This window comes from Schistocerca cancellata, chromosome 9, assembly GCF_023864275.1.
Source record: "Schistocerca cancellata isolate TAMUIC-IGC-003103 chromosome 9, iqSchCanc2.1, whole genome shotgun sequence".
Classification (NCBI taxonomy): Eukaryota; Metazoa; Arthropoda; class Insecta; order Orthoptera; family Acrididae; genus Schistocerca; species Schistocerca cancellata.
The window spans coordinates 214,035,901-214,180,079 of record NC_064634.1 but is presented as its reverse complement, the minus strand read 5'-3'; the positions used below and the strand labels follow the sequence as shown (position 1 = coordinate 214,180,079).

Sequence of the window (144,179 nt, the reverse complement as noted above, 5' to 3'; positions counted from 1 at the left end):
GTGCTTCACTAGCACTTGGATGGGTCACCGTCCGGGTCTGGCGAATGCTGCTGGCAAGCGGGTTGCATTCAGTCCTTGTGAGGGTAATTGAGTACTTGACTGAGAAGTAGCGGCCCTTGTCACGAAAACTTCGGGAGAGCGTTGTGCTGACCACGTGCCCCTCCATATACTGTGACGCCTATGGGCTGAGGATGACACGGCGGCCGGACTTTGCCATTGGGCCTTCGTAAAACTTTACAAAATAAATAGTACTATAGTTCAGCACAACGTTTATGTTTATCATTATTTTTCTTAATTCTATGCGCACATTTGCCTGTGTGTGTGTGAGAGTGAGTGTGTGAGGCGGAAGGGGTATGTACATTACAGAAGACGTGTTAGATGTTCGGGATTTTGGGTGATGGACGGTTGGGTGGGGTGGAGGTGGTGGGAGTGATGGTTCGAGATTGGAGAGAGGGAAGCGATTCTACTGCAAACAAAAAAATGGTTCAAATAGCTCTGAGCACTATGGGACTTAACTTCTAAGCTCATCAGTCCCCTAGAACTGCTTAAACCTAACTAACCTAAGGACATCACACACATCCATGCCCGAGGTAGGATTCGAATCTGCGACCGTAGCGGTCGCGCGGTTCCAGACTGTAGCGCCTGAAACCGCTCGGCCACCCCAACAGCCTACGGCAAACAACAGGGAGGAGATGGTAGTGCTGAATCACTATGTAACGTAAAGGCCGTTATAGGCAGTTGTCTTTTTCTCTGCATCTAACAGTCTTCCCACAAACACGTAACATAACTTATTTTCTGATGTTTTCTGCATGCTCATAACTGAGCCGCAAAGTGGACCCAACCTGTCGCAATATACTTCCCGTTTTGCGCCTACACTTAAGTACCGACTTGCTGTAGATGGCAAAATACAATATAATGACTTGCTTGATCCACGCTAAGTACTAGCCTAAGAAGGAATAGCTGTAATAACTAGTCTGTAAATGAAGCACATACTGACTTAATGTTGTTCAGAACAACGTTCTCAGCCATGAACAGAATCATCTGCGCTTATAACTTCCTGAACATTTGATATTCCACTAAGAAGTGTACTTAAAAAGTGTGTTCAAAAATGGCTCTGAGCACTGTGGGACTTAACAGCTGAGGTCATCAGTCGCCTAGAACTTAGAACTAATTAAACCTAACTAACCTAAGGACATCATCACAGACATCCATGCCCGAGGCAGGATTCGAACCTGCGACCGTAGCAGTCGCTCGGTTCAGGACTGACGCGCCTAGAACCGCTCGGCCACCGCGGCCGCCTAAAAAGTGTGTTGTCTGCCAGATTGGTCTGATTATTTATGAGTCGTTTCTTTTCTGCAATAGTTTTATTAAAAAGACAATTCTCATTTTTCAATTTTTAAAAATTCTAAAATACAGATAATAATAAAAACAGAAGGAAAATAATCCTAAGTATCGTGTATTCCGAATTACTGAAATCCGTAGTAGTGAGAGTTTAGTATACCGCTTCCTTCATCCAAATCAAGACTTTAGAACTCTCCACTGCGTTCTCTCACTTTGCTCTACGAGTTACCAGTGACGACACTGTCGAATGATATCACCGATATACACACGAAAATGGAACGCCTTATATCGTGACATCTGGATCGAACGCTGCCGCACTGATGTTACAGTGTTCCCTCGAATGTGGCAAATTTCGAATGCAGTTTTATCCTCATGCCAGCTTGTTTCCATTATCGAAAACGCTCATTTACGGGCGACGAATGATAGGCTTACTTGGTGGCTGTTTGGTGCGTCTGACGTAACGGAAATTTTCACTTGGATGCCGGAGACATGCATTTGCGACTTGTAACCATCTTTCGGACTTGAGAGACACGGGAGTATCGATACATAGCACTGACAGATGGCTGTATTAAGAATACTTCAGAACGAGTAATGTAGAAATGGATTCAGGGCTACACTGTGCCCAAAACTGTTGGCAGGACTCCAGCAGGAAAATATCCTATGATTGCTCAATTTCTTCTGACGAATAAACTGATGACAACAGCTGAAATCCACAATCAGGAACAGGACTTCGGAAACTGGGTTTTCATCTTGACTTGGCATACGTCGCTTACTCTTTGCATCATACCACATACACAGTACTTGGTAAGAATGGTATGATGTCAACTATGACATTGAATGACATACAATACTTGTTAAGAATGGCACTGTGGCAACTAAGATACTGAGTGGCAGACTGTATTGTTCAGCGATGAGTCACGCGTCAGTTTGAAGCGATCGGATAAACGCCAGTCTCTCTGTAGACGTTCCTGGTGACGTCTTACAGGAAGCGCCGACTCTAGGGACGCATTCCTCTCCAAACATACCTCTCCGACTCTTGGAATCATCGTGTGGGCTGAAGGACCGGAAGAAATACTTCAGCTGATCGACGAAAGACGCAAGTACAAAAACGAGAATACAACAATACATGGTGCTTAGGGATGAAGCAAACAGAAAGTTCGGGGAAGCCAAAGTGAAACGGAACTTTTATCCATTCTGGATTTGGAACACTGCGACTGTCTTGTTAAGGGTTTCAGGAATTACTGGAACCAATCGCCATTTTTTCTTCAATTTTTATTTATTGTTGACCGGTTTCGAAGAGCCTGGCGATTCATCAGATGATACAATTCAGTTTGGAGTATTGTGGAGGTCGTGCATTTTTTTATTCTTGTTACAGGCACTGATCTGTAAAACATAATTTATGCTTTCCAGTATCGTTAAATGTCAAGTGAAACAGGCACTTCATTAAATTATGTGGGATTCGCCATCGGTGGGAAAGTGCTTGTTTCAATTGACATTTAACGATGCTGGAAGGCACACATTATGTTTTCCAGAGCAGTGCCTACGACAAGAATAAAAACAATGCACGACCCCCACAATACTTCAAACTAAATTATATCATCTGATGATGTATCGCCAGGCGATTCGAAACCGGTCATGAATAAATAAAAATTGATGAAAAAACAACGATTGGTTGCAGGAATTCCTGAAACCTTCAAAGAAATGGCTTCAGGAAAAACGCGAAGAAATCGAAACCAAATGGTCTTCGGAAGGACTGAATCGACATCAAAGCAGCTTCGGTGAAATTAAAAACAAGAGTAGCTACGTAAAGAGTGCAGTGGGAATTCCACTGTCACTCGCAGAGGCGACAGTGAGAGAAGGGACGTGTGGAAGAAGAAATGTGAGTCGATATGGAAGACATCGGGGATTCAGTGTTACAGACAAAATTTAACAGAGTTATAGATGACTTGCGATCAAATAAGTAGGGATAGGTAACTACTTTTCATATTTCCAAAATCGTTGAGGAAAGTGGCAGTCAAACGACTATGGAAGTTTGTGTGTAGAATGTAGGGGAATGGAGATGTATCATCAAAGTTGCGGAAAATTTAACATCCATACGATCTTGAATATATTAAGCGCAGTTAAGTGTGAGAATTCTTACAGTGTCAGCTTAATAGCTCGTCCACGAAAGCTGCTGGCAAGAATAATACACAGAAGAGTGGAAAATTAAAGTGAGATTGTATTAGATAAGTTTGGCTTTAGGAATGGTAAAGACACAGAAGCACTTCTGGTGATTTTAATTTAAAAAATCAGGATAAGTTCATACAACGAAGAAGAAGCGTTGGACAAAGTAAAATGATGGAAGCTCTTCAAACATTTTAAAACAGTAGGAGTAAATTATAGGGAAAAACGAGTGACGCACAATATGTGCGTAACCAAGAGAGAACAATAAGAATCTAGGACCAGGGAAGACGTGCTCGGACTGAAAACTGTCTAAGAAGGGGCAGCTATCTTCCGCCCCTAATGCTCCATCTATACATCAAACAACCAATAACGGATATGAAGGTAATTATCAATGCTGGGATTGAAATTTAGCGTGAATGGAAATCAATGACAAGATCACTGCTGACACTGGTACCCTCAATGAAACTGAAGGACAACTAAAGGAAATGTTGAATGGAATAAATACTTCAATGAATACACAATGTGTATTGAGATAAACCAAGAAAGACGAAAGTAATGAGGAACTGCAGAAATGGGATTAGCGATAAACTTAACATCGAAATTGGTTGCCATGATGCACAGAGATCAAATCAAGGAGCTCATAAAGAGCAGACTAGCACAAATAGAGAAGGCATTGCTGTCCAACAGAAGTCTAGCAGTAAGAAATATAGGATTTAATTCGAAGAAGAAATTTCTCAGAATGAACATTTGGAGCACAGTATTATATGGCACTGAATCATGGACATTGGGAACACCGGAACAGAAAGAATTGAAGCTTATGAGATGTGGTTCTACAGAAGAATGTTGAAAATTAAGTGGATGATTGGGAATGTGAAGGTTCTCCGCAGAATCAGCGATGCAACAAACATATGGAATACACTGTTAAGAAGAAGTGACGTGATAGGTCATGTATTGAGATATCAGGGAATAACGTCCATGTTACTGGAGGGAGGTGTAGAGGGCAAAAGCTACATCGAAATTATTGTCGTACTTTTCAACTCATCTTTGACGCTAAATCTAAGTGGAGTAATATCCTCTATGAAGTGTACTGTGACTGGTTACACAGGTTCTATCCGGGTCCGGTACACATTTTCACTCGTCGCCGCTCTTTGCGCATAGTGTACCGATGCAACTGATAGCAGTGATACTCTCTCTTTCTTTTCTCTTTCCTCTCCACTTTCAATTTACAAATAATGGTTGTATACGTGTTTGCATAGATCTGTGAAAAGCAGCCTCAGTTTGAATTAAGCTACGTACATGGTAAGTCGTGTAATGACTGGCCTGACTAGGGAACTATGTCGGCGAGTAATAGCAATTCTCCTTTCAAATCCGGAGCTGAGAAGAGACACATCAAGCGGCTCTTGATAAAACAAGGATCTGTGAATCATCCGCCAACTAGCCAGCACTCAGCAGATGAACGACTGAGGATCCCGGAGGAACTATTGAAGATGTTGCAAGATAATATGAGGAACGTTGTGAACGTAGTTTTCGTTACTGGTTTTGTCGTGGAAAATCTATTGCTTAAACCAAATACACCGTGGCATCATGAACTATACACTTCTTACTATTTTTCAACATAGTCGTCATCAACACTGTTGTAGCGTGCAATCAGTTTGAAGAAAGCACTCCAGTAAAACACAACGCCCTCACACCGCCTGCACCACGTCAGCATTGATTTGCAACTGAAGTCTGCAGAGTGCGGCTTTCAATTCAGGTAAGAGGTAAGTTTGGGACTGTGAGCTACGTGATCCAGACCCTTACATCCGAAGCGAATAGTACGAAGTGTACACTTCATAATGACATGGTGTATTTTTTAGCAGGAAGTTTCCTGAAGAAAAACAATGACCTAACCTCCTTTCAGAAGGTCCACATATCACTGAAACTTCAGACAGTCCTTGATCATCTCCCGTGATCCTTGTAAAGGCGAAGGATGGCAGATGGCGTTTCTGCTTTGGCTGCGATAACTAAACAATCGTCATCATCATCATCATCATCATCATATAAGACTGATTATACCTTTCAGCGTTCAGTCTGGAGCATAGCCCCCCTTATACAGTTCCTCCATGATCCCCTATTCAGTGTTAACATTGGTGCCTCTTCTGATGTTATACATATTACTTCAAAATCATTCTTAACCGAATCCAGGTACCTTCTCCTCGGTCTGCCCCGACTCCTCCTACCCTCTACTGCTGAATCCATGAGTCTCTTGGGTAACCTTGCTTCTCCCATGCGTGTAACATGACCCCACCATCTAAGCCTGTTCACCCTCACTGCTACATCTATAGAGTTCATTCCCAGTTTTTCTTTGATTTCCTCATTGTGGACACCCTCCTGCCATTGTTCCCATCTACTAGTACCTGCAATCATCCTAGCTACTTTCATATCCGTAACCTCAACCTTGTTGATAAGGTAACCTGAATCCACCCAGCTTTCGCTCCCATACAACAAAGTTGGTCGAAAGATTGAATGGTGCACAGATAACTCTGTCTTGGTACTGACTTCCTTCTTGCAGAAGAGAGTAGATCGTAGCTGAGCGCTCACTGCATTAGCTTTGCTACACCTCGCTTCCAGTTCTTTCACTATGTTGCCATCCTGTGAGAATATGCATCCTAAGTACTTGAAACCGTCCACCTGTTCTAACTTTGTTCCTCCTACTTGGCACTCAATCCGTTTATATTTCTTTCCCACTGACATTACTTTCGTTTTAGAGATGCTAATCTTCATACCATAGTCCTTACATTTCTGATCTAGCTCTGAAATATTACTTTGCAAACTTTCAATCGAATCTGCCATCACAACTAAGTCATCCGCATATGCAAGACTGCTTATTTTGTGTTCACTTATCTTAATCTCACCCAGCCAGTCTATTGTTTTCAACATATGATCCATAAATAATATGAACAACAATGGAGACAGGTTGCAGCCTTGTCTTGCCCCTGAAACTACTCTGAACCATGAACTCAATTTACCGTCAACTCTAACTGCTGCCCGACTAACCATGTAAAGACCTATAATTGAATGCAAAAGTTTGCCTCCTATTCCATAATCTTGTAGAACAGACAATAACGTCCTCCTAGGAACCCGGTCATATGCCTTTTCTAGATCTATAAAGCATAGATACAATTCCCTGTTCCACGCATAACACTTCTCCATTATTTGCCGTAAGCTAAAGGTCTGGTCCTGACAACCTCTAAGAGGCCTAAACCGACACTGATTTTCATCCAATTGGTCCTCAACTAATACTCGCACTTTCCTTTCAACAATACCTGAGAAGATTTATCCACAACGCTGATTAAAGAGATACCTCTGTAGTTGTTACAATCATTTCTGTTTCCATGTTTAAAGATTGGTGTGATTACTGCTTTTGTCCAGTCTGATGGAACCTGTCCCGACTCCCAGGCCATTTCAATTATCCTGTGTAGCCATTTAAGACCTGACATTCCACTGTATTTAATGAGTTCCGACTTAATTTCATCCACCCCAGCCGCTTTATTGCACTGCAATCTATTGACCATTTTTTCCACTTCCTCAAATGTGATCCTATTTCCATCATAATTCCTATCCCATTCTACCTCGAAATCTGAAACATTACTGATCCCATTTTCACCTACATTGAGCAAATCTTCAAAATATTCCCTCCATCTGCCCAATGCATCCACAGGATTCACCAGCAGTTTTCCTGACCTGTCGAAAATACTTGTCATTTCCTTCTTACCTCCCTTTCGAAGACTGCTAATTACACTCCAGAATGGTTTTCCAGCAGCTTGACCCATAGTCTCCAACCTGTTTCCAAATTCTTCCCACGATTTCTTCTTCGATGCTGCAATTATCTGTTTGGCTTTGTTTCTTTCTTCAACATAACTTTCTCTGTCTACCTGGGTTCTGGTATGTAGCCATTTTTGATACGCCTTCTTTTTCCTTTTACAGGCTGCCTTGACTGTATCATTCCACCAAGCTGTTTGCTTCATCCTACTTTTACACACTACTGTTCCAAGACATTCTTTAGCCACTTCTAGTACTGTGTCCTTGTACCTTGTCCATTCCTTTTCCAATGACTGTAATTGACTACATTCAACTAACTGGTACCTTTCTGAGATCGCTGTTATGTACTTGTGCCTGATTTCCTTATCCTGAAGTTCCTCCACTCTTATCCTCCTACATATGGACCTGACCTCCTGCACTTTCGGCCTCACAATCCCAATTTCACTGCAGATTAAATAATGATCAGTGTCATCAAAGAACCCCCTGAATACACGTGTGTCCCTCACAGCCTTCCTGAATTCCTGATCTGTTATTATATAGTCAATGACAGATCTGGTTCCCCTGCCTTCCCAACTATACCGGTGAATGTTCTTATGTTTAAAAAAGGAGTTTGTGATTACTAAGCCCATACTGTTTCCCGTTCCTGTTAGCCTCCATATCCTCTCCAAATTTACTCTTAACCTTTTCATACCCTTCCGTTCGATTTCCAATCCTGGCGTTAAAATCACCCATGAGCAGAACGCTATCCTTGTCCTTTACTCTAACAACTACATCACTGAGTGCCTCATAAAAACTATCCATCCTATTTTGATCTGTCCCTTCACAATGTGACTATACTGTCACAATCCTAATTTTCTTGCTAGACACTGTCAAATCTATCCACATCAGTTGTTCGTTTACATACCTTATTGCAACTACGCTAAGTTCCATTTCTTTCCTGATGTAAAGCCCTACACCCCATTGTGCTATTCCTGCTTTGACACCTGACAGGTAGACCTTGTATTCTCCCACTTCCTCTTCTTTCTCACCCCTTACCCGAATGTCACTAACAGCTAAAACGTCCAGCCCCATCTTACTTGCAGCCTCTGCCAGCTCTACCTTCTTCCCAGTGTAGCCCCCATTGATATTAGTAGAACCCCATCTCATTACCATTTGTTTGCCAAGTCGTATCTTAGGAGTCCCTGGTTTGTCAGTTAGAGGTGGGACTCCGTCACCTCCAAAGGTCCGAGGCATTTTGCTCTGATTGTTGCCAGCATCATATTTAAAGTACCAGGGAAGCAGGTTGCTAGCCTTACTTGCCCCGAGTCCCATTGGGTTTTACCCCTAACGGCTGAGGGACTAACCGGTGGAATTGGTAGTCTTTGTCGTATGAGCACAAAGGTGACCACGACTCAGAATATGTCCGAGATGCCCAGCCTTATTCCAAAGTAACTGGTATCCCGACTGTCGGGACCACTTACTTGGCCACTCATACGTTGCCCGTGGTTCATGAACTAGGACATGACTACAGGAACCCACACCATGAACCACTAAACAATATCGCGAAGAAATATCTCTGTCCACTGCCAAACACTGCAGACCGAGAAATCTTTTGACGACATCTATGCGTTCAAAGTTAGCCATTTGGCCTGTGCAATGGTCCAGCCACCTCCAATCTGCCTCGACACCTTAAATGGAGGCCGTACCTTTGCTATCTGAATGACACTATAGCGTTTTTTGAAGTCATATGAAGATAATTTATGCTCACTGCCAATCGTGTAGAAGTGTGTTCAGACTGCAGATTTCCACCTACATGGGAATCAATGCCTATCCGTCTCCCAGGAAGTAAAAATCTCGGGGCACTTAGAGAATGGCGATGTATTCTGTTTTGATCCACAAGAAACGAAAGCAGTTACAGACTTTCCGACACCTCGGCACATTCATGATGTGGAAAGCTTTTCTTGGCATGTGTGCGATTAGTAAAGGATTTCTGTACTAAGATCAGTCCTTGAAAGAACTCCTCCGAGATGCTACCATTTCTTTGTCCTTAAAGAGGTGCAAACATTTTCTTCACACGTAAGATTGTAGGGCGAGAAAGCAGAGCCAGAAATTCACAGCGATGGTATCAGCATCGGGTGAGGGTCAGTTCCAGTACCAAATTCCGGAATATGCTGAAATGGTGATAACTAATGTTTACAGGTTATTCTCCAAGTCCTAGAAGTACTACCATCTTTGCGTTTGTATGGGTTACTGGCATTCCATTTGCCGTTGTTACTGATCACCATTCTGAAGGCCAGCTGACTACACAGAAGGATCTGTCAAGTCTACTGGTGAGACGGGCACTGAGCCATCCGAAGTACGGCGTCACAATGGTTTACAAAACCTGACGCAAGCACAATACCGCCGGCTGCCTTCCAAGGGGCTCTAGGAGGAACTCAGCAGGTTGGACAAAATCTCAATCATCGCTGCATTAAATAACATTACTGCTGAAAAGAGGGAGGATACACTGTTGCTGCAAACCTTATAAATTTTGTATATGGGAAACCGACCAAAGGAGAACCAGAATTGTTAAGCGGAATATTGTATAAGGGGAACTATGATCCTGTGAGGCGCAAAAGACTGCTCGTCATCCCAGCTCATCTGTGGCCAACGATCCTGAAGTATTTTCGTGATACTCCAACAACTGGTCACCTAGGATTCATGTAGACTAAGGTATCAGCGACCAGATCTAAGATTTCATGTGAGACATTGTAAGGAATTTCAGTAGTGGAAGCACGTGTTACACTAACCCTTAGGTACATGGTACGAGTCCCTTTACCGGCAGCGGTAGTCCACCGAAATAGAATCGATCTTTCCTTTTGCAGGTTCCCGAAGCCGACTAATATGTGCACTGACTACTTAAATCTTTATGCTGTCACAAAATTCGTGCCGACTGCCGAAGCACCGTAAATTTTAAATTTCTTGTAGAATACGTCATTATGACGCGTGGGGCACCCTGTGTGATGCTCTTTGATCATGGAAAAGTTTTCCAGTCGAAAGATGATTTAACGTTACGACGTGACTCAGATGATGTCAATCGTGTACATTCCACAGTCGAATAGCCTCACAGAACGCTTTAATAAGACATTGTCGGATGTGTTATCTACGTACACTGAGGTGACAAAAGTCATCCGATCGTGAGGGCCTTCCTTTTGCCCAGCATAGTGTAGCAAATCGTCGTCGCATGGGCTCAATAAGTCGTTCGAAGTCCCTTGCAGAAATATTGATCAATGCTGCCTCTATAGCTGTCCATAACTGGATAGATGTAGCCGATGTATGATTTCGTGTACGAGCTGACCTCTCGATTACGTCACATAAATCACATGAAAATCACGTCTGACGATCTGGTTGGCCAAATCAGTCGCTCGAATTTCCAGAATGTTCTGCAAACCAAGCACGAACAATTGTGGCCCAGTGACTTGACATAGTTATTTGGGAACATAAAGTCCATGAATGGTTCCAAATGATCTCCAGGTAGCAGAACATAACCGTTTCCAGTAAATGATCGGTTCAGTTAGATCAGAGTCCATTCTATGTAGACACAGCCCACACCGTTATGGAGCCGCCGCCTTTGGTCCTTCATGGGGTCTTCGCCACAGTCGAACTCTACCATCAAATCTTACAAACTGAAATCGGGACTCCCAGGATAGACGCTGCAGGCGATGTCGTACTGTCAGCAAAGGCACTGGCGTCGAACGCCTGCTTCCATAGCCCGTTGACGCCAAATTTCGCCGCATTGTCCTGACGGATAACTTCGTTCTGATATTATTTCACGCAGCCGTGCTTGCCTGTTAGTCTTGGCAACTCTAGGCGAACACCGCTGCTCTATGTCGTTAAGAGACGGCCATCAGCTACTGCGTTGTCAGTGGTGAGAGGTAATGCCTGAATTCTGCACTCCTCGGCCAATTCGTGACACCGTGGATCTCGGAATGTTAATTTCCCTAACGATTTCCGAAGTGGAATGTCTCATGCGTTTAGCCCCAACAACGATTTCGCGTTCAGAGTCTGTTATTGCCATCGTGCGGCCATCATGACGTAGGAAAACTTTTCCCACGAAACACCTGAAGCTTCACATTGCCGTTTCCATTCCACTTTTGAATAGCCGAAACGACAACAGACACACCGTTCCCATCTCTGTTGATCGATACTTAAGACGACTACGCGAAACGCCTCGCCAACTGGAATGGCAGAAGGAGCAAGGTAAACTAGCTTCTACACGAATCCTGGACCACAAGGAGAAAGACCTACAGTACTAGGGCGTCAGACACAGTGAGTTACAGCCCGGGAGGCTGGATTTCTTCGCCTGTGAGAGAAGAAGAGCCATCGGAGACTTTACTAAAGCACTACCTTGGGCGTTATCGTATCCTTTTTCGTATCAGCAATGAAACGCCTTCTAAATCCGCAGGGCAGCACAAGTGATTAGGATTGTGCAAAGGGACAAATAAGGTGGCGTTCAATTTCACTTCAAAATAGTAATTTATTGTAATTTAATCACACATTTAAACCAAAACGGTACATAGCCGAACCTTTACAACTACGACTTTCAAAATCCAATTCCTTCACGGCTGAAGGCCTCCAATAAGAAATCTTAAAAATCAACAAGATAAATTTCAAGTGACTGAAGACACGCAGTTAAAATTGCAAATAAAATCATTAATATATATATATATATATATATATATATATATATATATATATATATATATATATATATATATATATCACAGCTAGGCTGAAAGCCTCAAGGCAAAAGTGGATAGAACAAACACATACAAGATGCTGAAGGCCCACAATTGTTTTTCCAAAACTTCAAAAAAGTACCTTAACCTTTAGGTTTCAAGTGGCCGAAAGCACACTAAATTAAAAATCAACGCAACGACAATAACTAAATTTAAGAGTAAGGGTTTAAGCGGCTGAAGGCCAACAATGGATTTTCCAGAAATTCAAAATATCTTAAAACTATAAGTTTTAAGTAGCTGACAGCGCACTAACGAAAAGATAGCACAACAACAGTAACTTGCGAGAATTCGAACTTACTTAAACGGGCTGAAGGCCCTTGATTTACATAATAGACAATAAAAAAAGTTCTCTTTCAAAGTTCACCTAGATGAGACAGGTTGTGGGCCCAACTACACTTGATCCGTCGGTAATCCAACCAAGAGACGCTCACGGGCCGACCGACAAAACGACTTACTAGCCACCAGTCAGTTCATGAACTCAAGGACAAAACTGTTACGGACGTGATTATCCACAATGAAATGTGTATGAAGCTGTCAAAGCTACACACAGTGTTGTACCGTGACAACAGTTAACCGGAACACCAACGGCCACAGGGCAGAAAATTCCGCTGGTACACTTGAATGTGAAATAAGGTAATATAGTCAACTCCACCAAAAAAGAACACTGCCTGAATTTACGTCAGTGGCCAGGGAAGATAACCAGAACACTAACGGCTACAAGGCAGAAAATTCCACTGATCTACCTGAATTCTAATGAACCAATATAGTTGATTCCAACGCATGGCAGCTCGATTTCACCACTGCCACCACTCGGTGTTGCTCACAGGAAAGGCTCCACAACAGCGAACCACCGAAACGAACGACACAGCGTGCACGGACGTGGCTTGGGTACTTAAGAGGCCACTCAACTTTGACGTCCTGAGTCGGTGAGCCACGAAGCTCGTAGCGATCGGACAGCTCCACACACGCTCCGACCCTGCGCGAGAACCGACAGCAGACCCAGACGACCGGGCCGCACGGAGATATCCTCACTGTTTCGCACCAGCCGACGGACTCCCGCACACCTCTAGCCGGAAACTATATGCACAAGACCAAAGATGGTAGACGGTGCCAATATCGATACACATTGCTGCTACCATACGTAGAAGGAGGAAGAACCATGGCATCACCGCAACAACAGCGGGAACCAAACGCAGATAGACAGCCAAGTTCAAGGAAATGCATAGTTCGGAGTGAGCACGGCTCCAGCGTCATACTGTGAATAGTCGGTTGTGGCTGGAGCGTACCCCTAGGACGGACAGGAAGAAACTCTCGTCACCCAATGGAGAGACGAACTATCTCAAAGGATAACGTAATTTAATTTAAAACAAATTCATAAAAAAACAGTGACAAATGAACGAGGGATTATAACCTTGGTACAAGTGGGTTGGGAGGATGAAACACAGTTACGTTTATTATTCACAGACGCGGCCACTGACTGCAGAAGTTGATCATTAGATGTAGACAGTATACGTATAGGCAGTTGCGAATACCATACGATTGCCACAATGCACATTGAAGGCAACAATCTTTATGCTCGACTCCAAGGTCGCGTATTCGACTGCTGTAGAGAGTGCATGAAATTCATATCTGAGAAACACTCACACGTGCGACGATAGCCCATCTTACCAAAAGACGTGGAGTATGAATGAAAAAGTAGCTAGCTGCAGCAATGGCTGGAGAACACGATTTCCGCTGTCCCTTCGTAATTAGTGCATAAATACAGGCATCGTTTCAGTGGCAGGAAGGCTCATCTCATCAGTTCCCTTTCCTGTCCTAATCAGAAATTTTAACTCTCCGAAAACCTAAATGTGAAATCATTAATCTGCAAAGGCCTATTGCAAAGTCTTTGCTCTACAAAACGGTAAAGCGAAGTGTTTACTCTTCAAATCCTGAAGTAAAATCATTACACTATGAAGACCTACAGTGGAGTTTTATCGTTCTTAGTGCTTTGGAGCTTCGCCGTTTATCGTCAGGGCAGGAGCTCGCTGTCCAGTTTCGGCAAACATTCCGAGTGCTGGCCGGTAACTCTCATGTGAAGATGTTCAACAATATCCCACTTTCGTAACGTCTCCATGGTACAATGCAGAAAAGACCCTGTCGGATGCTGTCTGCGTGGACACAGCGAAGAAGCTCGGGCTGTCCCGAAAATGACCCAATGACAAATTAGAAGGCTGTATTCATCGTAACAGAAATCCACACGCCCCGAGGGAAGTCACATCTCTCTGGAGATCTCTTGGTAGCTAAAAGGCTTCTTTTGACAGAACAACTCAAGTCCCGTAACTTTCCAGGAGAGACAGCTGGGCAACGAGATTGTATGTGGCTACTGCAGTCCTACCCATGTCTAGAGCTCAAAACCGTTTTATGGCGCCAAATTCCTCTTGAAGCCGCTGTTAAAAAATGTTCAAATGTGTGTGAAATATTAAGGGACTTACCTGCTAAGGTCATCAGTCCCTAAGCTTACACACTACTTAACCTAAATTATCCTAAGGACAAACACACACACCCATTCCCGAGGGAGGACTCGAACCTCAGCCGGGACCAGCCGCACAGTCCATGACTGCAGTGCCTTAGACCACTCTGCTAATCCCGCGTGGCAAGGCACTGTTACCTCGCGGATCGAACTTATAAGCTTTCATATCTTTGAAACCTCCACTAGCTACATAGGAAAAGCAGAAGAAACAAACAGTGAACCGAAAACGGCAAATAGCTTATCGTACTTTAAAAAATGGCCACGTTCGAGTATGAAGTCGAGGATTAGCATGCCCTCTCCAAGAAGACAAATATGCAGAGATATCGTCCACATCATCCGTCCCCATTACTGTCTCGAGGTTCAGTTCGAAGATGGGAGGTTCAAGGAAACTGAAGCACTCAAAGATCACGCAGCTTCTATGTGAGGGGCTACGTTCGATGCTCGTATTAGTTTAATGCAGTCACCTATTGCGCGTGTACCGTAGTCAATAGCTGCGGTGCCTAATACGTATGGTTTGTGGACGATTCTTAGATTATTATATCTTGTAAAAATACCAGCATCACGAATATCCGATATTTCTCTAAGTAGCTGCACTCTCTTCCCTGAAATTCACTTCTGTACTGGCTGTACCTTCATATCAATAATATTTTGCTTTCAGTTCTATATGTAGGGCTCCATTGACGATCCTGCCTTCGGCAAAGGATTTGGTTGTGGTTTCGACGTGTGAGATTACTGCTTCAACAAACTTAGTTCTTATAGGCACAGAGCTTACAAGCATTAGCCTGTTTGTGCTTCATTTCGTAGTGTCACAAAATAATTTCGAGGAAGAACAAATACTGTGTTCTGACAACCATCGGAGCCCTGACGGATGTGTGTGCCAGAATATACCAAGTAACGAAGCGTTTACTAGGCGAAGAGTAAGTTTTCCGAGGCCCATTTGAGACGCGAAATTTTAATATTACAGTGGTGTTTCTCGTCTTCAGAGTTTCCAATTTTTTGATTGGTGCACCAAAAGACATTTTTGAAGTGAAACGAATTTACTCTAGTGATAGTTTGTTAATTTAGTGTCATTGCAAAGTCATGCCATAACTGTCATCCCTCATTTCTTCGTCGACTAAACTCTTCCCTTTGCGGGTGGCGACATAGATAATTGTCCGCGGATTAAAATATTTTGTTACTGAATGTGTATATTTGCAGACAGAAAACTTTAATGCATATATTAAATGGCTAACACTAATAAAACTTGGTACCTACTGCACAGACGTTCAATAAGTTGTACATAAGAAAGGTGTAAAATCAGCTGAAGGGATTCATGAAATGTCATGGTCATAATCATATCTCCACTGAATTCCGTCTACAAATTCCGTCGACGTAACAAATAAAAGCTCGGAAAGAACTGTAGCCTCAAGAAATCCGGTTTATACGATGCGTAACAAATACTCTCCTCATAAATAACCCATAATTTCATTATCAGAATCTCTGACCTCGTAGCTGTTTTAAAAGCAACGAAACGACACGACACGACATCGCAAAACAGCATTAACAGGAAGAGCAAAGGTCAGAGGAAGCCAACACTAGCGACCTCCATTATATTTGCTTTGTGAACGGAGATGATTCGTCTAACTAAACAATAGCAGCCTCTGTCAGCACCTGACCTTGCCCGAGGCGACGACGATTCCATCAGTTAGCGACTGGCGTCTGACCTCGAGCAATTATTGCAGCCAAAAGCCAACGCAAAGGAAAATCAGAGAGCTCACGTTGTTTTGCCCGATGGAATATGGAACCAGTTATTGTAAACGGTGCAATTTGGAGATTTGATATGATCTGCAGATATTATCGGCATAATAGGCAGCCACTGAATAATTTATATCCATTCATAACTGTTTCCTTTCTTCTCACCCATATTAATTCTTAACCTAGATTGTCGCTGCTATGACATCCTTCCTGAGTCACCACGCTATATATTCTCTAGTAAGTTTTACATACACAACATTTGCAAACTTAGTTGGCGTAAGGGTACAATGGTTTGGATACTGGACAAGTAATCCTGTGAATCGGGATTCAAATCGTCTCCAGTGTATCTCATTTAATTGTTTGGTGATTTCTTTCAGTCACTTCAGGTGAATGCAAAGATAATGGGTGCTACACTTGTCGCAATAACGACGTTTGGTGTTCTGCGATAGGGAACTATGACGATGTAGACAGCATTTTGTATTCTATTCCTTTTTGTGGACTATTACTGCAACGAGAAGTACCACGAATTTTTTGTTATACTTAGTATAGTATTACAACTCGATATTATTGCAACTGAAGGATCGTGACCAACCACTTCTGATCACACTCGAAGGGCTCGTAGAATACACGAGACATATTCAGCCGCTTTGAGAACGATAGGTGAAATAACACGATATGGCCTGTGTGGTCACTGTATCTGGTTGACCTGTGTGGCTGAGACCCCTGGTCCTTATGTATCTGGTTCACAATGAATATGAACATATTCTCACTTACAATATAATAAATTCTCTTCGAGAAGTCTACGTCCACGGATCAGCAGGGATTGAGAAAGCATCGCTCCTGCCAAACTCAGCTTGCCCTTTTCTCACATTATACACTGCGAGCTATGGATAAAGGGCAACAGGTATAGTTCATATTTCAAGATTTCCGGAACGCGTTTGACGCGGTGCGTCATTGCAGGCTGTTAAAAACGCTACGAGCGTATTGAATAATTTCACAGATATGTGAATGGCTCAAAGACTTCTTAAGTTGGAGAACCCAGTATGTTGTCGTCGACGGTGAGGGCGGACAGTTTGGGCAGAATCTGCTGTTGTTTGCTGATGATGCTGTGGTGTACGGTGAGTTGTCGAACTTCAGTGACTGTAGGACGACACAAGATCACTTAGACAATACTTGTAGTTGGTGTGATGAGTAACAGCTGCCTCTTGTAATAGATCTTTTAAGGGAAAAGAGAAAGTCTGTAGGTAATAAATATGCCGATTAGCAACTAAGAACATATATTTGATAGGTGTAAGTTATAACAACTCAAATAATTTTTATTTCTAAAACAAAAGACAAAAACTTTCAGTTAATTCTCTTCTGTTCAGTATGTTAGAGCTTTGAGGGGAACGTTGCACAGTTATTTAGTTGATAAAGTAATTAATCGAAAGTGTAGGTGTTTTATTTAAAATGACAGTATACCGCAGGTTATTGCTTTTGTCATAGACAACTTGTATTTGTGCAGTAATATTTCGCAGCAATCAGCACGAAGATAACTAACGAAGGATAATGGCCGTTAACCAACATTTTATTAGCGGTCTCGTATTATGAGTCCTTTCAGATCAGCAACCTGTAGCTTTTAAATATCGAAGTCTGATGTTTCCTTGTCTGGCGGCCATAAGTTACAAAATTAGATTTTTGTTATTTTAATTACGAGAGTCACTACTCCTTCGAGGCTTTGCAAAAATCAGGGAAAAGAATGTCACCATAAAATTGAACCAAAGTTACATTAACATTAAAACTGAAATTCTGTTTGAAATACACCAACTAAAACTTGTAATACTTAAAACTGAAAGTATATTTGAGAGACGGCAACTCAAACTTGTAATACGAATATTAATCCCATTTCACGAATAAACCAACCTTTACTGTAGATGTAGAAAAACGTAAGTTAAAGTGGATGAGTAGGAAAACCAAACCCGTAAAGACCGTATACAGCATTAATAACATCCTGATTTACACAGTCACTTCGTTTAAATATCTGAGGGTAGGAATGCAAAGCGATATGACATGGAACGAGTATGTGAGGATGGTGATAGGAAAGGCGAATAGTTGACTTCGGATTATTTGGAGAATTCTAGCCAAGTATGATAATTCTAATGAGGAGGTACTGAATGGAATTGGAGAGAAGATGAATTTGTGGCACAACTTGACTCTAAGAAGGGATCGGTTTGCAGGACATGTTCTCAGCCGTCAATGGATCACCTCTTTAGTATTAGAGAGCAGCGTGGAGGGTAAAAGTCGTAGAGGAAGGCCAAGAGATGAATACACTGAGCAGATTCAGAAAGATGTAGGTTGCAGTAGGTACTTGGAGATAAGAAGCTTGCGCAGGATAGATTAGAATGGAGGGCTGCATCAGACCAGTCTCTGGACTGATAAGAGCCACAACATCGTTCATCTGTAAGGGAACTCAAATAGGAATCACTTAATGGAAAGCGATGTTCTTTTCTAGGAACACTACAGAGAAAACTTAGAGAATGGTCTTTTGAAGCTAGCAGCATAAGGATTCTGATGCCTCCAACATACATTGCGCGTAAGGACGACGAAGATAAGACACAAGAAATTTGCGCTCATACAGAAGCATACAGACGGTTGTTTTCTCTTCGTTTTTTTTTTTTTTTTTGAGTGGAACAGAAAAGGAAAGGATTAGTAGTGATACGGGTACCTTGGGCCAGGCACCGTAAGGTGTGTTGCAGAGTATTGATGTAGATGTGGATTTAGGGTAGAATACAAACAATATTCCCAATTTACTCATTTCGAAAAGAAGTTGTTATTCTTCTTCATTTGTGGTGTTCCATGGAGGACCTTAGCTCTGACTTTAAACAGTGTCCGAAACATATTCATATTCTAGATTGCAGGAAAAATGTATTAACAGCATGTTTTGAGTACTACTTATACTCAAATTCACCTTCAAACCGCTATACCTATAATCCATTGACATGTCTGTGCTTCTTTGTGTCATTGCAAAGGAAAGTGCTGCCACATGTCAGCGGTGCTGTTTCAAAATGTAACTGGTGTAAAAATTTGGCAGTCTGATCCGTAGACAGTTAAATAGCTATCTAAAAAAAGTTTGTTTAAGCTGACCGTCATTGAATTAGTACACAGAATAAATTTGCTACACTAATATCACGTACGATGGTCCCACTGTAAAGAAGTATATGTTGCACCTGAAGAAATCGGTGAAAGTTGTCACACTGTTATCCGATACCAAAGTACGAAATACCTGTAAACTTTTCTAGTGCCTATGCGCAAAACATAGAAACTGTTATTACACTTCTATGGAATTTATTATTATATCTTGTTGTGACATTATATGCCATTTTGTATGAAAAAGTATCTTACGGTAAAGTTTTGCTGATTCTCTTCCATTTACGGCAGCACAATTAACCAAAGTGTATAACATTGTCACATCTAATGAAACGTGTCAAAATACTGGTTAGCAACGAGGACTCGAGGTTAACGACAAAATTGTATTAAGCGCCGTCGTAAAGAAATATGGAAAGCATGGAAACCTTCCATGGGCGGACGGAGTCGTGAACACCGAATATGTTCAGAATTCCTTTGTAATCTGTCGTTTCTCGATATCACTGCCGCTTACTGAAACTAGCTATATCGAATTTGTTCTAAGAAGCAAGTTAACAGTGGCACAACATGTCACTGTACAAACAACATATTGGGTAAAACAGGTCTGACCTTTTTGTGCTGATACTAGAGGACGAATAATGATATCCTGCAACTCTCCAACATTTCTTCCTGCGTAGGTTTTAACAGTGTCCTAGAAGTTGTACTAAAAACACTATACTCTAAAGGAATTTCGATGCCATCCGTAGTTGATGGCGTCAGAAGTGGTATACTGTGTAGCTTCAGTGAATGTCAACAGAGCTTTTTTTTCTGTTGCATAGAATCAAAGGCGGCTGGATATTTCCCAAGCCTACAATCAACAGTGGTTGTATGGTGGCAGTGTCGAAGAAGATTTCCATCGCTAAAATGCACATTCTGTGTGTGACGTACCATGGGCACTGGCTGTGTGATGAAGCACTGACACATCGCTTTCTTCACAGAAGCCTTCCCCTTCCGTCATTACATGTGGGCGACCACTGTGTAACTGAAATAATTATGAGTCATGAACTTGCCTCAATTAATGACACTGCGTCTAAAACCTCCTACACACATGTACAATGACGCACCGAATGATCACATTTATCATATGATGGTTAAGCCACACAGAAAACAAGCCACTAGATTCGGGTATAGTGATTCCACGTAACACTATTGTGATATCTGCCAAATGATCACACAAAATTTTCGGAATTAGTTGAAGCACAGAAAGGTACCTTAGCAACTATTTGTGGTAAACACCAAAGTGTCACTTGCTGTAGGGAAGGATGTTGCGATATCATTCGAAACTACCACATTAAACAAATCGGAACGATTGTGACCACTATGCCATACCTATAAGAGTCTGAGGCGTTTTGGGTTTACCTTGCTCACCTATCTTGACCTGGTGGATCCGTAGCTGTGGACATTTCTTTTCTAAAACGGAAACATAACCGACTTACAGGAAGTCAGACTCTGGTTTATAATTGATGTAGTCGATTTCTAGACTTACAGTTTAGCACTCAGATGTATATGCACTTATGAGAATATATGAGAGAACAAGCTGCATTTCACTATTACGAAAGTAAATTGTAGAAATATAAACTGATAAAATATTTACTAATGTTTTGGTACCTTACACACTGCTAATACCGACGTATGCATAAACTCAAAGCTACAAAAAAACCAAATTCAGATAGTGATTACTAAAAACTATTACCATATGCCCTAGCACTACTCCGACACTACATAGCAAACATCACAGTATCAGTCACAAAAAGCAAAGCAAAGAGGAAAATCTGGGAATCTCATAAAGGTACTTTATTATCCGTACACTTGTTCGTAACTCCACCAGTAATGTACATCGGATTTTGGTAACAAAGCTCCGTTGATCTACAAGTATTATTCCTCTGAACGACGTAATTCACGGAAGATATGCAGCCATCTCACTGTGCAATATACCATTAGAATTGCAATCGAAATTTTTAAAAAATAATAAAAAATCTATATAGGGAGTCCAATCCGGAAAATAGCAAATATCCAGTCACCCAGTCCTGGCGTTAATACTTTAAGCAATATGGCAAGAACTGGACATAGTTCTTCACAAAATATTTCGGTTACGAGTTATTTCCCATCAATTCCCAGAAACGTTTTGATATCGAATATTTTACGGGCAACAGTTAGCAGTTAATAAAATCTCTATATGGGTATCCTGGTGTATCAGATTGTGTGTTGCATTAAGAAATTACGCATTTTGCGGTACGGCCCATATGAGTAGGCACTGCGTAAAACAGAAACTGATGAAACTACTAACTGCACTACATTCAATCTGTCCTCCGCGTTATAAAATAGCCCAGATCCATCGAAAAACAAATTAAGAACTAAGGCAGGTAACAAACCACGTGTCAGATCGGCCCAAATTCGCTCGGAAGTAGCTTAACACTTGTACCGTGACTGTTCATGTAACACATACCACGTGCACATACCACGTGCACATACCACTTGTAAATATCGCAGTGCCCGCCTACAGATTAACGTTGCTTAACATCTTGCACCAACGTAATAGCATGCATCCAGCCTAAAGCTCCGTACACTAAGATAGGAGTCCACTTTCTGCCCTGGATGAGTGGACGAAGCTATGCCGAAAGCTACTAACATAGGGCAGATGGCGGTCATCTAGCCCCATGGTCATACTACACCACGTACACGCTTGTCCCTTCATTCGACCAACCTTTACCCATCGATTCGATGCTGTTTTCAATGTCAGTGCAATATGCACATAGCGAATTATCACAGTTTGTTAACCGATTTCTCGATTGAATTTACCCTATTCGACCCATTCCATAGCGCTTTAGCGCCTTTTGACGAGGCACACTCGTTTCCGAAACGATTGACGTTTCCTAACTGATTTAGCTCGGACACGCTCCGCTTGGTTTCGATTAGTCTCTTTACAGTCTTGGTTGCATACTATCGGCCCAATGTCGTATACATATCTCCGTGTTTTGATTTATTTGTTATGTGTTGTAAATTTCAAAATAGTTAACTTATTATACACTTCTGTTTATTCTTATAAAACCACAAAAAATGTTTTTGTGACTTGTGTTGCCATAATCTGCTCACCTCCACAAACCATATCTTTGAAGGAATATTGTGAACAAAGTGCCCACGATATGCGTTAGGACGGAGTCCTCGTTTGTCATATACGGCGTAAAGTCCCCGGAAACGATCAAACATTTTTTCTAACTTCCACTATGTTTGTCAAATATTGGAGCGCGTACGGTGTTGTTTGACGTGTTTGTCAAGCACAGATGGTGTATGACGTGTTTGCGTGAAATTTTGATTGACAAAAAGATTGACAAGACTTTGTTTGTATCAATGTTTCGCCACATACCCTTAGGGAAAAGGTGTTTTATTGCAGTTTATTTCACTGTATCGTGAGTGTCCACAATCATGAATTCTACTATCATGTATAAAAACAAAATAACGTTGAAAATTACTGAAATGAGGAGGTATCACGTCTTTCGCAGCCATACTTACGTGTGAACAGGTTATGAACAAAATCAATATTTTACGCGTACAGTAGATTACAAGCAGAATAGAATGAAATAAAAGAAATCGAAGCTCTCCATTCTTCCACGTGAGCCATGTGTTCCCATGTTATGGTATTTTAATGAATTTTAATTACAGGGCCAAGTAGACGAGAACAAATTTTCGCTATTTGTGTCTTGTTTTTCAGTGTGAGGGCGAAGGAACGCAGAACAAATTATTAAACGTTTCACTGTCTATCCGCAAAAAGTTACGTAAGTAAGTGTAACACTTCCATTAACTGGCTTTCAGTTGTACATTGTACATTTTAATCCTTTCCTTGGACCAGCGTCTCGTTTTCTTATTCTTTATACACAATGCCAGAGACAATGTTAGAAATGATATATCTATATTTATAGCCATTCTCACTATTGCCGCCGGCCGCGGTGGTCTAGCGGTTCTAGGCGCTCAGTCTGGAACCCCGGGACTGCTACGGTCGCAGGTTCGAATCCTGCCTCGGGCATGGATGTGTGTGATGTCCTTAGGTTAGTTAGGTTTAAGTAGTTCTAAGTTCTAGGGGACTGATGACCACAGATGTTAAGTCCCATAGTGCTCAGAGCCATTTGAACCATTTGAAGCACTATTGCCAAAATACAGCATACATGATAAGCGTCTGCATGAAAACTAACGTTAAACTGACAAGCTTTCTTTGTACGTGTATGGTCGTGTTTGATACAGTCGTGGCTACATCGAGCAATCTTGACAGACACGTTTCCTTTTTTAGGAGGGTCTTAACAAGTGTTGAAAAGTTTGATTTCGCATTCGTAGAAAGCTTTTGTAATCAGCAGTTACTGAGAATAATATTTCCTTTTGCAGATTATAAAGTGTAAATCTATCATTTTAAGCCATTCCCTTAACCAGAGTTGTTGTTTCTTCTTCTTCTTCTTGAAACACAATGCCAGGACTGCCTTATCTGCATGTATTTGTGGCCATTCTCACTACTTTCTAAATACACACGAACGCGACCAGCGTCTGCTTCAGATTGAGGTTAAAATGAGATACATTGTTTGATCGTGTACGGGTTGGCCTGGAAAAACCGTGACTAGATAAGAGCGACTTTGTGAAACATATTTGATCGTTTACTAGGGCCTTAAAATTTTTTTAACTTGTGCTGTGCTTGAGATCGACTCGAACTGTTCGAGCAGCTAATGTCACAGCTCGAGAAATACGGAGTCAGTGAAGTAAAATGGAAAGAAACACAGTGACAGCATTCGCTCAAGACATACAGCGCCAACTAACGGCCTTATAGCGTGGGGTGGTATTGGATACAACCATAAGTCACAGTTGGTGCGTGTCCAGGGCAGTGAGACCAGCGTCACCTACGTGAATGACATCCTGCGACCTGTAGCCGTACCCTTTTTGTACAATGCCCCAGGCCCCAGATGCCATTGTTCAGCAAGCCAATGCACGACCACATGTTGCTGCAAGAACATGTTCTTTCTTGGTGTCACAGCATGTTAACCTTTAGCTCTGGCCCGCCGTATCACCAAACTTGTCGTTGGTCGAGAATGTGTGGGATATGGTGAAACCATGGGTGCAGTGCTGTGAGCCAACGCCAGCCGCCACTGATGAAGTTTGGAGCCAGTTAAATGCAGCATGATGGCTACACCACAGGACGCTATTCGCACCTTATACGCGTCGATTATATCAAGCATGGAACCATTTATAAGGGACCATTGCGGACCCTGTGCTCACCAAGCAACAGGACACATGCTGAACCAAGGTGACTGAAATGCTCATCGTTTCTGCAGAACATACCAATCTACATGTCCGGTGAACATGACCGTCCTTTCTCTAGTCGTTCAAGGCATTCTGCTTTTTTTTCTGAATAAGAGTGTATTATTAACTTGATTTCAACTACACTCCTGGAAATGGAAAAAAGAACACATTGACACCGGTGTGTCAGACCCACCATACTTGCTCCGGACACTGCGAGAGGGCCGTACAAGCAATGATCACACGCACGGCACAGCGGACACACCAGGAACCGCGGTGTTGGCCGTCGAATGGCGCTAGCTGCGCAGCATTTGTGCACCGCCGCCGTCAGTGTCAGCCAGTTTGCCGTGGCATACGGAGCTCCATCGCAGTCTTTAACACTGGTAGCATGCCGCGACAGCGTGGACGTGAACCGTATGTGCAGTTGACGGCCTTTGAGCGAGGGCGTATAGTGGGCATGCGGGAGGCCGGGTGGACGTACCGCCGAATTGCTCAACACGTGGGGCGTGAGGTCTCCACAGTACATCGATGTTGTCGCCAGTGGTCGGCGGAAGGTGCACGTGCCCGTCGACCTGGGACCGGACCGCAGCGACGCACGGATGCACGCCAAGACCGTAGGATCCTACGCAGTGCCGTAGGGGACCGCACCGCCACTTCCCAGCAAATTAGAGACACTGTTGCTCCTGGGGTATCGGCGAGGACCATTCGCAACCGTCTCCATGAAGCTGGGCTACGGTCCCGCACACCGTTAGGCCGTCTTCCGCTCATGCCGCAACATCGTGCAGCCCGCCTCCAGTGGTGTCGCGACAGGCGTGAATGGAGGGACGAATGGAGACGTGTCGTCTTCAGCGATGAGAGTCGCTTCTGCCTTGGTGCCAATGATGGTCGTATGCGTGTTTGGCGCCGTGCAGGTGAGCGCCACAATCAGGACTGCATACGACCGAGGCACACAGGGCCAACACCCGGCATCATGGTGTGGGGAGCGATCTCCTACACTGGCCGTACACCACTGGTGATCGTCGAGGGGACACTGAATAGTGCACGGTACATCCAAACCGTCATCGAACCCATCGTTCTACCATTCCTAGACCGGCAAGGGAACTTGCTGTTCCAATAGGACAATGCACGTCCGCATGTATCCCGTGCCACCCAACGTGCTCTAGAAGGTGTAAGTCAACTACCCTGGCCAGCAAGATCTCCGGATCTGTCCCCCATTGAGCATGTTTGGGACTGGATGAAGCGTCGTCTCACGCGGTCTGCACGTCCAGCACGAACGCTGGTCCAACTGAGGCGCCAGGTGGAAATGGCATGGCAAGCCGTTCCACAGGACTACATCCAGCATCTCTACGATCGTCTCCATGGGAGAATAGCAGCCTGCATTGCTGCGAAAGGTGGATATACACTGTACTAGTGCCGACATTGTGCATGCTCTGTTGCCTGTGTCTATGTGCCTGTGGTTCTGTCAGTGTGATCATGTGATGTATCTGACCCCAGGAATGTGTCAATAAAGTTTCCCCTTCCTGGGACAATGAATTCACGGTGTTCTTATTTCAATTTCCAGAAGTGTATCTGCACTGCGTTTTATATTTAATATATTTATAGTAAATCGGTGGACACAAAAATTGTCTTACATGGTTAATAGTTAATATTCTGTGTTTTTCCTCTTGCGTCCACCGCGTTTTTGGGCGCTAACGGTTTTCCTGTGAAGGCTGCGTACGTCTCTTTCTGGTAGCCAATGGCGCAGTGTTGTCCTGATTCGCGTTGTATGAGGTCACGGCAGCCACACACACATACGCGGCAACTGATATTCTGTTGCCACGCGGATGAAGCCTTCACGTCCATTTCCTCTGACAGGTACATACGTACTCATGCCAAACGAGTCAAATGGCAAGCCTTTGTGCTTCGCCGCATAGAAATAAGCGGGATATTTTCTGCCTCTTTTGTGGGCTCCTGTCGCGAACCTTCAGTCACGGTCGACATGAACAGTGTCATCAACACCATCGTTCTTGGAAGCGAACCAGTACTCGGGAATTCACTGCAGAAAATGCCAGAGACACACAGCATCGTTACTGGCCCTCCACTGGTTTGCTTCAGTGCAGTCAGAATGAACAATTTATGTTGAGAGAGAGCCCACGTAGCTGTTTAGCAATTTGCTGTGCTCGGATTGGAAATAGTGTAGTAGAGGGATACTAGCTGTCACCAATTTACAAGCATAACGGACGTAGAAGAAAAGTTGAAAATTCAGGGTGAAAGAATATAAATCATTTGCTGATACCATTGCTATTCTGAATGACTGTGATGAATAAATGCAAGGAAGAGTAAAATGAGCAAACAAATTGTTTTGAGACATAAGTGAAGCCCCCTCTCGCCCGTACTTTCATGGTGGCTCTCATAAGAAGTTCTGCAATCACCTCTGGTGAATAGCCTTTCTATTATTAATTTACGTTTTTTTCTTTATTTTTTTTTTAGTCATTTATCTTCTGACTGGTTTGATTTGGCCCGCTACGAACTCCTCTCCTGTGCCACACTTATCATCTCGAGTAGCACTTGCAAATTACGTGCTCAGTTGTTTGCTGGATGTATTACAGGCTCTGTCTTCCTCTGCAGCTTTTATCCTCTACCGCCCGTCTAGTAACTGGGAAGTTATTCCGTGATGTATTAACGGATGACCTAACAACCTGTTCTTTTCATACGTCCATTTCATCTCTGATCCTACGCGGAAGCTTCACATTCCTTAACTTATCAGTCCACATAATTTTCAACATTCTTCTGAAGAACCACATCTCAAATGCTTAGAGTCCCTTCTGTTCCAGTTTTCCCACAGTCCGGGTTTCACTTCCATAGAATTCTGTGCTCCAGAAGAACATCCTCAGAAATTTCTCCCTAGAATTAATATCTATAATAGATACGGCAAACTTCTCTTGGCCAGAAACGTCTTTTTTGACAGTGCTAGTCTGCTTCTCATGTCCTCCTTCCTCCGTCCGTCATGGATTATTTCGCTGACCAGGTAGCAGAATCACTTAACTTACTCTACTTTGTGATCACTAATTATGATCTCAAGTTTCTCGCTATCTTCATTTCTGCTTCTTCTCATTGGCTTTCGCCTTTCTTCGATTTACTCTCAGTCCATACCCTATACTTATTAGAATGTCCATTCCATTCAACAGATTCCGTAAACATGAGGATAGCAATGTCATCATCAACGAATCTTCACATTGATATTCATACACCTTGAGTTTTAGTCCCATTGCTAAACCTTTCATTTATTTCAGTCACTCATTCTTCGACGCATAGAACAGCAGGAACGAAAGACTAAATCCTTTTATTACAATCTTTTTAATCCGAGTGCTTCGTTTTCGATAAATTTAGACAACATACACTATGGACAACAGAGACCTGATGCTATATTTTACAAGGAACAGCCAAGATCGAGCACTCTTATTGTTCCCTTTTGGTTCTTGTACGTATTGTGTATTTCCTGTCTTTTCCGACAGTTTACCTCCCAGCTATCACTGTCGAACACTTTTACTAGGTCGGCCAATCCCATGGATGTGTCTTGATTTTTCTTCAGTCTTGCTTCCATTATCATCTGTAATGCTACAACTGTCTCTTTAATGCCTCGATGTCGTCGAAAACCAAAAGGATCAGTATCTGACACATCCCCAATTTTGATTTCCATTCTTTTGTGTATTGTTCTTGTTAGCAATTTGAATGCATCAGCTGTGAAGTAGATTGTGCTATAATTCTCGCACTTGCCGGGTCTTGCAATCTTGGGAATTGTGTTGATGATGTTGGTCCCGGTAGTCTGAAGATATATCGCGAGACTTATACATTCTACACCCAAAGGTGTGTAATCATTTGCCGGCCGAAGTGGCCGCACGGTTCTGGCGCTGCAGTCTGGAACCGCGAGACCGCTACGGTCGCAGGTTCGAATCTGGCCTCGGGCATGGATGTGTGTGATGTCCTTAGGTTAGTTAGGTTTAACTAGTTCTAGCTTCTAGGGGACTAATGACCTCAGCAGTTGAGTCCCATAGTGCTCAGAGCCATTTTTGAGTAATCATTTAATTGCCACTTCTCCCCCACTCCCCAATCATTTTAGAAATTTCGATGGAATGTTATCTGTCCCTTCCTCCTTATCTGATTTTAATATTACAATCGGGATGGGGGCCCATACGTCTGGTTTCGACCACCCATTAATGTGCTCCCATGTGGAATATAGCACACCGAAGCAATTCAAGGCAGCGGGTTAGGGCGAACGGAAATAGGTAGCATGGTGAACACTAGGAAAAATATGTGTCACAGTCTGGACGGATGGTAGGGCTGTTGGCGGATTTGTACTGCTAACAGCGAGAGTCCAGCAGAATACAAGGATGGTTGCTGGGAACTGACGGTGTCGCCTGCGCCGTACACAACGCTCTCGATCCTGCAACATGCAAAGGCCACCGTCAGAGTGCTCAATAGATATTTATGTACTGCTATACAAGCCCAACCTGTAGTTTAACGTCTTTACCAAAAATTTCGAAAATTTACGGACCATTCTTATACGATACTCTAATAAAAGTTCGGAGAGGCGTACTGTACATAAATTTCTAATATATACGATAATCTAGACTACTATGTGAAGACAAGCCTTAGTTTAACATTGTTAGCAAGTATCTCGAAATTATCCTTACCGACTTGCTTGAAATTTTTACACTATGCTTTTATAAACGTACCGACCAACATACACTACAATTGTTTACGTATATACTGTTTATATATGGTTAAATTCGGTTACATTATGGTCTTATGAATATTCTGATCGACATAGGCTACACATGTTTAGAAGTACATACAGTTTACATTCATACATACAATGTATAAATGGGAAAGATTGTTAACAGAAATCTGGAAAGGTTCTTGACGAAATAACTTAAAATTTTTATACGATAATAAACATACTTACAGCCATATGCTGCTTTTTAATGTTTATAGCAAAATTCTCCAGAAGTTAGACCTATGTAACTCAAATTTTCACACGATACTTTAATAAACGTTCAGATAGTATATCTATATTTCGTATCACAGGTTCCATAGTATTAAACTAATCATAAGCCGATAAACCAAAGATACAACACTTCTCTTTTCCCTAAAAATTAATGGCACGAAGGAAACAAAACAGTACATTATTGTTTATACAAATACTATTTAAAATTATATATAAGAAGAAAGACTGTGTATGCAACTAACAGTTTCTCTTAAGGTTTAAACGCCCTGGTATTTAAGTTAAAACTGGCTGCGAGAAACAAAATGAAACCACAGAATTTAACAGCGCAACATTTTCTTTCTCACAGGCGGTTTTAACAATAGATCTGTACATAGTTATTTTAAAAAAATATATAGCACCTTCTTTATAAATTAAGTTTGTTTTTATATGTTAAAATATATAGCCGTTGCTGTCTGAATGTTAATTAGAGTAACATGTAAAAGTCTTAAATCAATTGGTAAAAAACCTTAGGAGATTTTTGGTAGAAACCTTTCCCCCTTTAAATATTACATACATATTTAGGTAGCACACACATTTAAGAAAGTATATCCCCTATGTCCATCCAAACGTATATTAAAGTGTAGTGTAAGAATTTGGAGTATGTCAGCCAATAACTTGCTAAAAATGTTGCCCCTTTTCTCATTATGTCTATAACTCTGTTGCACATATATTTAAAAATGGATTCAACTATCGAGTAAAATTTTAGGTACATAGGTCTAGTACTTTTTGATTTTTTTGCTAACAACATTTCCCCTTAACACACTATACGTACATTCATATACATCACGTATATTAAAGAAATACGTACCTTATGTCCATCCTAACGTATGTTTACATGTAAACATTTGAATTAAATAGGCCACGACTTCTCCAAGAATTTTGCGGAAAACATTTCCCTTTCATATAGTATACATATATTTATGTACCACGTATATTTCAAACATGTGTATCGTACGTCTATCCGAACACTTATTAGGGTATCATGTAAGATTTGAAGTGTACCTGTCAAGAAATGTTTGAGATTTTTGGTAACAATGTTAAACAACGACTTAATGCTGTATGGTGGTGTAGGTATAGGTCTTTATATACCAAATATATATTTAAAAAGGGACTAGTCTACGTCGGTCCTACTCTTTATTGCATTCTTACGCAAAAATTCGATGTATATCAATCAGGAAGCTATCGAGATTTTTCCTAACAACGTTTCTCCTTTATGTAGTATTTATTTATGTACCTTACATATTGCAACTTTCCATCTCTACCGATTCACAGATTAAAACCATGGGAAATATTGTCGTTCAAGCTACTATTTCCACACATCCAGGAGCTGGAGAGGTCTCTCCTGTACCCCGTATATCAAAGATCCCAAACCGTTTACCCGTCCTTTTTAAGTGACTCCATTTCCGAATAAGGTATCGTTTGCTATATGAGTAAACGAGGCTCAAGGTCAGAAGAGAAGGGAGAGGAGATGGACAGAGATGGTGACGTGAGAAAATGGACAGAGCGAGAGGGAAGGGGATACAATGAACGGAGGGAGGGGAAGAATGAAACAGACCGACAGATGGCTGACACAGTGATGGTCCAGGAGGTGATCGGGAGAGACTGCGGGTAGCGAGGAGAAGCAAGAGATTTATAAAGAGAGAGGGGAGGAAGGGGGGATGGACAAACAGACGGGAGGAAAACGTGGACAATGAAAGGGGAAAGAATGAGATTGGGACTTATATACTATTTCCGTATATATTTATCAATTGCGAAACGTTGCTGGGTTCGCTAGTTTGAGTACAAAATCAGCAAATCAGTACAAATTATCGTACGGGATTCGTTTCTAATTCTTACATTTTCAGCTCACTTGCGTATTGTTGTATGTCTGTAGCACGGGAAAACTGAAATATGAGGACTAAGGGGCAGACAAAGGCAAGGGCTCCTGAGACATTTGACAGAAAATAGCAAATAATGGACGAAGCAAGGAGGACTTAAAGAACGGGTTAGCACAGAAAAATATACTGCTTTCGGCCAAAAGATATATGTTGTGTCAAACAACCGCTTATTGTGAGGAAGAAGGTTCTGAGGTAGCACAGCACTGTATTGAACAGAATCATGAACTGTGCGGAAAATCGAAGAAGAAGAGAATCAAAGCGTTAGAGGTGTGATTCTATACAAGCATGTTAAAAATTGTGTGGACTAATAAAATAAGAATTGAGGAGGTTGTCGGTAAAATCTAGGAGGAGAGCGTTATGTCGAAATCACTGAATAGAAGAAGCGACAGGACTATCTAAGCATTTGAGATATGATTCTATTCCAAGCATGTTGAAAATTATGTGAAATGATAAGAGATGAGGAGGATCTCCGTAGAATACGCGAGGATAGTGATCATGAGCAAAACGCTGACAAGAAGATGGGGCTGGACGATAGGACATGAGTTAAGACGTTAAGGAGTAACTTCCACGGCAGTTGAGTGAGCTATAGTCATTAAAACGGTGTTGGACGACAGAAATCGGAATTCATCCAACATATGAGTGACAACACTGGGTGTAAGTGCTACTCTGCCAAGAAAACATCACCAGCTCGACCTCATACTTTATGGAGAAAAAAGATATCAGCCCCTGCAATCGATCCAGCGAGAAAATTTGGGCCATAATACTGACAGTACATTGTTAAGAAATCCTGCATGCACAGCTTTTAAACATTCGTGCACATCAGTTCTTTCACTCCCTCCGCCACATCGCGTCCAACTTTTTCTATCTCATCGAAAGTATACGGACACCCCCCAAAAAATATACTCTTTATGGGGCGCTCCGCGGAACTCACGGACTTCGAACGGGGTCAGGTGTTTGGATGTCACTTGTGTCATACGTCTGCACGTGAGATTTCCACACGCCTAAACGTCGCTAGGTAGACAATTTCCGATGTGATAGTGAAGTGGAAACGTGAAGGGACACGTACAGCACAAAAGCGTAGAGGCCCACCCCGTCTGCTGACTGACAGAGACCGCAGACGGTTGAAGAGAGTCGTAATGTGTAATAGGTACACATCTATCCAGACCATCACAGAGAAAATCCACACTGCAGTACAATGACTGTTAGGCGGCAGATGAGAAAACTAGGATTTCATGGTCGAGCGGCTGCTCATAAGCCACAAATCACGCTGGTAAATGCCAAACGACGCCTCGCTTGGTGTAAGGAGGATAAACATTGGACGATTGAACAGTGATGATGATGATGTTCGGTTTGTGGGGCGCTCAACTGCGTGGTTATCAGCGCCCGTACAATTATCCAATCTTTGCTCAGTCCAATTTCGCCACTTTCCTAGATGATGATGAAATGATGAGGACAACACAAACACCCAGTCATCTCGAGGCAGGTGAAAATCCCTGACCCCGCCGGGAATCGAACCCGGGACCCCGTGCTCGGGAAGCGAGAACGCTACCGCGAGACCACGAGCGGCGGACGATTGAACAGTGGGAGAACGTTGTGTGGAGTGACGAATCACGGTAAACAAAGTGACGACCCAAGGGCAGGGTGTGGGTATGGTGAACGCCCGGTGAACGTCATCTGCCAGTGTGTGTAGTGCCAACAAAAAAAATTCGGAGGCGGTGGTGTTATGGTGTGGTCGTATTTTTCATGGAGGGTGCTTGCACCCCTTGTTATGGTGCTATCTCAGCACAAGTCAACATTGATGTTTTAAGCTTCTTCTTGCTTGCCACTGTTGAAGAGCAAATCGCGAATGGCGATTGGTTCATTCAACACGACAGAGCACCTGTTCATAATGAACGTCCTTTGACGGAGTGGTTACACGGCAATAAAATCCCTGTAGTGGACTGGCCTGCACAGGGTCCTGGCGTGAACCCTATAGAGCAACTTTGGCGTGTTTTGGAACGCCGACTTCGTGTCAGGCCTCACCTCACCTCAGAGCAGCATTCCGTGAAGGAAGGGCTGCCATTCCCCAAGAAACCTTCCTGCACCTGATTGAACGTATGCCTGGAAGCTGCCATCAAGGCTAAGGGTGGGCTAAGATCATATTGTATTCCAACATTACCGATGGAGGGCGCCACGAACTTGCAATTTTCATTCAGATGTCCGGATACTTTTAATCATATAGTGTATGTCTGAGCGCCAAGTACCGGACAGCGGAGTGACAACCTGAGCCCTCCTATTCGTGGGATGTTGAAGGCGTGGAAAGAGGTGGGGAGAGGTGGGCACTTCTACCCAAAGTGTTTTGATCTCTTGTTAGAAAACAGTCTTGTTATTCCGCGTGAAAAATAGCAAGTAATTTGAGTGTTCAACATGTCAACCTCATTATACGTTCAACATTATTTTAGTAATGTTGTCGTATTGATATTCTGCAACTATATTTACGTTTGAAAATCAAAATTAATAAATGTGGTTCACCAAGGAATAGTTATGAAACGAAGTCAATTTTTTTTTCGATTTACGACTTAATCTTGCCAATAACACTGAAGAATGACGCATCTCCTGCTAATCACCTTAATAGTTCCAGTTTTATAATGCACAGAAAATAACACTCAAAAGCAATGTTAATAATTAAACAACGTTACGCTGCTTCTTTAAAGACGCGCTAATGGATTTCATTTATACAGATTGCAGCTTTGAATTGCAACATAAAACTGGCAGAGAGTTCCGTGGCACTAGCTACAGGCTGCACAATGAGATAATAAGCCAATCATGCTACCATTGTCAAAACAGTATTTCACGGAGTTACTGCTCTGCTGTGCTGCAGTTCACCCGCAAATATTTTGCATATGTGCTTTTTCTTCCTGAAAAGTTGATGTTTCCTTGATAAATGAAGAGAAATTCGGGGCGTATCGAACCAGTCAGAAATATGGACAGAAAAATCAGTGTTTCTTTCGGTTTTTGTATCAAGCAAAAAGAGAAAACAAAGGAAGGTTTAGTCTTTAACGCAACATGGAATATGTCATCATTAGAGACTGATCATAAGGTCAGACTATAGTAGGACGGGTCCCGGGTTCGATTCCCGGCGGGGTCAGGGATTTTCACCTGCCTCGAGATGACTGGGTGTTTGTGTTGTCCTCATCATTTCATCATCATCCAGGAAAGTGGCGAAATTGGACTGAGCAAAGATTGGATAATTGTACGGGCGCTGATAACCACGCAGTTGAGCGCCCCACAAACCAACCATCATCATCATCATCATCATCATAGTAGGACGGGGTAGGGTATGGGTTTGTGGTTTTCACAAGAGGACCACCTGGGTTTCACCTTAAGCTGTCTAGAGAAATCACTGAGTGGCTACTGTTTATTATGTTAGTGCCTGATACCAGCGACGACCACACATCTTGTAACAATAATGTTGCGTATGGGCATAGATGCACACAGAATATTTCAGTGGATAATTCGTATTCTACTACGTTCTGACGTAGCCTTAGGTGAAGAGGAATTCGCTAGTTATCAGAAAGTACTGAGAAGTAGTAAGAAGATGACCCATGGAAATCTTATATGCGAATGTTTAACTGAAATAAACTTTATTGACAATACAGTTGCTGGCCAGATACTTCATTGCTGGTCCATACGAAACGATCCCGTGTTCTTACCACTGCCATTCCTCTCTCTGCTGCTTAACGGTTATACTGTACTCACCCAATTTTATTTATATTATCAATGGTTTGTACCTAAAACATGTTATATTGTACTATACCTAAGCATTACACTTAAATGAAAGCTACGATTTTATGTAGCTAACCAAATCAAGTGGTTAACAGAAACAGACATCAGTAAAACTCAACGCAAATACCATTAGAACGACATAACATTGGTAGTCGATATTCATCTTCAGTCTGCATATCAGTTTATATCATAAGAGGGAACGAACTAGTGCCTAAAGCATCCGTTGCGTCAAGATGTGTATATCGCTCAGAATTGTACTATAGACATTTATGGTTGATCTATAAAAAAAGGTCGAAGTTCTGTGAAATCAGGCTTACATTTCTGTGGTAAACTAGCACAAAGTCATGGCAATCTTGAACTAAACCTACTTGACTAATGAGTGGTATACACGTTGAGAATAAATGATATAACCATTCGTTTAACTTCACTGTCTTCTGTGATAATAATTATTTTCGGCAGTTTCACAATTTTTAAGTGCCACACATAAGGTAACCACTTGTCACCTATGTTTTTAATACGGGGTGAGGCAAATAAAAGTTACCTGGGCGACTGGATACAACTGGACTTGAATGCATGCATGTATCGGAGGAAGAAAAGACCTACTTTGACTTCCAACAGGATGGAGAAAGTGTCCATATAGCCAGCAGAATATTAGAGCACATTTACTCAACCTTCAAGCTTGACAGAGTTCTTTGGATAGGTCAGCTTGATCACGGCCCTAGCTGGCCACCCAGTCACCTGATCTGTCAGTGTGCGATTACATAGTGTAGGGAGCACTCACGTCTAAGGTATATCGCAATAACCATCATACTCTCCAAGAACTGCAGCAGAGCATTTTGGATGTGTTTACAGCAATTCCAGCTCTCTAGCTTCGATCCACCTTCAGTAACTTGCTGGCCAGGGCCCAAAGGTCCCAAGATGTGGATGGTGCTTACTTTCAACATCTGCTATAGTCAGAATAGTACTGTATTTCCTTTGCTCTTCTGTGTTTGATTCTACCATGGAGCTCTGTCTCCGGGCCGCTTTTATTCGTCCCATACTATACAACCCCTCCGTCTTCCCCAGTGCTAGTACGGAACAGAAAATATAGTCGTTGGTATGATGAGGAGCTGACTAAACGCTTTTGTGACTCATTGTGTAGATGCAGAATCTGCCGGGCTAGGACAGACGAGGTTTCAATATCTTTAGGGAGCTTCCAAACAGGAGATTAACATCTTCATCGACAAGAAGGAAGTCTATATTTTTTGCATGGGGTATAGCTGGTCGCCCTCAGGGTGGTTTACAAGGCCACTTGCCAGTCTTGGCGGGGGCTGGGAATGATCAGTTTAGTATTTGAAGATCGCTATATCCTATCTCAATTCACAAATGTATTAAGAAGGAAACACGACGTTCGTAGCTGTGTGCAGGTGCAATAGACGTGGCTGGCCGGGGCAGACGCATTATCGACAGTTCAAGTTGCAAGGGAACAAATATATTCAGGTGAGGCGACTGTGATATTAGGCACGTAGGCTGCCGTGCGCTATAACTCAACAATACAAGAATAAGTAAAAAGAAACAGCAAAATAATGATTAGACTTTCTGTACAACGTGTAGAGCGCAAGAGGATCAAGTCTAGCGACTGAGTAAAAGTGTAATAAATGACATCATGGCGTAATCAAGATGGTAATATGAATCTGTCATTCGCACAGCATATCGCGTCCGCTGAGGGTACCATGAAAAATATGTTAGAACAGGCGCAATATATATATATAGGTACAACTGCAATCACATTGTGGCCCTAGATAATGTGATTCTTTAGACAACTCCGTTCCGTAATGGAATGTATCAGTCACGACAAAGCGCTGCATCCAGATATACACTCCTGGAAATTGAAATAAGAACACCGTGAATTCATTGTACCAGGAAGGGGAAACTTTATTGACACATTCCTGGGGTCAGATACATCACATGATCACACTGACAGAACCACAGGCACATAGACACAGGCAACAGAGCATGCACAATGTCGGTACTAGTACAGTGTATATCCACCTTTCGCAGCAATGCAGGCTGCTATTCTCCCATGGAGACATCGTAGAATGCTGGATGTAGTCCTGTGGAACGGCTTGCCATGCCATTTCCACCTGGCGCTTCAGTTGGACCAGCGTTCGTGCTGGACGTGCCGACCGCGTGAGACGACGCTTCATCCAGTCCCAAACATGCTCAATGGGGGACAGATCCGGAGATCTTGCTGGCCAGGGTAGTTGACTTACACCTTCTAGAGCACGTTGGGTGGCACGGGATACATGCGGACGTGCATTGTCCTGTTGGAACAGCAAGTTCCCTTGCCGGTCTAGGAATGGTAGAACGATGGGTTCGATGACGGTTTGGATGTACCGTGCACTATTCAGTGTCCCCTCGACGATCACCAGTGGTGTACGGCCAGTGTAGGAGATCGCTCCCCACACCATGATGCCGGGTGTTGGCCCTGTGTGCCTCAGTCGTATGCAGTCCTGATTGTGGCGCTCACCTGCACGGCGCCAAACACGCATACGACCATCATTGGCACCAAGGCAGAAGCGACTCTCATCGCTGAAGACGACACGTCTCCATTCGTCCCTCCATTCACGCCTGTCGCGACACCACTGGAGGCGGGCTGCACGATGTTGGGGCGTGAGCGGTCTTGGCGTGCATCCGTGCGTCGCTGCGGTCCGGTCCCAGGTCGACGGGCACGTGCACCTTCCGCCGACCACTGGCGACAACATCGATGTACTGTGGAGACCTCACGCCCCACGTGTTGAGCAATTCGGCGGTACGTCCACCCGGCCTCCCGCATGCCCACTATACGCCCTCGCTCAAAGTCCGTCAACTGCACATACGGTTCACGTCCACGCTGTCGCGGCATGCTACCAGTGTTAAAGACTGCGATGGAGCTCCGTATGCCATGGCAAACTGGCTGACACTGACGGCGGCGGTGCACAAATGCTGCGCAGCTAGCGCCATTCGACGGCCAACACCACGGTTCCTGGTGTGTCCGCTGTGCCGTGCGTGTGATCATTGCTTGTAGAGCCCTCTCGCAGTGTCCGGAGCAAGTATGGTGGGTCTGACACACCGGTGTCAATGTGTTCTTTTTTCCATTTCCAGGAGTGTATATTGTCCGTTACCTGCACCAGTCGTTTAAGAATGTCTCAAAATGATCCTTATTGTCCATAATATATTAACAGTGAAGTGATTCAATATTCTCTGTCATTGTGAAACAGACTCTAAGCAATATTCACTGTAAATTCGAAACAGAATACCTTTCTCTATGATATAATCTGCATTAAATTTGGAGCTATGTAACGCCAGGATCTATGAACACATTTCTCTAGACAGTGCGATGCGCTTTCGTGGTGATTGTTCCCTTACATTTTAGGTTTAACAGCTGGTGAGATGTACATGCATCAACTTAAATGTAGCAGATTACATTATTTGGAAAAGACTTTCCTGTCACCTTATGGCACGTATGCATAAGGGTATATGAAAGAAAGAAAGAAGAGAGTTGAAGGGGTTCAAATGGCTCTGAGCACTATGGGACTCAACTGCTGTGGTCATAAGTCCCCTAGAACTTAGAACTACTTAAACCTAACTAACCTAAGGACAGCACACAACACCCAGCCATCACGAGGCAGAGAAAATCCCTGACCCCGCCGGGAATCGAACCCGGGAACCCGGGCGTGGGAAGCGAGAACGCTACCGCACGACCACGAGATGCGGGCAGTTGAAGGGGAGTGAACAATAGCTGGGTAGTGTGTGTTGTGTGTGTGTGTGTGTGTGTGTGTGTGTGTGTGTGTGTGTGTGTGTGTGTCTGTTTGTGACTGGGTAAGACTGTAGAGGGTTGGGAGGGGGGAGGGGGGACGGGAGGGGGGGGGAGCGAAAGAGAGTGTGTGTGTGTGTGTGTGTGTGTGTGTGTGTATGCATGTATGTATGTATGTGTGTGTGTGTGTGTGTGTGTGTGTGTGTGTCTGTCTGTCTGTTTGTGACTGGGTAAGACTGTAGAGGGTTGGGAGGGGGGACGGGAGGGGAGGAGCGAAAGTTTGAAGGAAGCACGTGAGTTATGAATTGATTTTGAACAATACAGTTTTTTGTATAGTATTCGCAAGAAATTCATGTCTGTAAAACTGTTAAGAGTTTCAAAATTAGATGGCTGTAATTCCAAGAATTATACCACGTACTTCTGTTATTAATACTTCTACTATTGATCACTATGTGTTAACTTTACTGAATGCATAGATTTCACGAACACACGCAAGTAGTTCTACTGACAAGTGCACTAACAAATGAGAGATAACATGCAGATCATTAACTCTCTTTTGGAATGTTTTTTCATTCTTGTAAATTAGATGTACTCCCAAACAGTGAGAAAAATTGAGAAGCCAGAGGGTGCTTGAATTAATTTCTTACTATTTACGAGAGTAAATGGATAACCGATATTCTTGTCACTATTGACTTTTTCCTGTCCTCAGGACAGTGCTTTGAACAAAATTGGTGTAGTTTATTTTATGTATCTGATGACATCAGAAACTGAGGTCTATACCGTAACAGAAGTGATCAGAGAAAATTTTTGTTACATCAAACACAATTAATTGGCTTGTGTTATTGATTTACTGTGTAATTACATGATACCCAGTAGATCAGCAGAGTAAATGAAAAATTTCTATCAGCCTAGGACGGCTGTAAGGCGGTAAGGTTTTCTGAATCTCTGCTAAATCCTCCTGTTTAGAACATTTTGTTTTTATTACGTTCGTGCATCTCTGGAGACAAGTCAAGAAGAAACGCCTATGAGTGTGCAACCAAAATGACTTGCCTACTTTCCGGCTGCCTATAGCCCAGGCGCAATATGCTTGAGTATTGCCAAGTAAGATCGTCCTGGGCACAGCATTGTATTCAATAACTTTCCTCCTAAATCTTGTGACAGTAGGAGACAACGTGACATTGATACAGAGAAAGTTAAGGTAAACTTAGCTGGGCCTGTTGGCAGCAACAGATATAAAGACAGACAGTGCGTAAACCTCGAAACAAACTAACTAATTTCTTCTTTCTCTGGTGCAAACCGAGGCTGAAAGTGTTTATAAGCCAAACTGCTGCTACCTTTGGCCTTTTTGTCATGGTTTGCTTTGACCCAGACGTAAAATATAAAAATAATCAAGTGCAAACATGTACCTCTTTTCCATTAAATATATTAAAGTGAATCATGTAAGCGTGATCTTCTTTCGATTGATCTCTACACGGAAATTACTCGTAACTCACAATTTTATGTGATGGGGTGCAGTTCGTCTTTCTTGGAGACCTTCGTGACTCGCGATAACAATGTAAATTGTAGTTCTGTGTCACGTTGTGTTCACACTCACTTGACTGAGTGAGTGTTCGACATTAACTTGAAGATATTTTACACACACATATAAAACATATCAACACAGCTATTACATTACGAAGTACTGCGGGTAAATTATTATAACACTGAAGTCATAATATCTATGCAAATCAGTGTGTGAAGAAGAATCTAGATTACTCACAACACAAGATCGTATCGATCATCCGCTTGGGTCAGAAGCTCTTGTTGAAGCTTTTCGTGTATTTGAATTGAATGGCAAATACTACCATGAAGCAACAAAAATGGGACGAGGTGAGAACATGCTGTAGAAACAAGGACTGCAAATATATTTCAGCATAAACACCACAGTGCAGAAAAATTTAAATACAAAAAACACTTCCAAAGCTAGAATCTAACATGTAATCAGTAATTCAAGCCATTCTGTCTACATACACCAACCATGCACAAATTTTAAAAGCAGTAATCTGAAACCTTAGAGTCTTACATTTTGACAGTAATTCTCAAGATCATGTCATACAAGAAAATCACCAGCCAAACAACGCCTAGACTGATCTAAAATCCTCAGAGGAGTCAATGTTCTTACAAGAGAGGAAAACTACCACATACATAAGCGGTGGTACAAGGAAAGAAAGTCTTGAATGAAGGTATAACACTGTGCGAGGAAACTGAAGTTAGCGCCTCAGTGAACAGAAACAACAGCAGAAACGTGAACATATCTCTCTCAATGAGTATGGAGACGTAAGGGTTTCTTCAGATTTCTTTTGTGAAAAATGCGTGTGAAGGAAAAAAAAGGTGAAAGTGAAATATAGTGTACGTGTGGAAAACAATGTACACAATAGCTACAGAAAGATGCATGCACCAGAGTTGCACAACAGAAGAGTAAATGTAGGTTCAGAGACATACATAATCACCAACCACGAAAAAGTATTTAAAAAACAAGCAGATAGCATCACGACAACATTGCAGATTGTCAAAACGATAAAAAAAGGACACAAGAAAGCCGAGCTGCAAAAGTCTGTTTTCATTAGCAGTGTCATTTTCAGGTGACCTAAAACAAACAAAACCAGCTGCTCTTGTTATACTTTTTAGGCAAAAACAGCTGTATCCAAGACAAATCTAAACAATTTGCTACAACGTCAAAAGCCATAGAAAAGCGTCACGGAGATCCTGAAGAAGCTGAATATGCGGGCTTTGGAGCACGGGTGCAAAATATCTCGGAAAACCTACTTACAACATTTCAAGAAATGGCTTTAACTAATGTAACTAATGACCCCAGGACTTTACGACAACGCTTTTCGTGAAACTTCCTGGCAGATTAAAACTGTGTGCCAGACCGAGACTCGTATTCGGGACCTTCGCCTTTCGCGGGCAAGTGCTCTACCAACTGAGCTACCCAAGCACGATACACGCCCAGTCCTCACAGCTTCAATTCCGCCAGTACCTCGTCTCCTACTTTCCAAACTTTACAGATGCTCCGTGTCAGCGCCGTAGGGATTGCGAAAGCATGATTAGACTAATAACAGTACGTTTGGAGAGACGCCTAAACAATTATCTTCTCGTACTCCGTGAGTGAATGGAACAGGAGGAAGCCCTAAAAACTGGTGCTATGTGTTTCACCCTGGCATACAAAGTATCAATGTAACAGAAGGTAAATTAATTGCAAAGTTGCGAAAAATGAGTTTTGATGCGGAAATAAAGCATTTTCGCACCTATATCCGCAAAAATATTTTGTTTAATCTGTATGAGAAGTATGTGTAGAATGTTTGACTACATCTTTTTTGTCAAACAATGGAAGTATTGTTAACTAAAGTAATTGAATCCGTTTCGTGGAGGAAATAAATCGAGTCTCTTTCACGAAACTTATATGTCACATTCAGTGCACTTTAATCTGTTTCGTATTAGATTCTACTCGTAGAGAAGGCCGTTGTACATTTGCGCACGGGGCACGTTTACGCAGAGCAGTTCTCGAGAGTCATTATTGCTAGAGCGTTACCGACAGTGGAAGATTACTACTGCCATCTAGTGGAGTCTTTCCTAAACTTCACGGAACCAACTGAGAGAATTTCCTAGCTCGAAGAATATATTCGTGTTTTTGGGCAAGGTTAGTAAATTTTGTTAATCACATCTCGATATAATTGAGAATTGATAAATATGTGTTAGTTTACAGGAGATAATTCTACTTTAAAAGACAAATTTGTATAATTTGAGAGCCTAAAAGTTACTACTGTAGTTTTTTGAAACTAATCCGCCATGGCGATGGGGCACGTTGACGCAGCTCTGCAGGAGCATGTGTATGCACCATTTTGATTTGCCATCTTAGCTGATACTCCAGTCAAGGGAACTTAAAGAAAACAGCAGTTAGAAACACAACGAAAAGATAAGAAGGCATATGAGAATAGAAGGCTGTCTTCAGCCTTCCTCCTCAGGTCCAAGTGATTTCCGCTTCCTTTATGTCATCTATCATCTTAAATCTCTTCCTTCCTCTCAATCTCCTCTCACAAACTAGTGCTTCCAAAGCGTCTGTTACCAGTCACACCTATGTCAACAAATGTACCATCCAGTTTTTCTTCCTCTCTCTTAAAACTAGTAGTAGTTTGTTGAAGAGGTTAAAAGCTGCCTTTGTATTTACTACTTGAAATGATGCAACCAATCACAAGGAAATCAATAATTGGGTTCAGTGCTTCAAATATGAAAGTCTGTGCCACAGGAAACATTACTTTTTGTGTGCATAAACTGTAGCTCAGACAGTGATGATGAACAGGGCTTTGTTTAATATTCAAACTTCAGCGTAGGCCGTATTATCCAAACAGATGAAAATCTGCCAAAAGTTTGTTTACTACCAGTAAAACTTTGGTATTTTTCCTCGTTGATTGCTTCAGAAAGCCAGTAATTTTGTTTACTTGCAATAAAATATATTTTGAAAATTTTACTAATGTGTTTTGTTTACTTATTATATTCTTCTATGATATGCGAAAACATGGCGCCATAGGTGCATAAACATGCCCGGGTCACATTTACGGACTCGTCATGATCCTATATAAAGTTATTTTGCACTCTTATATGTAATTTTGAATTGTAACTATGTATAAAAGTTATACTTTAATAACCATACTATAAGATTAAACATATTTAACCATGATCAATCTAACCAAAAAAATTTCAAAAATCCTGTAGTAAATCGGCCAAAATGTGTCCCGATCTGCGCTATACATTTAACAAATCATGACTGGGGCTGAAAACGTTATGTTGATTTTCTTATCGGACCTGCAGCTTGATCATGCAGTCATCTATACACAATGTTCCCTAGGTCAACCTGACAGCCATGCGAGAACAGTCTTATATCGTCGCTTCCAGTGATATTAGCCTACAAATTCTCACGTGAAGATGGCGGCCAGGTGGACCTCGCGAATATTTTGTCTGCACGGTCCGGCTGCAGACCCGAGGAGAAAATGATCAGTTTCTACGTATGAAAAGTCTGCAAAGTCGAAACATTACGTTCTTCTAATGGAATTAAAGGCGTTCAAATACCAACGATCAATTCCGAAATGTATTTGCATCGAAGGCGTCAGTGGTGGAAAGTTTTATGTGGGGTTATTTATCTTCGAGTTAAATATCATGAGAAGAACATTTCCTGAAACAATAACGTCTTGTAAAGTCGTAATATTATATACACCCAATGAACACATTCGAGAATAAATCAGCTAACATATACAGAGTTATACGCTAAGTACAATAAAGGGAAATTGTTTTCTGTTATGAGCACATTTCCATATGATTACAGAGGGAGTGAGTAAGTCTGTATGTGGTAACTTGAATAAAATTTACCTAGACACAGAGCAGTGTTACATTTTCACCCACCTTTCGTGCAGTATAATGTTACTATGTCTGCGAAGGACATATTTAAATGGACAGTGAAATAACACTCACTTTGCAATGAGATCATCAATTTGTTAATCCATCGAATTACCGCTCACCTAATTCTAAATGATTTTAAGAAATAACCAAAGAATAAGAGATACATTTTTAAGTGTGCTTGTAACGCCATTTTCGTAATGAATTTTTGGGAAAGCAAAATATCTGTGTGCGAGTCCAAATCACGCTCATACTCTTAATCTACCAGGAACATTCGTGATATCATTCACATCAATAAATGATCCACTCATGATGCAACTCCTAGAAGCGTCAACAGTATTGATTTTAGGTACATTATAACAACTTTTATGTTATTTGTAAAGTTCTGCATATCATCACATTCAGTATAAAAGTGTTACTATTTTGAAAGATATTGTACACCAGCGTTAGTTATCTGTAGGAATCCCATTAACAGGTATTCGCAATCTGTTTCCGCCCACCCCGTGTTTTTTTTATGAACAGGAGGCACTTTTGAATAGCCAATGTTTGTTATATACTGCTGAGCAGTAATGTACGGCATGAATCAGGGTAACATCAGGAGAAAAGTAGTTTAAGGTAAATAAAAAATAAGGAGAAAGTAATACAAGGGGAAAAGTAATATAAGGAAAAAAGTATGGTTGGTAGACGCCTATGGAAGTACAGCTGAGGTTTTTGTGAAGTCAGAACATCAGGCATCCTTAGTGAGAGAAGGGGACACTTGTAATTGTTTTCTCTATTGGGAAAAGCCACTAAAAATCCATAGATACGATGGGTAATAGATTTACGTCTGGCATTCTCAGAGATAGAAATTTGTTGTAACATAGAGGTGAGACACATCAGGTAAGTTTGTTTGTGTTTGTGTCATGCCAGCAGGTAAGCGAAAACGGATAAAAGGGAAAAAGGTCTGCGTATTTCCAGTCAAACTAATCAATGTTTCATCCTAAGATACTCTTCACATCAAGTTCTGCCTAGAATACATCTCTCTTCTGGTATATATTGTACCATTTAGCCTCAATTCTATAATTTGGACGGCGTATTTAGTTCTCATCTGATAATAGCAGTATCCAAAAAGACGTAACTGTAATTGAACTAAAAATTCTGTCTACACGAAGGTATGAGTAAGTTATCGAAATAAGATCGCAAAATCATATCTGAAATTTATTCGAATGACTGAAAAAAAATTCGTATATCTTAACTGAGGGTGCAATAAAAAATTTAGTTGTTATACACCTTTATAAATGAACTGTAATCAACAGTAAACGGGCAGATTGGTTAGCAACAATATTATGAATATATTTCAGCGTGTTTATCCCAATCAGCTTAAGTTTACATAAGTATTTGTAATATAGCTGGAAGTAAATGGCATCAAGGAGACGTTGTCTATTAGGAGACGGTGATCTCAGATATAACGAATGGCGCTATACTGTATTTTCAATACGACTGATAACTGAAAGTTTAAAACGGGGACGTTGTTGCGGAGAGTTCCGCTTGTGGAGTGGAGTAGCTGGAGGAGGAACATGGGAACGATAATCATAATGCATTTTAAAACATTGTATGTAAATAATGTCTCTCTGCTCTCTAACACAGGCAAATTGTTTGCTGAAAAACTCTACGTGGGTTGAAATAGCCACAATAGTATTTAGGAGAGCGTTTCGCTCTGCTCCTGCACATTGTTTATGTATTTAAAAAAGAAAATAACAGAATGTAAATTGCTTGTGACAAAAGTGGCAGAATGTAGACAACTACTTTCATCGACAAGAACAGGTCAAGCAACAACCGAGCACTAACGATTAAGTCCCAGTTATTTATGGTCATCAAGTATAGTTTCTATGGCCATTCCAAAACAGTATACAAAATTACATTTACCCTAACTTTCACTATGACTTCATTAAACCAGACCACCTTTGTCTAGGGGTAGCGTCTTCCATTAGTGTAAATAACACGTCATAGGTCCTGGGTCCGACCCACACGCCTGTTTAAAATTTCTATAAAATTCATCTGCAATGGCGGCCGAAGATTCCCGGTTTGCAGTACCTTTGTTCTGTCAAATAAATTATCAAATAAGGTGCTAGACAGAGGTACACGACAATGTCTTGTCCTTTGGGTGAGAAACTGCCCCTAAAAGGCGAGAGAACCAGCAATGGTCAACTACATGAAGATGCAGAAGGCAACAAAAACCAATATATGTAGCCATTAATTGAGTAAGTGCCATAATGATCTCTCCAAAGGCAAATGATCCCATATTAGTCGCTTACTCGTATCTTCCGGTTGGGACTGCCAAGGGGAAGTTAAACAAGAGATAAAAACTGAATAAACAATGAAAGGGTGGTGTGGAATGTGAGAAGTCTGAATCCGCTTGGAAAGCTGCAATATCAATCTATATGTACTGGGCGTCAATGGTGTCACATGCATGTAGGGAAAAATCAGAAACAGCAGAAAATTGAATAACTGGAGCAGCACTCGCTATGAATAGGAAGGTAGGGCAGAGAGTGAGTTACTGTAAATAGTTCAGTGATAGGGTTGTTCTCACCAGAATGGATAGCGAATCAACATCAACAGCAATAGTTGAGGTACACATGCTGACATCACAAGCAGATGATAATGAGAAAATATATGAAGACACTAACGGGTAATTCGATACGTATTGGCAGACAATAATCGAATGAACGTGGAGGATAAGAACACGATGGTAGGGGAAGAAACAGAAATCGGAGTAACTGGGTTATATACGCTTGGCAGTCGGAATGAGAGAGGAGAAGATACACGTAAGCTATTAGTAGAGTATACGCTGTTCAGTAGTCTCAAGAGAACGAAGCATTTTTGTTTATTTTATTTTATTTATTTATTTCTTGTGGGAGTCCACAGCCTCAACATAATTTCTTTTGAGAATGATAGTATGGTCCACGTAGAGTGTATTCTTTTTATTAACTATGCGATTGTCCCCTTTGAACCTTTGGACATTTTCAAGATGTTCTCGTGTCCACATATACCAGTTACATATTTATCATAGGGTAAAATGAAGGTGGAAGCTTAAGGTACTTGCTTAAAAGCGATCGAAGGTTGGAATTGGCCAATCGCATATATATTAAAAGAAGGCAGCTAGCCTGGGCCATGTTTTAATTGACAAAGTATGAAGTATACTTGGAGAAGCTTTGGAATACGGGATTCCCAGGTCGATTACGTCATGGTCAAGCAGAGAAATCAGATGTTATGTAAACTGTAAGGCTTAATAAGGAGCAGACAAAGATACGCATCAGAATGTACCAATGAAGAAGGGTAGACGAAAGAATCAGTGTAGGAGGAAGTGGGATACTAAAATACAGAGTAATGATAATATATCTTTGAAGTTGGCTCACATGGCTCTGAGAACTATGCGACTTAACTTCTGAGGTCATCAGTCGCCTAGAACTTAGAACTAATTAAACCTAACCAACCTAAGGACATCACACACAACCATGCCCGAGGCAGGATTCGAACCCGCGATATCTTTGAATTTCTCTGAGGCTGCTGGCGCTGTGATAATATCACAGTACGCAGTTCAGCTGAAGAGTTAATAACACAAATACGACAAACATAGCCCCATGGACAATGGCTGCGAAGAAACGTTGCTTAATAGAAGAAATTAAGTAATTAACGAAACAAGGAAATTCGAAAATATTGATGGAAAGACAGGAAAGCAGCAATACTTAGGAATGAAAGAAGTACGAGGTGCTGGGAGGATAAAGCGAATTGGCTGCAGAAAAAATGTGAAGAAATTCAAAAAGGAATGGTCGTGGCAATGATACATCCATCAAATAGAAAATACGAAATGGACGTCGCTGAAATCGATAACAAGGTCTTCAGCAGTAAGAATGCAATGTGAATTCCACTTTGAGGATACACAGTACGTATAAATGGTGGGAATATCGATTTTTTTTGTGACTTTATTAATTTCTAAAGTCTTTCCTGATTACATTGATATATACATTATAGGGTTTCAAGCGAAGACTGACATATAAAGGTACATTCATCTATGCCGCCACGCCCGCTTTATTTCTGTTATGGAAACCGGTATTATTTCGAAAACAACTGTGAATTTTCTGTTTCCAGCGATAAGATATATGATACATTTTATGTGTTGGTAACAGTGCAGGTTTCTAGTGTCTGTAAAAGACTATCTTTGCTGGTATTTAGTTTGGTTTCGCTGAAGCAGTTTGTTCACGTGCTACTGAATGTTTGTTGCCCAAGTGTTGAATATCTTTATGAAAGGTTCAAATAGCTCTGAGCACAATGGGACTTAACTTCTGAGGTCATCAGCCCCCTAGAACATAGAACTACTTCAACCTAACTAACCTAAGGACATCATACACATCCATGCCCGAGGCAGGATTCGAACCTGTGACCGTTGCGGTCGCGCGGTTCCAGCATGTAGCGCCTAGAACCGCTCGGCTTATCTTTATGAAAGTACATATCCTTTAGTGTGCAATAAATACGAACTATGCCACGCATCAAGAAGTTCAATGAAAGGTAATTCCGTGCTAACCAGCTCATAAACAAAGCAAGCCACACAAACCAATGTATCAGTTCTTCGGGGAAGAAACTCCCACATGGAACTCTTCTTGGTGATTAAAATTTTTGTGTTAACAATGACACTGTTTGTAGTAGATTTGTTGCTGTTGATGTGAGCATCTTATCATTTTTAGTGAAGGAGGTGGCGAAATGTAATCAATGTGATGGTGTAGGCTGTCTGAAAATAACTGAATAACAAAGTAGCAGGAACGAAAAAATGGTTGGTTCAAATGGCTCTGAGCACTATGCGATTTAACTTCTGAGGTCATAAGTCGCCTAGAACTTAGAACTAATTAAACCTAACTAACCTAAGGACATCACACACATCGAACCTGCGACCGTAGTGGTCGCTCGGCTCCAGACTGTAGCGCCTAGAACCGCACGGCCAACTCCGGCCGGCTAGCAGGAACGGTTTAGCGTTATCATTAGTTGCTCTGTGTAGATCTTGTACTAAATCTACCCCGAAAATGACTTCGAAAATTGCGCATAATTCATATGATGTGAATTTTAAGTTAATGTATGCCATGCTTGCAATAGGAAAAGGAAAAAAAGGTTCCTCAAACTTTTGTGGTTTGATGGACCTTCCTTCTCTTCCCAGTAGGTTCAGCACGTACATAAAAATATTTTAGGCCCCTTGAAGTTTGTGTCTGAGGCATCTATGAAACGTGTAATAGAAGAAACTGTAAATACTAGTGGAAAGCAAAAGATAGTGGTCACATATACCATCATAAGCATTCTCTTCGTGAGCCAGTTATGAATGAAATAAAATCAATTTTTAGGGACCTGAGTGACCCTCTTTTGCTTAGTAAATGTCTTCGTGGTGGACACTCAGAATACAAATGAATGTTTCAACCAATGCATATGGGAAAGATTACCCAAGAATATTTTTGTAGGGCTAAATTCATTAAAAGTTGGTGTACTAGATGCAGTTATATACTTCAGTGGTGGAGTGGTAGGAAGGTTGGAAGTCCTGAGAAATTTAGGAGTAAAATGTGGCTCTAATATGAAGATCAATTGCTTGCGTGTGGCAGACAATGGGTGCGTGAAGCTGAAAAATTCGCTCTTCAAGTTACCAAAGGAGAAAGAAGTGCTAAAAGGAATGCCAAGGGGAAGCCCGAAGATGAAGACACGCTGCAGGATGAAGACTATGCGACAGGAATGTTCTGAGGCACAGTTTAATTGGACTCGTATCTTAATTCAGAATTTCCCACAAGTTGTATTTTTCAGAATTCAGGTACAAATATTTCCTAAAGTTTATAAGTATTGCTGTAATTTTTTTCTGTAACTTGAAATAGTTCATAAGGATGTAGTAGACCTAAGCTTTATTGCAGCATCAACTAACTTATAGGAGAAATAACATTTTTATTAGGAAGAAAATTATAAAAATTAAAATGTAAGATGTGATATATTTTTTCCTTGTAATATACAAATAGGTGGAATAAAATAGGTCTAGTACCCCAGTCATCATGTCATGCATATCTGGTAAAAACTTGGTCTCCTTCAAATGTGTAACATTGGGTTAAATGGTACCTCAATTTGAGGAAGTATTTTGGAAAAATAATTGAACCAATTTCTTTGGAATTTTTTAATAACCGCAGACTGGTTCAAAAATATTGATAATACTTCTAATTTGTTTATAAAGTGTGCTGCATTACCTGATATCATCAACAAATGTGTAAAACATATACATTATAAACAGTGCCTAAAAGAAATAGGTGTTGATATTTACATAATATTGAGCCAGAAAAGTACCCTGCATCCTTAAACACAGATGAGAGAGCAGACAGATGGAAAGAGTACATGGAAGGCTTCTGGGAGAGGGAGGAATTGTCTGATGACTTGATTAAAGAACAAAAGAGTGTGGAGGGGACTGTGATCCAGTATTACAGTTTGAATTTAGTAAAGCTTTGAAGACTTGCAATAAAAGAAGGCTGAAGCGATAATATAAAACTTTCTTTCGTAATTTATTAAATCATTAAAGATGTGGTAACCAAGCAACTGCAGATATTGGTGAAAAGAATTTATAATTGTGGAGACATACCTTCTGACTTTCGGGTAACTGTCACCCGAATAATAACGATGATAGCAACATCAGATAACTTCAAGAACTATACTATCAATTAACAGCTTATGCGTCCTAGTTGCAGACAAAAATGCTATACAGAAAAATGAAAGAGAAAATTGACGAAATGGTAGGTGGCTTTAGGAAAGGTAAAGGCACGATAACAAAAGCAACACTGAAGAAAAATCAAGATACCTTCCTAGGATGTGTCGACGAGGAAAAAACTTTTGAGAGAATAAAACTGTAAAAGATGTCCAAAATTCTGAGACGAGTAGGAGTAAGCTATAGTAAACGTTAATATACAATGTATACAAGAACCGAGACGGCAGAAAAAGACTGTGAGACCATGAAATAAGTGCTCAGTTTGAAAAAAAGATGTAAGAGAGATGTAGTCTTTCGCCTTATTGTTCAGTCTATACATCGTAGTAAAAGAACCATTAAAGAGAGGGATTAAAACTCAGAGTAAGAGAATGTCGATAACATTCGATGTTGACATTGCTATCTCCAGTGAAACCAGGAAGGGTTTAGGACGTTCTTAATGAAATCAGCAGTCTACTAAGCACAGAATATGGAATGGGAGTAAATCGAAGAAACATGACAGCAATGAGGAGTTAGATAACAGAGAGAAACGATTCTGCTATCTTGGAAGCTAATCACGAATGACGGTGAAGCGAGGGGGAAAGCAAAGACACAGGCAAAGAGGACACTCCTCACCAAAATAAAAGGTACCATTATGGAACGTAGCCCTTAATTTGAGGAAGAAATTTCTGAGATCGTACGTTTACAGCACACAATTGTATGGCAGTGAATCGTTGACTGTGTGGGAACTGGAAAGGAAGAGAACCGAAGCCTCTGTTATGTGGAACGATTATGACAATTAGGTGGACTTATACAGTAGGGAATTACAAGGTTCACTACAGATCCGGTGGAGAGAGGTACGTATGCATATTACAAACTAGAAAAGACACAGGATGATAGGATATGTGTTAATGGGTCAAGCAATAATTTCCATGGCATTTCATGTTTCTGTAGAGTGTAAAAACTGTTCTAGTAGACAGAGATTGGAATACACCCTAGAAATACTTGAGGACGTAGAGTGGAAGAGCTGCTCAGGTATGAAAAGAGACTGGGACAAGAAAGGAACTCGTGGTGGACGGCATCAAAGAGCTAGAAGGCATATGATTCTAATAAAGTGCATATTAATTTAGAGGTACTCTTTTTCTGAAAGTCTCTGTTTTCATGTTGACTTATTACGCACGACAAGCAGAGAATACGAGGTCAGAAATATGGTAACATAGTGTGATTGTTTGCTGTACTTAGCCGTACAACGTAAATGTCACGACATAACTTTAAACAGATACTATACTTACACCACGTCAGATCATTGTCTTGATATGTGTATTCGTAACTGTCAAGCGACACCATTATGTTCGTCTAGCATAGCAACTTTTGAAAATAATAGCATCTGAAATTCAGTTTTAGTATTAACTATGTCGTTCGTATTCTGTCCTGAGTCTGTTCCACAGATTTAGTGTGACACTACAATACAGAAATTTATCATTTTTTCACTTCGTGGTGTAAAATACTCTTTGTCAGCTTACATTCGTGTTCAGTAAAACATTCAATATTTTGCCCAAATGAACGCTACCATTGCTGTATCTTATGTTAGTTCCCTCGCATATTTTCCAGTTTTCTCTCGTTAAATTTTTATCTCAATTCCTACGTTCCTTTGTAATTTACGAAATTTTCCCAGTTACAATATTCTCATCTCCTTATTGTCCGTAGTAGAGTGCATGCTTATACAATATTATTTCACGTCTGAAAGAAAAGTAACATCTAAGTTCATCTTGCGTTGATAAAAATTTTGTTGCTTGGCATTAAGTTCCGGTTAAATTTGAAGGCCTCGTAGTATCGCACGTAGAACCAATAATTACTTTTAGATCAAGCTCCAGATACATTCCCCATCTGTACAATATGCTACCAGTTACGTGCTTCTACAGTCATTCGTCGCAATAGCGGCCGTATTGTATTTTCATCTAGTTTCGGTATAATGTAATGATGAGGATTATGTATGAAAAAATAAATTATAATAAACGATCTCGTGTAAGAACTCTGGAAAGGAAAAGATGTTTGCCTTGTTGAACAGCATTTATTTCTGAGAATGAAACTCAATTTTGGCACAGTTTGACGAATGATTATAATGGCAAGTCATGTCCAACAATAGTTTACTTTACATACATGTGTGTATAAAATGAAATGCACACTACAACAATAATGAGTACAAAAACACACAGAGACTATGTGCAATGCAAGAAACTTAAGAAAGTCTTAACATCTAAGACTAAGTGTCAAGATTCTCGCCTGTATTCTTTGTCATAACAGTTTAGTAGCAATATCATCACTTCTTACATTTTTTCTTACATTCTATAAGAACCTTAAATAATGCTACAAACGAATGGAGGCCAGGTGCATAAACTGAAGAGGACGCAGTGGAGTGGAATAACTTAAAGCGGTCTTCTCAGTGCTCCGCCAAGTGAACATAGTTGCTCAGATGCACTGATTCGTCTTTTACCACTTGTCACACGCGCACGCCCCTGTTACTCGTGCTGCGGGAATTGTCCGTATAAACGGGGTGTCACCTCGTACGCCGGATAGTCACTACTGGCGGAACCTGCTGGGTGTCGGGTAGTTGTCAGGTTCCTCTGGAAGGGCGCCATCAGCCAGATTCTGTTGGAATTTTGGGTTTCTCGCTTCCTCCTCCTGAAACAAGACAGTAGTGATTATTTTTCAGACACGAAGTGGAACTTAAAATTTACTCGCCTTACATACGTGAGACAAGTTAGCAGCGTGTGATTATCACAGATAGACAACGATTTCTCTTCTCCTGATATACTTCCAAGATTACGCACCACAGTTTTACTTGGGAGACTAAGCAAAATGAAGCAAATCGTCATGTGGTCAAGCAAAGCCTTGCGTTTCCAGACGAAACTATGCCGAATTTTGCTGGGCTCACTGGAACTCACGCCTTTTTATTAGTGTTTCTATTACAACAAACTAACAAATTATATCTTATAATTAACCATTGTGGAGTGAATTGTCCACCCAAAACATTTTCCCAGGATCACTAATTCATGGAGAATGCAGGGATGCAGCTTTGTGGAATTTGGGAAGTGAGAGTGACTTACTGAGAGACAGATGAGCTAAACTGGGCCGTTAGTAATGGCTAGATGGCATATTGGGTAACATAACGGTCGAAAATCGTGAAGTTCTGGATTATAAAGGGACTCTGGACACGGCACTAAACAGTACGCGTTTCCTGTCACTCTCGTCTCCATTAAATGCGGAGACCAAGACTGTACATAATTATGTTAAGGATGTGATGTAGCGACAATTAATCACTCTTTGGAGGTAGTGTTTTCCACCTGTGTATGGTATCCTGAGGTGTTACCCGATGGTTTTATTCCTATGCTACGCGTGCGCCAAATGGCGTGTTGTTGTGGGAATACATGTAGAGTCGCTAAAGCATAGGCAAAATTACGGATTTTGTTTTTGTCCGTTTCAGAGCATCGGTTGTAATAAAACTTGATACAGCACTTTTCGACAATACTTCCTAAATTTAATAGCTGCTGCGATATATGCATTTACTTATAATTTGCCAATACCAGTCTGGCATAAGAAATAGCTTACACACCATAGACAAAATCTGTCTAAACATCTTGCTGTCAAATAGTGAAAATTGTTTTTACTAACAAAAGTAAGCCATATGTCTATGGTAATATTCTGATATATTAGTTATTCATTTCAAGTTATAGGTTAATAATATACAGTTATAACGCTATCAGATTGTGTGACTGTGAGTGAAGAGTTAACCAGTATAAAACTTTAGTACGTCAGACTTTAAAAGGTATAATTATTGAAAGACGGCTTTCTGTGGGCTTCTCAAAAAAAGGTTCAAATGGCTCTGAGCACTATGGGACTTAACATCTGTGGTCATCAATCCCCTAGAACTTAGAACTACTTAAACCTAACTAACCTAAGGACATCACACACATCCATGCCCGAGGCAGGATTCGGACCTGTGACCGTAGCGGTCACGCGGTTCCTGACTGAAGCGCCTAGAACCGCAAGGCCACACCGGCCGGCTGTGGGCTTCTAATTTGGCAAAATTAGTAACAGTACAAGGGGAGCAACAACGTTCAATGGCCACGGTTTGCCTCAGCCAATAAATAAATAAAGCGCTGGCCCACGTTCTAGAGAAGACAAACTGACTACGTAGATTAATGAGCGGCGAGTCAGAATACTCTTCCCATAGAAGAGGGTCGTGTCTCCATCTGCTCTGAAAATTTTGATAAATCTTTTAATCGTGTATTTTGGTGTCGAGCAGTGTGACAGACGACATAGTAATGCGATAATGATTCTATGATTTTCATGATTTCTAGTATTTTTGTAAGCTAAACTGAAACTTACGTTTCTTGGTACAAATGGTATCATCATTTTACGTATTACATTGCCGTTGCTTTGAGACACCGGCTAGAACTGTGTAACCTTCGGCAACTAAATTTGATCTTTGACTACTGTGTGAACGTCTGGTAAGTTCATTTCCATTGAGGTTTCTAATCGAAATGTCGGTAGTTCGATATGGATGCTGACAGTGAGAGTATGTAGTTTTAGTGAACTAAATAGTTTAATTACAGAATGTTGTATAGCCACCCTCGGCTGCACAAAATTGTTGTCAATTTGACCATGGTTTCGACAGCTCTAAGGCGGCCTTCATCAGAATAAAAATTACATAGGATTACATGTAATCACACCTATAATTTTATGCAGCAGAGGTAAGAGTACATTCAGTAGTTAAGTGAACGCACGGTTGCTGGACTTCAGCCAATAACTATGTATAAAATTTCAAGAACTAAATAGTGTAACATGCTGACAATCTTGAATATTTTTATCAGAACCGTGCCCTCGAAAAAGGACATGATGTCACTATTTGTAGGTTTTGCGTCCAGTAGAGTTATTTGTCGAGGATGTTACCTCATTTTGTTAGTGAAACTTACAATGGAAGAAACAAACACATGTTTAACAGAGAACCAGTACATTCGAAATTTTACAACCTAATGTGCAAACGTACTTTTAAGAAACTATGAGACATCGATACCTGCTGTCTGCGGCATCAGATAAAGCAACTTAGAAAGTCTTGTGTTGGTTTTCCTTTCCCAAACGATTCCTTCTGTTCTGTTTCAGGTGCTAAATAATTACCAGAAATGACTACGCTTTAATAGAGCTTAGTGCGTGTCGGGGTATGCAGAAACGAAAGCGCCCTTTGCCTCCAAAGAAATTTCAGAGGACATTTTCAAAGGCAGACATGAGAAGAAAGATGGTCAAGGAATAGAATGATAAGCACCTAGCCACTGGAAGTGTAAACATACAGTGAGGGTGTGGCAGACAAAGCATCGGATGAAATGGTAGAGGAGAGAAGCCTTTCAAACAAGCCCACTGATCTCACTTCACCGAGCATCAGTAGACTTGAACATACGCTGACCAGCAGTTCACAAAGTGCTGTGTAAACGACTTCGCTTGCACGCTTACGAAGTTCAAATAGCGTAACGACTGAAGCAAATGTATTTGCAGCTTCTCCACGAGTTTGCTGTTGATATGTTGGACCGGACTGAGTAAAACCTCAAATATCAACGAAATGTCGTTTCCGTGGATGAAGAAACCTTCCGCGTATGTGGGAAGGCCAGTCACACTAATTTTGCATACGTGGTTCGGTAAACTGACACAGTTTTTGGGATCATGCCAGAGTCAGCAAAAAGGTGAATGTATAGTGTGCACTGCTGAAAAGCAGTATATTTGGATCGCTTTTCTTCTTCGAATAAATAGTAACAGGAACCGTTTAACTGAATAGGTTGAGCAATGTGCTGTCCTTGAGCTTCATCCCCTTAAGCGAAATGCGAACGAGCAGGATAGTGCATCACTGAACTGTGGTTTCCAATGTTTCCACTGTGATTTTGTGGACTGAACGATTCCTCAGCGCTGGAATGGATGCCATATACGAAACAAAAGGCCACCGCGACCTGCAGAGGTATCCCCTCTCGATTTCTTCCAGTTGTGTTACGTGAAAAACATTGTGGATGCGTCATCTGTACGTCACCATAGTGACTGCACGGAAGAATTGGGAATGCACCAGGCTCCATCATCCCAAACATGCTTCTGCACTTGTTAGTTGAGATATACTCAGAAGCATCATGCCATTCCCGACATGCACTTCTCATTCTTTAATAAAAGTTTTCTATTAGATTTAGATTAGAAAGAGTAACTTTTTAATTCGAGTTACGAGTTTGGTAACAGTGACTGTACGTATCAAGCTAACTCTGTATTCTTCTCTATATTCCAAGTCAGTTTCTGTGCATGTGATTTTCGCCTGTGTCAGCAATCTTTGAAAGTCAGCAGTCACACCGAGCAGTGGATGCGAGCTAAGACGTCCCAATGCGTTATTCTGTAGACATCAGGAGTGAATTGAGAATTGCCAGCAGGTGGTAGATTGCATCGATGCAGCTTGACACGGCAATACGTGGTCAGCTAGTGTTATTGTAGATCAGACGTTGGTCTGGCGACACAGGACAGAGCACTAAAAGCGATGACCCACGGAGACTCATTCCAGTAGATAAGTAGCCATTTTTATAGCTAGGCTCTTCCGTCAAAGTACGTTCTCCAAGGGCAGTGTACTTTACTTGGTGAATTCTCAGAATGCAAGTGAACAGATTACTATGTGACTGCCGGTCCTGAAAGCAGATTAACAATTCAGATTTCACCGCTAGGTGAAAGTGTCGCAACAAACATGCGCCAAGACCAGATGGAACAGCAGATATTTTCTCCTTCCACAAGCAAAAAAGAAACGTGTTGGATGTTAGCAAAAAAATTACAGTGAGAAGTCAAGAAGAGTTTCCTGAAATTTTGCTTGAAGAAGGACCATGGATTCCAGAATAAACAAATGTGATGTTGCAGTCTCAAAAGTGCATGGGAAAAACCAGCCGACTGCAGAATAAGAATGTTACGCTATTGGCTAGAGCTGGACAAAATTTTTCTCACTGGGAGTGATTTATTATATGCGAATTCAGTGAGGAGCAGACATGGAAGACACTGCTAGTAGACACCCATTTGCTTTCATAATTTCTGACTTGTCGTTTCGTGGCAGCAGAAAGGCGAAGAGCACAGATGCTCTACAGTTGTCGGCAGATGATACTTGTACGTAAATTTCTCTGTCCTTTTGAGGCACCTGAATGAGCACACGAGTTGTGTTGTTGTGATGGCATCCATTGGCACCATCCACAGTCTACTCGTTAGTCAACACCAGTTATATATGGTGGCATCAGCTGGTTAGAATAAAAAAATTAGCGGTTTTCCAATTCTTCAATAACTTCATTAGCACAATCGCTGTTGTCTACCTACAGCTATTTGTGCTAAATTAATATTGCTGTCGATCCCATTTCCAGAAATAACATCATTGAACATGTTAGTGTTTATTTTAACTTACTGGCATGTCTCAGTTAGATGTTCTTTGTCACACCATCAGCTAATATCTTTGGACGATCCGCATCGTTAGCTGGTGGTCAGCGTTTCTGACTGCCAGGCAGCGGGCTCAGGTTCGGTTCCCGGCCGGGTCGGGGATTGTCTCTGGTTACGGAATGAGTGTAGTGTTTTCCTCCTCACCATTTCATTGACTCGGAAGTCGCCCGATTCTGCCGTCAACTGGAAAGTCATGCAGTTAGACAACCGCACTTCCCGAGGTGGAGGAGTCCAGACCATCAACGCCACACGATCATTTTCATTTTTGTGCAGTGTCTTTCGTTAACCTGTGTGCACTCAAAACTTTCTTCATAATAAAATTGGGTACTCCTAGGCCAAATAACTGATTTTAGACTTAGTGAATTCTATTCATGCAGTCGGCCAATATTAACATATAGATATTTCAATATCCGAGACTCAGTAATAGGACAATACATTTAATTAATAGTGTTCATTAAAATCCATTTGTAGAGTATCTAAGTGCTTCGGGGAGGAATACGCCTCTCAGCAGCGCAATTTACACAGTTCATTATGCCACTCCAGAGGGAAGCGTCAGGTCGATTAGACGTTACAGTCTAGATATTTTATGGGTTACGAAAGGAGTCCATTTATAAATGTAATCACATGTTGTAGAATACTTTCTGAGTAACTTTGCATGACGCCACAATTATCTATATCTCACAGTTTTCTTAACTGCTTTTGGAAATCAGGAAAGTCTCATGTGTAAAAAATGGTTCAAATGGCTCTGAGCACTATGGGACTTAACTTCTGTGGTCATCAGTCCCCTAGAACTTAGAACTACTTAAACCTAACTAACCTAAAGACATCACACACATGCATACCCGAGGCAGGATTCGAACCTGCGACCGTAGCAGTCCCGCGGTTCCGGACTGTGCGCCTAGAACCACTAGACCACCGCGGCCGGCGTCTCATGTGTACTGTTCGTTAACTTTATCAGGCGGTAGATCTGGGTTGGTTATTCTACATCTACATGGATACTCTGCAAATCACATTTAAGTGCCTGGCAGACGGTTCATCGAACCACTGTTGAGGTAAGTGAACAGTGGACAACAAATAAACTGGACAACCGCGAGGGTGTAGCGTGGTGCAGCTGATGTACGCACCTGCTGTTGCTTGATGCCTGCATATATGAGGTCCAGCGACTTCTGGATCTCCTCGGGCACGGGCGGCGGCGTGGGGATGTGCGAGCCCTCTGCGCGGAAGCCCTGCTCGTCGGCCGTGTACGTGATGGTGATGAGCGAGCCGTCGGGCGCCGTGTACGAGTAGGAGCCGTGCTGCACCAGCGCCTCCGTGTCCTTGTCGCCCACGTTCTTCAGGAAGCCCGTCTCCTCCGCCACGATGTTGTTGCCCGTCTCGTAGCTGAAAACATCGAGTTTCAGAGGTCAATACACTGGTTCTATTAATTTTGCCATCACCTGTTCACCTCTACTCTAAGACAGGAAAACTTAACATCTATATCTACAATGTTATGTGTCCGACAGTATCCCGTTTCGTTTTGTTGAATATTGCTCTGCTTACACTTGTTTTCACTACGCAGTGTCGATACGTCCATTCTGCAATTACTGAGTTACACGCATTCGGTTTGTTCACCATTATTTCAAGAAGTAAGCTGTACAGAAACTACAAATGTTTGCAGCATCTAAACCATTTTATGTTGTTATAATGTCTGCGATTTCAACATATTCCAAAACTTCTATAACGTAAACATTTATTTTAAATTACCTGAAAAGGACCTTGTCCCTTTTTGTTTTCTGAACTGGAAGAAAAGTGTTCTCTTAATGATATTATATGTACACCATCTAACTTCATCAGAATATTTCCATAATGATATTTCCACACTGCAGCAGAGTGCTCACCGATATGAAACTTCCTGCAAATTAAAGCACACAGCTTTAATCTGCCAGAAGGTTACTCATATCAAAATGTTATAAAATAAATTTGGTGTTTTGCTTTATGGGGCGAACACGAGTAAATGTCTCCCAGGAGTGCTAGATCTGCAAGGTCTCCAGGAGCGCTTCTGTGAAGTTTGGAAGGTAGGAGTTGAGGTACTGGTGGAATTAAAACTGTCAAGAGGGCTCGTCACTCGTGCTTTGGTAGCTCAGACGGATGAGCAATTGCCCGCAAAAGGCAAAGGTCCCGATTTCTAGTCTGTCCTGCGGTTCGCAGGAGAGCTTCTGTAAAGTTTGGAAGGTAGGAGACGAGATACTGGCAGAAGTAAAGCTGTGAGACCGGGCGTGAGTCATGCTTCGGTCGCTCAGATGGTAGAGCACTTGCCCGCGAAAGGCAAAGGTCCCGAGTTCGAGTCTCGGTCGGGCACACAGTTTTAATCTGCCAGGAAGTTTCATATCAGCGCACACTCCGCTGCAGAGTGAAAATCTCATTCAGGTATTTTTTTCTTTGCACTAAATTTTGCAAACTATTATTGTGGGTCTGAGTTGCAAAAAACGTCAAAAACAGTTGCAGACCTTAATACGTCGAGATTTTCCTTTTTGTGTTTAACGCTTCTCGTCGTTATGTATCATGCAATAGAAGGTGCACTGTCTCTTCTACAATAAGAAGGCACATCTGCAACTGAAGGTTCTATCAGAAAGAATTAAGATCTTGGTTGTGTTTTTTGTTATTTAACTCGTGTTAAGGACCCCTTTATGTGTTCCTTTACGTTATAAGATTTATTTACTACACCATATCTCATTGGTAGTATTCAGGTCCCATTGTTGTACATTCATAGATGAAATTTTATACAAAATGGGAATATTTTCAGGACAGAATTATAGGCGCCTATTTCATCGATGGAAATCTTAATGATAGGAAGAACACCACCTTCCTGCAAGAAACATTAGGTCTGTTATTGGAAGAAATACCTTTAGGAACACGGAACAGAATGTGATATCAACACGATGAGTGTCTGGCACGTTTTTCGCTGATGGTTAGAAATGAGTTGCAGAGACAATTCCCAAATCGTAGAATTGGACGCGGAGGAGATGTGTGGTGGCCGGCTCGTTCGCCTGACTTGACGCCTCTGGAGTTTTTCTTGTGGGGATTCGTAAAAGACATTGTTTATAAAGACATCCCAACTACACTTGAAGATATGAGAGCGAGAATTGTCTGAGCATGTGCTTCGAGACGTGCTAGTGTCATAAGGGATACCACTCTATCCATGATAAGGAGATTGCAGCACTGCATTGATACCAATAGTCATCACTTTGGACATGTTCTGTAAATGGACGATCATGCCACCTTTTTGACCTTCGTTGACCTTCAAAGACAATACAGTTGCATATCATTGTATTCGTCTCGACAGCCGCTATCAGAAAATAAGTACCAAACTATAGCATCCCATTTAAGAAATTGAAGTTGACCTTCATATCTCTGAAGCGACGCCACCTTGTAACAAAGAACCAACGTCGTATGATGGCCCCCGTTGTCCCATGCAATTTTTGTCCCACAAACTTTACAGCTCCTATCCTACTTTAGGAGCTATTATTGATGGGAATAGTTAGTGACTCTCCCTGTATATCAAGCTCATGATGACGTTCATCATTCTGTTTATGATTATAGTTATTGTGATATTTACGTAAAAGTAGAGTAATGCGCAAAATTCGGAAAAGTGTGCAATGAAAAATAGAGGACGCTACGATGTTGCGGTTGGTTCATGTGATGTTGTTGCGTATTAAATTAGCTAACATATTGAATTTTCCTATAGACTTGAGTAAAGGTAGCTATCTGTTACCAGTCTCGAGGAAACTGATCTCATATAGCACACTCATTCGCGTTCGAGCCGCGCCAGTGATAAAGCCACAGTGAAATATCCACAACACTCCTCACATTTCATAAACAGATTCGATATCGAAATCAGATTTTGAGAATGGTAGCACACAAAGAAGAGAGTATTTTACCATATCGTTATTACGTACCGTGACATTCCAATAACTACAGTCATTTTCGGTGAATGAATGCAATTATTAAGGGCCGTCGATAGCTGGTGAAACGAGATATGCTATGGCTTTTGTAACAACACATGTCAAGACATTACACCTTTTTCTTTTTTTTTTGTTCCGAGGATGTGCTTTTTCATAAGTTACTGACATTACTTTTCCTAAGTTCCTCACTTAAATAACGACTGTTTCAGAATTCTCTCACAATTGTGTCTGCACAGCATGTAGTGAGGTGAGACAGTGTAAACTCCGCTGAGTTTTGGATAAAGAATCAAATTTTGACGCATCTACCAGAGAAATGTGTAGGTTCCCCTCAAAATTTGCCACTCATGGCGCTTGTCTGGAAGTGACAAATGGTTAAGAAGCCATGCGAAAACAAATCGCGGCTTTTTAGGTGGATTTCTTTTTAGACACTAACGAAAGCAGAGGTGACACTAGATCTTTTTGAATGGTCACCATGAAATAGTGCGCGTGGAGAAGCCCCATTTAATATTTGCAGAAAAATGGGAGTGTAAGCTTCGTTTAGAACGGCGCTTCCCCTCCAGCGCTCGGCATTTTCCCTACAGCGCTCATAGCCATCCCCCAACACCGCCACTCTCCCCTCGCTTCCCCAGCAGACTGCGCATCTGCGCATCTGCGCATCTCGTGGCCACGGCCTTTTGCGCGACTATGTATTTTGTGATGCTTACACCGTGACGAAACCTGTTCCTGAGCGCCTGCCAGCTCTTCAGCAAGTCCAGCGCTCCAGTTGCCACAGAGCGCGATTGTTATTCGCCGGAGCGCGGCCGAGACCTTTGGCGAGGCGCGGCCGCGACATTCGCCTTGCAGGCGAGAAAACCGGGGCCGCAATTGTCTTGACGCGCCGGCCGCCGCAGAAACTGGTTCAGCTTTCACCTCTGTCTTCGCACTGTGACGCCGGTTCGATTCCCGCAGCCGCATCTACGCGCTTTCCCCATCGCCGCCCGCGCGGTGGCATTTAGGCCTCGCACCATTTCCCTGTTACGACCCACGCCTCCGACTGTTCGGGTCAACCGCTGCTCGTCCCTGTGTGACGCAACTCTCCAGTGGAGAGTGAAACCCAGGCTGTCTGTAGCCGTCGTGCGGCCGCCGGCTGCGCGAGGCTGCGGAGTTGCGCAACAACTGGTGCCGCATCTCCCGCCTCCTTCTCTCTCTCTCTCTCTCTCTCTGTCTCTCTCTCTCTCCCTCTTTCTCTTTCTCTATCTCTCCATCCATCCCTCTCGCACACTCACTCTCTCTGGGACGAGTCGAAGAGTCCGATTTACGACGGTGCTCCCGTAAAGGTCACGCCGGCACGACTCGCACGCCGTAGCCTCTTGCGTCACCCTGCGACCAAACGCCGTTATCTCGCTAGGAGCACGCCAGGGTTGCGAAGAAGCCGCGACCTTTCGCGCATGAATAGTTCAAGCGATTTAGTGTGCTTGTACTTCGCTCATCACAATAACAACTACTCTTCGCTGATCAAAATAGCAACTCCCTGCTGGAGAAATTACGGCATTTGATCAAAAGGCTGTTAGTTCGCATCTGTGGAATACCACAGTGCGTTTCAGCTGCTGAAATATAAGTGATTGTGAAGATCCTGGCCTGATTAACCGGTGCCAGAAATTTCACCCAGGAATGTTCCTAGTGAGAACAAAGCAAGGAAGGTTCAATATGGTTCAAATGGCTCTGAGCACTATGGGACTTCAACTTCTGAGGTCATCAGTCCCCTAGGATTTAGAACTACTTAAACCTAACCAAGGACAGCACACACATCCATGCCTGAGGCAGGATTCGAACCTGCCACCGACGCGGTCGCGTGGTTCCAGACTGTAGCGCCTAGAACCGCTTGGCCACACCGGCCGGCAGCAAGGAAGGAATACAAAAACTATTTGTTAGTAAAATCTTTTAGTGGTCAGGATCGCATGTAAGTAACATTAAGTGATAACTAGTATGAGCCGATTACACAGCTAGATTCAGATCTGTTATATGAAACATGTTTAGTGTCTTCTTGAAAAAAGCAGTCTGCTTACGACTCTGAAAGTGCTACACACTACTAGACCCACTTTCGTTGTGCATAGCCTGGTTTCGTTGACAAGTTACTGTGTAACGATACTGCAAGCAAAATTTCGGTATCAGTATTGTTAGATGTGTCTTGTATACGTAATATCTTATCTCAGTGATGTACGCCATTGTTTTATTGAGACCCGATTCTTTCATGTGCGTCAACCCTAATGTAGACTTTGGGATTTAGGCTCACTTCGCATGCAGACACTACACATTTTTATAACAGATAAAAGATGGCTTTATAATAAAATGGAAGTTGTCATCACTTAATGTTATTTACTTGCGATCTTGACTGTTAAAAGATTTTAATAATTTTTTAACTTTATGCAAAAGTCTTAAATCGCATGACTCAAGATCAAGAACCAAGAGTAAATCCTAGTTTACTCAGCTTCTTAACTTCCGAAGTTGCCTATCCGTCCAAATTTTGTTACAAATGCCCCTTCAGTTCTTTGCATCATTAACATCTTGCATGAATTGCATCCATCTTCTACGTGGTCTTCCACAATTTTTCCTTCAACTGATGGCCGCTTATAGGTTCCTTTCCGCCACCGGCTATTGCCAATTCGGTGTTCGTGCTCATACCAAGCTAATATTTTGCTATGGTATCGAGAATAGTGTCTGTTTCTCCTGTAATTTGAGCTATTCATTCATTTCCGATGTGTTGCAGGCCGAAGATGCGATAACTGATTCACCAAAATCCATCTCACGGGACATCAGTTCATTGTTTTTCATCTATTACCAATTATTCCCTGTTTTTGTGTTTATTATGAGACCCCAGTCTGAGTATTCATCGTGCCGTTCCCTGAACATATAACTGGAGTCGTCTTTGTTCTCGGCTATTGGGAACGGAACATTAGTACAGAGTAAAGCGTACTGTATTCTTTGTCCTACGTTTCCTTATTCTGTTATTTTAGAACGAGAATTTTATGTGTGAGGGTGCAGATAAGGCAGTATTTCTACAGAAGTAGCAGCCACAAGTATGATAGTACTTTTTTAATCGAGGGCATATGTCAAGTGATCTTGATCTCTGTTGGTATAATGAATGAATAACGCCGCCTGGATCACTGCTCTTTATGTTTATTAAAATAACCAGTTATTCAATCTGCCGAAGTGTGAATATTCTGTATGAGACAGTTGGACAAGAACTTGTAACGTACATAAGCAAGGCGATGCCTCGATAGGTGTCACACATCAATTGGTGACCATTCCTATTGAATGGAAAGATCAGAGCCGTTTTCCAATCTGTTGATAGTTCTTTGGTCCACATTACTTGCATCGGCCGCTGTAGTCCTTCTGCAAGCTACTCTCCTCTTGCCTGCATCATCTGGGCTTGTATTCTTTATTCACCCGGGCTCTTATGATTCTTAATCCATTTTATTAGTGTTTTGATCTTACCCAATTTAGATGGGGGTGTAATCTTGGTCAGGTGTGCTGAGATAATGGAAGTCGATGCATACATTAGGTTCATCACAGCTGAGAAATTGGTCGAAGTAATTCTTCCCTGTTTCGGCGATTTCACTATCATTAGCTGGATTTCATCAGCCGAGTCTTCGACAAACTTCCGTCTGGCCTAGTACCCATTGATAAAATACTTCACCTGTCTGAACTCTTCCCTCACCTTATTTCCTCTAAGAGATGTTTCCGCGTCAACGATGATGTCCTTGACTTACTTTTTCTTTGCTCTTCGAGGAAAGTTGCTTGGATAGCTCTTAGAAATTCCTAAAATTGTGATTTACTCGGCAACAGCTCTGTCTCTCTCTCAGTCACTTGCTCTTGGCTCCCTGACTCCGTTCCAAACTACCAGTGCCTTGCTTCGCAGACCACATCTGCTTGCCAGCTGGGCCTCCTTTGAGCGTTTCCTTTGCAGTGTCCGGCACTGAGCTCCATAAGTCCCTCCAGCGCCGTCCAGTTTACTGAATGCTTCGAGTCGGCCGTTAAAATTTTTGTGCTGCATCACTTAAAATCCCTCATCGGTGTCAATACTTTTACTTACTTAATATTAAGATTTACAGGAAATTCCCTTTTCCATTGCATTGTTTATTTATCTGTTAAGTTCAGCAAGCTAAATGATTTCAATCAGAATACCCAATTGTAAGTTAGAGCCTTGCTCTTAATCTATTAACAGTGACGTTTTTATAAGAGAACCTCGAGCTCATATTGGAGGCGGACGGAGGAATACATCTGTCGCATCCTGTTTTCCTGTTTTGCCTTTAAGCAGTTTACGAGTACCGCGAAAAACCTAAGGCTGGATACTGTTCCAACCACTGCGCGAATTTGCTCAGACTGCATTTTTATGGTCAGCCACCAAAAAGCCAGGCAGCTTCTAGATCCGTCTTCTCTGCTTCTGAGTTTCCTATATTCTAAAGACCGGCTGTATTACCTCATAAAAACTGCAATGTTCTAACTGACCTTACTAAAATCGTTCAATACGATAATGTCAAAAGTCTATAGCTAAGGAGTTATTATTTATTGCAGAATTTTAAATTTTTTGTGGATTCGGTACCAAACAACCAAAGGCTGAGTATGATTAAAGTTTATAGCACACGCTGGGCGCCTACGGTCATGTGATCTGTCTGCAACCCTTTTCACACACGCCCATTACAATTTCTAACACTCAACAAATACACTTAACACAAAATCCCCCAAACCACTGTAGCATGAAGGAATATATGTGATCCGCAGTAATGATGACATAGTGCATAACTCCCACACTTTCTTTCATTATTACCACAAGTACAGTGGAAGCCCAGGTGAATGTCCAGCACGGCAGGATGTTTCAACGACCTTCGTTCGTGGCGCGGTGCACGTTTCGAGCAGCTTTTCACCCGAATGTCGGTGCATCAGGACACGAAAATCGAGTTAGCGGAACAAGAAATGTGATTCATCCAACTTGGCGACGTGTTCCAATTGATCCACCGCCCAATCTCGACTGTCATAGGGCGACTGTATTCGGTCGCAGGTTCGAATCCTGCCTCGGGCATGAGTGTGTGTGATGTCCTTAGGTTAGTTAGGTTTAAGTAGTTCTAAGTTCTAGGGGACTTATGACCTAAGATGTTGAGTCCCATAGTCCTCAGAGCCATTTGAACCGTTTGACAGTATTCGTAGCTGACGATGTAGTTTGGTCAGCTGCTGCGGAGACCTATGTTCATCAACGTACGCCGAGTAGTGTGATCCGAAACACTTGTCCCTTCATCAGCACTGTATTCTTTCGTCAGATCCGTCAAAGGTCGCTGCAACTGCGCGTCAGAGAACTATACAGCATCACACGTTGAGTGACGAAGCGTTGACGTCCTACAGCTTGTCGCCTGCTGGTGCTTTCACTGTCCTTCAACCACTTTCCATAGATACTCTCGACAGTGGCACGCCAAATGTCGACAAGTTCCACGTTTTCTGATATGCTCTGTACCAAGTGTCGGCCCATGACAATCTGTCCTTTGTCAGGGTCGCTTATATCGGTGGATTTTCCCATGCTTACCGCGTCAGAACAGGGTAACGCTGCGACATGGCACTTAGTTTCGAGTTAGGCAGTGGCCAAATTATTTAGGCATGGAAATGAAGTACACATTGCCTTAAAAACTATCGAAAGATTGTCTAGCCTACTTTAGATGACGATAAATGGCTGTTGTGTGAAATGGAAATGCAAGCTTCTTCGGCAAATTATACTGATTAGTTCTTCTGAGAACATCATCCAAGCATTTCCTTACAATTCGAATCGACTGAATTCCAGAAAACAATGCAGCAGAACCGCTCCTAATACGAGGGGAAGTCAAAAAATAAAGGGACTTTTGAGAAAAAGACTGTTAATATTCTTGACAGAAAACTTAAACGTATATTATTTTTATCCGTAGCCTCCCTCCACTTGAACGCACCTTGTCGAACTTTTCACGGGCTTCTTGAAACCGTCGAAGGAAAAAAAATTGGTAGCAACTGTAACCAATTTTTTACCTCATCAGTAACTGGAAATCGCTTGGAGTAAGGTATGGATTAGATAGTGGGTATTCCAGCAATTCCAATCTCAACTCCTTTATTGTTTCGGCCGTCCGCTTGGCAGAATGTGGCCGAGCGTTACTTTGCTGCAGGATGACGACACCTTTCCATAGTTTTCTGCGACGTTTGGATCTGATTGCAGGTTTCAGTTAAGTTCGCAATGTGTCACAATTGTTAGCACTGTTCACTTGGGATGAAATATATGGCTTCCACACCTTCCATGTCCCACAATAGTGTTAGCATAATCTTACTAGCTAATGCCTGATGTTTAAGTCTCTTAACTTTGATGAACGGCTGCTTCCAAACCATGCTCTCAGCCTTACTTTTCGCTTCGTGATGATGCAGTCACGTTTCGTCTACAGTAAGGATTTGCTGTAAAACTCCATCTCCTTCGCCATGATGTCCATTCTTTGAGTCTTATGCTGCGCAGACAATTCTTTCGGTACCTAACTTCCAAACATTTTTGAAAAATTTAGCCTGCCCCAACTAGAATAATCTCCCCTCCAACAGGCCAACGGTACCGACCGGCCGCCGCGTCATCCTCACTGGATGCGGATATGGAGGAGCATGTTGTCAGCACACCTCCGATCATATGTCAGTTTACGTGACCGGATCCGCTACTTCTCAGTCAAGCAGCTCCTCAGTTTGCCTAACAACGGCTGAGTGCACCCCGCTTGCCAACAGCGCTCAGCAGACCGGATAGTCGCTCGTGCTAGTTCTAGCCTAGCTCGACAGTGTTCCGGTGATCTGACGGGAACCGGTGTTACCACTGCGGCGAGGCCGTTGGCATTATATATTTACTACCTGAATGAAATTACGTCAATCAACTATAACAGCTTAATACGTGAATAATACCTGTCGGTTATAACTGAAGCCCAACCACTCACGGAGATCCAGTGCGGGCTGTAACTACCATAGCGCAGCGATACTTGGTATATATATATATACAGGAAAACAGTTTGTTTGAATTGTATCCACGATGGTGGAGGCTAATATTAAAATCGACACTGTACTTCTCTCACTCGTTTTACCTTTTCTGCCCACGCCCCGTTCCTAACCCATTACATATGGAAGCATTTCTATACGTCTTTCTTGCATTCACAGCGCCAGATTTACACTTCGAGGTGAAAATTTGAACTAGTTACTTTCTCGTGTAAATCGATTCCACATCAACACATCACAGTATCTACTAAGTTCCGCTGCCATACGATTAGACGACACTGGACTTCGGCGATTAGCTACCCAGTTAGCCATGGACTGTCAAAATGTGAAATTTTTCACCACGTAATGCTCAGCACCACATCTGAACCGCAGCCGCCCCCCTGAAGTAGAAAACTTCACCATATTTATGATTCCTTTGTGACCTCCCGAAGGATAATGACAGCTTTCATCGCAGTTGGGATCATTCTCTATTATGGTGCAACGCCACTTGACTCTTCCTTTGAATGTGCTTACAACGCGGAATGAATAATGAGGAAAGTGTTTCTGTCGGCATTGTGTTGCTTCACAGCAGCGGGTTGTCACCCGTTTTTCGACCGCAGACCGCAGCCCTCGTGACCCACGACGGACGCTGCTCGCCACGTGGCGGGCAGCCTTCAAGCGGAGCCGCCCCTCCCAGATCTGTTACAGCAGGTGGCGCACTTTCTCCAGCGTCTCAGGTTTGGGAGCGGCCGGACACATGGACAGACAAAGACAGAGTTGGTCTATTGTCTCGCCGGTACAGGGCGCCCTCCTGCAGAACTGAGAGCCGGAAGCACGTCCTCAATCGCACGGGTGGCGCAACGGACCAGCTCAAGAGTGTCTCCCTGCACGTTAGTCACTAGTTTCTATTCCAATACTCGGCTCGTCAAGATTGGCCGAGCGGTTCTAGGCGCTTCAGTCTGGAACTGCGCCGCTGCTACGGTCACAGGTTCGAATCCTGCCTCGGGCATGGATGTGTGTGATGTCCTTAGATTAGTTAGATTTAAGTTGTTCTTCTCCCCAATTCAATTCAATACCTCCTCATTAGTTACGTGATCTACCCATCTAATCTTCAGCATTCTTCTGTAGCACCACATTTCTTTTTTTTTTCCTTTACTGCTTGTTCAATACTCAATATACAGGTTGAATAACATCGGGGAGAGGCTACAGCCCTGTCTGGTTTCTGTACAAATCGTAAATAGCCTTTCCCTCCATGTATTTTACCCCTGCCACCCTTAAAACAGGTTGTATTCCACTGATCCCGCAGAATGATTTTATTCAGGACTTCGTTGGAGATAGAACACAACACTTACTTCTTAACTATACAGAGTCAACAGACTCATTATCATTATGGTATGGGGTCCCAGACCTTATGCATATACTCATACTACGACTTTAAAAATTAGTACATATATATGACAACCAGAGCGCAGGACAGTGTCACCTCCTGCAGGTCTTTCAGAGGGCACTTCTCCACGATGTATCTTATAGTCTTTTCCTGTGTACCACAGTAACAAGCAGTACTTTCAGATTAATCCCACTTCCTCTGCATGTGACTACATGTCCCTAGTATCAATAGGATGCGGTTGATAGTCGACCATTCGTGATGGGTATGATGAAACCCTGCAGCTTTTGTCCTTAGGTGTGTGTGCTGTGAATGGATGGTCATTTCACTTCTCGGAGACATAGAAAATGTAACCTGTTAAGCGGCCAAAAATGGCTGACTTCACTTCACGTATATAGCTGGGGAATTCTGGAAAGCATTGCTTAGAAATTTCTAATGTGACTCTGTCATCTTAAGAATTTACACATCGAGAAATCATCTGAGGTGCAGGAGTATAGAACAGGCAACCACAGAGTGGGAGTAGATCTTATGTATGTGTGCTGTTTTCCCACCAAGGAGCTTAACATTAAGCAGCTAATTACACAAGTGAAACTGCAGAAGTGAGTAGCGCACCCGAATTGGATCCGAAGCTATTTCCGGTTGTTCTGGGAACTAGATTTACTCTTGATATAAGCTTGTTTGACAGGTTCCCGTAGCGTCAATTAAATGGCAGTGTCCGATCGAAGATGACATACAGATAGTTGGGGAAAAACACTGCCTCACGAAAGAAGCGAAGCAACCAAAGACATGGCCGGATGTCAATGTAACTGTAAACAAGTACTTACAATCGGCAGTTATCTAAATGGTTAGAGTAATGATTTTGCGTGACAAGCAGAACGGCCACCAGAGTGCATTACGGTCCTTCGTGTTTGGTGTTATTACTAGTCCTGGAACATTATGTAAGGGAGGTGAGATGGTCATGGAGATTCCACTCACAGATAAGACAGTTTTATGAGTAACTGACAGAGATTAAAAGGTGTCTTACTGTGGGTCTCCGTTTGACCAGGTATCTAACCGTGCAGCATTCAGGTTTTGGGGCGTTCGTATGGTACAGTGGCTCGATTTTGGACTGCATGGGAACTTAAAGGCAGGCATACTCGTTGTCACTTTTCTGGTCGATCAAGTTTGACCACAACAAGGGTGAATCACCTTATTGTGCGCCAAGAACACCTTATCCCATTCACATTTGCATTTGGCATCCGAGAGCAGCTATGTTCATCCAGCAACATTCTATATTATCCTACCGTTTCACAGGATTGGTCGAAGACTACCGGCTGCCGTATAATGGGATTACAATTCTATGCGTAGGTAGTCTTCACAATGCAAACGGCTGCGTTCGGTCTGGTGCCGTGACTGGGAAACATTGGACCGTTGCATTGTGTTCAGCGCTCTACTCCAGACGACCATCGTCACTTACGTGATACCGATCTATGGGGAGGTGCTGTTCTCCCAAACTTCTGGAGAGGTAAGCGGTGCAGCACAGTTACACCTGGGGTAATGGCATGGGAACCATGGTGTGGTTGAGGGTATATATGTACGTCACCGCATCCAGCGTCTTCGTGTACCACCTCTCATGCTTTTCAACAGGACAATGGTTTTCCACACATGAAACATGTCTATATTAACTGTCGACGTGGTTTTTTGTTACGCCTGCGGCCCATAATATCAGTCGGCGACAGCACATGTGTGGAAGCAGCTCAACGTCCACCCCGAAACAGTGCCAGTATCCAGCATATCAACCACCAATTCCAACAGTTTAGGGCCAACTTGTCTCTGTAGACGATACAACGGCTTTGTTACCCTTCCTAATCAAACCAGTGCATGCATCCTGGCCAGGGAGGAACTTCGTATGGATAAGCGGGCCAACACTGCTAAGTCCTTGTCTCGACTTTGTGGTGTCTGAAATGACACCACAAATCCTCTCAAACCGTGAAGTTTCATTACGGTTCCTTCTTCCCTCACGGGAACTTCGTTGTCACGCTGTATAGTTATGAGAACCTACGCGCCTATCAAGTAACACATGTAAATTACACTCCTTGACCTCTATTTTACTTCGTCTGTGGAAACTACCATCGGGCGTTCCTCGGGTTACGATGTAATATCTGCTAACTTTTAGAAACAGATGCTGCTACACAGCAACAAATGCAAGGGTGTGGAACACAGCTGTAAGTAGTTCTTTCAGGATCAATCAGAGATAGTATGCATCGTTACACTTGACGAATCAACAAAGGTAAAGCTTACTTCGGGAGTACTCCGAAGGTAGTGTTAGTGTGGATATAGTTGAAGACCTCGTGAATTTGTTCGCGAACGATGCTGTCGTCTGCAGGAAGGGTACAGAGGCAGAAGACTTATGCAAATTGCTGGTTAAACTCCAGGCATTATGTTATTATTTAATGCCGAAGGACATTTACGACTGTATTTTGGAGTAGTTGCTCTAAAAAGCAAATTTTTGTTGTATAGAATATTCTAGAACTTAAATCAGAAAGCATTCTTATAAAACGGTTCGCTGTTTTGGAGAGAGGAAAAGGGAAAGACAACTGTTGCATGCAATGACTAAGACGGTCTTTTGCTACCAGTAGAGACAATGTTTAGGCAGATACTCAAAGTCGACTCTAGTGTGCGAAGGTGAAGTACAATTAGAAAAGAGAGAATCATTGAAGAATAGATTTCTACTGGTACAGGAACCAGAGCAGTGCTACCTGTATATAAAAAGAATGCTGCATGGACTTAAATCCTCTGTAATGTTTACACTTTCGTTGTGGCTAGTCTCTCGACGCAAATTACGAAGTAATTTCACAGAGTTTCGCTTATTCCTTGTGTAGCACAACAGAATCCAAGATACCCTGAAGCAGGTAATATACACTCCTGGAAATGGAAAAAAGAACACATTGACACCGGTGTGTCAGACCCACCATACTTGCTCCGGACACTGCGAGAGGTCTGTACAAGCAATGATCACACGCACGGCACAGCGGACACACCAGGAACCGCGGTGTTGGCCGTCGAATGGCGCTAGCTGCGCAGCATTTGTGCACCGCCGCCGTCAGTGTCAGCCAGTTTGCCGTGGCATACGGAGCTCCATTGCAGTCTTTAACACTGGTAGCATGCCGCGACAGCGTGGACGTGAACCGTATGTGCAGTTGACGGACTTTGAGCGAGGGCGTATAGTGGGCATGCGGGAGGCCGGGTGGACGTACCGCCGAATTGCTCAACACGTGGGGCGTGAGGTCTCCACAGTACATCGATGTTGTCGCCAGTGGTCGGCGGAAGGTGCACGTGCTCGTCGACCTGGGACCGGACCGCAGCGACGCACGGATGCACGCCAAGACCGTAGGATCCTACGCAGTGCCGTAGGGGACCGCACCGCCACTTCCCAGCAAATTAGGGACACTGTTGCTCCTGGGGTATCGGCGAGGACCATTCGCAACCGTCTCCATGAAGCTGGGATACGGTCCCGCACACCGTTAGGCCGTCTTCCGCTCACGCCCCAACATCGTGCAGCCCGCCTCCAGTGGTGTCGCGACAGTCGTGAATGGAGGGACGAATGGAGACGTGTCGTCTTCAGCGATGAGAGTCGCTTCTGCCTTGGTGCCAATGATGGTCGTATGCGTGTTTGGCGCCGTGCAGGTGAGCGCCACAATCAGGACTGCATACGACCGAGGCACACAGGGCCAACACCCGGCATCATGGTGTGGAGAGCGATCTCCTACACTGGCCGTACACCACTGGTGATCGTCGAGGGGACACTGAATAGTGCACGGTACATCCAAACCGTCATCGAACCCATCGTTCTACCATTCCTAGACCGGCAAGGGAACTTGCTGTTCCAACAGGACAATGCACGTCCGCATGTATCCCGTGCCACCCAACGTGCTCTAGAAGGTGTAAGTCAACTACCCTGGCCAGCAAGATCTCCGGATCTGTCCCCCATTGAGCATGTTTGGGACTGGATGAAGCGTCGTCTCACGCGGTCTGCACGTCCAGCACGAACGCTGGTCCAACTGAGGCGCCAGGTGGAAATTGCATGGCAAGCCGTTCCACAGGACTACATCCAGCATCTCTACGATCGTCTCCATGGGAGAATAGCAGCCTGCATTGCTGCGAAAGGAGGATATACACTGTACTAGTGCCGACATTGTGCATGCTCTGTTGCCTGTGTCTATGTGCCTGTGGTTCTGTCAGTGTGATCATGTGATGTATCTGACCCCAGGAATGTGTCAATAAAGTTTCTCCCTCCTGGGACAATGAATTCACGGTGTTCTTATTTCAATTTCCAGGAGTGTACATCGGAGGCCAACAAGAAGTCATCCAAGACAAACTACCCCACAATAGGGCCTGTATCTGGCATTTATTTGTGGCGAAAGCCAAAACATACGTGCAAAAACAGTGATCTCTAGAGCTTATATTTCGCGAAATGATTCTAATTTACCAATAAACTTTGTATTTAGCAGTTGATATGCGAGTCAAACGCCCATTACGTGCTCATAGCTCATTTCCATGAACCGACACATGGTCGGACAAGGGAACTGGAGACTGGTTAATCACAGGTTCGACAGAATATGTCTCACTTCAGCGACTGACGAGTGACTGTTCTTCCATTGCCGTTAACAGATGCATACGTTAACTTTATCTCTAGAAGTTAAATCTACTTACAGACCACTAGAGTAGATAGAAATGCAGCGCCGTTGATTATAAAATAAATAAATAAAAATACCTCTGCCTAAACTCCTTGCAACATCTGCTTCTGAGGACAAACCATTATATCTTGTTACATGACTGTCAAATACCACTATGCAGTACTGTTTCGTGGTTATTTTATACAGTGTACTGGACAAGTGGACATGATAGGAACACTTTGCGACAGGAAGATGCACTCCCACTGTGGTCTCGCGTCCAGTTTGTCGGCAGGAGACAGTCGGCAGGAGACAGTCGGCAGGAGACGGTCAGCGAGTCTCGTAGAAGGGGCGGAATCGCTAGGGAATGAGGCAGCTCTCGTAGAAGTTGGTCTCTGGCCTGCTCCGTGCTTTTGTTGGCAGAGTCGGCGTCTCACTTGTTCATAGCAGAGAACCATCACAGACGCCCCACAGATAATACAGCACGATGTTTATGCCTTTTCTGTATGTACATCAAACGACGGCATGTCATGGTGCCAACTGACCAGTGTGGAAAAGTCAGTTGCTATTGCTCCAAAATTTTTGTGTGCCCGCTTGAATGAATTGACCCTACACAAATATAGGACTCGCTGCTCCAGATGAGTACCAATCTCATTTTTCTTAATCTGCATTTTCTACACAAAGACTGGGAAATTTCTGCTGCGTTACCATGATTTCGCAAAATAAGCGATATTTTCGTTCATCAGATTGGCAACAATATTAGGTCATCCACTCTATTGAGAGTTATTTTTGGAACGTGTGCAGTTGACGGTTGGAACTAAGATTCCGGATGATTCGTCCCCCGACCACCATCTGCTGTTGACCAGCACATGGTAGCTGATTTTTAGGGAAATATTCATGTCGGAACTGCAGTAGCACGATTTATATTCTAAGCAGTTCTTTACTTTCTTCCTTTGCCAAGCAAATTATGTTGTTTAATAGGCTACAGTATGTGTTTGCGTAAATTTGCGATTTCATTTAAGCTTTTAGAGAATTATACTCTGAGTAAATGTTATGTCAATTATTTCAATCATTAAGAGGAAATAAATATGTTACTCTACGTCCTCACTTAGATTTCAAGATTACCTTACAGCCTCATAACTTTTCCATGTTTAGGTGACCCGCAAATAATAAATGTAGCACACTGTATTCCTCAACTCTTAATTTCACGGTTATAGTGTTCTCGTTGTGCACAGGGCTGATGCAGTACTCGACAGATTCAGGAGCTTCATAGCCTCAGCATGATTCAATGAGCGTAATCATTCGTTACATTCCGTGGGAAGGTTATGTAATAACGTAGTGGAATTATATATTTCAGTCTGAGATTCGAGAAAATCCTTTTCCGTATTCTTAAGTGACCATGTAACGAAAATTTTTATTCAGTAGCGGAATATTCGCGGAACCACAGATACGCTCCCCATAGATTCTAACATGGGTACCTGCCTTTTGTAGGTAGTATGCCGACGAGAGAGCATCGAAGCAAACGTAATGACCAAGTTCCAAATTCTTGGTATTAGTTCGTCGACATATCTTTCAAATTCTGAAATGTATGACAGGAAACTCGCGGCAAGATTTTAGTCTAGTTGTGAAGCCTGTTGTTAGTAGCTGGTACGCTAGTTCAGGTATAAGTGAGCCAAGAGGGAATAATAAGAGTGGACGACCAAGAACGAAGCGCTCCGGTTAACAATGGTGTAAGACAGGGGTTTAGTCTTTCCCCCCTACTGTTCATTCTGTACATCGAAGAAGCAATGATAGAATTAAAAGTAAGGTTCAGGAGTGAAGGGATATCAATGATAGCATTCGCTGATGACATTGCTATCTTGAGGGAAAGTGAAGACGAATTATATGATTTGCTGAATAGAATGAACAATCTAATGATTGCTGAATATGGATTTAGAGTACGTCGAAGAAAGATGAAAGTAATGAGAAGTAGCAGAAATGAAAACAGTGAGAGACTTAACATCAGGACTGATGGTGACAAAGTTGATCAAGTTCAAGAATTCTGTTACCTAGGCAGCAAAATAACCAACGACGGGCGGAGTAAGGAGGACATCAAATGCAGACTACCACTGGCAAAAAGGGCATTCCTGGTAAGAGAAGTCTACTAGTATCAATGATAGGTCTTAATCTGAGGAAAAAACTTTCTGGGAATGTACGTGTGGAGCACAGCATTGTATGGTAGTCAGTCATAGACTGTGGGGAAACCGAAACAGAAGCGACCAGAAGCATTTGAGACTTGGCGCTGTAGACGAATGTTGAAAATTAGGTGGACTGATAAGGTAAGGAATGAGGAAGTTCTGTGCATAATCTGGGAGGAAAGGAATAAGTGGAAAACACTAACAAGGAGAAGGGATATGATGATAGGGCATCTGTTAAAACATCAGGGAGTTACTTCCACGGTACTGGACTGAGCTGTAGAGGGCAAAAACTGTAGAGGAAGGCAGAGCATTGGAATACACCCAGCAAATAAATGAGGACGTAGGTAGCAAGTACTACTCTGAGGTGAAGAGGTCGGCACAGAATAGAAATTCATGACTGGCCGCTTCAGACCAGTCAGAAGACTGATGATCCCCCAAGCAAAAGCTTGTAAGAATTTCGGATGGTCTCCGTCTAACGTAATATCACTGAAACCCTTTCGATAGTTACGAAAGGAAGAAGGTAGATTTTAGCAACAACTTAAACAAAGAGATCCCTGCAAGCGTTTCATTGCAAATTATATTTACTTAACTTGAAGGGCCGAAAGAGAACCCTTTACTTTGGACAGTCTTCCTGTTATTCACATATAATACAGTGGATACGTGTTCGGAAGGTGTAGGGAGGGATGGGGACCTACCTGGTCTTGTAACTGCCGTCGGCACTCTGCTCCTTGTCGAAGCGCACGATGGGGATGGGCGTGGTGTAGCGCTCATCTCTCGGGCGCGGGTCCGGCTGTGGCTGCCCGATGGCTCGGGGAGACGGCTGCGGCGCCGAGAAGGGTTGCGGCTGCGCCCCGTCATCCTCAGGGTACTGCGGCAGCGGCTGCGGCTGACCCCTCAGCGGACCGCGCTGAGCCACGGCGCAGGACGCTACAATCGCCAGAACCACCTGCCAAACAGTAGAGCTCCTGTCAACATCCCTCCTGTGGTTGCTTTTACATAACAACTGCCGAAAAACCATTCCCCTCAATCCACCTGGAAAGAATTTATTATAGGAGCCCTCAGTTGTTAGATTACCCACGAGTTTAAATTCTTTACAGTGGGCAACACCTTTGACCCACACTGACAAATATTCCGATTCATTTATTTTACGATGATTTCTGGTCCTGATAACCAAAGGCATCGACGACAAGTAATACCCCTATCTCTATTGTACACCTCTGTGATCTGAAATTTCCGATAAGCTATGACGTTATGGCTGTTAAAATTTTCTAGGCCTGCAACTTTATCGATTTTCGGTCCACGTACTAGTGCAGTAGTGACCCAGCCATTACCGTGCTGCCTGTTGATAAAGTGTAAAGTTCAAAACTCCACCATAGAAAACTGATGGACCATGACCTAATTGGGAGTATATATGAAAGTTTATTTTGCAGAAACTGCTTAAGAGCTACAAGATGAGGAGTAAACATTGGAGGAGGAGTAACTTTATGCGAAGAATTGCAGCTCTGAAAATAATGAAAACTTTCCTTCATCGGACAACATACATTTATCACTGGGAGAGCTCTGTTTGGATACAGTAATGACAGGTATAAATGTGCAGACACCATCACGCTGAAGGATTGTTAGGGTCTCTTGATAAAGGTAAACTTCCGCCGTTGTGAGATATCTACTGAGCGCTGATAATCTCCGTTGCGCTCCACACTTCTGCTGATTTTCACAACTCTAAGGGGAAACTGTGCCCATGATTGAATGTTATGTGTAATGAGGTAGAGTCCCTTCGCTCAAGTCTTAGTGAGTGCATCTTGCAGTTATTTTCCCGTAAACCTTGTCCCACAATTTTGGACCTCAGGGGCACATTTACATCCGCCAGCGTCCTTCCCAACCACGCCACCTGCCAGAAGTTATTGTCTCACCAGATGAGAAAGCGTTGACATACTTGTTCAGTGTAAGAATAATATAATCGCGACTCCTCAGAAAATAGCTCCACTCGAAATCCCCGCCTCAGCCACTGCCACAGCCGTATAAAAATATTAACACCTTAATTATCTGATCAAAAGTATCCGGACACCTGTTAGTTGACTTTAATATTAGGTGTGTCTAACCCTCGCCTTTATGAAGGCTGGGGAGACTTTCAGTGAGGTGTCAGTGTCCATGAAGGATTGGCAGCCCATTCTTAATCATGACCTAACACCAGAGAAGGCACACTTGACGCTGGAGTCTGGAGCGAAGCCGGCACTCTAACGTATCCCAAAGGCGTTCCATTACTTTCAATTCGTACTCAGGACAGGCTAACCCATTTCAAGAATGTTATTTTTTCACAGGCCGTTACCCCAAGGATGATTAATTAAGAGAGGATGCACTGTCATGCCTAAATAAACAATCATTGTCTCCGAACTGGTTCTGTCCTGTACGCATAACATAGTGCTATAGAATGAATTTACATATTTCTGCACTAAAGCGTTTTGTTAAGCACTCTAAGGGCGCGACTTGTTTAAACACAAAAATACTTCCGCCGTACTTCACATTTGACTCTAGGCGTGATGGCAGTTACGTTCTTCAGCCCTCGGCCAAACCCAAATCGGATTGCCATAGGCTGTAGTGTGATTAACCACTCCATATCACTCGTGTCCAGCCATGTCACTAGCGTCGCTTTTTAAACCATCTTAAGCGTCTGTGAGACCTTAACTTTTCCCGGCGAATTGAATGTTTAAATAACTTACGGGTTTGCTGCCACGTGACGTCGTCGACCACCGCCGGTATTTCTACAGGAGCACACCCTACTATTCTCAAACCTTGAGAATGGCACTGTGTGCTCCTGTTGAAATATCGCTGGTTGTCGACGTCACCCGGCACCAAACTCGTAAGTTATTTGAACATCTTAAGCGTCGCTTAGCATTGGGTCCACAAGAGAACTGCTCGACGACCACTGTAACCCATTCTTTTCAGATGACTACGCAGTGTCATTATGTTGGCTGGACTGCTGGTATCACTTTGGAATGATCCCTTCCGCTGATTTCATGCAATTTTTTCACAACCATTCTCATCAATACTCGACAGATATTGTCTGTCAGTACATGAGGTCTGCCTAGTGTGTGGTTTTCCCTTCGCCTTTTCACTTCATAATTATATCACCAAAATTCTCTTTTGGTAGGTTTAGCAAGGTTGAAATGTCTCTGATGGATCTGTTACTGACTTGCCATGCAGTGACTACGTTTGAGATCTTTGAGCTTTCCTGACCGACCCGTTCTGCTATTACTGCTCTCTACTCACAACACAGTACTCAAAATCTACTTTTATATTGGCGGCTCCATCTTTGAAGATATCTACTGGTCAGTTTGGCATTACATACTTTTGATTAGATCATGTATGTATCGATTTCCCACGCTGAGTGACCATCATCTAGCGTACCATTATTTCGCAAAGCCACTAATTTTGTCAATTAGTACATAAATGTATAATCTGAGCTTGTACCAAAATAATACTTGATTCCAAACTCAGCTCACTACATGTGCTTCAACGTATGTGTAGTATACCTATCAGTCACGTATGTAGTTGACTTACCTGTGTGGGTGAAATAAGGAAGTGAAAATATACTGCAATCGTCCAGAAATAGGCTTACTGTGCAAAACATTTATCAGCCCAGGAACATATCACTTCAACACCTCATAAAGGCAGCGCTAACCATGATACTGGCCTGAATGTGACTAGGAGAAGTGTCCATAAGTCTCTATAGGTATGTCACATCCGGATGAAGCTGTTCTTTGCAAACCGAATCTCGTAGAGCTATCAAAGTTCAGGAAGCTGAGTGATGCGTTTCAGCCAATGACCCAAAGAGGCGCAGAAAATTTTTGTGAGATTAACTCGAGTGGTTTAGAGGGCAAGTTCGACGTGAGGCAGGCTACTTGAACGTTTCTCAAACTAGGAATGTATGCGTGTAGCCCAGTGAACACGACTGTCGTCATCTTGGAAGTGTCCTCAGGACACTCCTCGTGGAGATACAGTTGAAACGAGAATATTTAGTCACGGAAACGACGACATAAAAATCCCAGTTCAGATTTAAGGTAACTTGGACGATCAGGCCCAAGTCACATTAGGGAATGAAGATCTAACTTCAATTGATAACATTAAATGTATTCGCAACTTTGAATATGGACCATCGTCATCTGTAGAATGGAATGACGACAATGAAAACGGTCACGTTACTATTTGGCAATCCAGGCATGATTCACGGCCAGTTCCAGACACAGAGTTGACGGAAGTCAGGCTCTGGCCGTCAGTTGTCTGGCCGTGAGTTGTGCCTTGGTAACCAAATGGTAAGGCGATCGCTCGCAGTAAGCGGAAACGAGTCCTGGCACGGCACAAATTGTCTTTGTCGTCTTTATATTATAATACAGCTGACGGTTGTCCATATTCGCAACTACGAGCATATTTCATATCTTTCATAGCGGCTATAATCTCCGCAATGCCTATCCCTCTAGACGTGCATGCACGTCCAACGGAGCACTGATCGTAATTCGGAATTAAACAGGCATTGCAATATTGTATGTATCCACCGACACCAGGCAAACGATTTTCAAGAGAAATGTCTCACTCCTACGGGAGTATGCATAATAGATGCACGAGTACAAGTTACAGACACATGGTTGGCGACATATGGAGGGTTGGGTATGGCCGTGCATCGTGGTACAGATAGCCAATCGGTAAGGCTACCATTCGCGATAAGCGGGATGTACGGGTTCGAATCCTAATCCGGCACAAATTTTCCCTGTCGTCATTCCATTCTGCAGCAGATGGTGGTCCATACGCTCAACGTATTTTATGACGATTGTAGTCGCCGCAGTGCCTCATCCTCTGGACATGGATGCGTGTCCAAAGGAACTTTGCGTCGTAAAGCAGAATATCACATGCACTGCAATATCGTCTCACATGATAAACTGTGGCCTCAATGACATGACTCTCTCCACAAGCTGTGGGATAAGTGATTCACTGTGCTTTCGGTGTACTCAACAGCTTTCATTATTTGTTAGCAGTCTAAATCTCACCCGTCCGACCACACTACACGCCTCCGGTCCGCTATAGTCTAGTTTCTACGAGTTTTGTCCCATTAAAGTGTGGGATTATTTGCTGCTGTCGGTAATGGCCATTTTCGATGTGCCCAGCTTCTTTTTAATACAGTACCCCGCAAAGTACGCTCGGGGACTTACTGAGATAGACCTGCATTCATTGGCACCAGTTAACCCCACTGGATCTGAAAGCAACTGTCATTGATGAGTTCTGCATCTTGTTCAGTCATTGTTGGTTAGCATCTATTTACGACCACTGTTCTTATTCCGTCTTACATGGCCCCGAGCTGTGCACCCTTCCTTGCACACTTGTTGGACCACCCACATCAATAAACCAACAAACAGGGCAACTTCTTTCACATTGCGGTAATGGGTACTTCGTGAACGCTTTCTGCTATTCTGTAACGTTGTCCCATGACTCGATCCGCTGCTTTTTCACACACACGCACACACACACACACACACACACACACATAAATACGCTCGATCAGACACTCACCTGACATGAGCGGTTGTGGATCAATTCTACATCACGGCACAAACGTCTGTGACTATTATTTTGTCCTGTGAGATTACTTGCCCATCGAAGATATTCCAATTCTCTTGACTCCCTAACTCTTTGGACCATTCAGCTGCAGTAGATGGTTACAAGCGCTTCAGCTGTTCAGCGTGAAATGAAAAGTGAAACACCTGCAGCCGTCCCTTTTGGGTTTAATTTAGTTACACTACCACTTCCATTTTCCAGTACACCATCTTCAGGCCCAATGATCAACGAAAATTCGGCAGAAGACACTCTCGTGTGAAGTCATAAGAGGAGCCAATGTTAAGTAACTGGCGTCTGTAGATCTATGGTTAGCACGACACTATTCCTTCGTTCGTCAATTTAATATTGGTTCCTGCTGTAATTGCAAGCGAGGCTGAATTCCTCCCAATTTACGTTACTCAGGGGGGACGAAACTGTATAATGGAACAGCGAAACTGGGCAAATGCAAAGATACCACTGCAGGTATTTTAATTTTCATTTCATTCAGGTGAATTGTTGCTGGCAATAGCTGCTTGAGATGGGCAAAGAGGTCTACATCTATAGCGATAGTTGATGAATTTCTTTTGTTTAGTGTGCAAAGGTTCTCGAGATCTGGAGACCCTGTCCAATGTTAGGAGCTGTTCCGGCAATTCACCTTTCCCATTAGCGAGGCCTGATAGCTGATCTGCATAATTGATCATTCCAAAACTAAGCTGATGATCTAGACCTGTTCTCATACACATTCTTCTCGCTTTTTATTAAGACAACAATATAAATATTTTGGAATTTTGTGGTAAGGTGTTACAGGACCAAACTGCAGAGGTCATCGGTCCCTAATCCTACACACTACTTATTTTAACTTAAACAGACTTACGCTATGGCAACACACACACACACCTATGCCCGAGGGAGGACTCGAAACTCCGAAAGGGGGGGGGGGGGCGCACGGACCGCGACAAGGCCCCCCTTAGACCGCTCGGCCACCCGACGCGGCTTCTTGAACTGTTATGCATTGTAAGTGGTGTCATATCAGAACACTTGTACCAGGCAGCCATACTCCCCGAATGGTGACTTCCGGCCGTGATATGCCACACGAACGCAGGTTGTGATGTAGGTTGGCTGAGTTACTATTGATACAGCTTTTTCAACTTGGCATCAACTTCAACTAGTCTCAGTCATGTTACATTTTATTTAGTATAAACGGTCCAATCACATTAATCTAATGGCTGTGTTCGTTGATGACGAGCAATTGCTACTCAACGACGGCAGTAATGGGGCGGGGAGTAGAGAAAGTGGGTCGTAATGTGGAAAAGAATCGATTTATCTGACGTCCGAAAGGGTATGATCACTGGCTTTTGGGCCACGGGTGGAAGAATGTCCAAAACGGCTAAATTTTTAAAGTGTTCGTGAGCTGCCATCGTTAAAGTATATCATGCGTGGCAAAACTGCTCTGTCCAAAACAGTCGCGGAGGCTACTGCTGTGCACAACCAACCATAGATGACATGGATGTACGACGGCTGCGTAGATGTGTACGAGCGAATAGACGTACAACTGTTGAGGAACTGACTATCCAAATGAACCAAGGGGGTACCAACAGCGTCTCCTCAACGATCGTTCAGCGGACTTTGCAGCGTGTGGGACTCCGCAGCAAGTACCTGGTTCATGCACCCATGATGGCTGCTGTTCATCGGCCACGAAGACAGGAATTTGCTTGCCATTACCCCAACTGAACGTCCACTTAGTGGCGAAGAGGGCCTTTACGTATGTTACGTTATTATGCCGCAACAGACAGAATGTCTTTGGCATGTACGGCGCTGCAACAGTCGTCTGAAGGGGTCTGACCGAAGGAGGAAGCGTTATGGTCTGGAGGTTGTTTTCTTGGCATTCCCTAGGTGATTTCGTCGATGAAGACAGTGCAACATGTTGCACAGCTCGCAGAGTACTTGCGCGTGTGAGCCTCAGTGTGCTCAAGGATCAGTTTAATGTATTGCCCTGCCCACCGAACCAAATTATTCAAATGGCTCTGAGCACTATGGAACTCAACTTCTGAGGTCATCAGTCCCCTAGAACTTAGAACTACTTAAACCTAACTAACCTAAGGACATCACACTCATCCATGCCCGAGGCAGGATTCGAACCTGCGACCGTAACGGTCGCGCGGTTCGAGACTGAAGCACCTAGGACCGCTCGGCCACACCAGCCGGCCCCACCGAACCCACCAGATCTAAGCCCAATCGAGAATCTGTGGGACCACTTCGATTCCATGGATCCCCAGTTGTGAGACTTAGTGCAGCTGACCACGGCACTGGAGTCGGCATGACTCGACGTCCCTGTGTGTACCATCCAGAACCTCAGTGACTCACTTCCGGCACGTCGGTGTTGCGAAAGGTGGTTATTCAGGCTTTTGGCAGGTTGTCACATTCATGTGACTGGACCGTGTATTTCTGTATCTGCTGCCTTTACTCATAAGGTTTTCTTATGTCGCTGTTAGGAGTATGAATTTCATTGTATCGCTGAGGGCAGATATAGAGAAAAGGAAAAACTGACAATTCTGGACTTGATCCAGGAGTACATGAGGCCAGGAAGCGCTGGTGCATAGTCTTCAGTGTGTCGCGGATTTCTGATCTGAGTTCACTAGAACATTTTGCAGGAACATTTCAGCACATTTTGGAGGATCTCCTCTATAAATAACAAAAATGTCGTGTGACTAGGGCCTCCCGTCAGGTAGACCGTTTGCCGGGTCCAAGTCTTTCGATTTGACGCCACTTCGGCGACTTGCGCGTCGATAATATGATGATGATTAGGAGAACAAAACACCCAGTCCCTGAGCGGAGAAAATCTCGGACCCAGCAGGTTATCGAACCCGGGCCCTTAGGATTGACATTCTGTTGCACTGACCACTCAGCTACCGTGGGCAGACATCTCCTCTATTACTGAAGTATGTAATCTCAGATGTGCTTCTACTAAAGTAAGGAAGTGAGCTATATCTCTGCAGTGGTCCCACTCCATAGGGATCGAGACGAAACAACTGACCCATATTGTGCTACGCTTGACCCCACGTTGCTTTGCGTGGCTTTACTGTTAAGGCAACATTTCTCACACCAACAGGCGGTCAAATATTTGCTTTTTCTTGCGAAATCCTTTTCCCTCTTCTCTCTTCCATTTTATTTCACCAATAGGACTCGGTGATAATTCATCGTTTGGATATAATATCGTATTCTAAAAAACTAGCACTAAAAATTCTTAGAACGACATATTACGGTTCTGAATGATGGAAAAATGCTCTTTCTACATCTCTGCTACGTGTCAACCTTATTCCTTTCACAGCCGTAAGGATTGTGTCTAGATTATGGGTTAACAGAATTTACATTTACATGATATCAGAGAAAGTAGGCTTTCTCAGTGATGTTGATAGAGGAATCCTCCTCAGGTTATCAGGCTAATCGTGGTGTCGTGTTGTCACAACATTTCGACCTGAAGATGACGAATAGAAAACTCGTCGAAATGTTGAGACAAAACTGACGCCATATTCAGCTGACAAACCGAGTCATTTCGCCAGTTTACACGTTATGTTGAGAAACGCCTTTCCAAAATAGCTCAGGAGTAAGTTTAGGTGTGTTTCAGAATGGTAGCCCAACAGTTTTTCTTCGAGTTCAACTTCATGCCAAAGAAGCTTTGTATTTATGTTCTTCGGCTTATTTCGCTTCATTTCATCTACCATGTGATTCACTAATTCACTGATTCGTTTCTTCTGACGTGTATTTCACTCAGTTGTAACCTTCATAGCCGTTGCGAAAAACATCAATAAGATAGTCGTTCGTATTTATCAATGTTGAGGCTTAGTACCACCACTTGATTACGTACGATGATATAAAATACACCCTTCCTTATTCGTAAATACATAACATTTCAGAGAAACATATAAGAAATTTATAGCTATATTTTTATCATTAACCTTGGGTTTCTTTCTTCCTGCTGTCATGTAATTATCAACTTTCGTTTGTATGAAGACATACTGTCCATGATATGTAGTGCATAGTAGTGAAGTATTTTAAATATTAAATTAACGAGGGTATCTTAGTGGCTTCATGCACGTCATGGAATATGTATATATATATATATATATATATATATATATATATATATATATATATATAAGACAACGCCTAAAATCTGCACCCAGGTGGTCCATATCCCAAGTGAACGAGTATTAATCTAGCAAGTAGTTTCAACTTGTACCAATTCACTTCCCTGTGTAGCTATGAGTGATGCATGCTACAGTTGACACAGAATTTATTAGAAGTGAAGTTACATCATTAACGGTCCGAACATTTCATATCCAATGTGGAGACTGCAGAATGGCGACTGGCGTCAATCTCACAACGGAGGCAACGAAAGAGACCCGAAATCACAGAGAGACGCGATTAGAAGCTGCATCAAACGCCTGAAGTCGGTCCCATAAACGAGTTGTGCTTAGTTTCCCAGCCTTCGTATCTGTACTTCTGACAAACTTCCGCGGAATATCAGGGACTTCTATACTTGCGTTATTGACGGAGAATCATGAGGCAATCACGCCTACCAGTAGTTTCCTCTTCATAACAGTACTGGTGAAAGTTAGATGTAATTATAATCTGAAATACACACACACATAAACAGATTTACTCCTCCGTTAGAGAGTGTGGTAAGACATTAATAGAGAGTACCTACTCAGGATTAGTAACGACTCGCATGAGCTGCCCAGTTCATTGACCAGGAGCCGGTTCGCAAAGCGAAGGAGCAACCAACGACTTTCTCCTACAGATTCCCTGATGCTTCTCGAACCGTAAACAAGTCTTATATGCGGGGAGACTCCTTTCGGGTTCTCGTATTAGCGCCTACGTGCGTTCCACTTTTGACGGAGAGCGACGGCGTGTTTATGTCTATCAGCCTGGTCAATGGAAAGTAGTTAACTGACAACTTACACTTTTCAGACCGTTACCGCAATTATTTTTTAGACAGTTGCTGCAGTTGTACATGACTCTCAAATTAAAGTAAGTAGAACAGTGGAAGCGAAAAATGTCACTTTTTTCAGTACGCTAATGTTATATGCAGTTCTAAATAGGACTGAAATCGAATGCCATTCAGTTATACATTCAGGAACGTAAATATTGATTTAAGAAGTACAAGAGATTAAATGAATCTTTCTGGAGAATAAAAACTGCGTACGGAACTGCGACTTGAACTCAGGACCTTACCTTTCGCTGGCAGTGCTGTTACCGACTGAGCTATCCAGCCAATATTCAGACCCGGATTTACAGCCTCATTTTTGTCAGCATTGATTTCCTAGTATCCACAAAAAAGTTGCTAAGAGCATAATTCACCAAAAGGAGGATTTAGGTTCGAGTCCGAATGCTTCTAATAATAATAAAACAACTCTAATTTGACTCTAATTGAACTGCATGCTGAGAGGAGATTAACCTTCGAAATGGTAAACCTTTTTTGGTCACTCCTCTTGTTATTGACACGTTTAAGTAAAAAATAGCCACATTTGAACTTTTCATAAAACCTCCTGTAATAACTGGTAAACCTTTTTTGGTCACTCCTCTTGTTATTGACACGTTTAAGTAAATATTAGCCACATTTGAACTTTTCATAAAACCTCCTGTAATAACTGTGAATCTATGATTTCCTCGTGTAAAAATGAACAAATATTCCTCCGGAATAATCTTGTATGTTAGGGATTAATAATGATGTCTGGCACTTCCTTTTCCTCTTATTTCACCGATAAAAATGCTCACATACAAAGTGTATGAGCATTAAGCCACTGTGAGGCTCTATTGCTGGATATAAAATTAAAAGTAAAAAACTTCAGAAAGGCAAGATCGTTATAGTAGAGCATTTGTTTCAATTACCGGCTTTTTCAAATTATATTTTCATCTTCGGGTCTGCAATGAATCTAGACCATGTAAGCATTATACTGTGTCATATAGTAAAAAAAAAATATTACAAGAACATTCTGTACTAAAGAGATATTGGCTGTTTGAAGTTTTTACTTCTAATTTTATATTAAACTAGATCGCCTCCGTGGTGCAAGCATGTCAAACATTATGGGATATTTTTAATAGGTGTCGTTGGATGGTTTCTTGGCACTCTAACGACCACTGTACTTTTTTATTTTTCCCATAGGCATTGTAACGTTCCTAACTTCAATACAAGGTGCGAAGGATCTTTCAGTTATCAGCGTCTTCATTTCTTCATATCGTAAATTTCTACGTAATCATTAGAAAGAGGCTGTATCTGTCGGGTACAATCCGTGCTTTCGTGTACACGAAGTCTAGGCTAAGATAGTGCTCCTGTCTTAACCATGCATCGAAGTCTCCTGAGAAATCGGTTCACAGGCGGTTATTCCTGTGATGAATGAAAGTAAAGTTGGCCTATGTTGGTGACGTATAGAATGACTAAAAGATAATCCTGTACTAGCCTTCTCTTTCTCGGTATCTTGACAGAAAAATGCACAGTTTTCACTTGACTAAATACAACTTGCTATTCTTTTTCTTGCGAAATATGATCTGCCTGTGCGTCTCATGCTATTTTGATTAAATAATTTGTGACTGAATGTTTAACTTCTCTTTGACAGCACCGTACTCAGTTTCTTGGGGAGGGGCAAACATGAGGCCACGATCGAAGAACTACAATCTCTCCCACCATGCTCGTTACAGCTTGCAATTTCAATGTGCAAACTTCGTGAGAATGAGGAATTCTACAGGCCATGACAAAAAATGATGAAAAGAAGGAAACTGGTTTTTTAATCAGAGGGATATCCACTGCCCTCTAGAAAGTTCTTTGACTTTGTTGAGTATACGGCATGATTAGAAAAGTGAATTAGAGTATCATATTGAGAAACAGTACGTAGCATTGTTTGTATCCATTGTACAGTAAATGTGTATGTATATATGAAAGATTCTTATATTTGATAAATAAGGAGACTGGAACTCGAATATTATATCTTCTTTTGCCCAGGTATTACAAGGGAAGATGTTACACCTCGAGTAACAGTTGAGGCAACCAAATTATGAAATTTTGGGAAGAACGACAGCAGTAAAGCCGATAAATTGCAAGAGGAGACAAAGACTGACATACAGAGGGTGAAAAGTATTGAAATATATGAAAAAAATATAAATTACGTACAAAAAACAGCGTTCACTCACTTTTTCAACATGTAAACGTCATTAAATATCTTAGGATTTAGGTTATGACATGTACGATATGCCTGCCATCATTGGCGATGATGTAGCGCAGACGAATAGCGAAATTCTGCATGACGTTCTGAAGTGTTGGAACATCGATGCAGTCGATGACCTCCTGAATAGCTTTTTTCAGTTTAGCAACGACTGTTGGATTATTGCTGTGCACCTTGTCTTTAATAAAGCCCCACAGAAAGGGGTAGCATGTGTTCAAACCCGGGGAACATGCCAGTTAATCGAGGCAGATGCCAGTGGCCTCTGGGAACAAAAGGGTGGGGTCGAGCTCCATGCTGCATGAAGCACATCTTGTCGAAATCAGGGCCATTTTGGATAATTGGGATGATAACATCTTCCACAACTTTCACGTGCGATTCTGCAGTCACCGTGCCACCATGGAATTTCGCACCGATTATTCCGTGACTGGACACTGCACACGACACAGTCACCTGTTGAGGGAGAAGAAACTTCTCGATTGCGAAATGATGATTCTCAGTCCCGTAAAGCAGCCAATTTTGCTTATTGACGAGGCCATCCAAAAGAAAGGGGGCTTCGTCTCCAGGGCGCGTGCGCATGCGCATACTAATTTCCACCGTGCCCCGCGGCCAACCGCGCATTTTGAACGTTCTAAGGCAAACCGTTGAGAAGTTATGACGACTTTATTTGTTTTAGTCCAATAATTGTCACCCTGTATAGCATGAATTACCCAACGCGGGAGGACCGCAAAATACAGGAAGATACATGAGTCGTGCATCGGAAAAAATGGTGAAGTGCAGCAGACCGGTGAAATGACATTGTGAACGTGAGTTTTCAGAATGAAATACAAAACCCAAGTAATAATCATAAATCATCCAACAGATCATCGTATAGAAGGCAACAGGAGCAAATATTCGGAAATAAAGATGTCACTTGGACTTTTCAGATAATCTAATGGATGAATCTGATAGAAAATAGGAATGGCTGTTGCCAGGGAGAGGTGTAGCTCTTGTTGCTTCCATATCACTGGAAACTGGAAAGTCATTTGTTAAAATTATGCTGCGGGCAACATGGTCACCTTGTTACCATTTTTCTCCACTCTGCTGTGTTTACTGTTTTATAATTTTCCATCGATTTCGAAGCCAATACGGTTTCATCTTTCCGCAATTCGATACGCTCGTCGATGTGATGCACCACTGTAGGTTTATCTGGTTACTCTACTACATCACCCTATGTGTTAAGACTGGTTAACATTACACCGGAATACATTTACCGGAGATGTGGTGGTACTTGATGTTGATCACAGTGTTAAGATGACAGAAGAGCCGTAGTTGCTTCGAAATTGATAGCAAACAAGTAATAAAAATGAATAGGTAAATGGAGAAAATATAATAAGAGTATAGCCTTAGTTCACCACAAGAGTTTCATTCAATTCTCCGGAATGAGATCAAAAACGTAAATAACTGAAAGACAAATCGTCCAGCTTTTCAGTCCGAAAGAGTTCATGAGAAAAAATTTCATAGCGATGTAGGCCTCTCTGGGTGATTCGTAACTGATGAAATGATGGTTGACAGGGAGCTTTTCAGAACGGAATCGATAAGCTAAGTAAACTGGAAAAGAAATCCAGCTTCTTAACATTTACATTGACACGGGAGACTGGTTGGTTTAAGGGATGGGACCAAACAGTGGGGTCATCGGATCCGTCGGATTACGGGAAGGGAGGGAAGGACGTCGGTGATGCCCTTTCTAAGGAAGTATCCCTGCATTTGCCTGTAGCGAGTTAGGGAATTCATGGGAAACCTAAATCAGGATGACCACACGCGGGTTTCAACCGCCGTCCTGCCGAATGCTAGTCTACTGTGCTAATCATTGGCCTACCTCGCTGGTTGGTGACACAGGAGAAAGTGTTGTAGAAACGGAGGAGTGACTGGAAATTTAGAGGATCGTGACTGAGTGTAACTGAGAACTTGTGCCACACCTGTTGGTGTTCGAAGAGGGATGTGAAATCCATGTAACGGAAATGTAAATAGCCCAGTTTCAACCCTCCTGATGGAAATGGGATAAAAATTGGGTAGTTGAAGTGGGAATTTGGAGGTTTGTCGATGGTTATGATGAGAAATTGGTGCATTGGCTGTAGGTCTTCGAAGAGGAATCGAAAACATAATTAACAGAAAAGAAAATTGTCTGATTTCCCAACACAAATATGTACATGGGAGAAGAAAGCGGGGAAATGGGAGCTCGACAGAGAATTTAGAGAGAGAATGGAGATTGATGGTAACGGAATACTGCTGTAGGCTTTTCATCAACGAAAATGACTGTAAGTAGTCAGTTTCCCAAAGTTTTTGGGAGGATATTTTCGGAAACGAAGGATAGATTGGGAATTTGGAGAAAAGTAGGTGTTTGGGTGTGACGAGTAATTCGTGCAATAGCTGTTGGTACTTGAAGATGTACTGTAAAGTTAAATAATTGAAACTTAAATTGTAGAGTTTTCGAAACTTCGCAGTGGGATTAGAAGCAAATATTGGGGATGTCAAGGATGGACAGTCGATTTGGAGAGAGGTTAATGAGAGGATTTGATGGGGAAATGTTAGGGCGTAGAGGTGGTCGCGCTTACCAAGATCCTCATGTTGATACGGCTGCCGTGTGGGTGCGACTGGGGCGAGCAAGGCAGAGTGTCGTGCCGGGCACTACAGCTGCGCCTGGCGCACGCTGCTATTTATACGGCGCCGCGGCGCAGCGCGTCCGCCGGCCTGACCCTGTTATGGCGCCCCTCTCTCCGGCCTTTCTCCTTCTCTCTCCCGCCCATCTCGCACCCGGCTATCGCCATCTCGTTTTCCGCGGCTGTTAGCTGCACTGCCAGTGCTCGTCACCACGAGGCTGTGGCAAATCCATTCCGTCACTCATTCATCCCGTACCACTTTACGAACGTTACCCATTGTTGCTCGAGTCGCAGCAGGTTTCCTGTGCAGGTTAACTCAGAGCACGCTAAGTTACGCATCCGTCATGGTCGTCATCTACTGTGTCCGGCATATTTTACGGCAGTAGCAGCTTTGTGGAAACACCTCAAGGGCGTCAGGCAAAGTGCGCTGTTTAGTGTTCGGCGGCGAGGACTGATTATGCGGAAAGCGAAAGATATTTGCTGTTGTGACCTCTTCCGTATAGTTAAACGTATTGCGAAATGTACTCATGTGTACAGTATAAGTATACATTAGTAACGACTGACGTAATGGCAAGGTCAACAATTTTTACCGGACAGGGCATTTATTCCCTTGTCTGGATCTAGTTTTCAGTCTTGACAGTGAAGTAAGATCACCTACATGCAGTCGTTGTCTCTATAGCCGTGACAGTGTGTGTGGATTTGCAAAAGAGCGAAAACATTTTTTTCTTATTCTTCTTCTTTCATTTCAAGGACTTGGTAATGACCCGTACCAAAACCAAAGAAATTTAACAAACGTCTCTTCATTGATCATCCATTATCTCGCTTTCCACTTTGGTTGAAATGTCATATGAGCCATGACACGTGGTCAGGTGGCGACCTTTTGATGTGATCGTATTATTATTCTTCTTCAGTGTTCTGTTCGGTCATTGTAGCCTTTACGTCCAGTTATTGCGTTATATGTTATTTTGTTATATGTTATATGTTATTGTGTTATATGTTCTCTTTCAAATTCTGAAGGTGGCAGTGTTGAAGTACAGGAAGTGAAAAGCAATTTACAATTTGTACAGAAACCAGATGGAAGTTATAAGAGTCGAGGGACATGAAAGGGAAGCAGTGGTTGGGAAAGGAGTGAGACAGGGTTGTTGCCTCTCCCCAATGTTATTCAATCTCTATATTGAGCAAGCAGTAAAGGAAACAGAAGAAATATTCGGAGTAGGTATTAAAATCCATGGAGAAGAAATAAAAACTTTGAGGTTCGCCGATGACATTGTAATTCTGTCAGAGACAGCAAAGGGCCTGGAAGAGTAGTTGAACTGAATGGACAGCATCTTGAAAGGAGGATATAAGATGAACATCAACAAAAGCGAAACGAGGATAATGGAATGTAGTCGAATTAAGTCGGCTGATGCAGAGGGAACTAGATTAGGAAATGAGGCAGTTAAAGTAGTAAACGAGTTTTGCTATTTGGGGAGCAAAATAACTGATGATGGTCAAAGTAGAGAAGATATAAAATGTAGACTGGCAATGGCAAGGAAAGCGTTTCTGAAGAAGAGATATTTGTTAACATCGAGTATAGTGCCAGGAAGTCGTTTCTGAAAGTATTTGTATGGAGTGTAGCTATGTATGGAAGTGAAACATGGACGACAAATAGTTTGGACAAGAAGAGAATAGAAGCTTTCGAACTGTGGTGCTACAGACGAATGCCGGTTAGGTGGGTAGATCAGGTAACTAATGAGGAGGTATTGAATAGAATTGGGGAGAAGAGGAGTTTGTGGCACAACTTGACTAGAAGAAGGGATCGGTTGGTAGGACATGTTCTGAGGCATCAAGGGTTCACCACTTTAGTGTTGGAGGGCAACGTGGACTAAGCAGATTCAGAAGGATGTAGGTTGCAGTAGGTACTGGGAGATGAAGAAGCTTGCATAGGACAAAGTATCACGCAGAGCTGCATCAAACCAGTCTCAGGACTGAAGACCACAACAACAACAACATGTTCACTCAGCACAGTGTCTCTTAGCGTTAGTCTATGAAGTGACCTCAGAAACCTCGGCTGTTTTAATTCATCGTTCATCTCCTCTTCATAGTATGCAGTTTTCACTATCATACATAAGGGCAGGCTTTCTTTTATTTCTTTACTCATAGGTATTCCAAGATACTTCCTTATACATTTGGTTCAAATGGCTCTGAGAACTATGGGACTTAACAGCTGTGGTCATCAGTCCCCTAAAACTTAGAACTACTTAAACCTAACTAACCTAAGGACATCACACACATCCATGCCCGAGGCAGGATTCGAACCTGCGACCGTAGCAGTCGCGCGGTTCCGGACTTAGCGCCTGAACCGCTAGACCACCGCGGCCGGCCCTTATACATTTACAGCATTACATTTCTGTATACTTTTTTCCACACCTCAGTTAGTTCTGTATGTCGATATCTCTGTCCAGAGGTAATTAAACGAGTTTACCAGCAACATCGTTTTTCTTAGTTTTTTCACTTCTTACGTGTTTCCCTTCCACTGCCATTACTTTTCTTTTATTTACAGATACAGCGTTAATCAATTTATACTCATTACTTGTGAAGCACATTCACTGTCTGCTAGGAGAACTTGGTCGTCTACAAATAAAATGATGTTAATAAATTAATTTCATTCCAGATCCATATTCAAAGTGTTTTTAAAATTGCATTCTTCTATAACTTTGTTTATATGCAGATATAAGTGAAGAAGTTTTTGTATGTGATACCTTAACATGTACATATGTGAGTGTGTCGATTTTTTCTCTGTTTCTAACAGTCTACGTCACGTAATTTACTACCCGATATTTTGTGCAAGGTTGTAACTCCATCAATAATAGCTCTACACCTCTCAATATAGAGAAATCGTTTTATCTCTGCACGTCCACCGTCCACACTTTAACAGCAGACCTGCTGCCCATCCGAAAATAAGCATGAATGGCTTGCTCTTGCCTGTTGGACTTGGAGGTACTTACAGACCTATAAGCGTATGACCTGCAACAGCTGTAAACGTAAACACTGATATAATGGTGTTCAGAACATCATCTTCAATCACCAATGGAAATATCGGCGGTTATTCTCAATACAACCTACAGTATGTAGGATTGATAAGACTTCTCACTCTTGGTCTATCCCAGGTTTACAGTCAAGTTAGCAAGTTTCATAAACGCCGCTTAATCCCTAATTTCAATTTAATATCTCTTACCATCCAGTGATATCTCAGTTACTGCTTTGGGTATCTTAAGAAAACCAAATCTTACCATCAACCGCACAACATGCCAAACAGTTGGCTCCTAGCGAGGTGACGCACTTAGTAAGGCACTGAAATTAGAGAGGAGTTGGATTTAAATCCAGCCCCCATTTCTCAGCAATGCAGCCACACGGATTTAGATGTTCCGTGGTCTCCCCTCTATCCCTTAAGGCCGATTTCGTTTCTGCTCCAAGTTCATCCTAGCTTTTCCTCTGTATCCTGATATCTGGTCTTTGATTGGAAGTTAAACCCTAAACGTCATTTCTTTTCTCTTTTTCGAAATTGTACGTCCACGTTCTGGTGATAGAAATTACAACACTACAGATCGGGCACTGCAGGATCTCTGGCAGAACCATATATAGAATTACGTAGTGTTGAAATCGATTTTTTTGTTTGTGATCCATTTTTGTTGGAAGACACCTCCCAGGTTCAGCTGTATTTACTGATAATTTATGTTTGGTATCTTCGATTCAGCTTTAGTCTATGGTCTGTCACATTAGAGTGTGAAGACTGAGGTACATAACTCGGAAATCGTTAACGTAACGTGATCATAATTAAAGATGAGTGAAATTCTGAAACCGGTATTGTTAGTCGGCATTAAAGGTCACTGTTGCTGTAACTCAACCCTTACGTGGAGCTTGTAGGGTGGTCGTCTAGACGATGTGTGGCTGCGGAATTAAAAGGAGCGAGGCACTCAAATTTTCATCTCCGAATATGTGTCCACAGTCACGAGTGAGCATAGAGGTAGGTGAAGATATAATGAATAGTCTCTCACACGAACAACTCTCAGCGTGCTGTGATTCATCTAACAGTTTGTCAACATTGTACAATTCACGGCAACAGAATAACTCTATACAGCCATCAAAGAATCAAAATATTACTGAGCTCCAGAGGTCCGAGACAATACATTGTATTTGTTAGCGAGTGAACAGTACATGATATGTTTCCATTAACATTTCCAGTGCAGAGTTGGGGAACAGTCGCCCCATTTGTGTAGACGGGACCTGTAAACCATCTGAAAGTATCGTTGATGCTACAAATGCGTCAGTCCGTCGTTAAGGTGTGCGTGGATTCGAAACCGATTTCATTATCTACAAGTTTGTTAGCTACTCTAAATAACTGAACGGTTATGATCCATTTATTATAAAAAAGTATCTGCTCTCGATCAAGGTATATTTCATACCACATCTCTCGTACTTGTAGAAATAGAGTGGTGTAGTGATATCGTGTTTGACGGCCGGAGTAGCCGAGCGGTTCTAGGCGCTACAGTCTGGAACCGCGCGACCGCTACGGTCGCAGGTTCGAATCCTGGCTCGGGCATGGATGTGTGTGATGTCCTTAGGTTAGTTAGTTTTATGTAGTTCTAAGTTCTAGAGGACTGATAACCTCAGAAGTTAAGTCCCATAGTGCTCAGAACCATTTGAACCATTTTTGATATCGTGTTTAAGAAATTGGAATCTCATCTCACAGTATCCTAACTTTTTCTCTTGTTTGCCAGAATCACTGGCAACTCGTCAGAATGTTCATCGAATATAGAGACGCATGCTTTCCGTGCATTTTCTATTAGTTTCCTAAGTCAGGTGGCACCAACATACCCTTACTTCCACTACGTATGTTATGCCACATTATTAGTTTGTTTGGTATTTAGTTTAAATTCTCTGTGTAGATAATGATAATGATAATTGCACCTACAGATGCATTTTCTTAAGTGAAATGAGCAGCCTACATTGACTGGTTAGTAACTGAAAGTACACAAAACAAGGAATCTTTCGAAACAGTCTCAGTATATTAAAAACAATATGCTCGAATTTGATCTGTTGAATTCTTAATTTTTTATGCGTATTTCTTACAGTACGACAGAGAGCTATCGAGAAAAATGAAAATACCTCTGAAAATAGCGTCATAGTATTAAGAACTGTTCTAAGTGTTTGTGTTTGTACTGCTTGTTCCTTGTTGCTTTTCTGATCCTTGAAACTTCAGGTCAGCCTTACGTAATTCGTAAATATAGGTGACTGTCTTGTTTAAATCGCCCAACGGTTTTCTAATCCAATACATTATGACTGGTATCTTAAGGCACTCGATATCCGAAATGTTGATGGTATAATAATTTTTTGGGCTTCTATGCGAAAGTGTGTACTTGCATGATAGCCTAATACATGAACGACGCCAGTAGTTGGATATTTCTACGACTAGTGAAACATTTCAGCCATTGACTGTAGGTCATTTCAGGACCTGAAAGTCTATGGAAAACTGATTATGCTCAGGACTCTTTAGAGCTCAACTGTCAGGTAGACATAGAAGATTAGATGCCGGGGATAGGAAATACGATGATTGGCAATGTATAGTCTCACGGCGATATGAAGTAACAAACTTTTGCATTTGCTTAAACTGGTCAGTAGTTGATTAGTAGTTAATTGATTGTATAACCGCCAAGCATCCAAACAGATGATCGCAAACGCCATTTTTTTTATAAGTATGAGAAAAAGGATTTATATGGACACACAGACACACACACACACACACACACACACACACACACACACACACAAACACACACAAACTTAGATCAACAAACAAACAATGAAACAGAAACCGGGTAAGTTGGCAGCACGTATGAAAACAAATGATATTCTGAAACGAAACTTTCTGGCAGATTAAAAGTGTGTGCTGGACCGAGACTCGAACTCGGGATCTTTGCCTTTGCGGGCAAGTGCTCTGCCACTTGAGCTACCCAAATACGACTCACGCCCCGTCCTCACAGCTTTACTTCTGCCAGTACCTTGTTTCCTACCTTCCAAACTTCTGGACATAGAACCTGATAGTTAAACTGCTATTTTACGAAGACACGGTGACTACACGAAAAAATTGAGGCTTTCAACCGGTTTTCCACTTAGAGGAAAGTTACCTGGTTTTCACATGGTGGATCTGATGCTGATCTGTCAGTGCCTTTCCGTTTTATTATGGATAACGACCAAGATCCGTTTTAAGTCTCTAACCACTACGTGATAAGGATAAAGAACTTACGAACTTCGAACATGCTGGAGTAGCGTAGTTCTACTGAAGGAAAAAAATGATCTAATATTCCAGACACCCACTCCAAGTGCCTTGTTAAAAAGGCGAAACACGTCCTGGTGCATAAATGAAATAAAACATTAATCTGCAAAATTTACTTGCCAAAAGTCGTTTTTCTTGGAAACCTATGGAAAATGTTCAAATGACTCTGAGCACTATGGGACTGAACTTCATAGGTCATCAGTCCCCTAGAACTTAGAACTACTTTAACCTAACTAACCTAAGGACATCACACACACCCTTTCCCGAGGCAGGATTCGAACCTGCAAACGTAGCGGTAGCGCGGTTCCAGACTGTAGCGCCTAGAACCGCTCGGCCACCTCGGCCGACTATACACAAATTCTGCGAAAGTGGCCACTTTTTCTTCAGCTTCTAGCCGTGCCAAGTGGTTAAACAGCTACGAGTTTTTGGATCCGTGCTCCTCGGCCATTAAGCACTTGACAATAGCCAAGGAGCACTCGTCCGATAGCTCGTGGATACTTTACCACCTGGTAGTCTGGAAGTTCAGAGAAAATCTTATTACCATGATTACTTTCTAGTCCCAGTCTCAAGGTTCGCCACAAATAACGTCAAAATTGTTCCGTTATATCAGTTGCAGGTGGTATTACATCTCCATGAATGCGGGAAGTGTTAATTACATGAGGAAAGGTCGGTTTAATGTCCCTGGCGATAGTGGTTATTAGCAGCGAGCTGAGGACTGTAAGGCAGCAAACGGGCCCGTTGGGACTGCAGACTGGTGGTCTGGAACAGGCCAGGCCGGTGAAGAAGCGGCAGGGATTTGCGGTCTGGAGAAAGGTCAAGCTGGCGAGGGGGCCCGCCGGCGGGCGGTTAGTGGGTGGGTGGGCGGCTCCGCGAGGAATGCCGTCCTTGCGGGGCGGTCGCTGGTCGCGTGAGCACACCAGCATCCGCCACACCACAGCCTGCTACCCACCAGCCTGTACCCTGTGTAGCATCACTTGAATACAGAATGAGTCGAAAAGGACTTTACAATTTCGGAATGATACTGAACTTTATTGAGGTAACTTACCCAATCGGTAGATGTAGCAAACAACCTGAAGTTACACGTACAGGTGTCAAGCGTCACTTTGGTTCTATTTGACTGCCATTTATGATCTGTCACATAGGTAATCAATTTCTTCCCACACTTGTTTTTCACGTCGACTACATTGTTTGAAGTGGAGGAACATACACACGCTCTTTAATGAAACCCCAGAGAAAGAAATCCAGTGGTGTCTAGTCTGGGGAGCGAGATAGCCATGCGTTTGAACCTTCACGGCCATTCCACCGACATGGGAAGCGATTATCGAGGAAGGCTGGAATGGCTCAAATGATTCAAATGGCTCTGAGCACTACGGGACTTAACATCTGAGGTCATCAGTCCCCTAGACTTAGAACTACTTAAACCTAACTAACCTAAGGACATCACACACATCCATGCCTGAGGCAGGATTCGAACCTGCGACCGTATCGGTCGCGCGGTTCCAGACTGAAGCGCCTAGAACCGCTCGGCCAGCATGGCCGGCAGGAAGGCTGCAACTTCTGTGTACCAAGAGTAAATTCTAGGCCAACTTGGAGATTCCGCAGCGCATTCGGAGTGAAATTTACGCAGGACAGGTGTTGCAAATTTCGTTTTATGAAACCAAAACACAGAGCGAGCAGACTCCGCACCAGTGAAAGTTGCCAGTGTAACTGTGCACTGTGCTGGCGCTTCCAGTGGCGGAATTGGGTACTGATTCCATACGTGAATCAAATTTGCTGCCAAATGTTGCATGTACCGATTCTGTAAGTTATCTCAATCAATTTCCACATCGTTGCAAAGTCCTTTTTGACTCACCGTGAATTAAATCTGGGATCTGTTTATAAAGGCAGAAATCGACAATTTCCAGTGGCTCCGTGATCATGAAGTACACGCACGTAAGGAATTTTGCTGTCGTGGAAACAAAATAACCCATGACGGACGAAGCAAGGAGGACGTAAAAAGCTAACTAGCAAAGGCAAATAGGGCAGTCCCGGCTAAGAGAAGTTTACTATTTTCTAACATGGGCCTTAATTTTAAGACGAAATTTCTCAGAACGATCATTCGGAGCACAGTGTTGTATAGTCATGGGCACTGGAAAAATATGAATTTAAGATAACAGAAGCATTTTAATTGTGATGGTACAGAAAAGAGTTATAAAACTAAGCCTTCTGATAACCTAAGGAATGAGGAGGTCATCCGTTGACTAGGCGAAGCAAGGAACAGATGGAAAACACTGACAAGAAAAACTGACAAGATGATAGGATATGTAATACGAAATGAGAAGATAGCTCCATGGTGCCTGTGCAGTGTAAATTCTGTAGAATGCATACAACAAATAAATCAGGATGTATGGTGCAAGTATTACAATGAGATGAAGAGCTTGGCACAGAAAAGAAAGTCGTGACCGGGTGCGTCAAACTTGTCAGAATAATGCTGACTAAAAGCCTGAAAATTACAGCATCGCTATTCGCCCTCTTATTTGTCAGTATCGAGCCCAAAAAACAGAATATTCGCATGTGTTCGACTCATTTGGAACTGTACGGGTACGAGATTGATTAGAGTACATACAATCACATTGCTATGTTTTACGATATTTTAATGTAATAAAACATGGAGTTCAAGCCTATTCAACTGAACTTTGTTACTATTATTTATTCAAAGGTTCTAATAACATGTGTTTTATAACATTTATTTACAGACTAGCCGTTGCCCCAGCTGTGCTTGCATAACAGTACTTTTATTATGACGAGAGGTTGTGAGAAGGCACTTTATTGGAAATGAGATAATGTCAGCTGCCCTCACGGATCTGTATTTTTGGGTGAGAAACCCTTATTAAGAAATACTTTAGCTGGTCGATGAGAGAATGAAGTACAAAAAAGTTTAGGGAAAGTCAGAAATACAGAATACAAGTCGCTGAGTAATGAAATAAACAGGAGCTGCAGGGAAGCTAAGCCGAAAAGGCTGCATGAAAAACGTGAAGAAATCGAAAAAGATTTGATTGTCAGAATCACTGACTCAGCGTAATGGAAAGTCAAAATAACATTCGGCGAAACTAAAAGCAAACGTGATAACATTAAGAAAGCAACGAGAATTCCACTGGTAAACACAGAGGAGAGAACAGATAGGTGGAAAGAGAGCACTGAAGGCCCTTTCGATGGCGAAGATATGTGTGATGTGATAGAAGAAGAAACAGGAGTCGATTTAGAAGATACATGGGATCCAGTATTAGAATCAGAAGAGAGCTCTGGAGGTCTTAAGATGAAATAAGGCAGAAAGAATAGATAACATTCCATCAGAACTTCTACAATCATTGGGAGAAGTGGTAACAAAGCGACTATTCCCGTTGGTGTGTCGAGTTAAAGAGTCAGGCGACATACCATCTGACTTCCGGAAAATATCGTCCACATATATCAGAAAACTGCAAGAGCTGACAAGAGCGAGAATCACTGCACAATCAGCTTAACAGCTCATGCATCCATGTTGCGGACAAGAATAATATACAGAAGAATGGAAGGGAAAACAGGATGTATTACTCGACGATCAGTTTTGCTTTAGGAAAAGTAAAGGCAACGGACAGGAAATTCTGACGTTGCAGTTGCTAAAGAAAGCAAGACTGAAGAAAAATCAAGGCACGTTAATAGGATTTGTCCACTTTGAAAAAGTGTTAGACAGTGTAAGATCGTGCAAGATGTTCGAAATTTTGAGAAAAATTGGGGTAAGCTGTAAGGAGAGACGGATAATATAAACTACGTTCAAGAGCCAAGAGAGAAGACTACCAAGAACGAAGTGCTCGGAATAAAAATGGTCTGACGCAAGGATGTAGTTCTTCTATCCTACTGTTCAATTTGTGTATCGAAGAAACAATGATGGAAATTAAATAATGGTTCAGAAGTGGAAAAAAAAGAAGAGAGAGACGTGATGTGTGTCCGCACGCTGCCCCTTCCAGTCTCTGCCGAGCACTGCGAACAGAGGGGCAAGGATAGAAGCTCACATCCATGCATCGTGCTACTGAAATAGCTGTGCACTACATAACATGTACATTATGTAATATATTTAATAATTTTAACATCTACACTGATGTAAAAATAGATATTCCATCTCCTTTTCCACCCTAAACCTTTTTTCCCCATAAAGTAGCATGTGTTCTGCCTCATGGTTCCAACTACCTCCGCACCAAATTCCATCGACTTCGGTTCAGCTATTTAGTTGTCAAAACAGAACAAAAAAATGGTTCAAATGGCTCTGAGCACTATGGGACTTAACCTCTGAGGTCATCAGTCCCCTAGAACTTAGAACTACTTAAACCTAACTAACCTAAGGACAACACACACATCCATGTCTGAGGCAGGATTCGAACATGCGAACGTAGCGGTCGCGCTGTTCCAGACTGTAGCGCCTAGAACCGCTCGGCCACTCCAGCTGGCGAAAACAGAACAGACAGATTTACTTTCGCATTTACTAACTGAGCCGTGCATGACTCGTGTTCATCCTCTTTATTGTTTGTCATCTTCTATTGCGGTACTGTCGCCTCATTTGCTTGTTCCATTTACAGGCGTCACTAACTTCCTGCCTTACTTGTCCGTGAGCGGCAGCAGCAGCGCTTATCGACAAGTGCACTGTTGTACCATCTCTGGAGCGACTGATAGTACTTCCAGGTCGTCGTGTGCCTGGCAGTCGAGTTGGAGACGCACCAGCAGTGCAGTCGGGACACAGCAGCAGTGAAGTCGGGGATGGAGCGCCGGTGGGCGCCGACAGCCAGCGCTCCCCGCCGCTGGCGACGCACATGAACCGTCTGATGGAGGGAGATTGAAACGGGACGACCGTTGGTTGGTCATTCGGTTGGTCGTCACATCGGCCGACGTATGTTTGGTCGTTTCACCGTTTCCGGATCTGGGCAGTCGGTCGTTAGGCATGAAGGAGCAAGGGAGTCTAAATCGCGCAGTGTCTGGCCGGGGCTGCTGGCGGTGTGCACGCACGGTTAGAGTGTGAGTTGCTGCTTGCGAGTGCTACGTAGTTCGTCGCCCACCGACCTTGGACATGAAAGTCGAATCCTCACTGAACCTACAATCGAGCCTCAGCTGTATACATTTCTTCGTTTGATCCCAGTTGTAGCTTTTGGGACATTCGCCAACAGCGTGTGTGTATTCAAGGCGGTAAGTTTCCAGTCGCCTTCTTGTGGAGTTGAACTTAATTTATTCCCTGTTATTGAAGTTGACCAGCGGTATCTTCTGCCTTGTGGCCGTTGAGTTTCCGGTTACCTGGCCTGGTCGTTGACCTAATTTTTGGGAGTATATTTTCCTCGTCGTGCTGTTGCTGTCCAGTGCGGCGTGTAGTTCGACAACAGAGGTGTTGTTGGTCGTTGTGGGCGCCAATGTTCTGTCTGTCGGTTGGGTTGCCTTCAGAGTAAGAAGTCGTTGGACAGGCTGCCTGTCTCACCTAACTGCGCGTTAGTGTTACAATCCCAGGCCGACCGTTGGAAACTTCTGAGCACTGTTTCTTGTGTGTTACATAGTAATTTCCCTGCTTGGGTTTTAGTTATATGGTTGATGTATAGCCTTCAGCCGAGTATCAATAACTCGTAAATTAATGTACTTGTCTTGCCCTTAAGGCATGAGATTGTTATACTTTTATATGCGGCCTTCAGACGAATTTTGCATGAAATCTTTTAAGATAAGGCTATCTGCCTTTTGATTGAAACTCTTCTTATCGCTTAATATCCCGCCTCCAGTCAAGTTTCATTAAAATTAAATTTCTAAGGCCTTCATCCTGTTTAGATTGAAGATTTAGAAAATATTTTTGGGTGAAACCTCCAGAAGAACCTTGTATTTTAATTTTTTGCTTAGGCCTTGTGTATTGGATTTTGAGTGTGGCCTTCAGCCGATCTAAAGTAAATGAGAGGAGGTCGAATAATGTTTTGAGTGTTTTGCATCCCTGTTGTAATATAGTGTGTTCATAAATAAAGTTTATATGTTGAATGCTACTGATAGCAACTAATTTTCGCCCCTTTTCACAACCTAATCCGTTCTGTCCTAGTCCAAGCGTTTCAGTAAAGTAAGCATAGGAATGTGGATTAAACACGCTGAAGATAGGCATTGCATTCCTTACGTTGAATCGTATTACGTAGCATATATCAATAATAAAAGCATTTTCCATATATATGAGTCATTTGAAAGTTAAAGAGTAAATAGCTCCTTCAATGACAAAATATTTTCTACTAATTCGCAGATTCATTCAAATGAATCAATCTCTTGTATTAAACATTTTCTACATAGCCTTTGTTTTTCCTGGCCGTTGAAAATACTCCCACACCAAATTTCGTAGAAATCGGTTGTCGTGAAAACGTAACAGACAGTCTTACTTTCGCATTTGTAATACACACAGAACTTTAAATTACGATATCTTTGTTTTTCTCACCAAACTGCTTATTCATTGGTCCCGACTGTTTGGGTGTCTGAATCTCGATTTCTGAGTCGGCGGGCGCTACGGTGTACTGGATGAATATAAAACCAGACACCGTAAAGTAAATGAAATACTTGGGTCTCGTGAAAGTAATAGTATGTCCTCCGGAGAAAGTATTATGTATTTGTGACAGATGAGGTGAGACCCATGTGCTATTAGAAAGCCTACAGATGGGTTCTTTCCGAATACCAGATGCCAGTGGGATAATTTTAAATCAAGCACAGGGCTTGTGCACTATCTGCATGACGTGCTGCATCCATGATTTACGTATATATAAACCAACCCATATGAGATTGTGAACGAAATTCTCATATCAGAAAGTGTAAACGATGGATGTAGTCTTTAGTCCCTCCCGTTCACATTAACGAAGAAGCAATAATGGAGATAAAAAAGATAGGTTTCAAACACGTGATAAAAATTCGCGGGAAGGATGTCAGTGATACGATTTGCTGATGATATAGTTATCCTCACTGAAAGTAAGAATCACCGGAACTGTGAAGTGGAATGAGCAGGCTAACGAGCACGTACCTTGCATTTACAGGAAAGCGAATAATGATGAAAGAAATGAGGGAGAGCGGTAATGAGATCAGTGACAAAGTCATCAAGACTGAGCAGTTGCCGAATACTGCGGCGGCCCTCGTGTTTTTGTGCAATGATTAGGTTTAACTGAGAGAAATGCGCTGAAGCCCCTTAATAATGTGGCTACGGTGAACAGTTCACGATAAGGGCACAACAGAAAAATCCCAGATGAGAGATCGTTACTGTAAAATGCCAAATATGCAGCAACCAGACCCAGAAAATATTAGATACAGGCTCCCAGGTAGATGCCATTTTCCTTGACTTCCGGCAGGCGTTCGATACAGCTCCGCACTGTCGCCTGATAAACAAAGTAAGAGCCTACGGAATGGTGCAGGGAGTGGCAACTGACCTTTAACATAGACAAATGTAATGTATTGCGAATACACAGAAAGAAGGATCCTTTACTGTATGATTATATGATAGCGGAATAAACACTGGTAGCAGTTACTTCTGTAAAATATCTGGGAGTATGCATGCGGAACGATTTGAAGCAGAATTGTCATATAAAATTAACTGTTGGTAAGGCGGGTGCCAGGTAGAGATTCATTGGGTGAGTCCTTAGAAAACGTATTCCATCAACAAAGGAGGTGGCTTACAAAACACTCGTTCGACCTATACTTGAATATTGCTCATCAGTGTGGGATCCGTACCAGGGCGGGTTGATGGAGGAGATAAAGAAGATCCAAAGAAGAGCGGCGCGTTTCGTCACAGGGTTATTTCGTAAGCGTGATAGCGTTACGGAGATGTGGTAGACTCTGCAAGAGAGGCGCTCTGCATCGCGGTGTAGCTTGCTGTCCAGGTTTCTAGAGGGTGCGTTTCTAGATGAGGTATCGAATACATTGCTTCCCCCTACTTATACATCCCGAGGAGATCACGAATGTAAAATTAGAGAGATTCGAGCGCTCACGGAGGCTTTCCAGCAGCCGTTCTTCCCGCGAACCATACGCGACTGGAACAGGGAAGGGAGGTAATGACAGTGGCACGTAAAGTGCCCTCCGTCACACACAGTTGGGTGGCTTGCGGAGTATAAATGGAGATGTAGATGTAGAACCAGTCACAAGATCATGTTATAGTTGTTCACTTTTGCAATTCGATTTCAACTCATTAACAGCCATCATCAGTGCTTTCAACCAATATGTGCCCTGAGTGGTAACATTGTCTTAAGCAGGTTTCAATTCTGCTTTGGTAATTTTATGGTTTACGGTCGCTGTACAACTTGGGAATCACATGGAGCCCACCATTCATAAGTTCCGTACTGTATCAACGAAATAGGCATACTGTCAATGACTTTTTTTTTGAGTCATCGGTCTTCTGGCTGGTTTGATGCGGCCCTCCACGAATTCCCCTCCTGCGCCAACCTCTTCATCGTAGAGTAGCACCTGCAACCTACGTCCTCAACTGTTTGCAGCATGAATTCCTATCTCTGTTTTCCTCTACAGTTTTTGCTCTCTACAGCTCCCTCTAGTACCATGGAAGTCATTCCTTGATGTCTTAACAGTCTCCCATCATCCTGTCCCATCTCCTTTTCAGCATTTTCCACGTATTCCTTTCCTTTCCGATTCTGCACAGAAACTCCTCCTTCCTTACTTTACCAGTCCATCTACCTTTCAACATTCGTCTGTAGCACCACATCTCAGATGCTTCTATTCTCTTCTGTTCCGGTTTTTCCACAGTCCATGTTCTACTACCATACAATGCTGTGCTCAGATCCTAGGTTCTCAGAAATTTCTTCCTCAAATTAAGGCCTATGTTTGATACTAGTAAGACTTCTCTTGGCCAGGAATGCTCTTTTCGCCTGTGCTAGTTTCCTTTTGATGTCCTCTTGCTCCGCCCGTCGTGCGTCATTTCCTGCCTAGCTAGGAGAATTCCTTAACTTCCTCTGCTTCGTGGCCATCAATCCTGATGTTAAGTCTCTCACTGTTGTCATTTCTGTTACTTCTCATTACTTCCATCTTTCTACGATTTTATCTGAATCCATATTCTTTACACATTAGATTGTTCAATCTGTTCAGCAGATTATGTAATTCTTCTTCACTTTCCCTCAGGAAAGCAATTTTATCAGCGAATCGTATCATGATATACTTTCATCTCCAATTTTAATCCCACTCCTGAACTTTTCTTTTATTTCCATTACTGATTTTTCGATATGCAGATTGAACATCAGGGGTGAAAACTACAATCCTGCCTTTACACCCTTTTATTCTGAGTATTTCCTTCTCGCTCGTCCACTCTTATTATTCCCTCTTCGCCCTTGTACATATCGCATATTATCCGTCTGTGCATATAATTTCCCCTATTTTTATTATAATTTCGATCATTTTGCGGCATTTTACACTGTCTAACGTTTTTTGTGGGTCGACATATCCTATGAATGTGTCTTGATTTTTCTTTAGTCTTGCTTCCATTATCAACCGCAACGTCGGAACTACTTCTGTAGTTCCTTTACGTTTCCGAAAGCCAAACTGATCGTCATCAAGCACATTGCCGAGCATACGATAATTATGTTCTGCGGCTCTGGCCGTGACGTAATTCCAAGGAGTAGTCCGGTTAAGTTTGAAGAATAACTATTTATACGTATTACAAGCGCCAGTAATTAAATAAGAAATAAAACCCACTGCACTGTAATTAGGTACAAATAAATCGTCACACTATGATGCAGACCCCCTTATCAGATAATTTCAGAACGAAAATATAGCCTTCTTTATCAGAACAGTGTATTTTGATTGGGCCTCGTATTACCTAGCTATAGTTTATAAAAATTCATTCAGTGTCCATGCACAAATCATGTTGTCTGCTGTAAATACCAGAATTTCGTCTTACTGACTGAAATTTACAATGTTTTAGTGAACTGTCCTTTTGTCACGGCATCAGCAACTGTAGAAACGGTGCTGCTCTATTGTCTCCTCGCTCCAACGCTCATTCATCCTCCGTCCAGATAGATACTCAGGCCCAAGGAGTTTTGATGCTGCTTTGTGGCTCGTAAAGTAATCGAGAAACAATTTTTATAAAGAATCAAATGATTTTCCATCGCCTGCTTCCTTATCCTGCCTCTCAGGAGACATTTTTAATACAACAGCGTTAGTTTTGACTTATTACTTTAGAAAAATGCAAATGCACGGTGATTGTATTCGGACCGTTACATGTGAAAGATATGTGATACTTTGGAACAAAATAATGAGACACGGATGAAGTAAGGAGGAAATAAGAAGCAAACAGGGACGGGCGAAAGATGTTCATACTTCAACATATCGAATTTCTACCAACTAAAATCGAGTTATTTCATCGGTTAACCAATCGACATGTCAGTTACTCTAATTTATCGCTGAATATCGAAAGCGCAATTTTTATTGTCTGTCTTTTCTTGATTCATAGGCACTATAGTTCCCATCAGCAGATTTTTTACCCATTCCAAATGCTACCAATCCTTGCAAACCGATAGCAAATGTCTTATAACGGACTTACTTTAGATTAATATTCAGTACTAAAAATGAGCACATGATTTGAAAGTGAATCTATCTGTACTGTATATTCATTGTTACTTCCTTATTTGACTTCTACCACTGCAAGTGATAGGTACGAGGAGCAAAATGCACGCATTTGGTGGCACCATTGTAAGAAATGCTGGAACGTACTACCCCCTGCCACCAACTATGAGACAGAATGTGCGCTTCTCTTGTTTCCTGGTTATCTAGATAAAGAAAAGGTAAAAGTAACGTACACTCGGAACAAAACTCACACATATTACTGCACTGGTATTCAATTAAGAACGGACTCTGCTGTCTGAAATGTTTAGTCGTCATCCCACATCTGTTTTGTTAGGAATTTCTCAAACATACTTAATATACCAAGCCTCTTCTCTTTCGTCCGAAAGAGTGGCTTCCTTAGTAGACTTATTTGTGTCAGATAGCAGAAGCAGACCGACAGGGGAAATATATTAAACATAGAATTGTGTTAATATCTATCGGTGATGATTATTGGCTTCATTAAGTAGTTTATTTTTAAATAAGTGACTTCATATTCCACTACAAATCTTTAATTAGGTAATCGTCGATGTAATAAAACATCTGTCCATTTTTAAATGTTTGGTTATCATTTCTGTGCCTTAGATATCTTTCTTTAAATTCTTCTAATTATTAAAAATGTCGGCCGATATTTCTCGATTACACCAAATTGCAATATAAGTATCGATACTGTACTGTATAGCACTCCGTCTTCAGGCCGTAAGTGGCCTATCGGGACCATCCGACCGCCGTGTCATCCTCAGTTTAGGATGTGGATAGGAGGGGCGTGTGGTCAGCACACCGCTCTCCTGGTCGTTATGATGATTTTCTTTGACCCAAGCCGCTACCATTCGGTCGAGTAGGTCCTCACTTGGTATCCCGAGGTCGGGTGCACCCCGAAAAATGGCAACAGCGGCCCGGATGGTCACCCATCCAAGTGCCGGCCACTCCCGACAGCGCTTAACATCGGTGATTTCACGGGAACCGGTGTATCCACTGCGGCAAGGCCGTTGCCGGCGATACTGTACATATCGATATTTATAGAAATTTGCCCACCCCTAGAATCAAACATAATTCATAATTTGAGGAAGAAATTTCATAGAAAGTACATTTGTGGCACACCATTGTATTTAAGTGACACACACACCGGAAAAGAAATGACTGATATGATATGATTTATGGTGATTTAGAATGATGTTAGATTTTGGTATACTAATAATGTAAGAAAAGAGCTGCACCGCGTAGTCGGCGAGTGGAGGAACACGAAGGCAACGATGGTAAAATCCAAATGTTATTTTATTTCAGCAACCAATTTCACCGCTACATTACTCCATCTTCAGCGTTACTGACCGAGGTGTAGGAAGAATCTTACCTCTCGTCCAGTCAAAATGGGTCATTGACTGTTGTCTGTACGTGTTTGACACATCGATTTCTTCGATCATCACTTCACTGTTCCAGAGGTGGGATTCTTCCTACACTTAGGTCAGTAAGCCTGAAGACGGCGAAATACGGCACTGAAACTGGTTGCTAAAATAAAATAACAACTGGATCTTAGGCAGTTGAACGTACTTTGATACGACTTGTTATATTGCATAGCCGAGATCCGGCAACCAGCTGTATGAAGACGGACGTACATATCAAGATGTCTTGTCTAAATCATTTTTTCAGGGCATTGGTGTCTACTAGACACTAAGTAATGAGCTGCAGTTTGGCTTCTGAATGACGTAGCTTGGTTTTTTATAGTCGGCAGAATGAGAGCGTGCGGACCGTCTAATAGATATCCTGAGCAGAAGGACGTTACGTGCTATGGAGGAGAGGGACGGCTCGATGCAACGACACAGATGAAAAATGACGATCCAGTAAACCAAAAAATAAGAAATTAGTGATAAGTAGAAGAAAGGATAACAGCGAGAAACCTAACATCGGAACTGGGGATCACGAAGTAGACCATGTTAAGGAATTCTGCTACCCAGATAGCAAAATAACACGTGAGTGACGGAACAAGAAGGATATAAAGAGCGACTAGCACTGGCAAAAGCGAGCGTTCCTGGCCGAGAGGTTATGCTAGTATAAAACATAGGCTTTATCACGAGAAAGGAATTTATAATGATGTACGTTTGCAGCTCAGGACCGTATGGTAGTGATATACGGACCTTGCGAAAACCAAAACAGAAGGGAATCGAAGCATTTGAGATGTGGCGCTACAGACGAAAGTTGGAAATTAGGAAATTAGGTGGACTGATAAGATAAGGAATGAGGAGGCTCTCCACGGAATCGGCGAGGAATGGAGTACGTAGAAAATACTGAAGAAAAGAAGAAGAGAAATGACGACACGACATTGGTTAAGAACTCAGGGTGTAGCTCCCATGGTACTAGAGGGAGCTGTAAAGGATAAAAACTGTAGAAGAAGACAGAGAGTGGAATACATACAGCAAATAATTCACGAACTAGGTTGCAATTGCTCCTCTGAGAGGAAAATGTGTCACACGAAAGGAATTAGTGGTGGGGCGCGTCAAATCAGTCAGAAGACTGACTGACTCGAAAAAAAAAAAAAAAAAAAAAAAAACAAGTTCTCTTCCATTAATAATGTGGGTGCACTCCACGACTGTGATATGACTTTCAGATGATAGAGCACAACAATTAGTCGTCCTTTCCATCCAGGTTTAATAGGCAAATGTAGATTTCGGCTCGTGGCTCGCCATTATCTATGCACTATTTTAAAGTATCAACGCATGCCCTAGTACGCCAGCCCCTGTAGTTCGTGCTTCTGACACAGTTCATTCAAGACACTAGATCTGAACGAACTGTTGCAAAATCCCTAACAACAGGGGAACTATGTACTATCACATGCCTTAATAATATGAAATAGTGCATTGATAATGGCAAGGCACCTGCCGAAATCTAGATTTGTCTAATAAAACCTGAAAAGAAAAGACCACTGATTGCTGTGCTATATAATTTGAAATACAGAGGATATTTTTTGTATGTGAAATTTTAGTTGGTAGTTTTAGTGGATGAATCAGTATTAGCTGTAGCTAATTATTAAGTGGAACAAGCTCAAAGAAAGTGTTGGGCGGAACGGTCGTCCGACGGCAGGTAATGAAGTCAGAGGTGTACATTACATATTTTACAAAATAGTGGTGAAACTGCATGTGTCCTTTACACAATTTGTTGCAAAATGTAATGTAAAAACGAGTCATTACTTAGTGAGGTTGTGGAATATCACTCGAGATAAATGAATGTAAAGTAAGAGTGTAAACATCGAAATTCTGGCCTCTGCTCACCCTTTTAAAGTGCTCGGAAGCATCACTTATGCGTTAAGTCTCTCATAACAACGATTTGTTGGCAGTTACTGGTAACAAAATCGCATGGAAATATGGGCCAACCATTCAACATCTGCAGAACACCTCCGATAAGAAAACCACTAACAGAATTAGGCCCAAGTGAATAAAAGTTGCTATTGAAGAAAATGCAGACTTCAATAATGCAGCTAAAACTATGTCACATATGCTACATGGGCCTCGTTTTAAAGAGGGAGGATGAGATGTAGTGATGTCTACTGCTTCGACAGTCGAGATGGAAGGACATCGAGAACTGATTATGTGCAATCAGCCTACGGTTTTCTGCTTTACGCACAGTGGACTTTACGTGGTCTTACCTGAGCAGACAGTAGGGTGCATTGTTTTGAAGAGGAATATATCGCTGAAGCACTACAGGTCAATGTTCAGGTAACTTAAGGGAATGCAACCGTGTTACGTCGTCGACAACAGCCGATATTTCGACAGCATCACACCCTGCCATCGTCAGGGGATAACTGCAGCAAGTAAGCGCTGTGCAAGGGAATTTGGAACCTTGAGTCCCAGAGAAACTCAGATCTGATTGAAGCTCAGTTTTAAAAGATTAATCGGCCATGCACCAGACACATACGTACCTAGTGGAATAGCTAATGATAGGAGGGACGCTACACGGTATACAGTAACTGTAAAGAAACATGTACAGATGTAGAGATAACTGCGTTATAGCTATAAAAGCGTAGGCCTGTATTTGGAGATTTGGTGAATAACACATTTTTCACACAGAAAACGACTACCATATCGAATCACCTCTCTCTCTTTCTTTTTTTTTCTCTCTCTTTCTATCTCCCTCTCTCTCTCTCTCTCTCTCTCTCTCTCTGTGTGTGTGTGTCTCTCTCTCTAAAAAGAATTTAAAAAAAGTCCAAATAACGTCATGTAAAAAGAGCATAAGTCTCCAGACACTCGTGAATGATACAAGAACTGGTAATGAGGGTTGTAAAGCAGAAGCAGAAATGTAGAAAGGCATTTTCGAATGTGGCGTTGTGAGGGAAAATTCAAAACTGTTAGCTCAAGTTAATCTTCGCACAGCTACAAAGATAAGAGATATAGTATCAAAGAAGGTAAAATTGTTAAATCTGAACAAAACTCTGGGTATGACGGAGTCCCAATCAGATTCTGTACAGAATTTCAGGGTTAAGTTTTACAAATAATGTACCGCCGATAACTCGATCAAAAAACTACGCTCGATAGTTGGAAACGGTACCGGTGACGCCCATGTACAAAAAGGACAGCAAATTTGATAAAACTACTATCCAGCATACTTAACACATATCTGTTGCCGGCCGGAGTGGCCGTGCGGTTCTAGGCGCTACAGTCTGGAGCCGAGCGACCGCTACGGTCGCAGGTTAGAATCCTGCCTCGGGCATGGATGTGTGTGATGTCCTTAGGTTAGTTAGGTTTAATTAGTTCTGAGTTCTAGGCGACTGATGACCTCAGAAGTTAAGTCGCATAGTGCTCAGAGCCATTTGAATATATCTGTTGTGGAATCTTGGAATATATTCCGAACTCAGACGTAATTATGTACCTTAACAGAATGATTTGGTCCATACTAACCGGAATGGATTCCGAAAACATTGATCACGCGAAACACTGCTCGCGCTTTTCTCACATAACATCCAGAAAGCTATGAATCAACGCCGTCTGCTATAAACTGCATTACTTGTTTTCCCAAAAGCATTAACTTATCATTGAAATCATTGAAAGCACAATCATATGAGGTAACAAGGGAAATCTACAACTGAGCTGAGGCACTTGGTTGAGAGGACACAATATTTTAATTCGCAAGGACAGTCATCGATAGATGTAGAAGTAACCTCAGATGGGCTCCAACGAAGTGTATTGGGAACCTTGCTGTTCATGTTCTGTATTAAAGACATCGAAGACCAATTAAAAGCAAAATCACACTTTCCGCAGGTTATGCGGTTATCAATACCGTACTGCCACAAAAGGTGCATAAACATTCAGTCGAATCTTGATGCGATTTCAAACGTGCAATGACTGGCAACTTGCTTTGAATTTTCAGAAATGTTACACAGTGCACTTCGCAAAACGAAAAACAACTTGGCGTCGCTTCTTTACAATAAGAGTGAGTCATAACCAGGATTTACCAACTCACACAGATATCTGGGTGTCAAATTTGTAAGGATACAATGGTATGATCTTTTACGCTCTGTCGTAGGTAAAGGAAGAGAAAATCTAAGTCTTGCGTGTAGTCTACTAGAAAAATGAAATCTGCTACAAACGAGATTGCGTTCTAAAAATAAGGAAAGCCTCGTGTGTACCATCCTAGAATATTGCTCAAGTTTGTGGCACCCACACCAGATACAGGAGTATTAAATGTACACAAAGAAGATCAGTATGATTGGTGACAAGTCTAACTCATAAGAGAGCGCCACATGTATGACGCTTGAAGAAAGGCGTAAACTATCCCTGAAACATAATCCTATTGTTGCACAAACTAGCATTAAATGGGGAATCTAGTAACACACTACAAACCCTTACGTGTCTTACAGTAGGGATCTCAAAGATTAATCACGTTTCTGACAGAGACGTTTAAGCAGTCATTCTTCCCATTCTCCGCACTTCACGTTGCTTTTTGTAGAATACTGAGTTGAATGTGTATATATGCTGCAACTCGTCAGTAACCTTCTTTAGTTTCTCAAAACCGAAAATTAATTAAGGTTCCGAATTACAACATAGTTTCCTAATTTTCCTTGTCTTTCAGCAAGCAGTGTATGAGGACATGGGACATTTATAATTACGAATGTCAGGCACAAGTGCACACAGCACAAAATTCTAAAGATAACGACGCCAAAAACATTGTGCCTAGACGTAGAATCATGGTGCTTAGAATGCAGCGATCTTACGTGCGCCATGACCCTCAGGTGGCATCTGTAATTCCTAGTACAGCTATGCATACATAAAAGTGTAGGCTATACGTGGTAAGCAGGTGGTAACGTTCAGGATCCAGATGAGTGTGGTATCACGTATGGTAATTTAGCATTAATTGGCCTGGTGTGTCAGATGAAATTAAAAGATTAGTTACAACTTATGAGAAAATTGTATTGTCAAATGCTGTTATCAAAATCTGGGACATGCAATTAAGACAGTGAAGTATACCTAAGAGATCTACTGCTCAGTTTACTCGAGATGGCGCTGGTAATCATTTATTCCGAACAAAGGTATCTGATGAAAAAAGGTATCTGATGTTGCAGATAGACTTGATGAAGAGAGGTGCAGTTAGCAAATTTGTCTGGAAGCAGATACTCATGGGCCCTAGCATGAAAAACGTATTTCCGAAATTTTCTAGGTGTAGTTTCTATTTTGGCAGTTTCTTACATTCACTCAAAGTCATTGCTTTTACTGTACACAATCCGTCTCTGTACGTCAAGAACCGAAATATATTTGAATCGGTGGATTATGTCTTTATTGTTCAGCACTCTTAAGAAAAACGTAGTCTGAATATGTAGCTGCCAATTTGTGGAAAAGGTTCTCAAAGTAATTAGCTTGTCTTTCAATAGCATCTTTAACGTCTCTACATTGCTCAAAGTAGGTATCAACTGTCTATCGCCAACATCAGATACCTCTGTTCACAAAAAACGATTAGCAGGACAGTCTCAAGTAAACTGTGCAGCATATTTCGTAAGTATACTCCACTGTCTGAACTAAATGTCCCAGATTTTGATAACAACACGTGACAATATAATTTTCTTACAAGTTTTAGCTAGCCTTTTCATTTCATCTGACACACCTGGCCATTTAGATGCAGCACTAACAAACGTGAGACCCCACTCACCTGGATCCTGAACGTTACATCATGTACGTTGTATCATGTATAACAAACAATTTTATGAAACACGTAAATGGAGATGGATCCAGACGCATTTCACATAGTATGGCAGAGGGCATGTAACTGTTCTCGCTTCCCACGCCCGGGTTCCCGGGTTCGATTCCCGGCGGGGTCAGGGATTTTCTCTGCCTCGTGATGGCTGGGTGTTGTGTGCTGTCCTTAGGTTCGTTAGGTTTAAGTAGTTCTAAGTTCTAGGGGACTTATGACCACAGCAGTTGAGTCCCATAGTGCTCAGAGCCATTTTTTGCATGTAACTGTAATTAGTAATGTCTGACTGCTTTTAATACTTGCTACGGCCCCCTGAGTTGAGCCAAATGACGATAAGCGGAGGACAGTAACCTTCATTGACCGAAATGGTGTTGACGAATCGGGGGTTCTTGAGAAGGGGACTGGTGAGCGCCGTCTGTCAACCGTAAATAATGATCTGCGTATCCTTCAGTGGCCATCTAGCGACACAGCTGTGAAACTTGGTGTGTCGCGGAGACCAAGTGTCTTGGCTTGAGCTCCCGGATAGCGAGAATGGTTGATACCTCTGTAGGGGACGTGCTGGGTGCCACTGAGATGGATGGCTAATGAGACGTCACTGTCATTAGCGGATAACCTCAGGGGAATCTGCTTCCCCTCCCGGTTGCATAAGGCTTACTCAGGCAAGCGGGGCTCTGTCTGTGTAAGGCCTTAGATGACTACGTCATGCTCATATTTGCACGGAAAGCGAAACAGAAGATAGCTTTGGACAGTTGCTAATAACAGAAGTGGTACACGCCACACAGGAACGACAGTTATGTATGAAAGGTAAGTGATTTTTGCTCTTCCCCTACATAAGAAGCACGAGCTGAAAAATCCATGGCATAGGGAAAAGTGACCTTCGTAACATTTCTGAAACTTCACTTACGTGTGTACGAATGTTAACAATTTCTTACAGTATTGATTCTTATAAGTGCAGAATTAAAATATGGTTATGCGTCAGATCTGCACAGGTTCATCTGAATTTTTTTGGACAACATGGTTGTGGAGAGAAGCAGCAATTAGTATGATTAATCAATAATTCAAGAACAGTCTTAATCGCATTTATTATTCGTATAATACCGCCAACCGGTTTTCAGCCCGACGTAGGGGTCATCTTCTAGTTTCCTGCCGTTATGTAGGCAAGAGGGACACCACGACCAGTCGACGAATGGTGTAAACGCCCAGAAGATGACCCCTACGCCGGGTTGAAACCGGTTGGCGGTATTATAACAATAATAAATGCGATTAAGACTGTTCTTGAATTATTGATTCATCTGAAGTGCCACTACATAATAGTAATGTCTGTCTACATAATGATTTGTTGTTGACAACACCTAATTGTTTCCACAAATGCTTCTTGGGGCATATGGTTGAAGTAATTCGTCAAGTACTAGCTATGTGCATCGTTCTTTTATGTGTTTATTGTTTACCTGTGTAAACAAGCTGAAGAAAAATCTCTCTCTTTTAAGACATCAAAGTACCGTAATTTCTTACATTCCCTCCGTCTTTCTTCCTTCCTTTCTTTCTTCTTTTAGAGCTACTAAAGCTATGCATAGAATAATGAGATTCGTCAGAACATTACGAAAATAGTATTTCACTGTGTGATGGAGCGGATAGTGTGATGGAGTTCCCATGTAACCTCAAACAAGAAAGTTAAAAAGAAAACAGTGGAAATGAACTGAGTGTGTATAGAGGCGAATGGAGATAACGTGATCCATAGCAAAATATTCGAGAAAAAAGTGCCACAGTGGTACAGGCATGTACAAACAATACCAAACTCCAGGTGGCCATGGAAGGTTTTACACTGGGGGCCACCGGGAAGAAGAACGAGAGGAAGGTTAGCTCTAAGACGACAAAAATATGTACTTGAAGCAATGGAAAACATAATTCTAGGACCCAGTGAACGGAATGAAAGATTCCTATGCAAGTCGAAAACGGCTAGATCCCATGAAGAAACGGAGAAGAAGAAAAGAAAAGACTGATTATACTACTGGTCTGTGAGACAATTTGAGTGTCGATAGCAAATATAAACTAAAGCCGAAAATCACGCCAATAATTTTTCTAACGTAGCTTCATGAAGGTAACTTAAGATACGTCAAGAGCAGCTCACTTAAGAGAACGAACGCGTTAGTCGCACACCAGAGACAGTAGGAGAAAGCAAACTCTTATGTGATGGAGACCCCGACAAATCCAATGAATCAGAAAAATGTGAACTTCCAAGCACTGTGCAAGCTACTAGGCATTCCTTAGTTATATTCCATGTACACTGGAAACATTTGTTATTCACTGTCAAACTGAGAGTCTGCAAAAGAAGAAAAATTAAACGGATAGCGAGTACTGTAAATTGAAGTCTGGTAACAAAGTATTTCATTTTAAATTAGTTCTGCTTATCCACCACCATCTCTGTGTACACAGTGGAGCATTCGAAATTTTAACCTCCGTTGTGGAATAACGGGCCAGGTTTTTACTCTTATAAAAGAAAGCCAGCTCCCCACCCACCATGAACCATGGACTTTGCCGTTGGTGGGGAGGGTTGCGTGCCTCAGCGATACAGATAGCCGTACCGTACGGGAAACCACAACGGAGGGGTAACTGTTGAGAGACCAGACAGAAGTGTGGTTCCTGAAGAGGGGCAGCAGCCTTTTCAGTAGTTGCAGGGGCAACAGTCTGGATGATTGACTGATCTGGCCTTGTAACACTAACCAAAACGGCCTCGCTGTGCTGGTACTGCGAACGGCTGAAAGCAAGGGGAAACTACAGCCGTAATTTTTCCCGAGGGCATGCAGCTTTACTGTATGGTTAAATGATGATGGCGTCCTCTTGGGTAAAATATTCTGGAGGGGACTACTCAGGAGTATGTCGTTATCAGGAGAAAGAAAACTGGCGTTTTACGGATGGGAGCGTGGAATGTCAGATCCCTTAATCGGGCAGGATACGTTAGAAAATTTAAAAAGGGAAATGGATAGATATAGTGGGAATTAGTGAAATTCGGTGGTGGGAAGAACAAGACTTCTGATCAGGTGAATCACGGGTTATAAATACAAAATCAAATAGGGGTAATGCAAGAGTAGGTTTAATAACGAATAAAAAATAGAAACGCGGGTAAGCTACTGCGAACAGCACAGTAAATGCAATGTTGTAGGCAAGATAGAGACGAAGCCCACGCCTACCTACGTAGTACAAGTTTATATGCCAACCAGCTCCACAGATGACGAAGAGATAGATGTAATGTATGATGAGATGAAAGAAATTATTCAGCTAGTGAAGGGAACGAAAAATTTAATAGTAATGGCAGACTGGAATACGATAGTAGGAAAACGAAGAGAAGTAAAAGTTGTAGGTGAATATGGATTGGGGGTAAGGAATAAAAGAGGAAGCCGCCTGATATAATTTTGCACAGAGCATAAATTAATCATAGCTAACACTTGGTTTAAAAATCATGAAATTAGATTGTAGTACTAGAAGAGGCTTGGAGACACGGGAAGGTTTCAGTTAGTTCATATCATTGTAAGGCAGAGATTAAGTAACGAGGATTTAAATTGTAAGACATTTGTAGGGGTAGATGTGCACTCTGACCACCGTCTATTTGCTATGAACTCTAGATTAAAACTGAAAAAAACTGCAAAAATGAGTGAATGTAAAAAGATGGGACCTGGATAAACTGAAGGAACTAGAGGTAATAGAGAGTTTCAGAGGGAGCATTAGGGAACGATTGACAAGAAACTGGGAAAGAAATTCAGTAGAAGAAAAATGGGTAGCTTTGAGAGATGAAATCGTGAAGGCAGCAGAGGATCTAGTAGGTACAAAGACGAGGGCTCATGGAATAACTTCGGCAAAATAAGAGATATTGAATTTAATTAATGAAAGGAGAGAATATAAAAATACAGTAAATGAATCAGGCAAAAAGGAATACAAACGTCTCAAAAATGAGAGCGATAAAAAAAGCTAAATGGTTAAGCAGGGATGGCTGTAGGACAAATGTAGGGATGTAGAGCAACATATCTCTAGATAGATAATGCCTACAGGAAAATTAAAGAGACCTTCGAGAAAAAAAGAACCACTTATATGAAAATTAAGAGCTCAGATGGAAACCCAGTTCTAAGCAAAGAAGGGAAAGCGGAAAAGTGGAAGGAGTATACCAAGGGTCTACACAAGGGCCATTTTCTTGAGGGCAATATTATGGAAATGGAGGAGGATGTAGATGAAGATGAAATGGGAGATATGATACTGAGTGAAGAGTTTGACAGAGCACTGAAAGACCTAAGTGGAAACAAGGCCCTGGGAGTGGAATATATTCCATTAGAACTTCTGACAGCCCAGGGAGAGCCAACCTTGTAAAAACTTTACCATCTGGTGAGCAAGGTGAATGAGACAGGCGGAATACAGTGAAACTTCAAGAAGAATACAATAATTTCAATCCCAAAGAACGCAGGGGTTGACTGGTGTGAAAATTACCGAACTATCAGTTTAACAAGTAACGCCTGCAAAATACTAAGACGAGTTCTTTACAGACGAATGGAGAAACTGGTAGAAGCCGACCTCTAGGAAGATCAGTTTGGATTCCGTAAAAATGTTGGCACACGTGAGGCAATACTGACCCTACAACTTATCTTTGAGGATAGATTAAGGAAAGGCAAACCTACGTTTCTAGCATTTGCAGACTAAGAGAAAGCTTTTGATAATGTTGACTTGAATACCATTTTTCAAATTCTGAAGGTTACAGGAGTCAAATACAGGGAGCGAAAATCTTTTCACAAATTGTACAAACACCAGATAGCAGTTGTGAGAGAAGCGAGTGAGACAGGGTTGTAGCAGTAAAGGAAACAAAAGAAAAATTTGGAGTAGGAATTTAAATCCATGGAGAAGAATTAAAAACTTTCAGATTCGTCGATGACACTGTAGTTCTGCCTGAGACAGCAAAGGCCTGGAAGAACAGTGGAACGGAGCGGACGGTGTCTTGAATCGTGGATATAGATGAACATCAACAAAAGCAAAACGAGGATAACGGAATGTTGTCGAATTAAATCAGGTGATGCTGAAGCAATTGTATTAGGAAATGAGACAATTGAAGTAGTAGATGAATTTAACTATTTGGAGAGCAAAATAACTGATGATGGTCGAAGTAGAGAGGATATAAAATGTAGACTGGCAATGGCAAGGAAAGCATTTCTGACGAATAGAAATTTGATAACATCGAGGATAGATGTAAAAGTCAGGAAGTTTTTTCTAAAAGTATTTGTATGGAAGTGAAATATGTACGATAAAAAGTTTAGACAAGAATAGAATAGAAGCCTTCGAAATTGGTGCTACAGAAAAATGCAGCGCGCAGTGCAGCCCGGAAGGTAAACATTGTAGAGGGAGGCCAAGAGATGAATACACTAAGCAAATTCAGAAGAATGAAGGTTGCAGTAGTTACTTGGGGATGAAGAGTCTTGCACAGGATAGAGTTGCATGGAGAGCTGCATCCAATCAGTCTCTGGATGAAGACCACAACAACAAGAAAAGAAAACTGTGGGTGACGCGACTACGTTCTGTTGTTTGATGAGATGTCAAGAACTCCAGACAGGAAATTTAATGTAAAAGCATTGGTCTTTTTACGCTTCCATTCGATGAAGGTGTTGCCACACATTCTTGTGTTTTTATTTTGGCTCTCATCAGTTTGAAATGGAAGCCGGTAGTGATGTATTACCTCGCTGGTTTGCTGCATGTTGCGTAACTGGAAAGATTTTGTATGACATTATTTTTCAGATCATCAAATGCAATGAAGATGCACTACTATGCGTAAGATATGTGACATTAGATGTGGGTACTGCGAATTTACGTATGAGGAAATCGTTTACAATTACACCTGGGCAAATTTCTCCCATAGTTAACTATATTTAAAAATGAAGAAGAAAAAATATCATTATAGGTATGCCACAACCGTTTAAGTGTATTTAGCATTTTTACAGTACAACACTGTTACATACATTTCTGAGGGTATAAGGAAAAAGTACAAATGCCATCCTCAGCTGTAGAATGTAGTCTTATTATGAATAATATTATTTTTATTAGAATTATGTTTTGAATCTTGGTTCCGTACTAAAAAGCAGTAAATTTCAACCAAGTAAATTTAAGAAACAAGTAGTTTCTGGTACCAGTAATTTTAAAACGTTGATATCAACGTCTCTGTCGCATATTGGTTCATGAAAGTTCATTAACGATACCAGTCGTAAGTTTTATAAATCAGCTTGTGACCAAGTCATTTATATCTATACTTTAATTCACTATGAAGTTTCAGACAGTCTCATTTTGCGCTGGTTATTTTCCTAGTCATGAAAGAAGGTGTGGTCTGAAGTTCACGTCCTCTGAAGCTGACAGGAATACGTAATAGCCGTTTGGTTTGTGCAAATAGGTGAAAGATGTTTTTCATAATTCATTCGAGAAATACAGCCATTGCTCCAAGCACATTCCGTCCAGAAAAATGTACAGGCAAGTTTTCACTTTTGCTGAATGAAATTACAGTGATCGAAATAGAAAAATGTGGTTACTAAAGACCAGTTCCAACTAGAGAGAACTTGATTGCATGAACGTTTTGCACAATTGTAACTAAAATGTTTTGTCAACTGTTGAATTGATGAAAGATTAGACAGAAAATTTGTTGTCTTCAGTGAATAGAGACATCAGTCTTTTGTGGCACTTCATCCATGACATGTCAGAATTTAATCTAATCTGTTGACACAAAGTCTTCCGAGTATAGTAGCAAGCCACAATGAAAAAAAAAATACTGTTACTGGAGGAACCAACTTCTCGGCCACGGTTACAGTGGTCTTCTACTGGGTCTACTGCTGTCTTAGCTATGCAGAGTCCGTTATATTTTGCCATAACTCACTGAGAGTTACATTGCTTCACAGTTATCAAAAATCATTGTCGTAATTGGTCTCTTCAGGCGGAAAGAATTGGAAGTTCTATAGTTTGTTTAGTGTTTAATAACATTTAAAAAGTAGGTACTATTACGTTCATTGTGACTGGGTATGTGTGGGTAGAAGATCTGGTTAACCATACACATCATTGACTATTTTAATTAGGGATTTAATAACCTCACTGTTGAGTGCTCTAAATTTACGCGTGCGCACGCACACACACACACACACACACACACACACACACACACACACACACACGGCAGTTTGTGTGTGGAGGGGGTGAGGGGGAGGCTTGGGAGGTGGGAAGTTGGGGTTCGTACATTACAATCTTTAAGTATATTTGAAAAGATTTGCAGGAGGGGACTTCCTAGATTTATGCCATAGGGGTGAGAACTAAACAGTCCCCTAAATGGGTCAGGTGTACACCAAACAACATATGCTGCTCCTCATGTAGTTGATAGTGTGCAGGGTGCACAAAACACTCACTTCCAGACGTAGCCAAAAACTTTAGACGAAACCTAAGTTCGCTCATACATACCACAATCACACTGTCATCATCGGAGAAGCCTTTAATAAATACAACAACCATTTGCGAACGCTTACGATTTTGAAAGTGCTGGGCGTGACAAGACGTCCAGCGAAATATTATCAAATGCATTCCATGAAAGTTTCTAGGAAACGACAAATTTTTGACGGGGTTGAGACATCCTCCTAGGAAGGACGCAGCATGTTTTCATGGATGGAGGGTCATCAACAGATGTGTATTATTCAGGGAAGTTTTTTTGCTGTTGATATAGTTCAGTCATTACTTTGCAGACAATATTAATAGCATAAACATTTAAGGACTTCTTTCCACGTCTGTTCAGACTATATAACGACCACATGGCCTCAGTAGTACGTAAAGCAGGTGGCAGACTTCGTCTCATTGGTAGAACACTAAGGAAAGGCAATCAGTCTGCCCATTTCTTATGCGACGCATCCCAGAATATTGTCCAAGAATGTGCAACCCATACCAAAAACGACAGGCAGGGGATACTGAACGTATGCAGAGATCAACGGCAATGTCCACAGGTTTGTTACTCCCGTGGGAGAGAGTCACAGAGATACTGAAGTTACTGAAACGGCAGAGACGTGAACAATCCCGGGAGAGCCTGTTGCTGCCGTCTTATACAGGTCTCCATCCTATTCGATCCTGTGCAAGCCTCTGTATCCCCGAATAACTACTGCAACCTATGTACTTGTCAATCTGCTTATTGTTTTCATCTCTTAGTCTCCATCGACGATTTTTAATCTCCGCTCTTCCCTCTAGTACTACATTTGTGATCGCTTGATATCTCAGAATGTGTCCTATCAACGTATCCCTTTTTCCAGTTAGGTTGTGCCACATATTTCTTTTCTCCTCTATTCTGTTCAGTACGTCTTCATTTGTTTTCTGATCAACTCATGTAAGCTCCAGAATTGTTTTGTGGCATCATATTTCATAAACTTGTATTCTCTTCTTGTCTAAACACTTTATCGTCCATGTCTCACTTCCATACATGGCTGAACTTCATAATAATACTTTCAGAAAAGACTTACCAACACTTCAATCCATATTCAATGTTAACAAATTACTCTTCTTCGGAAACGCTTTTCTTGTCATTCCCAGTCTACGTTTTTCTTCTGCAAGTCAAATACACTGTGCGATCAATAGTATCCGGACACCCCTAGCATACGTTTATCGTATTAGGTACATCGTACTGCCACCTACTGCCAGGTACTCCATATCACAATGGGGCGTTCCACGGAATTCACAACTTCAAAAATAGTCAGGTGATTGGGTATCACTTGTGTAATACGTCTGTACTCGAGATTTCCACACTCCTAAACATCCCTAGGTCCTCTATTTCCGATGTGATATTGTAGTGGAAACGTGAATGCACACTTACAGAACAAAAGCGTATTGGTCAATCTCGTCTGTTGACTGATAGTTGAAGAGGGTCGTAATGTGTAATAGTCAGACATGTATCCAGTGCATCAGACAGGAATTCCAAACTGCATCAGGATCCACTGCAAGTACTATGACAAATAGGCGAGAGTTGAGAAAACTTGGATTTCATAGTTGAGCGGCTGCTCATAAGCCACACATCACTCTGGTAAATGCCAAACGACGCCTCGCTTGGTATACGTAAACATTGAACAGTGGAAAAACGATGTGTGGGCGTAACGAATCACGGTACGCAAGGTGGCGATCCGATGGCAGGGTGTGGGTATTGCTAATGCGCGGTAAATATCTGCCAGCCTGTCTAATGCCAACTGTAATATTCGGAGGCGGTGGTTTTATGGTGTGGTCGTGTTTTTCATGGAGGGGGCTTGCACCCCTGTTTCGCCTGCCACTATCACAGCACAGGCCTAACTGATGTTTTAAGCACCTTCTTGCTTCCCATTGCTGAAGAGCAATTCGGGGCTGGAGACTGCATCTTTCAACATGATCGAGCACCTGTTCATAATACACGGCCTGTGGCGGAGTGGTTACACGACAATAATATCCCTGTAATGAACTGGCCTGCACAGTGTCCTGACCTGAATCCTATAGCATATTTTTCGGATGTTTTGGAACACCGACTTCGTGCCAGCTCTTACCCATCGACATCGATACCTCTCCTCAGTGCAGCACTCCGTGAAGAATGGGCTGCCATTCCCCAAGAAACCTTCCAGCACCTGATTGAACGTATGCCTGCGATAGTGGAAACTAACGCTAAGGGTGGGCCGACACCATGTTGAATTCCAGCATTGCCGATGGAGGCGCCACGCTCTTGTAAGTCATTATCAGCCATGTATATTACTTATAATTACATAGTGTAGCAAAGCTCATTTATATACTGCTTTTAAGTGTGTCTTTTTCTAATCTAATTCCTTCAGCATCCTTGTTTTTTTTTTGTGTTCGTCTTACATCCTCCTTTCAAGACACTGACCATGCAAGCCATTTACTGTCTCTGACAGAATTACAGTGCTAATCGCCAATCTCGAAGCTTTTATTTCTTCTCCCTGGACCTTAATTCCGATTCCAAAATTTCTTTGGTTTTCCTTAATTCTTGCTCTGTCTACAAATTGAATAACATTGGGGGAAGATTACAACCCTGTCTCATTCCCTTCTCAACCACTGCTTTCCTTTCCTGCTCCTCGACTCTTATAATTGACGACTGTTTTCTATGCAAACTGTAAATACTCTTTCGCTGTCTGTGTTTTATCTCTGCTTCCTTCACAGTTTAAAAGAGAGTATTCCTGTCAAAATTTTCAAAAGCTTTCTCTATGTCTACAAATGTTTTTAACTTAGGTTTGTCTCTCCTTAATCTATCCTTTAAGAAAAGTCGTAAGGTCAGTATTGCCTCGCATGTTGCTACATTTCTCCAGAACGCAAACTGACGTTCCCTGGGAAGGGACCCTACCAGTTTTTCCATTATTTTGTATAAAATTCGTGTTAGTATTTTGCAGCTATGAGTTATTAAAGTGGTAATTTGGTAATATTCACATCCGTCACGACTTTATTTCTTTGTAATTAGATGTAATACGTTCCTCTTGAAGTCTGATGGTAAATTTCGTGACTCATACATCTTGCACACCAGTGGAAGTGTTTTTTCATGGCTGGCTCTCCCAAGGCTATCAGTAGTTACCACAGAATGTCGTCTACTCCCGGGGCTTTTATTTGACTTAGGACTTTCAGCGCTCTGTCAAAATATTTTCCCAACTCATCTTCATGTACGTTTTCTTTCACTTTTGGAACATTACCTCCAAGCACATCACCCTTGTGTAGGCATTCTACACCCCTATACTCCTTCTACCTTACAGTTCTCCCTTATTTGCTTAGGATTGGTTTTCCATCAGGGCTTCTGATATTTGTACCTCTGTCTCTCTTTTCTCCAAAAGTCTCTTTAATTTTCCTGTAGGTGGTACCTATCTTTCCCCTTGTAATATATGGTTCCAAATTTTTACATTTGTTCTCTGGCTATTCCTACTTAGCTGTTTCGAACTTTACGTTTGTGTTCCCTTTCGACTGGTTTATAAACTGCATTTTTAAATTTTCTCTTTTTGTCAGTTAAATTCAACGTCTCCTGTGTTATTCTAGGATTTCTACTAGGACCTGCCTTTTTATCTATTAGATCATCTGCTGCCTTCAATGTTTCATTTCTCGAAGGTACCCATTCATATTTTACTCTGCTCCTTTACCCTGTTATTGTCATTCGTTGCCTAATGCATCCTCTGAAACTCTCACAAAAGTCTGATTCTTTCAACTTATCGAGGTCCCATCTTCTTAACTGTCTTCTTGCAATTTCTTCAGTTTCAGTCTACGGTTCATAACCTATAAATTTTGGTCTGACTCCACATCTACCCCTGGAAATGTCTTCCAGTTTAAAACGTAGTTCTGAAATAATGTAATCTATTTGAAATCTTCCATTGTCTCCAGCTATCTTCCAGTATACAAGCTTCTTTCTTGATTCTTAAACCAAGTGTTAGCAATAATTAAATTTTTCTACCAGGCGGCTTCCTCTTTCATTTCTGCCCCCCCCCCTCCTCCCCCCTCCAGTCCGAATTCATCTCCAATTTTTCCTTATCTTCCTTTTTCCAGTATCGAATTCCAGTCCCCATAACTATTATCGTCTTTATTAACTATCTGAGGAATTTCTTTTATCCCACCATAGATTTCTTCAATCTCGTCATCATTTGTGTAGCTAGCTGGATATAAACTTGTACCACTGTGGTAGTTTCGAATTTCGGGTCTGTATTGGCTACGACAAAGTGTTCAATATACTATTCGTAGTACCTTATCTGCCTGCCGTTTATTATTCATTATTAAAACTACTCTTGCATTGTCACTAGTTGATTTCGTATTTGGGCCGGCAGGTGTGGCCGAGCGGTTCTAGGCGCTTCAGTCTGGAACCGCGTGACCGCTACGGTCGCAGGTTCGAAATCTACTTTGGGCATGGATGTGTGTGATGTCCTTACGTTAGTTAGGTTTAAGTAGTTCTGATTCTAGGGGACTGATGACCTCGGATGTTGAGTCTCATAGTGCTCAGAGCCATTTGAACCATTTTGATTTCATATTTATTGCGCTGTAGTTATCTGGCCGGAAGTCCTGCTCCTCTTGCCATCTAACTTCACTAATTTCCATCATATCTGTCATTAACCTAGACATTTCCGTTGTTAAGGTTTGTAACTTACCTGACGTATTAAGGGAATTAACTTTTCCGATCTGTCGAACATTAATTTTCTTTCTCGTGATGATGAAGTTCTCCTGAGTAGTCCACGAACATAAATCGAATGCAGGACTATATTACATCCATAATATTTTACCCAAAAATTTGCCATCATCATTTAACCTACACTAGAGTTGCGTCACAGTTGGGATAAATAGAGACTGTAGTTTCCCCTTGCTTTCAGCCGTTCGCAGTACCAGCACAGGAAGGCCATTTTGTTTGGTTTACAAGGCCACATCAGTCATTATCCAGTTTGTTGCTCCTGTAACTGTTGTAAAAGCTGCTGCCCTCTTCAGGAAACACATGTTTATCTGACCTCTCAGCAAATATTCCTCCGTTGTGGTTGCATCTACGGTACGACAGGAAGCCTACTTAGAAACTGTAAAGAACCAGCTTTAAATGATGAATCTGGGAATGTAATACGATTCCCTTCGTATTTATCTCGTAGGAATTGTGTGACAAGACTAGATTTACAGTGCTCACAGAGACATTCAGTCAGTCTCACCTCACTTCGTACGTCAATGTAACGGAAGAACCCGTAATAACTAGTGCAATATGATGTACCCCTTGCCATACGTACCTTCGCCATACACTTGCACGTTGTATTGATGCAGGTGTAGATGTACACCTGTAATGGGATTCGCTGATGAAAGTGCTGTCCTCAATGAAGAAATGCACAATCGAATGAACTGCGTAATTATTACAGACAATGAGCCAGAGTAAACAAAAAAGAGGTTGTAAGTAGGCTGTTTATGTTTTCTTATTGGCTACGTTACGTAGCGCTCTATATGTGCAGTCTGTGTCTAGTTTGCATTGTTGTCTGCCATTGTAGTGTTGGGCAGGTTAGTGACTTCCGTAGTTTGAATCTTTTATTTAGCTGGCAGTAGTGGCGCTCGCAATATTGCAGTAGTTCGAGTAATGAAGATTTTTGTGTGGTAAGTGATTTGTGAAAGGTATAGGTTAATGTTAGTCAGGACCATTCTTTTGTAGGGATTTCTGAAAGTCAGATTGCGTTGCGCTAAAAATATTCTGTGTCAGTTTAAGCACAGTCGTGTATAAATTGTTCTAAGGGGACGTTTCAAGGTTATTGAGAAAAAATATTAAAACTGGTGATCACAAAGTACACAACATTTGGGAATTCTGCTTCCTTGAAATCACCGTAATTCGTGACGGGCGTGACACGCAGACTAGCACAGGCGGAGAGGACATTCTAAGCCCAAAGAAGTCCACTAACATCGTATATAGATCTTGAATTGAGGCAGAAATTGCTGAGAATGTATGTATGGAACGCCGCATTGTATGGCAGTGAATCACGTTATGTAGCAAATCTTAAACAGAAGAGAATCGGAGAGTTTGAAATGTAGTGCTACACACCAATGTTAAAAATTAGGTGACCTGAGAGAGAACTGCAGAGGGTAAAATCTGTACAAAGACAGAGACTGGTAAACAGCCAGAAAATAACTGCAGAGCAAGCAGTACTCTCAGATGTAGAGGTTCTCACAGGAGAATAACCCGTAGCGGGCCGCAGCAAACCTGTCAGCAGACTACAGGAGTGACACTGAATAAAATGTTCGCAGTTTTCCAGGCATGTCAAATGATTAAAATGACACGAGATTTCAGCCAAGCACTCCTTGACCATTGTCAAGTGGTATGGTTACCGGTGCGCAGCTGGTACACCCCTTACACACACACTAGCTGCTGGCTATTACGTCACTGGTGCTCGCGGGATCGCCATATATAGGCGTACTTATGGCTCTCTCGATGTTTCCCTTCAACCCAGGCCGTGCTCAGCTGCAGGCCACTGTCTCTATTTAGGGTGTTATCGGCCATGTTGCTTTCCGCCGCCCTAGAAATCTGATTTAGCTGAGCATGCTTTCGAAACCAGTCACCGGATAAAATTCGACGAAACCTCCGTCGTGGCTCGCACTAATAGCTTCTGGGAACGAAATTAAAAACGCCATTGAAATATAAAGTAGCTAAAACTAGTTGCAAATTGTGCTGTCCACCTTGCTTTATGTCTAGCCCTGTCGTCGAAGGCAGCATCCAAAATCAGCACTTACTAAGTGCCGACCGTGGTGGCCGTGCGGTTCTAGGCGCTTCAGTCTGGAACCGCGTGACCGCTACGGTCGCAGGTTCGTATCCTGCCCCGGGCATGGATGTATGTGATGTACTTAGGGTAGTTAGGTTTACGTAGTTCTAAGTTCAATGGGACTGATGACCTCAGATGTTAAGTCCCATAGTGCTCAGAGCCATTTGTACCATTTTTTAACTTACTAAGTATTATATGTGTGTAATCTTTCAGCTGCCGAAGGCGTGTTCACGCAATGTAACGGGTATACAGACACATGGAGCTTCCTTAACCCACATGCATCAATCGTATTGTACTTAGGTTCTGTTTAGCACCACAACTGAATACAGAATCAATATGGATATTGTCTTACAGTATTGTGGTCAGAGTGTATACATAACCCAGGTCCCAACAAGTAGGCACCGAGTAAAATTTAGGTTAGTAATTGCAACATGTTCTTAAATATACAAATTTTGTAGTGAACTTGAACCTACATAGTCAGATGGCTTTGTATTTTCCTGTTTATTCAAATATATTTGAATGGCCGCTGGAGACCAAATATGTGAACTTAAAAATTATTCCCATAAGGAACAACTTTATTGCCGTACTGGGTCTGTATGTTCAGTCCATTCATTCACTCATCTCATTAATAGCTGAGTTTCACTGCGTCGTTTGTGAGATTTTTTGTATGTACCGACTGGTAGTATTACTATCACCAAATAATCACATTTCGGGAATATGCAATGGGTGATCGTAAATGCTATCTATCGGCAACCAGCTGAAAGACGTCCTTTTTGTTACGGTACTGCCGTACGTTTCCAGTAGGTGGAACGAAATGGGGAATCACAAGAAAAGGTACTGAAACGGTGCTAAACCCATGGTTTGTGTAGCTGGTAAACAGATTCAGAACTCGTCAATGTGCCGGGCGAATTTTATCACTGTCCGGCTGTCGTCACTGTATGGCATGCTAATCATTGAATATAAAGAGCTATGCGTACCGCTCCGTAGTAATATTACTACTATTACTATTTTTAAGATCCTTGCAGAGTGTGCCACTTGAAATGTGAGGAAGACAGCTTCCCCTGCTTCCACTACTTAAAAAAAAAAGGTTAATGGATTTAGTGGGTACTCTGTTGTTTAGGGAAGGTGTGATACAGTGTAACATGAAAGTTATTTTCCTCTGATTTGAAAAATATGTTTGGGAAGTCATTGATCTTTTTACGCACTTTTGCTTAAGAATCCATTAAAAATCATTTTAGTTTTGAACTGGTGTAATTACTTAAACTGTTAAGTATGAGTGTGCCTCAGTGCACAGTGTAACGTGCACTGAGATATCGCGTAACAAGCATAAAAAACTACATTCGTATTGGCGTAACTCGTATTAGTCAACAAATTCAGAATACAGGCTACAAATAAATGCTAGATAAAAGTAATATTTAAAATATTTAAAAACGTATTCATCTTTTAAGATATTCACTGAACATTAAAATATTAGACTGACATCAAACAGATTTTGATAGCACCATTACTGAAACGTAAACTTACATTGCTCGAAACGTCACACTTATTAAAATATTCCAGGCTATTGTGCTGTAGCCAGATGAATATCTCGCTTAAAACCAACAACATGAAATTCATCCGGCCACGGCATAGTAGCCCTGAGTGTTCTAATAAAAACCACTTTTAAACTTTGTTGGGATACATTTGCTGAATCAGCTCGGTGTGGATGTACAAACACTTTTGGATTTTTGATTTCGCAAGAGAGAAATGTCACTACAGAGTTGCTAACATCATCCTTATTCCTTACCATTTCACCAGACAGTAGTTTGAGTTCATGCCAGGAACTGTGTTAAAACACAAACGTCTCGAACAGTTGGTATAATGGTTTCTTCTTTGCCCTAAACTTCACCTTTAAAATCTCCATTATCTGACTAATATAAAGGAACACAGATTTTTGCCTTTTTGTATTGTTCCAGGCAAGTCAGGTTCTTTGGGAAACCGATTTCTCTTGTTGAGTTTAGTTCTTTTTTCCTGTATCACCACCGACTATTTTGAATGACCTTCCAATACTTTTTTTTAGCTGGGTTAACTGTTGTAATGCAACTCATTTCCCTCTTTCTACTTTTTGGTGGTTCATTTTTTCACCAACTTTAGCGAACCTTCGAAAAATATCACATCAGTCAAATCTTTGCATGGTGCATCTCCTCAGTTGCTGTATTATCACTTGGAAGGGTCTTCATATGACTCATTTGTACCCTCATCATCGTCAGTGGCTACCAGAACAGGGGTTGCACAGTTATCAACATTGTCACACTGTATACACTGTTATACTGTGCCCCATATGGCAGCTTTGTATAAGTTTGGGATTTCAAACTAAGTTCAAAACATTATTAATTTTTCATAATGCAGTCTGATACACTAATGTACGACTATGGCCGTCATACTGTGAACGACTGAATTGTTTCGTGAGTATGAATAAGAGAGGGAATATTAGACTATGATAAAAATTTACTTCACATAGCTCTACACAATTTTTTTTCGCTGCATATCGAAGATGAACTTTAATCATTTCCAAAGTACGTTGGCCGAAAATGATAACAAATAAAACTGTGGAAAGGTTAAGCACAACATTACCAACATGACAACTTGCACAAAAATTAAACGTTACTCTCTGCCCTATGTTACAATAAAGTCGCCACAGTGAAACTGTGGCAATTTTTACTTTGCAAGCGAATTAAGAGATGCGCAAGTTACCACCGAACAGACTTCCGTCTCGGGAGCAATGTTACTGTCGTTAGCGGTGCTAATGATGACTTCCACATGGTTATTACTTTTCGCAAGTGATGTGACACGTACTAGGTGCTAATTGTCTAGGCATCGGGAGAAATCCCAGAGAAGTCTGCGGATAAACGTGGGCACATCTAGACGCTGATGCCGCGATTAGCATAGCAAAGTAGAGGGTGTCCGCAGGAGAAAGAGGGGAGGGTAGCGTCGCTTTCAGACGGCCCACGTACACAATAGAATGGCTGGCGCCTGCCGGCCGCTCTTCCGCGTGGCTGGGAGAGGAGGCCGCTGCGCGCTGCCCGGTCCATCAGCCTAGCGCCGTTGCGCAACCGCAGATCTGGGTCGAAGCGCGGACTCGTCGGAGCGTCGTCTGCGGCCGCGTCAGTGGTGCAACTGCTAAACGCCGGTGCGGCGCCCATTGCGAAAGCCGCCGCTGCCCGATGCGAGAGGCAGTTACGCCTGCACATTCCTATCCACTGAGCGCCCAAAGTGTTTGGTCTCCTGGTGATGACATGGGTTTTTACTACCTTTCCAGGGTGCGCCGCTCTAGATGCGGTGGAAACGGCACTTTCTTCTTCCACTACTTGAATCAAACATTACTCGAATTCAGTAGCGACAGTACGACTTGATTACACATGGATTATTTCCCAAGGTTAAATGTATCTCTAAATAAATTACAGTCGTTCAGAGGACAAGCGCTTATTAAATACACTACTGGCCATTAAAATTGCTACACCACGAAGATGACGTGCTACAGACGCGAAATTTAACCGATAGGAAGGAGATGCTGTGTTATGCAAATGACTAGCTTTTCAGAGCATTCACACAAGGTTGGCGCCGGTGGCGACACGTACAACGTGCTGACATGAGGAAAGTTTCCAACCGATTTCTCATACACAAACATCAGTTGACCGTCGTTGTCTGGTGAAACGCTATTGTGATGCCTTGTGTAAGGAGGAGAATAGCGTACCATCACGTTTCCGACTCTGATAAAGGTCGGATTGCAGCCTATCGCGTTTACGATTTATCGTATCGCGACATTGCTGCTCGCGTTGGTCGAGATCCAATGACTGTTAGCAGAATATGGAATCAGTGGGCCGGCCGGTGTGGCCGAGCAATTCTAGGCGCTTCAGTCTGGAACCGCGTGACCGCTACGGTCGCAGGTTCGAATCCTGCCTCGGTCATCGATGTGTGTTATGTCATTAGGTAAGTTAGGTTTAAGTAGTTCTAAGTTCTAGGGCACTGATGACCTCAGTAGTTAAGTCCCATTGTGCTCAGAGCCATTTTTGAATCGGTGGGTTCAGGAGGGTAATACAGAGCGCCGTGCTGGATCCCAACGGCCTCGTATCACTAGCAGTCGAGATGACAGGCATCTTATCTGCGTGGCTATAACGGATCGTGCAGCCACGTCTCGATCCCTAAGTCAACAGATGGGGACGTTTGCAAGACAACAACCATCTGCACGAACAGTTCGACGTCGTTTGCATCAGCATGGACTATCAGCTCGGAAACCATGGCTGCGGTTACCTTTGACGCTGCATCACAGACAGGAGCGCCTGCGATGGTGTACTCAACGACGAACCTGGGTGCACGAATGGCAAAACGTCATTTTTTCGGATGAATCCATGTTCTGTTTACAGGATCATGATGATCGCATCCGTGTTTGGCGTAATCGCGGTGAACGCACATTGGAAGCGTGTATTCTTATCGTCATACTAGCGTATCAGCCGGCGTGACGGTATGGGGTGCCATTCGTTACATGTCTTGGTCACCTCTTGTTCGCACTGACGGCACTTTCAACAGTGGACGTTACATTTCAGATGTGTTACTACCTATTGCTCTACCCGTCATTCGATCCCTGCGAAACCCTACATTTCAGCAGGATAATGCACGACACCTTGTTGCAGGTCCTGTACGGGCCTTTCTGGATACAGAAAATGTTCGACTGCTGCCCTGGCCAGCACGTTCTCCAGATCTCTCACCAACTGAAAACGTCTGGTCCATGGGGGCCGAGCAACTGGCTCGTCACAGTACGCCAGTCACTACTCTCGATGAACTGTGGTATCGTGTTGAAGCTGCATGGGCAGCTGTACCTGTACACGCCATCCAAGCTCTGTTTGACTCAATGCTGAGGCGTATCAAGGCCGTTATTGCGGCCAAAGGTTGTTGTTCTGGGTACTGGTTTCTCAGTATCTATGCACCCAAATTGCGTGAGAATGTAATCACATATCAGTTCTAGTATATATATTTGTCCAATGAATACCCGTTTATCTTCTCCATTTCTTCTTGATGGAGCAATTTTAATGGCCAGTGGTGTAGTTACATTAATTTTTTTAACGAACTCGTGCACCCAGACTTGTTTCGCCCTGGTTGCAAATCATCTTCCGCGGGTGTCCTCAAATATTTCATGATTTTTTTTTTCGTTCGGACATAAAGCTTGTAAATTTAAAACGGTTCTTTGAAGTTTTATAATAAAAAGGAAAAATACTTACAGATCAGCGTCCAGTTGATTCTTTGTAAGTCAAACCACTTCCGCTCAAGTGCCAAATTTGTTGAAAGTTTGCAGTTTTCTTTGTGGTCACTGTTTTGTAAATATAGCATTGTAACTGCTGTATGCATGCCGATGTGAGTTTTGTGTGTGTGGGTGTGTGTGTGTACGATTTTTTGTTTTGTTATATGGCAGTTAGAGTGCTATATTTCGAAAACACTGACCACAAACAAATCTGGAATGTTTCAGCTAATTTTTCACATCATACGAAGTTGTTTGGCAAATAATGAATTAAAATATGATCCATTTTATTAAAAAAACTTCAATTAACTTTTTTAAATCTATAACCGACGAGTGCAAACAAACAAAAAATGTGGAATATTTCGCGACACACACTGAAGATGCCTTTTAGCTAAAGCGATGTACGTCTGAGTGAGCAAGTTAAATAAAGAAATCTTCCTGTGCAGCTTGCAAAAGTCGTTTTCCTATGGAACGACTGTAATTAATATACAGCTGCTGCGACAACGGGCACCACAAGGAACTTGATCTTTAAATAATTGCTAGTGCTGTGGAAATACTACGAAGGACAGATTGTATTCACTAGCATCATATTGATAAGTCAGTACATTCACGTTTTCTGTTTCACATCTTTCCTTAGTTGCTTTAAAATTCGTGGCGCTATGTTCCGCCTAAGCGCCCAAGCAAAGGCAGTTTGTTTATTGTCATACGCGTTTCCCTTCTTTGTTTGATAAGCATCCTCAGTGGCCTGAAATACATGTTTCCTTTCATACATATAGTAAACGTATTATGTGGTAGTTATAATATGTTGCTATGCTACATTTTGTCGTGTTTTACTCTTGTTTCTTAGGTTACAACCAACTTTTGTAGCACAAATTTCCTGATGTGAAATTATCGTTTAGTGTTATTTACGACTTTCAACGCTGTTAACTCATGCACGGTCCTGGAGTTATATTCGTTAGTTTCCATGCTCCAGTTGGCCGATTTCGTGCGTTCCTTCACCCACATTTTATTTAACACATCGCATATATCAGTTGAAGTTTCCATTTTATGATCAACATATTTGTGTTTTCGTTCTGTTTTCAAATGGTTAAATGGTTCAAATGGCTCTAAGCATTAATGGACTTAACAGCTGAGGTCATCAGTCCCCTAAACGTAGAACAACTTAAACCTAACTAACGTAAGGACATCACACACATCCATACCCGAGACAGGATTCGAACCTGCGACCGTAGCAGGGCGGTTCCACACTGAAGCGCCAAGAACCGCTCGGCCACAACGGCTGGCGCGTTGTGTGCTGATCTACCGTCTTTTGTTTATGTTGTGTGTGTGGCTTGATATTTTTCAGTTGTGTGTGGATGTGAGTGTCTGTCAGTGTGTGTGTGTGTGTGTGTGTGTGTGTGTGTGTGTGTTTTCTTGCTGTGTATGAATTTATCGTTCTTTCTTGTGAGTGGGATTATTTTTGTATGGATATTGGTGTGTGTGTGTATCTTCAGTTGTGTTTTAATTTTTTGGTTACGTTTTTGTGCTATATGGGTTTTGTAACCATTGTTTGTGGCTATGAGTTGTGCTGCTAGTAATTCGCTTTCACATTTTTCTTTGCTGAGTGGACAAACACATACACATACACACACAAACACATACACACACACACACACACACACACACACACACACACACACAGATATCCACTTAAAAATAAATAAAATAATAAATAAGAGAAAATCATGCTCTCAAGAAAGATTGACACATTAGACACACAGCAATTACACACACACACACACACACACACACACACAAAGAACCATATTTAAAAAAATCACAATATAGAGAAAGAATGACAGCTTCACACAACAAGTGAAAAATATAAAACCACACAGACTCATACAAACCAAAGACGACAGATAAACAACGAAAGTTAGAAACAATGCACACCTAAAACACACATATGTTGATAAAAAAATGGAAACGGCAGGTGGTATATGCGATGTGTTGAATGAAATGTTGGTGACAGAACACTGGAAATCGGGCAACCTGGAGCGTGAAAAGTAACGAATACATCTCCAGGACCACATGCATGAGTTAACAGCGCTGAAAATCGTAAATAACTCTGAACGATGACTTCATATCACGAAATTTGTGCTACAGAAGTTGATTCTAACCTAAGAAACAGGTGCAAAACACGCCAGAATGTAACATAGCAACTTATGGTAACTACCACACAATACATTTATTATATGTATAAAAAGAAAGCTGTATTGCAGTCCACTGAAGACGCTTCACAAATAAAAGAAGATATAATTTTCATTCTTGTATTTCTTTATTTATGCATACATTAGCATAAGTTGACACATTAGGGGATAAACAATAAAGCTTCACAATGTGTCTATGAAAGATTTCACCGAGTGTCATTGGAGTAAAGCTTTCACACACTTTTTTTGACGCATAATATCACAGTGTGAGCGCGACGTCTCGAAGAGGTTGTTCTCTCCTTCTCTTCCTCTTTCTCTCTTTTTCTCTCTCTCCGTGTTCCGGTAAAGAGGACTTTACTGCAAAATGGGTCACCTCATATCATGTGTAGACAAACAAATGTTTACAGTTTCAGAAAAATCGGATGATTTATTCAAGATATAGAGTTTCAAAAACTTAGTAAGTAAATAATGCGTCGGTCCACCTCTGTCACTTCTTCAAACGGTTACACACCTTGGTATTGATTCACAGAATATTTTATAATAGCGTTCTGAGGGATGGGGAGCCAAATTCTCTCCAATTAGCGCATTAGATCGTCAAAATTCGTAGATGGTTGGAGGGCGCTGCCCATACTGCTGCACACATTCTCAGCTGGGGAGAGATCCAACGACCTTGCTCGCCAAGGCAGGGTTTGGAAAGCGCGAAGACAAGCAGTAGAAACTCTCACCGTGTGCGAGTGGGCAGGATCTTGCTGAAATGTAAGCCCAGGAGTGCAACAAAACGGGAAGTAATATATCGTCAAGTACCGCTCCGTTGTAACGGTGCCATGGACGACAAGCAAGGGTATCCTGCTGTGAGAAGAATTGGCACGTCACACAATTGACGGGCCGTATTGCAGGCGACAATCAAGTTGGTATCCTATCGCTGTTTGGGGCATCTCCAAACACGTCTTCGCTAGTCAACTGGACTCAGTTTGAAGCGGGACGCATCACTGAAGACCATTCTACTCCATTCAACGACATCTATGGCCAGAGACGTGTGTCGAGACGCCCTGGACAGCGGTGGGATAGCAACCTGGCTGTCGCCCTCCATACGGCCCAACAGCCAGTAGTGGTGGTCTGGAGTGCCATTTCATTTCATAGCATGGTCCTATTTTTGTCCGCGACACCTTTACAGCAGAGCGGTACATCGTCGACATTCTATGCCGCATTATGTTGCCTTTCATGGCAAGCCACCCTGTTCTTACATTTCAGCAACATAACGACCGCCAGCGCACAGAGAGATTTTCTACTGCTTGCTTCGCATAGCCAAACCCCATCGTGGCCAGCAATGTCGTCGTGTGTCTTCCATATTGAGAACGTTTGGAGCATTGTGCGCAGGCGCCACCCAACCATCTCACGATTTTGACGTCCTAACGCACCAATTTGGTGTGGAGTGCCACGTAAATTGATTTAGCTAATAGGGCAGTCGACAACATCAACACTTGGCTTCCAGAGCAGAGTGGAATGTTTAACAGCAACAAAACACGTTGCATACCGTTTCTGAGAGGGAACTCTTGTAAATGCCACATTCGCTGCCTGAATATTGACTTAGTGAAGTGAACCACGGTAAATTTCTAGGAATGGAGATCTTTTGCAGAAACTGACTGCCGCTATCTTCACTATCAGTACAATTACCATTGACTGTGACACTGAAACACGAAGATTCGTTTGACTTCGCTCACATTCATCCTACCGTCTCGTGTGGGTATTACGTGTTTGGGTGACTCCATGCACCCCCCAATAGCGGCCATAGCCCTGTAAAGGGCGGTTAAGAAGGTCTGCGATGTCAATTCGTGAACTTCTGGAAGGCTCTTATTCGGGCATCACAGAATACTAACTCTGCCATTGCTCCACATATATTCCATCATGGAATTCGTTGTTGATAATACTGACTCATTCATAAGCACATGAAACAATTATTCGATGGAAACTACACGATAAAACTAGTTGCACTTGTATTCTTAACGGTTAGGATTTAATTAGCAGGTTTCGTTTTCAATAATCTTTCACAGGAATTTTTAAAAAATATTCGTCATTTGATGTGAAAGAGGTACTGGTGTAGTAAAAAGGATCCCAAATATGGTTCAGCACTGATACAGACACACACACACACACACACACACACACACACACACACAGAATTCTGCTTTTATTTGTGTATCTGCGTTTCATCCACTGTACGCAGGTTTCATCAGATCAGAACGTATAAAAACCAATCAAGAATCAGTCGTCCTGCAGATCTATCCCACATGAAGACGCTACAGCTACTTAGAGGAGTCAAGAAAAATAAAAAAGCCGGCCGCGGTGGTCTCGCGGTTGTAGGCGCGCAGTCCGGAACCGCGCGACTGCTACGGTCGCAGGTTCGAATCCTGCCTCGGGCATGGATGTGTGTGATGTTCTTAGGTTAGTTAGGTTTAAGTAGTTCTAAGTTCTAGGGGACTGATGACCATAGTTGTTAAGTCCCATAGTGCTCAGAGCCAAAAATAAAAAAAACTAAGCACTCCAGAACTTGCTACTGCAGTCCAGATACACATAGGAAAGTCTGTCTCAGCAAAGGCTGTAACAAATTTGCTTTATAAAGCTGTGTATGAAGGAGGAACAGGCAGTAGAAAACCATACATCAGTACAATCAACAGAAGGAAGAGAACACAAGTCTTACTGACGAGGGTCGATTTGTGTAAGACAAAAGGGGAGAGTAACGGCCCGGAGTAAAGAACTGTGTACTTGAAGAGAGAAACAGAACAGTCCCAGTTAAACATGGAGGAGGTTCACTACTAGTCTGGAACTGCATAGTGCAAATGGTGTGGAGGATTTGGGTTTTAGTTCAAATGGTTCTGAGGACTTAACAACTATGGTCATCAGTCCCCTAGTACTTAGAACTACTTAAACCTAACTAACCTAAGGACAGCACACAACACCCAGCCATCACGAGGCAGAGAAAATCCCTGACCCCGCCGGGAATCGAACCCGGGAACCCGGGCGTGGGAAGCGAGAACGCTACCGCACGACCACGAGATGCGGGCGATTTGGGTTTTATTGATGGAAGTATGGACCACAAGGTTTACGTAAATATCCTAAAAATATAACTATCCAATAAGTATTAATAGTACGACCTTTCAGTGGATTATATTTTCATACAAGATAATGACCCAAAACATGCAGCTCTAGATGTAAGCCTGTGGTCAACACAAATGCTCTGAAACACGATCTATTAGGGGAATGGCGTAAAATTAGAGTACATAATGAATCTCTGCCGAAATCCATGCCGAGGAGAATGCTAGAGATTATGTGCGGAGCGTCATTTTCAGTAAGGCACACGAATACTTATTTTGAACCCTAAACGTCTTGTTTTTACTTTTGAAAGTTATTCTACGTTTATGTAAATAGAAATATGTGATTCTGTATTGCATTCTCCTTTTCACTAATTAATAAACAGGCCCATATCCCTGCTGTACTTCATTCTGATAATTTTCCATTATACGTATACACACCCTTAAACATAAAATCTTATACTAGACGAAGGCTTTTTGGAGTAACAGGACGTCACAATGTGTGAGCATAGATCATGTTCCGCAGTTAGACAGCAGATTGATGTCAGCGAAATAGGCCAGTAATTCTGTGCAAAAATTACGACCTTACTTGAATATTGGAATGATAATTACCTTTCTACAATTGTTTTGCACCTTTCGTTGTTTCAGCGTCCTATGTTAAACTACTGCTACTAAGACAAATTCTTTCAGATAATACGTGTAGAATGTCACAGGCATTTTATCGTGTCTAGACGCCTTGCCATTGTAGAAATGGAAATACCGTGTGGCTAGAGCCTCCCGTCGGGTAGACCGTTCGCCTGGTGCAAGTCTTTCGAGTTGACGCCACTTCGGCGATTTGCGTGTCGATGGGGATTAAATGATGATGATAAGGACAACACAATACCTAGTCCCTGAGAGGAGAAAATCTCCGACCCCGCCGGGAATCGAACACGGGCCGTTAGGTATGACATTCCGTGCGCTGACCACTCAGCTACCAGGGGCAGACACTGTAGAAATAAAGAAGAAAACAACCAATGATGCATCAGTGAACGTGGGTAAGATGGTACATTATGTTGTTTACGAATGTAGTTCGAAATGTAAACATTACAGAAATACTTGTAAAGTTCCGTCGACAAAAGGAAATTAAAGATTGAAACGGTGGAGCAGGAATTCGGCCGCGTTCTTTCAGTAGCACCAATCTTTTAATACTCCTTAAATGATTTAGAGATATCTAGGTGGACGGAAAGAGAACTGTTTTTCGTCCACCCAGAATGCTAGCTCAGTGTGTGGCCCACTGTCCGTCTTTGTCCACTGTCCCATCTCGTTCAGCTGTTCGATATGTAGCCCACTAGTCGGAATGTATGGCATAAGAGTACACTCTGACCAGATATTTGTGGTGACGCGTAGTGTAACCAAGTGTTTCCGACTGCAGCGCCATATAAACAACAAACAAACATGGAAAAATTCCATTTCATCCAGAGAAGTACAGATACAGAAAATTAGATAATACCGGAATAGACAAGTGTCATTACGACATTCGCCGGCATGGCTAATTGTAATCTGTCACACTTTGTTCCCACTCACGGTTATTCAGTTTCCACGCATATCAACGTAGCATCACGAACAGGAAGAGATTTCTGGTTATAGCTCCATACTTTCGTTATTACATGATTTATTTTTTAACAACTTTTCTCGTCTTCAGGCACAAATTTATTTTTAAGTCGACTGTGTGACCGCAGACGAATAACGTGTAATAGGCTCTTACCTTCATCAAGCTATTTACTCGTTCGTTTTATTTTTTTGCTGTATTACCACAGCCTCATCTATCACATCTGAATGAATGAGGCATCTTAGACGTAACATTAAAGGTTGTAAGGGATTTGGAGTGGACCTTACGTCCTATTATCGAA

The 144,179-nt window shown here is 42.2% G+C and overlaps 1 protein-coding gene across 1 annotated transcript; it reads right to left on the bottom strand.

Annotated features, from left to right (window-relative positions):
• Positions 1–53,395: 53,395 nt before the first annotated feature.
• LOC126100314 (endocuticle structural glycoprotein SgAbd-8) lies at positions 53,396–93,439 on the bottom strand. The gene is made up of 4 exons (XM_049910924.1): positions 93,368–93,439; positions 78,669–78,919; positions 59,957–60,212; positions 53,396–54,026 (listed from the first exon to the last, which is right to left on the bottom strand). Exons 1-4 carry the CDS (start codon positions 93,377–93,379, stop codon positions 53,925–53,927), a joined length of 621 nt encoding a protein of 206 aa, XP_049766881.1. The 5' UTR covers positions 93,380–93,439; the 3' UTR covers positions 53,396–53,924.
• Between the last annotated feature and the right edge of the window lie 50,740 nt (positions 93,440–144,179).

What these genes read in the sequence shown, in the direction of transcription:
- LOC126100314 (XM_049910924.1), bottom strand. An exon ending in GACGGCAGTTACAAGACCAG is followed by an intron (nt 60,213 to 78,668) that starts GTAGGTCCCCAT and finishes CGATGTTTTCAG; the next exon opens with CTACGAGACGGGCAACAACA. An exon ending in CAGGCATCAAGCAACAGCAG is followed by an intron (nt 54,027 to 59,956) that starts GTGCGTACATCA and finishes GTCTTGTTTCAG; the next exon opens with GAGGAGGAAGCGAGAAACCC.